This window comes from Monodelphis domestica, chromosome 7 (assembly GCF_027887165.1).
Source record: "Monodelphis domestica isolate mMonDom1 chromosome 7, mMonDom1.pri, whole genome shotgun sequence".
NCBI lineage: Eukaryota > Metazoa > Chordata > Mammalia > Didelphimorphia > Didelphidae > Monodelphis > Monodelphis domestica.
In genome coordinates, this window is record NC_077233.1 from 91,673,362 (window position 1) to 91,817,540 (window position 144,179).

Sequence of the window (144,179 nt, forward strand, 5' to 3'; positions counted from 1 at the left end):
CTTAAATCTAAAGGAGGATCAAGAGGACAATCATCTCAGGGTCCTATAGGGATCATGGGATATTTTAGGTTAGAAGTCACAAGGATGTAAGGGAGCAAAGGAATTTCCCTGCTAACAGTTTGCCTGAGTTTCTGGGGGTGTGATACCCATGTCAATCCTACCTTTGTAGGTTTCTCTCATACTCCTATCTTACTCCAGCCAAATTAGGCTACTTGTTGATTCTTGAGGCTATATAGTAACTTTCCTGACTGCACCCCTGCTCAAGATTTTTTTCCTGCACCTAAAATCTCCACCTTTCTCTACTCTGCCTACTGAGTTCCTTTATATCCTTTCCAGTTCATCTTAAATGTGACTTTCTTCAGGAATATTTCTCTGTCCTCCACTCTCCCCCAATAACACACACACACACACACACACACACACACACACACACACACACACACCCCTTTAATTTTTTCCTTAAAGATTACATCAGAGAAGAAAAAAAACTCTCAAAAGTTCTACCAAGTCAAAAATATTAGTCCAATGATGGCAGACATGTATTTGTCTGTAGGAAATGTATTTGTTGGAATGCAATGTTTCCACAAGGACTGTCAAACTTTCTCATTGGCTTAGGGCTACTGCAGCTCAGATTGGTTTGACTCACAGGGACAACACAAAACTAAAATCATGAAATAAACTATTAGTAGAACTGTGAATTAATCCAGTCCTTTGGGTAAACAATTTAGAACTATGCCCCAAGAATCACCAAACTATGTATGATCTTCGACCAAAAGATAGTTCAACATCCCAAACAGATGAGAGGAAGAGGGAAATAATTCATATGAACAGAGATATTTATAGCAGCTCTTTTCACTATGGCAATAGACTACTTCTCATTTAGGGAATAGTTAAACAAAATACAACGGTAAAGGAATATAATGAATATGACTGAGCCATAAGAAATGAGGAAAAGGGTATTTTTCAGAGAAAAAAATACTAGTAAAACTAAGGCTTGTCAATGAAATGATCCAAAACATTTCTGAGGGATTTATGAGAAAGAATGCTCTCCATGTCCAGAGGAAGAACTGTGGGAGCAGAAACACAGAAGAAAAGCAACTGCTTGACCACATGGGTCAATGGGGATATGATTGGGGATGCAGACTCTACATGATCACCCTAATGCAAATATAGATAATATGGAAATAAATCTTGATCAATGTCACATGTAAAACCCAGTGGAATTGTGTGTTGGCTATGGAAGAGGATAGGAGGAAGGGAGGGAAAGAACATGAATCATGTAACCATGGAAATTTTTTCTTAAAATTAAAATTCAAAAAACCTAAGGCTTGTTTGAACTGATGCAGAGTGAAATGAAAAGAACCAGCAAAATAATTATACAATAACAATAATACTGAAAAGAAAAAGAACTTTGAAAGACTTAAGAACTAATTAATGCAATGACCAAGCACAATTCCAGAGGACAGATGATGAAACATGCTACCCATTTCTTGACAGAGAAACTGATGGACTAAAGATGCAGAATAAGACATGCCTTTTGGGAAAAATAGAAATCCTAAAAATCAAAGGAGAGATAAAAAAACTGAAAGTTTTTTTTTAATTTAACAAATAAATAAAACCAAGAGCTGGGGCTTTTTTTGGAGGGAGGATAAAACTTTTACTAATTGGATTTTTAAAAAGAAAAGAAAATTATACTACCATTACAAAAAATTTAAAAGATGGATTCAGAATGAATGAAAATGAAATAAAAGCAATTAGTAGGAGATATCTTCCCCAACTATAAGCCAATAAAACTGACAACCCAAGACAGTATAAGGTCAAGAAAATACATGTAGTATTTGGTAAGTAACTATATTATTGTATTGAAATATTCCAAAAGTAATTAGAGAAATAATTCCTCCTGAATAAAACAAGATGAATGAGGTTTCAATACAAAAACCTGTTTATTCTGAGCTTAAAAAAAAGATTAACAATAGCCCAGTGAAAGATGAGCTAATTGATTTCCACAATAATAAGAAACTACAAATTGATTTCCAATCAATGAAGTTACAACATTTTTGGTGTGCCCTTGGAAAAACATAACCTTTTTACTAAACATACCCCCCAAAGACTTCATTTCATTTAAGAAAACTTATATTCCTCAGTCTTATTCCCTAACAAATCCAAAGCAAAAAATAAACTGAATGCTGAATATAATATGCAGATATCTTACAGAAACAATAAAAATAAAGCTATTAGTCAATAGAACTGAAATCTCATCAACTTATTTGACTATGCTGAAAAACTTTTAACAACTCTGTGATACTAAAAATGTGATGTACTAAATAAAGATTTTTATGAAAAATTAATGCTCTATTTTTTAATGTGCATATGGATGATAAATTCAAAATTTTATTTGCTTTCTGACAGTAAAGGGTTCAAAAAGGTTTAATGACATTTGAGTTAGAGGGAACAAAAAAGATTGGGATCACTTGCTTTAAAATATTTAAGCAGCATTTCTTTTTAGTGTTAGAATTTTAGGGAAATAGGTACACAATCCATGACAATGCACAATGAAATTTATAGAGCCCTGGAGACCTCAATGCTATTGTCCTATTCACCAGGCAGCTGTCACAAAGATAATCACTGAAAGCTTATGTATCACTTCCTATATAGTAAATTGTGAGTAAGCTTGCTTGTGTCCCACTTTCCAGACAGGTTTATTTTTTTCTTACTTAAAAAAAATTGGTGTTTTTTTTTTTGTTATTCTGAACTTAACAAACATCTATCAGTGTGGACATTTCTATATACAAAGAACAGGAAAAAAGGATTTACATTTCACTGTGAAACTATTATGTACAATTTGTTTCTTTTTAAGCATATAATAAATTTAACATTTTAGTTTCAAAGCTGTTTTGCTAAATTGTGTTTCTTTTTGAACTTCCTTTCGTTTTCCTCTATGCACTTAAAATATGCTTTAATGACCTTTTCTTTACTTCTTTTCATTATTCACTCCTCTCTCTCTTCAAGACTTAATTTTAAAAATCCTCTCTTGGGACAAATAAGCATAGACAAGCAAAACAGAAACATACATTAGCAGGATCTGAAAAAATATGTCTTTATTTTGAGTCCATCCCCTTTCTGTCAGGAGGTAGGAAGAAGGCTTCATCACAGATATTCTTCAATGGCAGTTGTTCACTGCACTGACTCAAAGTTGTTTTTCTTCACAGTATTATAGCAATTGAATAAATTATTCAGGCTAAGCTCATAGTATTCTGTATCAGTTCATACAAACCTTCTCTGGCTTCTCTGAACACATTATCTCTTTCCTCATTTCTTATTTGTTGTTGTTCAGTCACGTCTGACTCTGTTGACCCCATTTGAGTTTGAGTTTTTCTTGGCAAAGATGCTGCAATTCATTGTACCAATGAGGAACTAAGGCAAACAGGGTTAAGTGGTTTGCCCAGGATCACACAGCTAGCAAATGGTCAAATTTGAACTCAGGAAGACTAAGCCTTCTTGATTTTAGGGCTGGCCTTTTATTCACTGTGCCACCTAGCTGCCCAACTCATTCCCTATAGAATAATAACATTCTGTTACACTAATATACTGTAAATTGTTCTGTCATTCCCCAAAAGACAGGCACCCCTCCTGGTTTCCAATTCTTTGCCAAAACAAAAAATAGAGCTATAAATATTTTTGCATAAATTAGTCCTTTCCATTTGAGACAAGAAGTTTCTAATAAGTTACTGAACTTCTGAGTTGGTTCTCTCTTAGTGTAGGAGACTGAAGAAAATGTAACCAGATTCTAACATAAAAAGGGATCTTGCCTTGAAGGTTGTAGCTCAGATATGGATGTCCTGTTGTAGTCTATGATGTGTTTGTCAAATACGTCTTGATCTTCCTATGCATTTATCAATCAAATTAAACTAATGATGACTTTGAGGTCTGAATGAATAGTAACCACTTGGATCTAACCAGAGACAATCTCCAGTGGGTGTGAAGTAATAGGGAAGATCAGAGTGCTGTGTGACTGACAGTCTGACTACAGAACACACATCCCTTCACCTGCCTCTAGTCCTCACTGCAAAGCAGGGAACACTTATTACATTTTGACAGGCTCAGTTTAAGATTTTTTTTCCTTTCCAAAATTCCTTTTTTCTTGCCAATTTTTTCCTTCCTCTTGAATATATCAGGGCAGCTGGAAGATATTTTCTTTTGGCTCAATTTGTTTTTCTGGGTTTTCCTAGACTGTAATTGGAAAATTGAAATTTTGCATTGTGTTTCTCAATGACACCTTTATCTGAATTGACCAGCTGTTGCTTCACTATTCCCCCCATAGAGGTAAGACGTCAATTTGATGTGTACTCTGGTATAGTGTTTTATGAGATGTGGGTCATTAACCTTACTGTTCTATTGTGTGATTAAGTATTAACATTGTATATTGCTATGTACATTGTGATTACAGTTCAGAATAAAATAACCCTATCACTGTCCAGTCATTAGAAGTCTGGTATCAGTGTGTTTAGATTTCTCATAGAAGAATTCTTTTGAGAGAAAAAAAAGAAGGAAAGAAGGAAGGAAGGAAGGAAGGAAGGAAGGAAGGAAGGAAGGAAGGAAGGAAGGAAGGAAGGAAGGAAGGAAGGAAGGAAGGAAGGAAGGAAGGAAGGAAGGAAGGAAGGAAGGAAGGAAGGAAGGAAGGAAGGAAGGAAGGAAGGAAGGAAGGAAGGAAGGAAGGAAGGAAGGAAGGAAGGAAGGAAGGAAGGGAGGGAGGGAGGGAGGGAGGGAGGGAGGGAGGGAGGGAGGGAGGGAGGGAGGAAACAAGAAAAAGCAAGCAAGAAACCAAGAAACCAAGAAAGAAAGAAAGAAATCAAGGGAAAAAAAAACAAGAAAAAAAACAAGAAAGAAAGAGAGGGCAGCTGGGTGGCTCAGTGGATTGAGAGTCAGGCTAGTGATGGGAGGTCTTAGGTTCAAATCTGGCATCAGAGACTTCCTAGCTGTGTGACCCTGAGCAAGTCATTAACCCCCATTGCCTAGCCCTTACTACTTTTCTTGTGTTGATTCTAAGATGGAAGGTAAGGGTTTGAGAGAGAGAGAGAGAGAGAGAGAGAGAGAGAGAAAGAGAGAGAGAGAGAGAGAGAGAGGGAGGGAGGGAGGGAGAGAATTCTTATTTTAGGAGTGCCTTTTGACAGTAGAGAAGATATTGAAATTTCTTTTTTGCTGAGATCTGAAATATAGTCTCTGAGACATAGAGAGAGAGAGAGATTTCTGATTTTAGGAGTGCCTGTTGATAGTGGAGGAGATATTGAAATTCCTTATGTGATGCTATGGACAATTTGGAAAGATGTCAGGTCCTTTTTAAAGTATAAAAAGAGGGGGCCTACCAACACCAGATCTTAAACTATACTATGAAGTAGTAATCATCAAAACTATTTGGTACTAGTTAAAAAAATAGATCAATCAGTGAAAAAGATTGAGTGCATAACCTGTGAAAGCAAACAAATACAGTAGTTAGTGTTCCATAAACCCTAAGACTTCATCTACTAGGGTAAAGACTTACTATTCAACAAAAACTCCTAGGAAAACTAGAAAGAAGTATGGCAGAAATTAGGTTCCAGCCAACATTTCACACCATGTATCAAGATAAATTTCAAATGGACATAAAATTGAGACAAAAAAAGGTTATATCACAAATTAGAAGAGTCAAAGAATAATTAATTCACCTTTCACATCTATGGATAGAAGATGAGTTCATGACCAAAGAAGGGATATATAGGATAGGAGATAAAATAGACAATTGTGATTACATACACAATTTGCACAAATAAAACTAATGTAGCTGAAATTACTAAGGAAATTAAGGGGGAGAAATTTTTGTAGCAAGTTTCTCTGATGAAAGTCTCATAGCCAAGATAAAAAAGGACTATCTTAAATTTATAATAACAATAGCTCTTTTTAAATAGTCAAAGGATATGAACAGGTGGTTTTCTTTCTCTATTTATATATATTTTTAAAACCCTTGATTTCTGTCTTAAAATCAGTTTAAGTATCCATTTGAAAAGAAAAGAGCAAAAGAGCCAGGCAATTAAGGTTAAGTGATTTGCCCAGAATCATACAGGATTTGAATCCAGGACCTCCCACCTCTAAGACTGGCTCTCTATCCACAGCTACCTAGCAACACCTCGACAGGTAGTTTTCAAAGGAAGAAATCCAAGTTATCAACAACTACATTTTAAAATACTCCAAAAGACTAAAAATTAGACAAATGAAAACTAATCTGAGATTTCTCAACCATCATATTGTTAAAACTGAAAAAAAAAAAAGAAAATGACAACTGTTAGAGGGGCTGAAAGAGAAAAGGTACACCAATGGAGCTGTGAATTAGTACAGTCATTATGGAAGGCAATCTGGAACCACACTCAAAAAGTCACCAAACACCATGCCGTTGAACCCAGTAACCTCACTACTACTAGATTTATACCCTAAAAAGATCAAGAAAAGAGGAAAGGGGGAATCTCTATAAAAATATTTATTGGGGACAGCTAAGTGGTTCAGTGGATTGAGAGTCAGACCTAGAGATGAGTGGTCCTGGATTCAAATCTAGCCTCAAGCTATGTGACCCTGGGCAAGTTACTTAATCTCCACTGTCTAGCCCTTACTGCTCTTCTGCCTTAGAACCAATATACAGTATTAATTCTAAGATGGAGGGTAAGGGCTTTAATATATATTTATAGCAAACTTTTTTGGAGTAATAAAGAATTGGAAGCCAAAGGAGTGCTGTCAATTGAGGAGTAGCAGAATAAATTATGGCAAATTATTATAATGAAATATTATTACTTTGAAAAAAAAAACAAGAAAAGGGATGGTTTCAGAGAAACCTGGGAAGATTTGTATGAACTGATGCAAAACAAAGTGGGCAAAACTAGGTAAACAATTTATAGAATAACAACATTGTAAAGACAGGCAACTTTGAATGGCTGAAGAACTCTGATCAATCCATGACCAACTATGATTCCAGAGGACCAATGATTGAAGGAGGCTGCTCTGATAGCATACTCTCCTGACAGAGAGGTGACGCAGAATGAGATATACATTGCCAGACATTACTGATGAAAGAGTTTGGTTTGTCTGTACTGTAAAGGTTGTCACCAGATGATGGAATACTTTGTGCTCAAAGCAATAATGAACTGGCGGAATTCCATGGGAACTGGAACGACCTCCAGGAGTTGATGCAGAGTGAAAGGAGCAGAACCAGGAAAAAGTTGTACACAGAGACTGATACACTGTGGTACAATTGAATGTAATGGACTCCTCCATTAGTGGCAATGCAGTGATTCAGGACAATTCTGAGGGACTTATGAGAAAGAACACTATCCACATCCAGAGAAAGAACTGTGGGAGTAGAAACACAGAAGAAAAACAACTGCTTGATCCCATGGGTCGATGGAGATATGATTGGGGATGTAGACTCTAAATGATCACTATCGCGCAAATATCAATAATATGGAAATAGTTCTTGATCAATGACCCATGTAAAACCCAGTGGAATTATGCGTCAGCTATGGGAGGGAGGTGGGGGTAGGGAAGGGAAAGAACAAGAATCTTGTAACCATGGGAAAATATTCTTAAGTAACTAATTAATTAAAAATTTCCAAAACTTAAAAAATAAATAAATAAAAATAAAAGTTGTCACCAGAATTTTGGTTTGGATTTGTTTTCTTTTTTTCTTTAGTTGGGTAAGATGGAAGGAAAAGGGAGAACAGAGATAGGATAATAGAAAGAAAAGGGGGTCATTGAGCCATCTTTGTTTTTCCTAATTCACAGAAGCGAACCAAGGAAAGACCAGAAAGAACTAAACAAGTAGGAAAGCTTCAAAGGTTATATGTTGAATTTAAGTATTTTAAAAGAAAAGCAAGCTATACATGAGAGAAATCTATAGTTTTATGTCTAGTATCTTTTTTCTACTCATGTATACAAAGATGTGCATTTTATTTAGTGTTTATTAAGTTCAGATGTTTAAATATATACATATATTTAACATGTACAATGAAGGAGCAGCGAAGGGGGCTCAGTAGATTAAGAACCAGGCCTAGAGACATCCTGGGTTCAAAGGTGGCCTCAGACCTGTCCTAACTGTGTGACCCTGGGCAAGTCACTTAATCCCCATTGCCTAGCCCTTACTGCTCTTCTGTCTTGGAACAAATAGATAGTATTGATCCTAAGGTGGAAAGTAAGGGTTTACATTTTTATTTTATTTTTAAAATAGTTTTCCATGTTTGCATGATTCATTTTCTTTCCCTCCCCTCTCCTGGAGCTGATAGAGTTCCACTGAGGTATAGAAATGTTATCACAAGGGGGCAGCTGGGTTGCTCAGTGAATTTAGAGCCAGGCCTAGAGACAGGAGGTCCTAGGTTCAAATCTGGCCTTAGACACTCCCCAGCTGTGTGACCCTGGGCAAGTCACTTGACCCCCATTGCCTAGCCCTTACCACTCTTCTGCCTTGGAGCCAATACATAGTATTGACTCCAAGACAGAAGGTAAGAGTTTAAAAAAAATTTTTTTTAATCACTTGATGCCTATTTCCACATTATTAATTTTTGCAATAGTTCAGTCTTTTAAACCAAAACTCTAAATCCTATACCCATACAAAAAAGTGATAAATTATATATTTTTCTTCTTCATTTCTACTCCCACAGTTCTTTCTCTTGATGTGAATAACATTCTTTTTTTTAAAAATTTTAAGTGTACAATAAAGCAAACAAAGCAGACATGTGCATTATCTAAAGCAGTGATTCATTCTAGCATTACTGAAGTTATAAAAGTTGGAGACGATCTGGAAGCTAGTGATCTAGAAAACGAGGAGATTACAAGCAGGCTTTACACAGCCCTGGTGAGTAAATGAAAGACAGGATAGAATATGAGGTGTCTGTAAGTAGGAAAAATAACTTGACCTATCAAACTCTAAGCCTGCCAACACTAATTTAAAGAAGCCTCTCTAAGGAGCTAAGCATCCTCTCAGGGAATTCCCTCTGTGGGTGGGCATGGGGCATGCTCCTGAAGTGCCATGGGAGTGACAGGGGACTGATATGGAAGGATAGGGGAGACCAATGGAAAGCTCAAAAAATAATCATTCTATTTCATAGGCCCTGAGAACTCGGAAAGCCCAGGGGCACAGTTTTGAAATGCTTACCAAGATTAAAGGAAATTTTTGCAGACATTAAGTTCTTGTCTTCAAAGCTGGGATTTGGGGGTTTATCAAAGAGTAGGTTACTATGCTCATTGGTTAGAGCTCTGGTCCTAGAGTCAGGAAAACCTGAGTTCAAATCCTGTCTCCTACATTTACTAGCTGTGTGACCCTGGGCAAGTCACTTAATACACCAGTATTTTTGCTAAGAAAACCCCATGGACAATATTGGTATGGTATGGTTCACAGGGTCATGAAGAGCTAGACATAACTGAAAAACAACAGGTTACAGTGCTCATTTACATCTATTTTATGACTAATCTATCCTATTGATCAACCAAGCACTCTATTTATTATTTTGTGTCAAATCATTTTGAAGATTATAGCTTGGTATTTGACATCTGGTACTGCTAGACCCTTCCTTTCTATTTTTTTTCATTAATTTCTTGATATTCTTTGTTTCAACAGATGCATTTTGTTATTACTTTTTCTAGCTCTATGAAGTAATTCTTTGGTAGTTTGATTGGTCTAGCACTGAATAAGTAAATTAACTTAGATAGTATCGTTATCTTTATCATATTGGCTCAGCCCCGCCCATGAGCAATTAATATTTTCCAACTACTTAGATCTGACTTTGTATAAAGAGTGTATTATAAGGGGCAACTGGGTAGCTCAGCGTATTGAGAGCCAGGCCTAGAGACAGAAGGTCCTGGGTTCAAATATGACCTCAGACACTTCCTGGCTATGTGACCTGGAACAAGTCACTTCACCCCCATTGCCCAGCCCTTACCACTCTTCTACTTTGGAACCAATACATAATATTGATTCTAAGACTGAAGGTAAGGGCTGAAGGGGGCCGGGGGGGGGGGGGGGGGGGAGAGTGTATTATAATTATGTTCATATAATTCCTGTGTATGTGTTGATAAGCAGATTCCCAAGTATTTTTATATTTTCTGAAGTTATTTTAAATAGAATTTCTCTTTCGATTGTTGGGAATATGCAGAAATTCTAATGATATATTTTAGTTTTTTATGCTGAACCTTTGCTGCAATTGTTCATTGTTTGATTAGTTTTTTAGTTAAATAAACCATCATATCAGCAATAAAAAGTGAGTTTTATTTCGTCTTTGCCTATGCATAGTCCTTCAATTTCTCATCACTGCTATAGCTAATATCAACTTCCAGAGAAAGAACTGATAGAGTCTGAATGTAGATCAAAATACACAATTTTTCCTTTTCTTTAATTTTTTTCATAGTTTTTTTGCCTGAAGAGAAAAAAGTCTTGCATTGTTTCTACATCTCCCAGATACTCACAGAGCCGGGTGTTAAAGACTCTCTGCCTGCAAAAAACTGATTCCCAAAGCCTCTATTTTTCACTAAGAACTCTAGGTTCCATTCATTCATTCTGTTGATATTTATTTAGTTCCCATTACTATGTACCATGCACTGGGTAGTTCTTATAAAGAAATTGCCCAAGGTCCTGACAAGAGGCTTATAGCCTGTCTATCCCATTCAGGATTCTGTAAACCAGAGCCCAAACCAATGGGTAAACTATCAAGGATCTCTACAAGAACTGTGGGTGGGAGATGGAGAAACCAGCCTGATATTTGCCTTTAGGAAAATGGAATAACTTGCCTGGATATCTGAATCCTACCCAATGTGTCCTGCCTTTCTCCCTTCTATTCCCTTCTTACTCTGAGCTAGCTGGGTGGCTAGGTGGCTTCAGGATACCGTGCTCGACCTGGAGCCAAGAAGACTTGAGTATGACCAACCTCAGATACTGACTCCCTGTGTGACCATGGACAAGTCACTTAACCACTATGTACCTCAGTTGCCTCATCTGTCAAGTCAGGATAATAATATCATCTGCCTCCCAAAGAGGTTGTGAGTATCAAGTAATATTTACCAAATACTTTGCAAACCTTCAAGAGCTACATAAAGGCTAGCTACTAATATTTTGTTACTGTGTTTGTCATTGTTGTTATTTCTCTCAGAAAGAAGGCAGTCCCAATGAAAAAGATCAGAGGCTAAAATTCTGAATGCCAAAACATGGAGATCTTCTGAGGAAACACTGTAGCAACCTCCTGGGTTACAATGAGAAGGATACCTGGACCAGATTCCCAGCTCTATCACTGGCTGACTGACTGTGATTGGACAAGTCCCTTCTTCTCTCTGGGCTTCCAATTCCTCAACTACAAAATGACAAGGATTGGACAAGTAGCATCTAAAATCCATTCCAGCCCGACCTGCTATAGTTCTATGCCTCTCTGTCTGTTTTCCTGGTTTTTCTCTGACTCCTCTGTGGTCCAAGCTTCCAGCCCCAGTTATAGGGCCCCACCCTTCCCTCCATGCTTGCTACATAGCTGGGTCTTTGGCGCCACCCCCTGGTGGGCCGGCCGCTCCCTCCCCCCCCCCCCCCTCACCCCCAGGGTTCTGACTTCATCACCCAAGCTCCGGGTCTTCTTTAAAGGCTGTATTATCGCCTAACAGAAGAAGAAGCTATAAACGGGCTGTGCAGAGCATCAAACCTTCCACTTCCAGGGAGAACTGGCAGAGGAGTGTCCAGGGCTGATGTGTTACTCAAAGCAATCCCCCAGGAAACTCTATCTTTGTCTTGGGCAGGTAAACCTGATGGGGAGTATTCATTCGATTTTCACTGGTGAGAGGTGGGACACAGAATGGTGCCGAGGAAATTTTGCTGGATTAGGAGCTGGGGTCTAGTCTAAACACTGGGTAACACTGAGCAAATTTCTTTCCCTTTCCAGGTCTTGGTGTCCTTAATGATAGAAACTAAGGATTTGCAAAAATACTAAACTGACAGTTCACCTTTCTTTGCATCTAGATTTCAGGGCTAGAAAGTGGTGGGGTCCAGAGAATCACAGGACCTCAGATCTAGAAAGAAGCCCAGAATTTATCCAGTCCCACTTGTAATCAACTAGAAATTCACTTGGGAACATCCCTAAGGAGTAACCATTCAGCCTTGGCTTGAATGTGTCCAGTGCAGTGATGGGAACATATGACCTCCCAAGATAGCCCATCCCTCTTTGGGCAGTCTCTGATTGTTGGGAGTTTTCTCTTACTTCAAAGAAAAGGTCTTTTTACTCTAGATAGGATAATTAGCATCCAGAACATTTATGCCCAGGGCTTAGAGAAGTGCCAACAAAAAATTTCTAGGTCCCAGATGCACCCTAAAAGAGAAAAGGAGAATAGGTTTGGCAAGCTCCAGAGAAAGAATGTGGATGATTACAGGGTAGGGATGAGGTGATATGAGGACAGGCTACATGGGGAGGAGGAGGTGGGAGGATGACCTCCCAGAAAGCAATAGGAAGAAAGTTCTGCCAAACAAGATCTGACTCCCTCGACACCCCTACAGGAAAAAGACAAAACAAAAAACAAAAAATCCAAGAAGCTGTATTCCAGGTCATCCATCCACTTTGTGTAGTCCCCATCTTCCTAAATATCAACACTTCTCAATGTTGTCTGCTGCCATGGGGCTAGCATCCCCATCCAGTCAAAGATACTGATATTCTCTCCCTGCCATCAAAAGTTCTACAGACTGTCCCAGGCCTCATAAACTCTTTGAAAGTAAGATATTGATGGCTGATAATGGTTATGAAGTTTCTCTTTCTAAAAAGTTCATTGTAATAGAGATCTATGGTTGCATTGATATAAAGAACTCTTAGAAGAGAAAACTCCTTCTTTCAATGGAAGATGGTGACTTCTTTGCATAATAAATAAAATAAAATAAATAAAAATAATAAAGTATGAGAATTGGACTAGGTGACCCTTTTAGGTTTCCTGCTCTGTGTTGTTACCCACAATTTATGAATTCCATGCCCATCTACACATGATCAATGTTTTGACTGTAGAATTTCTGGCTAAAAATGTAGAAATGCTATTGCTCTAATGTAATGAATAAGGTTTTAGGGAGACCCAATCTTTACCAATTCCAAATAGTCTTTAAGAGTCTAACTCTACCCATGGCAATGAAACCCTACCAATGTCTTCTGGATACTCTTATGAAACTTCTAGAGGATTTTTGGTAATCTTGAATACCCTGAATCTTGAAATGGCCTATAAGCAAGAGATGAAGGGAAAGGAAATCAAGATCAAATGTTTTCTGGGAAGGAGGAGTCGATATCCTCCAGCTTCCTTTTCCCCAGTCAATAAGCATTTATTAAATGCAAGGTCTACAAAGATAAAAATGAAATGGCCTCTGTCTTCCAGGACCTTATAATTGATAGGGAGAGATAACATGTGTACAAGTAATCATATACAAAGTACATATAAGAACATATAAAATAAAATCAAGGATGTTTTTGGAGGAAGAAACCAATAGCTAGGGAGATTGAAAAAAGCCTTAAATATAAGGAATGGTTAAGTTGGTCTTTGAAGAGAACTAAAAAACAGGTGATGGGAGAGACCACCCTAATTAGGCATGGAAGATAGTTTCTACAAAGGTAACACAGGAATAGAAAAAGGAATGTTGTACAGGAGGAAAAGCAAGAAGGCCTGTTGGACTGGATTGTAGACTAGATGAAGCGAATGAAGATTTAATATATGATAAGGCTGGAAATGTTAATTGTAGCCAGGTTGACAAAGCTTTGAAATATCAAACAGAAGAGCTGGCATTTGGACCTAAAGGAATGGAAGGATGGCAGTGATCTAGTCAGTATAAGGAATCACCCTAACTCCCTACTTCAGGAATTACCAGCCTTGTTATTTCATTTGAAGGAGAAAGCAATGCCCTATAAATCAGGATATCCTGAAATCCCAAAACCCTGCCACCTCCTGTTCCTTGTTCTTTCTACATACTCTCAGAGCCCTCTTCCAATGCCATATGCTATCTGTCTTAGATAAACTCACTTAAGGTAGTAGGAGTTGAAAGACTACTAGATTTGAAGTCAAAGAAATCTAGGTTCAAATTCTGATTCTACTGCAAGTGAGACATTGGACAAATCCCTTCCCTTCTCACATCTTAATTTCTCAATTTGTTAAATGAGATGATTCCTAAAATTTCTTCCACCTCTAAATGCTATAAACCCAGCATCATTTACATTTTAAAAGGTCAGCTGATGCACTTTTTGTGGCAGCAAAGAATTGGAAAGTAAAGGGATGTCCATCCATCGGGGAATAGCTGAACAAATTGTGGCATATGATGGTGATGGAATACTATTGTGCTATAAAGAATGACGAACAGGGTGATTTAGAAAGAGCTGAAAAGACCTACATGAACAGATGCAGAATGAAATGAGCAGAACCAAGAGAACATTATACACAGTAACTGCAAAATTATGGAACAATCAAATGTGATAGACTTTGCTATTAACAGTAATACCCAGGACAGTTCTGAGAGACTTATGAAAAAGGATGCTCTCGGTGGAAAGGAAAACTGAATCAAGCTTTTGGCTTTTCTGCCACTGAGGTAGAACCTACAGCAGCTGAAATGTTGGAGTGAATATATCGACAACTATGACAGTTGGGGGGGGGGTGACTTAGAGAGTGACAGTTGCTCTTGAGTGGTCACTCTTTCCTGGCCCTTGGACTGGAAGGAGCTCTCTCCCTGTCTCTGGATAGAAATACCTCTATTCTTGGATTTTCCCAACTGTGTGCTCTACCTGAATTCCTGTGGTCCTGTCATCCAACAAAAGGATTTAAGGGGAGTGGTTTGAACTTAAGGCTGGTCTTCACAGCATTAGCCCAAAGAGGCAGGCCCAACCAGCTCTGAAGGTCAGAACTATTTCTTCCTCTTGCTGTCTTCTGCTAAAGACTTTGAACTTAAGAACACTAGCATAGATTAGCATAGACAGGAATAAAAGAAACCCTCCACAATCCTGCAAGGCCTGGCCTCAGATCAAAAGCTGAGAGATTCAAACCCGATCTGGGGAAAAGTATAGGGAAATCTTTACTTCCCTCAACCCTGATACCCTTTCAATCCAAACTTGTTAGTAAATTCATCTTGAGTTAAATAACCCACAGTCAGATAAGAGGAAAACTATCATTTCAAGGGGGACATAGAGGGAGCAGAACCTAAGGAACACCATTCAACCATAAACGGTCCTTATCGGACCCCTGCCCATAGACCTTGGTCCAGGGGAGGCTTGTCCCTCAGGAGGGTCCGTGCTTATCTGCCCTGGGGTATCTTCAACATCCAGAGAAGATATCCCTCAGGCTATCATAGTTGCCCATTTCTTGGGAACCCCACTTTTCAAAGACAGCCTCTCAGCAAGGGGTATCTCTCCCTTTACCTCATCAGCAGCCATATTCCCTCTGCCCCTTCAACTCCTCCATTCCCTGTTACAAAACCTTCCTTATCCCCTGATACCGCTTCAATCCTCAACAATTCCTTTAACTATTACATAGCCACATCTAGAGAAAGAACTATAAGAGTAGGAATACAGATGAAAACATGATTTATCACTTGTTTACTTGTGATATGATTTGGGGGTTTGGTTTTATAAGATTATTCATTTACAAAAATGAATAATATGGAAATATAATACATAATACATGTATAACCCAGGGGAATTTCTTATCAACTCCAAGAAGGGGGAGTGACAAGGGGAGGGAGGCAACATGAATCATGTAGCTTTGGAAAACTTATGCAGAAATTTGTTATTGGATTAAAATAAAGGTAAGAAAAAGAAATTAAAATAAAATAATTCCTAGAATAAAAATAAATAAATAAAAGACCAGCTGAGAGATAGAAATGGGAAAAGAAGTTCTAATGGTGGGATTATTTTTCTTTAAAAAAATTTTTTTTAACCCTTACCTTCTGTCTTAGAATTAGTATTGTGTGTTGGTTCCAAGACAGAAGAGTGGTAAGGGCTAAGCAGTGGAGGTTAAGTGACTTGCTCAGGGTCATACAGCTAGAATGTGTCTGAGGCCAGATTTGAACCTAGGACCTCCCATCTCTAGATCCGTCTCTCAATCCACTGAACCACCCAGCTGTCCCCAGAATTCTTTTTCTATGTGGTAAAGAAAAGACATTTTTGGCAGGGAATCCCTTAAATTCACAGCACACAGGGGCAAATGAGCACAACTCACTCAGAATAAGACAGCAGGCTTCAAGAATCAGGCCACAAATATTGAGCTGGAGGAAAAGGAAGAAAGGCAGCAAGTTTCTCAAACTCCAGACCAAATAAATATCAGAGACTGGGACAGTACAACACCACAGGAAAACCACAGCCCTCTTCTCTACGATACATGGCTGCCCCCCCCTCCTTTTCAGGAAATACTACCTTTTTTAAGCATTAACCTCAAAACCCACTAAGCAAAGCCTATGTGACTCAGACTCAACAAAGCAGAGACAAAAGCATTTGCCTCTTTACCCTCCCAGTCAACGCTCCAGGTCTATCTTCGCCTTTAAAACGAGGTCTTCAGGACTTCAGAGGACAAGTATTCTCTCTCTACTGCCCAATCTCCAGGAAAACCAGGAATAGGTCTCTCTGACATCTGGGATGCTGAGCAAAGAGGACATTATCTCCCAAGTCCTCCAGGTGGCGCCAACATGCCACAATGTACCTTATCAAACTGGGAGCCAGAGGGCAGGATGGACACTGGAGAGGAAATAAGGTCAGCCTACTCATGAGGCCCTAGGGTATCTGACCCTGACCTGGACTAGACCCATTCCTCCCCCAACCTTCCAGATCCCTCTAGGTCTTAAGTCACTGACTGGCACAGAAATGTATGAAGCCCCCAAATAAGCTGAGGAATCTGTTGGGGGGCACTCTGGGGATGGGGTGTAACTTGAGGGAGATGCAGGAAAAGGGCACTTGGAGTCAAGAAAAAACCTGAGTGAATCCCAGCCAGGACACTGAAAAGTTATGGCACCCCAGGCAAGTTCCCTCACTTTTCTGACTCTACTTTCTTCAACCATCCAACAGCAAACTGGGCTAACCCAGGGCATTTGAGAGGAAAGAAAACAAGAGCCATCCCTACCCTGGAGGAGCTGACATTCAGATTCAGATGAGAACTCAGCATGAAGAGCTTCCTACAAAATCCATACAAAAGAGGTCCAGGCAAGAGCAACTGGAGATGGGGAGAAAAGGGGCTGGAAAAAACTTCTTGTGCAAGATAGTATTTGAAATTATTCTTGAAGGGAAACAGGGATTCAAGAGGCCAAGAGGAGGAGGCAGAGGGGGACCACAAGTCCAAAGGAATGGACTGATGGGGGCCAACATGGCTGGACCATCAACATGTGGCAATAACAGGACAGTACTCAGACTAGTACTTACAGGTCTGCTGTGATGAAAGTGGGAGCTAGACTGGGCGTCAGGACATGAGTTCTAATCCAATTTGGGATAGCTAAAGAGCACATTGGATAAAGCACTGGACCTGGAGTCAAGGGAGACCTGCGTTCAAATCTAATCTCAGATATTTACAATAGTAAAATTGTAAAAAAAAATTGTAAAATAGGAATGAGGATAAGAATAATAACAACATCCACTTCCCAGGATTATCATGAGGATCAAATGAGATATTATTAGTTAAATAAGATATTATATTGTGAATTTGTTTTGAAAACCTTAAAGTATTATATAAATGCTAGCTTTTTAAATATATATATATATATATGCTGAACCTTTACTGCAATTGTTCATTGTTTGATTACTTTTTTAGTTAAATAAACCATCATATCAGCAATAAAAAGTGATAGTTTTATTTCTTCTTTGCCTATGCATAGTCCTTCAATTTCTCATCCATGCTATAGCTAATATCTACCTCTAGAGAAAGAACTGATATAGAGTCTGAATGTAGATCGAAATACACAATTTTTTCTTTTCTTTAATTTTTTCCAGTTTTTTTGCCTGAAGAGAAAAGTCTTGCATTCTGTTTCTACATCTCCCAGATACCATTCTCATTTTTTACCTATGTGTCTTTGAATAAGTCACTTTCCCTCTTGGCCTCAATTTCTTCATCTATAAGATGAAAAGTTTGAACTAAAATATGTATAGTAGTACTTGCTTTGGTAGAAAGAATTGTGAACAAAGTGGAACAGGAATGTAATTGAACATTCCTGTGCAATAAGAAATGACAAATAGGAGAAGACTGGAATGAATTGATGCACAGTGAAATGAACAAGTCCAGGAACAATAAATGTAACTATGACAATATAAACGAAAATGCTGAAAGGAACCAGAATCCTATAACAATTGAGAAACCAATAATAGTTCTGCTAACTTCACTCTGCCTTCTGTTCATTTTAGACTTTCCATATCTTTTTTAAGTTATCTATTTCCTCATTTTTTACAGCATTCTGTCTCGTTCACATATCAGTTTATTTAACCATTCCTCTGTTAATAGATATCCCTTTATTTTCCAGTTTTTTTCTTACCACCACAAAAAGAGCTGCTAAAATTATTTCTTATCTATAACACTCTTTCCTTCCTTCTTTGATCTCTTTTGGGTCTAGGCCTAGAGGTGGTATAGTTGTATCCAAGGACATACATTATTGATAAGGGAATATAGAGGGTTTTCTTTTTTACTAATTCCAAGTTTCTTTCTAGAATAGTTGTACCCATTCATAGGTTCTTCCACTGTTCAGTGATGTGCCTGTTTTTCCATAGCCCCTTCCATATTTATCATTTTCCATTTTTTATCTTCTTTACCACTCTAATGGGTATAAGATGGAATATCAGAATTGCTTGAATTTATATTGTTTAGTTGTTAGTAATTTAGAGCATTAAAAAAAAAAAACTCTTACCTTCTGTCGTGGAATCAATAGGCAGAAGAGCAGCAAGAGTTACACAATGTGAGTTAGGTGATTTGCCTAATGTCACACAGCTAGAAAGTATCTAAGATCAAATTTGAACCTAGGACCTCCTGCCTCTAGGCCTGGCTCCCAATCCACTGAGAGAGCCACCTAGCTGCCCCTTAGAGCATTTTTTAAAAATGGTTATCAACCTGAGTTTCTTCCCTTGAAAACTGCCTATTTATATCCTTAGACTACTTATTAACTGGGAAATGGCTTTTTTCTTATAAATTTGAATCAGTCCTCTATATATTTTAGTTATGAAACTTTTATGAGAGAAATTTGCTAACAAATATTTTCCCAATTAATTTTCCCTTTTAACCTTAGCTTTATTAGATTTGTGCAAGAAACTTTTACATTTGATGTAATTAAAATTAATCCTCTTTACTTTCTGTGATTCTCTCTATTCCTTGTTTGGTCATGAATTTTTCTCTTCTCTGTAGGTCTGCTACAGAATGATTTTCATGTTTCTCTAACAGAATTTGTGATGTAATTTTTTACATATAGCTCTATTTGGAGCTTATTTTGGGGTAAAGTGTGAGATAGTTGGTCTAAATCCAATTTCTTCTCTAATGCTGTTCAATTTCCCCAGCATTTCTGTCAAATAGCAAGTCCTTATCCCATTAACTAAGATCTTGGTGCCTGCTGGATCCCAGCATATTCTGTCTGATGCAGAGGAAAGTAAGCAGGATCAGAAGAACAATTTATATCAGAACATCAATATTCTAAAAATGAATAATTCTGAGCACTTTCATAAACTGATAGAGAAGAAAATGAGCAGAACCAGGAGAACAATTTCTATAGTAGCAATGCCATTGTAAAAACAACTTTGGAAGCCATAAAAACAATGATTAGTACAATGACCATCCAAGATTACAGAGGCTCGATAATGAAGCATACAATGCATTATGGAGAAAGGATGGATTTAGAGTGCAGGAGACACATACATATATTGTCCATATATGAAAACACCTTTATACAAATATTGAGGGAATTTGTTTTGTTTGACTATGTATATTTGTTTTAACAAATTTGTTTTTATTTCCTTTTTCCCCCCAATTGGACTGGTAAGTCCCCCAAAGGGGGAGTAAGAAAATAAATTTGTTAATTTTAAAAAAAGATGTGGGAGGGATGCTACAGATTCAAAATATGGTATGCACTTCAGATGAGACCGCTTTTATTTTGTGATGAAACCTCTCATGAAGTAGGAATAATCTGTAAATGTGTATAATATAAAAACAAAACACATCTTTCAAACATTTTTTTATCTGGAAAATAAACAGATAAGGAAATGTATCTCCTTCTCTTGTCAGAGAGGGAAGGAATTAACTATAAGGGGAAAAAAATGTTGCCTACAGTTTGTCCACCAGGGAAACTTATCACAATTTAGAAATGGAAGTTCAAGGCCAACTTCATGCTTTTATAGCTGAAGAAAGTTCAGAGGTCAAATGAGTTGCCTGAGAGCAAGTGGGCAGTAAATGGCAAATCTAGGATTTGAACTTGGGTCCTTTGATTTGGAATCTGTCTTTCCACTGAATTCAAAACCTCCTAGTTATTTTTACTTGCCTTTAAAAAAAACAAACAAAAACAAACAAAAAAACAAAAAAACCCTTACCTTCTGTCTTAGAATCAATACTGTGTATTGGTTCCAAGGCAGAAGAGTGGTAAGGGCTAGGCAACTGGAAAAGTGACTCACCCAGGGTCATACAGCTGGGAAGTGTCTGAGGCCAGGCTTGAACCTAGGACCCCCCATCTCTAGGCCTGGCTCTCTAACCACTGAACCACTCAGCTGCCTCCTTACTCCCCCCCCCCCCTTTTTTTTTTTGCTACAAGAGGATTCAGTTTTTTTGAGAGGGGGATTTTGTGTAGAAATAACCAATGTAAAAACAGAAGACATCAATAAGAGCTTTTTAAAATGAAAATTGGAATAGATAACTTCAAAGGTTTATATCTAAATCCATGAGATAAGAATGATAAAAAAAATACCCAGGAATACTTAATCCCTCCCCCCCCCCCACTTCCTTAGCTTATCTTCACCATTAGGTGAATGCCCCTAAACCAGACCTAGAAAAACAGGAGAATCCGTGCCACAGAGACCAAAGGATAAGACAGTGGAAGAAGGCAGGACAAGTGTTTCTCTGAGGTGGGGGTGATTCCTCTTTCCATCGATACAATCTCAATTTCCCTCTCCCTTCCAGTCTGACCTCCCTAAATGGGACTTCTGGTCCCCCTGCTTCCCTCCTCCTTGGAGCCTGGAAAAGGTTGCCCTAAAGACTTCCTGACTCTTCTTCAAAGTTCCCCCAGGGACCTCTTTTCCTGTCTTTTTTTTGGGGACTGGCTGGGGAAAGATCCAAGGAGAAGGGATGGGGGTGGAGAGAATTGTTGAACTTTGCAAATCAGACCCATTTGACTCACTTCCCCCTCTTCCATTGTTACACAAAAAAGGGACCCCCCCCCCATTAAACACAGCAGGTCACATCCTTTGCTTTCACCTGTAGATTGTACCTCTATTTCTTGGAACCTGACCCAGATAACTCATTTATTGGCAATTGTTCATCTTCTCTCATGCCTGCATCCCCCTTCCTCCAGTGTTCCTTCTCTGGCTCTTGGAACTTGGCCAGCTGAGCTCTCAGCCCTTTTCAGGGGGTTCCTCTTGCCCCAAGGGTCCCTAAGGAACTGGATCACAAGGGCCCATGCAGCACCGAGACTGCAGGGAGGCAATAGTGTAGGCAGCCTGGTGCTGAGCTCAATCCCAAGAAATGAGCCCAAAGAGGAGCGGGCTTTTCCACCTTCCTCTATACTACCTGCCTGGTCCCTGCCTCACTATTCCGTGTGAAGTGCCCCAAAAGGAAGTCACTAAGGCCAAGGCTTGAGTTTGCTCCTGCTTTGCCATCCTCCCCTCTTCCCTCACTCCAGGACACAAACACCCTGAAGGGAATAACCTAGACTACAGTTTCTTCTCACCCAAAGGGTTTCGACCATGGCTAGTTCTTCAGGAAGTAAATGAACTTTACAATGGACTCTCAAGAACAATCTCATTCTCTCCGTTCACTCTGACTATGGGGGTCCCTTTCAGCTGTGTCCAACTGGGCTTGTTCATCTAATCTGAGTCCATGAGCCTGCCCAGGCCTGGAATAAGGCTAGGAGCATGGAATGGCTTTGGAAACCCAAGGAGTTAGGAGGGCAGCCATAAAGCTACTGAACTGGCAGCTGAAAGGAAGGCAGGCTTAGATCTGTGTTTCTAAAGACTGGTTCCTGCTGCCTGGAGCTGGCACTACCTAACAGGGGCTACCCTCCAGACCCTCTCCAGGACTGGTGACTTCCACTCCCGCTCCCCAAGCCCTCCTGGTAATGGCCTCCCACTCGCTACAATGGGTTTTCTATTGCCTATAAAGGCTTACATCTAGTTTATAGGTCTAGCAACAGCCGTGTCACCTCTATCCAAAGGATAAATTTTAGAATGTCAGAGCTGGAAAGGACCTAAACAACCAGAGACCATCTAGTCCAGTCTCCTCATTTTTTAGGAAAAGAAACTAAACAGAAGACAGTCAGTTGCCCAAAGTCAATCCGTGAATACCAGATTTACCAAACATACTCCATGGTTTCTGCTGATTCCCAGGGTCAAACAGCACTTCTCCAAGCCTGAATTTCAGAAATTTCACCCTTCCCCTCCCATCCTATATTATTTCTTCCTCATTCATGGTGCTCCAACTCTCATCATACACATGCTGTGCCCAAGAATGAGGGTTCCCTTGCCTAGCAGAGGTGATTGTATAGACAGGCAGTGTCTACTCCAAACCAAAACATTCCAAGGAGGCCAGAGCCAAGTATACAAGGTTCAAGCTACAGCTTCTTTTCCCAGGAAAGGGCCCACAGGTTGTATCTGGGCACCAGCGTGGAAAATGAGGATGTAATGCCCAGCTCTGGGAAGGGTCAACAATATCCTGAAGTCCCCAGGCAGCCAAGCAGCCAGACCAAACAAGGCAGCAAATGAGGGTGTTGAAGGAAGGTTACTTTTAGCAGCCTGTCATTAACTTGCCACCCAACCCAGCCCTGAACAGGAGGTAAATATAGCTGATTTGCCAACCAAGAATAGCCCAAGGAGAAACATGGTCCAACAGGTCCAAAGCACCTATTGCCTTTGTAATGCCAGAGCCAGCTATTAACGCTACTCTGGAAGAATTTATTATCTCTTCCATCACAGAGGTTCCCCCAACTATTTCAAATATTCTGAGGATAACAGAATTGAGGTCAAGATAAAACTGGGCCTAGATATTCTCTAGTTTGGAAAAAGATCATGTCACCTTAGATTTCCACCTCTGACCTTTATATATACACATACACACGTGTGTATACAGATATACATACATATACACATGTGTATACATATACATACTTCTATGCATACACATACATATTCTATCTTACTTCAGTGGGGGGAATTAGGTAGTAGAAAAAGAGTTTAACATCCCCCCTTTCATTAAATGCATCAGACCTCAAATCATAGAGCCATTATCATAGCCACATCTTAACTACCCCCTTATGGGGGAATGAGGACTTTCCTCCTGCCCTTACCTCTGGGTACTGTAGTCTTTGAGACTCTCCCTCTGCAAATCCAAAAGTCAAACCTCCCTATCTGGTTCTAACAACTTCTAATTCATGGAATCTTCTCTTATCTCTGACAAGTTGTCATCCACCCTTAATTTGAAGACTTACAGAAATAGGAACCTCACTCTCTTCTAAAGCAGCCTTTTTTACTTTTGAATAGCAATTTTAGTTGCAAAGTTTTCTTTAGTCTGCCTTACAACTTCTACCTATAACTTCCAATGCTGCCCTCTGAGGCCAAGCAGAAAAGCCCTATTCCTTATCAAAACCCCTCAAATTCTTAAAAATGGCTTTCATAGTTCCCTAAAGCCTTCTTTTCCCCAGGCTAAACAGCCCATTCCCTGAACTGTCTCTATTGAGGGATCTGGTCTTCATTTCCTTCACCATCCTAGTTGCCCTCTTCCGGATAGAATGAAACCTGGTCTTTAGAGTCCCCAGGAACTCCCATTATGATGGAAGAATGGAGAATGGAAGAGATCTGATCCACGGGGTAGGAGAAAATGAAGCAATAGAGTAAGGAATATTAAGCTTCCCTGTCATAGCGCGCTTTCTCTCTCTCTCTCTCTCTCTCTCTCTCTCTCTCTCTCTCTCTCTCTCTCTCTCTCTCTCTCTTCGTTTCCCAAAGTGGCTAAAAAATGACCTTCGGAGTCCCAATGTCTGTCCTTAGCCTTAGCCTCTCATTCCCTTCCTCAGTTCTCCACCAGATGTCCAATCAGAATTTCCACCACAGTTTAGATCTACTTTGTTAATGAGCTGTCAACAAGCCTTCACAGCCTAGATGAAGTATATCCAGAGAAGAAAAAACCCAGAATCCACACACCCCAAAGCAGATACACTGTGGCACAATGGAATGTAATGGACTTCTCTACTAGCAGTAATGCAGTAATTGAGGACAATTCTGAGGGACTTATGAGAAAGAACGCTATTCACACCCAGAGAAAAGAACTGAGGGAGTAGAAACACAGAAAAAAAAAAAACAACCAAATGCTTGATCACATGGCTTGTTGGGGATATGATTGGGGATGTAGACTCTAAACAATCACCCTAGTACAAATATCAATAATATGGAAATAGTTCTTGAACAATGACACATGTAAAACCCAGGAGAATTGAGCTTCCACTATGGGAGGTGGGTAGGGGATGTGAGGGAAAGAAGATGAATCTTCTAACCATGGAAAAATATTCTAAATTAATTCAATAAAATTTTCCAAATTTTAAAAAAAAAAAGGAAAAGGAAAGTAATAAAAATAAATAAATAAAATAGCCTCCAAACACCTCTCAAAAGTCCTTTTAGGGTCATCTTCACCTTTCCTTTTTGGGTAGTATCACAGCTTCAAAGATTCTTAATCATTAAAGAGTATTTAGCCTGGATCTACCCTTTATCTCTATCACAGTTTACCTTATAAAATATCTATCATAAATATCTATCATCAGGTAAATGCAGTTAGATTTTAAGCTCCTTAAAGATAGATAATAGGTGACTATCTGTACTTCCATGGCTTAGCAAAGTCTTGGGTAAGTGCTTAATGTTTCTGGAATTCAATTAGATAACATACAAACACATGCAAACTCCAAAGCAGATTTGTTTTTGGAGAGCACCAAGAAAAGCAATGAAGAAAATTAACACCATCTTTCACTAAAGAACCTTTCAGTGTCATTTTGGTAAAATCATTGGGTTCACATTTTACTTCAGACACTAGCAGGATGACTATGAGAAATTCATAATCTCTCAGCATCAGCTGCCCTATCTTCAAAAAAGAAATAACTACTTTTACTGCCTATACCCTAGGGAAGCTGAAATGAAAGTCATTTGCAATTCCTTAGAGGTGTCAAACACCTGGCAAGGTCCTTCAGTGCTACCTGAATCAGATAAAATGTAATTGGGTAGTATTTAACAAAATAAATAAAAATACAATAAAACATAAGGCATCTATACTTGGTTTCTAAATTAAGTGCCTGCAGGGATTCTTATGTAGAGTTCCTATTTCTATATTTGACACCACTACCCTAAGAACTACAGAAATAAGAGATTACTTTTATAATCATGAAGGCGGCTTTCCCAGGAAGCCTTGAGTTTTACCATTCTTCTGAGGAAGGCAAGGTGAGAGAATTCTTATTTTACACAAAGGGAAACTGGGGCTGAGATTAAACATGATATGCCCTAGGCCACATAACCAGTGGAAGGAGGGTGCAAGTTCTGACTAGTTTCAATTTTTATGGTTTCTCCCCTTAGCACTCATACTATGATATTCGGTTCAATCATTATCCAAGACTATTAGTTCACAATTAGCCTTCGTAGTAGTGAGATGATTATGGTGCAGTACTTACAATACTACAGTATTGCATCCTAGAGTGTCTTTCTAAACATACCTGGCATCAGCAGTGACCCTGGGCAAGTCACTTAACCCCCATTGCCTAGCCCTTGCCATTCTTCTGTCTTGGAACCAATACACAGTATCGATTTCAAGATGGAAGGTAGGGGTTTAAAAATGAAATAAACATACCTGGCATAAAATGGCCTGCTCTGTACACTCTCCCTACTCTAATCCATCCTCCTATCAGTTTGATCCTAAATACCATCTGACCTCAACAAGCTCCAGTCAGGATTTTTTTTAAAATCCTGTTTGACTTTTAAAGCCCTCCATAACTTGGTCTTTTCTTATGACTTTCTCACCCCTTCATGTACTCTAATCCAGTACCTCTGGCATCCTTGACATTCCTACTCCCCTTCTCTCCCATGTGTAGAACTCCTTCCTTTTTTGCTTCCTTGATTGCTTCAAATATCAATGTTCCACCTTCTGAAAGAAGCCTTTTTATCTTCCTTAATCTAAGTTCCTTTCCTCTGAAACCATCCCCCATTTAGCCTGTATATATATTTTGTGTACATGTAGTTATTTGCATGTTGTCTCTCCCAATAAGGAGCACTTCCTTATAAAGAGCGGGTACTTTTTTGGGTACCTCCAGCATTTAGCAGTACTTGACATACACTAGGCACACTTAATTCTTGTTGACAACTTTGGCACTTTTCATGTATTATCCTCCCTAACAGGCTGGACTTCTTGATGGCAGGCACTTTGTCATGCATCAAACCTAGCAGAGTCCTGTGAATACACTGTAACTTGTTGAATGAACACAAGTTATGGGTACCCCCACAATCTTAATGCCTCCAAAGCATTGGCTGAGATGATTGCAGGAATTTTTACCGATTAAAAGTGAATCTTTCCAGTCCTCAGATAAATTTTAAACTTAAGATGAAACCAGTCTCAATGTGGGGATCCAGCAGCTTTCCAGATAGAAGAGACTGGATCTGGATGACTTGCTACAGAATCCCAAATCTACCTAATTTTCTGCCTAGATGACTATAGATGAGTCACTCCCCTTCTTTCCAGAATAAAGTTTCTTCATTTGTAAAAGACAGAGTTGGACAATTCTCAATCCTATAAACTGCCTGGCCATTCATTCATATGGCCTTTCTCCAAGTTCTGCAGATCTCAACTACCTCCTGGAAAGTTACTATTTGGGGCTACAAAGAAGGTCCAGCGTACTGTTAAACCCAGACTGGGTAGAACCACCTTTCCCCTCATTAAAGTAGTAATGAAATTATCAAAATCATGATTAATCCTTCATCTATGCTTTTCCTATTTTATCACAGGCCAGCAGTCTCCCTAAGACTCGGAAAAAAGAGGGTCTTTGCCTACTCCTTTCCTCAAAGATGAAAACTTGGGTTGCAAAGAGAGCTTGACCAAATACAATCAAATCTTTAACACCCAAAGTAAGTATAAGCTGCTCTCTTCTCCTTCATGTGTGTCATAGAATGAATTCTAAAAGAAGGCAGCCACAGTCTGGTTAACACCTCCCTTTCCCTAGTTTGAGGTACTATAAAATCACATGTGGGATGGGCCACCCCATCAAACTGATGTGACTGATTAGACTTGGCATTTGGCTGCTTCTTCTGTTGAATGGAGAAAGAAGATCTGACAAGGCAAGGTGCCCAGATGGAACAGCTCAGGCCAACAGGATTATAGTAAAGTACACTGTTTTATTTAGTCTGATATGTTTCTATACAGAATGCAGAAAACACATCTTCTTAAAACCATATGTAAGGAAATAAAACACACATCAGTTGTTGGTGAACACTTTTTAATAAGATCTGCTCTCCACATTACAGTGCCTGATGGCTAACAGAGGCAGCCCTGGTGCAAATGGGAAGGAGGTTGGCTGAAACAGCATTATTATTATTATTCTGTTCACTGCCCCTTTGCCTCCAGTTTCTATGGTGACAGGTAGAGCCAGGCCTGCCCCATCTGCGCATGGCTGGGATGGAATGGTGGAGTTGCTGGGGCAACGGGGCTATTTGGAAGGCCTTTCACTCAAACAACTTGCTCTGGGGCTTTTTGAAATGTTATTTATTTTTGCAGGGGACCACATAAAGTATATTAGAATCAAAAAAGGGTAACTGGGCCAAATCTGGCCCCTAAATGTGTATACCTGACTCATGTACTGGGAACATTCCCAGTCCATAGAGCTCACTCAAGCTATGACCCAATGCTGGTCAGAATGTGTCCTGGTCTACTGAGCTCCCTTCATGAGACTCCTTTCTTGCCTCCCAAATGCCTCTGGAAGAAGGGCCAGATCCCATGAGAGTCCCTTTTTTTTCTGTGAGGGAATCAAGGAAACAACCTCACAGCTCCCACTGGGTAAAGTTGGTGAGAGGCATATAAACACAGAATTAGGAACTGCTCAGTTCAAACATGTAGATGTAACAACACTGGCTTCTAGTCAGAAAAATCTGTTTTGGAAAAGCACAGTAGAAAATGTCCCCTAGGCAAATGAAGAGGTGAAGGCCAATGACCTGCCCAGCCATCCTTCAGGGGAAGCCCACAAATATACTTTGCAAAACAGTCAATATGGCTTAAAAGTGTCTGATGGGTGTGCAAAGTGAGCTGGAGTCTGCGCACCCCCCATCAAGGAAGGGAAACATTATTGCAAAGGATTTTCCTCCCTAATATGTACCAAAAATAGCTTTCAAATGGCCAAGAAGGTCATGCTTAAACAATTTAGTCCAAAGAGAGAAAAAAATAGGTGGAGCAGGGCACCTCCAGAGTGCCTCAAGTCACAGGACAGAGACAAGTTAAATTCATTCTAAAAAGGCAAGAAATCCAGACATGGTTCTAGAATCAAAACAATGACAGAAAAAAGTCAGAATGTGAAAAGCAATCAGTCCCATGGAATCAACCCTAAGAAGCTAAGCTCATACAAACTGCTGTAAGCATTACCATTTTTAATCTTTTTTTATAATAAAACAATTTGAGACTGTATCAAAAATTTAGTAAAAAAATTAGATTTGAGAGTCCACCGATTTTTACTATTAACTATATTGCTGGCACTTTCCTTCCCAATCACCAGACAGCTTTCAGCATGTTGGAGTCCAGAAACCTGGGGATGGGAGGGCCAGAACAAAGGAATGAGATGCTGTCAGAACACAACTGCCAAGAATTTGAGAGTAAGGAAATAGCATCACACTACATAAAAATATTGCATCTTCACCAAAACATCCCCCACTGAGTGTTTCAAAAACCATGTTTTCCTTAAAACAGAGAGAGAGAGAGAGAGAGAGAGAGAGAGAGAGAGAGAGAGAGAGAGAGAGAGAGAGAGAGAGAGAGAGAGAGAGAGAGAGAGAGAAAGAAAGAGAAAAAAGTCAATGCAGTCTAAAACCCTACCTAATCATTTCTAGGATTTGCTTTCCTTACTGGTGGCCCATTTTCACCACCAGGTCCACTAGAAGCACCAGGGTCACCAGGAGCAGTGTGCCTCTGCTTGCCTCTCATCGTTACATTTCCATCCAACAACTAATGCCCCTTAAAGCTTGCCTAGAGCACACAGGGAGGATTGTCTGGCCCCATAAAATAATCTCTGACCATCCAGCACCAATACCAGGGGAGAGTCAGGGAGGGCCAGGTCAGCAGGTCTGTGAGCTTACTCACATGAAGTACCCAGAGTTCTTCCTACAATCCACAAAAATGCCCCAAATCAGTCTCTGGCTTAACCGAGGAACAAAGTTTACATTGTGTGAAAAAATAGGATTCCTTTGATAAAAAATACTGTCCCTTGGTCTTCTCTAACTAGTTTTGAAACACCCTGGGAGCTTATTTTTAGCAAAGCAGGGCCCCCTCCCCCCACCCCACAACCCCACCCCAAAACTATACATACAAGTTTAGGTAAACAGCAGATTAAATGTAAAAATGTAACATTAACTTCTGAAAGTCCTTTGATTTTAATCTTTAGGCTACTTTTTCCATGTTACATCCTGCAGCTAGACACACGTGAATAGAAAAAAAAAAACAAAACAGTACAGTTAGTGTTAAAGGCAAACAGAGTACACCAGGGATGGAATGTCCAGCCCAGTGCCATCTGCAAGTCCATCCATCCATTCTTTCTGCGCTCTGTGCCCATTGGTGCTTTCAGAAGCTGGCCATCAGAAATACTCAGCGAAGAATTCTCTATGAACAAACAAAAGCTGTTAGGCAAAAAAAAAAGAAAGAAAAAAAGAAAAAAACTCCCCCAAAGTTCACCAGGCCACTTTGGGGTGGTATAAAAGAACCAGAGAGGGAGGGTTTTTTTTTTTCAGGCCCTGTATATGGGTGTGTGTTTGGGGTCAAGTGTTGATTTCTGGTTGGCAATGAACTGTGGGCCATCAATCCCTATCAACAACACTGGTATGGATCTCCAGGCCCCTTCCCTCAAAGCCCAAGACTTGCTGTTAAGGAGGAACATATGGAGGTGGAGACCTGTAAGGGGTCATGTTCTTCGGGCGTGAGCCTTTTCCCTCCATGGGGGCTGTGAAGGGTGGGGGGGGCTGATAGGGAGGTGCATTAGGGTCTTCATCCCTTAAGGGAGTATATTCTCCAATGGTATCCTGGTTCAATGGAGTGGTCTCTGGCATGTTCTGATTTGGATATTCCGGAGGAGGGAGAGGAGCCTTTTCCTCTTGTAGGATGAGAGGCATGCTGGAGGAAGGGGGTGGCTTAGAGTCATCCAGTTCATCAGCAAAGATGATTGGCACGCCTTTTTTGATGAAAGTTGCTTGGTCTTCAATTGTGAGCTTTCCTTTCCTTTTCTTTCGATAACAGATCATAGCAATGATACCAGCAATGAGAAGGATAGCAGCCACCACCACAGCAGGAATGACTGTGTGTAGGTAGACATCATCCTCACTGCTCTTTTCAGGGTCTTTCTCAGTCACAACTGTAGGGGGAGCTTCTGAAGGCATCTTTCTGTCTGCTGTAACAGGAATAAACTGAATGTGTCTACAGCTGCCTGATCCTGTTACAGAAATGCTCACAGCCTTAAAATCAGGCTCCAAGGTATTAGAGAAAATGGGGCGCGGTTTTCCATCATCATCTGAGATTCTTTTGCTCAACCCTCGGATCTGTTCCTTGGGGCAGGGATCCAGAGGCAGAGTATTATTTGTCCACTCCACCACAATAGAGCCCTTTGTGATGTTCTGTAAGGTGATAGTACTGCTATTTCGGTCCCCAAAGGCAAGAGCCAGTTTCTTTACCAATGTGATTTTTTTATGAATGTCATTAACCACTGAAGCAGGATCACCTGTGAATTTTGCCTTAAATTTGGCCGGAGACCTATCTCCCTGTGGACGCTTGTGTACATGGATTTCAAAGGCATCCACAGCTGAGAGGCCGCCTTTATCTGTTGCATGCATGAAGTACTCATGCTTGCCCAGGTGACTGTTGTCAGGAAGACCATACATCAGCTGACTATTGCTATTAAATTGGACCCAAGACTTCTCCCCTACCATCTGCTGCTCCCTAAGCTTCAGAGTTAGCTTCAGCTTATCAGTAGTTGTGTCCTCCTCATCATAAAAAGTATCTAATGGGATTTTTACTTCAAAGTAAGTGCCCACCCAGGCATCCACCCTGTCAATGTGGTTTTTGAGTGTAGGAGGCTTGTTGGGCTCACCCCCTCGGGTTGTGCCACTTGTTGTGGTTCGGATTCGAGTTGATGGAGAAGCGGTTTCCAATCTGGTGAGAGGTGCTTTGGTTGTGACCCTGGGTACTGGCCTCGAAGTTCGTGGTTTTTTGGTAGGCCTTCGGGTTGTAGCTGTTGAGGAGTCTGTGGTTGAAGGCGTGGCTGGTTTCAAAGTAGTTATTCTTGGTTTCTTAGTGGTGGTGGTAGGAGGGGTAATAACAGCAGTGGGTTCTATGTAGCCTGGAACTGTTGTTGGCCGAATCTGGCCAGGGACTGTAGTGCCTATATCGGATACTCTGGTAGGCTGTATTGGCCCCAGAGTTGGGGTCTGAACAATGGCACCTCTCGTTCGAATAGTAACTGCTGGTTTTCCAGGAACAGGATCTCGTACTGGAGGAGCTGCAGTTTCTGTAGGAGGTGCAATGGCTGGGGAGGTGGGTGTAGGAACAATCCTAGATGGTGGTTCTTGGAGAGCTGTTGTAGGAGGTCCAATGGCAGTGACTGGTGTGGGTGTTGCATTAATCTGTCTCCTTATCCGTTTTGGAAAATGGGGTTTCTTATTAGCAATATGCCAGCCTACAACAGGATAGCCAAGCTGAGCAGACATTGTACCTTCTTTAGCTGGAGTTTCAACACTACTAATGTTAGGGACACTGTTTTGGTTCAAAGAACAACCTAACTTCCATGAAAGTAAGGCTCCATTTTCTACTACTTTTTTTGCATTTCCTGGGCCTGCCATGAAGGCTGACATGTCAAATAGTCTGTTATTTACAACTGGAACCAATTTCATATTATGCAGTTCTACTTCCGAGAAACGTTTCATTCTATTTAAGAGCTCGACCCTCTGCTTTGGTGTCATTTTTGTGAGATCGGCATCCAAAATTACAGTCAGGATAGTTACTGGTTCATCAGCCCCACATACAAATGGAGCAGCTTCATTAGCATCTTGTGATGCAACTCTTACTGACTGTGGCTCACTGTGATCTTCAGGATACACTTCAATAGAGAAAACATTCATTGCTTGGGACACATAACTTCCATTGGCTGCCAGCTGCATGGCATTGACAGAAATGTAATGTACACCTTTGTCTGTATTAAGAGGAAGACCTTCGAGCAGACGGCTCTCTGGATCCCAGTGTAGCCAAGAGGGCAAAACTTCTTTCCCAGCTTCTGACATCTAGGAAAAAAGACACATTAAACAGAAAGTTAATTTTGCCACCCAACTGCATTGGAAAATATTAAAAACAACTGACAAAATTTAAATCTAAGTTTAGACTCAAATATAACAGGCCTTATACTAGAAATGCACATTTCAGCCAAGAAGGTAAATTCACCCCACCTCTAATTGAAGGTACAAGCTTTACTGTGGCTGCATCCACCAATCATGAGGCAAGAGGGGCTTCCTGGATGAAGAGCAATTCAATTTGCATTTTAAAATGTTCTACACTAAATTGTTAATGGATGCCTGGATCTGGGATTATCTGGAACTAAAAAGACAAAGCACCAACAATCAGGCTTGTTTAGGTCCCAAGTGTATGAGTAGAAGGTGAGTACTGTCATTTGCTTATTTCCTAAATACTAGATCATAAACAAGCACCTACAGAGGCAGGAGAGAAAAGTTAAAAACAGGGTCCCTGAGCCATCTTTTCTTTTTTATCTTAAAGACAAAATAAAACAAAAACTCTTACTTTCTGTCTTAGAATCAATACTAAGTATAGTTTCCAAGGCAGAAGAGTAATAACAGCTTGGCAAGGGGGGTTAATTGACTGGCCCAGGGCCCTACAGTTGGGAAGTGTTTGAGGCCAAATTTGAACACAGGACCTCCCATCTCCAGGCCTGGTTCTCTATCCACTGAGTCACCTAGCTGAGCCTCTCTGAACTGTCTTTTCACAAGGCACTTGGAAAGATAATTTAAAAAAGAAACTGCATGTGTTTCTGTCAAGCTACCTCAGTTCCTACTAGCATACTGATTTGGGGGTCAATCTGAAAACCTTTGGTGGTGGTTGTTGTTTCTGCATACACAATGTCCAGGAACACATGCATGTAATAATTCCAAGGATCTGCAGGTTTTGTCAGCATAGGTAGTCCACCTACAATGATCACAACCTTTCCAGGACCCAGTAAACTGTCTTCAAGAGTTGCTATGGCTGAAAAATTCATCACTGTGGGTAATACAATAGCAAGTCAATTAAAATAATTAATTGGCAGGTTAGCCACTAAGACTCCAATTTCCTCTCCATGTACATACTTTGATAAGGATACCTGATATAGAATACAGAGCAAAAATTCAGGTCTATCCTGAATTTGAATTAAGCAAGATTGTCTTCTATTAACAGTCTGAAACATAGGAGCTTCTTGGAGTTTTTTGTTTCTTCAGTCACAAAACCAAAAGATCCCCAAAGCAAAAATTTTAAACTGTCTCTAAGCAAGAATCTCCTCTACCACATCTCTGACAAGTTCCCAAGTTCTTGTTGGAAGCCCTTGGTTAAGGTCACTGGTCATGAATACACACATACTAATATTAGTAATGTCATTCAGAGGCAGTTCCTTCTGTTTTTACATAACTCTGCATCTGTCGCTCTGTCCTACAGTTGGTTATCTCCCAACTAAGTCAACACAAGAATGATCTCATATGGTGGCCCTTAAGATACCTAAACAGCAACTCTTCTCTTCACCAAGTTACACATCATTAGGTCCTTTTAACAGATCTTTATAATTTTTACTCTCCAGGTCATTTACTGTCATGGGAATCTATCTTATCAATGTCCTTTCTAAAATGTAGCTAGAAGTGAACCCAATACTACAGATATGATATGGAAATCAGCAGCGTACAGCAAAACACTAATCTTTTATCCTAAATATGTCATCTTTCAATGTAGATTCAGATTGCCTTTTTTGTTAACCATATCATATGATTAACTCTTTCGAGTCAGCAATCTGCTAAATCAATCAACTAGCAATTATTCAGTTCTATACCAGGCACCATACTAGGAGCTGGGGATAAAAATGCAAAAAATAAACAGTCTCTGTCATCAAGGGGCTGACATTCTATCAGGGTATATGTATAGATATTTACAAAATAAATAATTTTTAAAATACAAGAAGGAAATGGGGAGATTGAAGGCACTAGCAATCGGCATTGGAGACTAAAATTTCCAAATCTTTTTAAGAGAACTATTATTTAGTTAAAACCCACTGCCTCTGCTCTGCCAATATTGTACTCATGAAGTTGGTTTTTTTAAGTATACTTATTCTTATTAATATTTATTTTATATTTAGCCCTAACTCTACCAATCAGCAACTTTTAAGTTAATCAAAAACTTAAGAACCTGTACTTATTACCTCACCAGTCACTAAGTATGAGAGCACACAAGTCACTTGCTAGAGTGGGTGACAACTCCAGAGGCCCCCCTGGGCAAATCGAAAGACTGTGATTGGTTCCCTTAAAGTGGGAGAGCAATATAGGAAGTGACATGAAAAAACTGCTTGAGGAAACTCTTCCTTGGATCCTACAGTGGTGAGTGGAGTGATTCCTTTCTTAGTTCTTTGGTGAGGAGATCCTCTCCATCACTAGCTCTTGGTGTTTTGGTGGGACACTCCCTTCAGCATGAGTTCCGGTGATATTCTTGGCAGTCTTAATTCTCAGAGGATTCTTTGATTCTTCAATGTCTCCTGGCACTTCCAATTTCAGCTTCCTAATTAAGGACTTTGGATTTTGGTGAGATTCACTTTCGGATTCACATTTGCAGTCTGGAGACATTAGAATTAAATTTAGGGTATTTTGTAGCTAGGCAGTACTTTCTGTCTCTTTATCTACATTTTTCCACTTTCACTCTTTCCACCTCTGTAAATAAAGCTGCTAAAAGTCATTTTGACTTAAGCTATAATCTTTTGAAATTGGGGACCACAATATTACTTTAGAATTTGCATATTTAGCATAAAACCTAAATTTAATTTCTTATACCAGATACTGACATAGGATTTCAATAATCTAATACAAATCTACAATTAGGCTTTTCTGCATAAGAGCATACAGTTTCAGTTCTTCAATTTTACAAAGCTCATATAGTATTCTACAAGGAGGAAGAGAAAAAAAATTTACAAGATAGATTAAAAACTGACTTCTGAGACTGGACATCAAGTTTTAACATCCTGGGATTCTACTTAGCTTCTGAAAAAAAGAAATCAGATATAACTCAAAGAGTTTGAATAAGGTTGAATATTAGGGCCCCCTACAGTCTTTCTTTCTAGTCTGCTATTATCTATCACTCTAATCTAAGCTGGATGTTTGGACAAGAAGACTCGAGTGTACTGGACAGAAAGTTGCTCTGCAGAAGTCAAGATTTCTAGACAACTGACATTCTGAAATAGTGATTTGATGCCTACCTTATTTTCTCTCATAGAATATTTAGTGCTTTCTATATAAAAGGTGCTGAACCATGGACGGATTAATAGTTCCTCTGAATACTTCAATATCTACAACTGAACCTCACCCCTCCCAAACTAGATGAGATCTAGTCTTAACCTGAATTATTTTGTGTAGCAAATCATTCTATAAGGAGATCCCTAAGAAGTTCTGGTATGTGCATGCATAATAAATTTTGGAAGACTAAGGTACCAGTTCCCAAATTTAGGAACTAAGACTATTTTTTTAGCTTTCAAAGAACAAAAAGGGAAATAGCATAGGGCACTAGATTTGCCCTCAAGAGATGAAATTAAAGTTAACTAAAGGCCCAGCAGACCTATTCTACAGAGGGGTAAGGCCAAATGGAACGTCCAACTTTAGAATGAGTCAGAACAGAGTTCAAATTTTTATCTTATACTGGTAGTTGTAATTTTCTATTTTAACAAGTGCCAGAATAAGTCAAGTTCTAAGTGCTACAAATAAAGGCTGAAAGTCTCTGGAAGAATAGTTGCATGCAATGGTACTAATTTTCAAAAGTCCCCTCCCAACATACATGTTTTATACAGGTTGCATGTGAAACCAACAAAATCATAAGAGATAAGCCCACTCACAAGAAATGATCAAGTGAAATGTTTGACAGTTGTTCCCCAGAAGTTTCTTTTACAGTTCTTCTCATGCCTCTCTTTCACTCTAACTCTATGAGGAAATATGTCCTCCCTCTTCCTAGAATAATATTCAGAGATCTTTACCTTTATTCTTGCTGTGAATGTTTAAAGTCACTTGAAAGTTTTAATCACTCATTTTAAAGAATGCTGAAGCACAAATTTCCTTTATAAGTAAGAAGTTCAACTAGATGACCACTAAAATTCAGCTTTTTGGGGGTAGGCATATCACAATGCCTGTGATTTTATGATTCAGACAGGTGATGAATGAACCTCTGGAAAGGCTCAAATGAACTGAACTTATCATGGGGCAGATAGTAAGGGTAGTGGCCAAAAGACTTTTCCTATTGTGAAGACAGAATTAGACTCTCTTAGTTTATTTTTAATGTGTAACTGTAAGATTAAAATTAATATCCAATAACTCCAACTATTATATTTTAGAATATTTATTAATAAAACTTAAAGTAGATGAAAAGTATAGCCTGAGTAAAGACATGTTTACCAGACAGTGAAAGCAGGAGAAGAGAGAGAGAGGAGGGTGGAGTTACCCAAAGCATATCTCTAAAACAGAAGGACAACCTGAGGACAAAAGTGGGATTCTGGAAATTGTAATTAAAGGGTACAGAAATTCTAATCACATAATATCAATCAGCAAATTTTAATTTAATCAAATGACCCCATCACGCAATCAAATCAAGAACTTAATACCTAGCTAACCATTAAGTAAGAGAGCTCACAAATCACTTACTAGTTCCTAGGCCCAAAGGCCACAAAAAAGCACTGCTCACCACTCCAGTGCTAGGCAAATTAGGAGGCTGTAGTTGGTTCCTGTGAAGTGGGAGAGAGACAAGAAGTAACATGGAAAAAGGACTATAAAAGGAGAAACCAAAGGACAAGATGCACTCTTGGCTTCCTGGGTGCTTCAGCCAGGGGACCCTCTTTTGGTTGGTGCTTTGGTAGGACACTCTCTTCAGTGTGAGTTCTGGTGAGATTCTCAGTCGGCTTAGCCTTGTGTATGCCGAAGGCTCTGGGCTGTTTTTCAGCATCTCCTGGCTCTTCAGATTTCAGCTTTCTAATTAGGACTTTGGATTCTGGTGAGACTTGCTTTTGGATCTGCATTCATGGTCTAAGATTAGGGTATTTGTAGCTAGGCGATTTCCCCCCTACCTCTTTCCTATATTTCATATCACTATACAGTTGTAAATAAAAGCTGCTAACAGTTTTTCTGACTTAAGGGTTAATATTTTGTAAACAGCGACCACAATCTTACTTTTAGAACTCTCATATTTAGTTAAACCTAATTTTAAATCTTAAAATTTATCCCAATTGGATAATAAACAACTCAATTTAAAAAAAATTATGTAGCTTTGAGCAACGTATTGTTCTGGGCCCAGAGGATGAAAAAAAATTTAAACATCCCCCTGTCCTCAAGGAGCTCATGTTCTACTAAGTTAAAATCTCTCCAAAAACAGTGCCTCTAACAATCTCATCAGAAAAAAAATACAAGTGGATAATGATAATAGGTGATCTTTGATGGCCACAAAGATTTTCTAAAGAGTCTGAGGCTTTCTACAATTGTCAACTATTTACTATTCACCATATTCCTGTAACAACAGTCGGATCTTCACCATGATGAATGATATACTCAAAATCCCAAAGATACAGTGGCTCCAAATATCAATTGTCCTACCCTTTTTTCTCAATAAATTGGAATTGCAGAAATATTGTATTCAGTTAATCTTATCCATGAGAATCATTCATTAGAGACACAGTTGGGATGACCCTACCACCCAAAGTGACATGTGATGATTCACTGAATCTGTAATGGATAGGGCTGGCCATATATACACATAAATCAAGCCCATTTATTCCAATCAAATCCATGAGTCTTATTTATTTAGTTGTCCATCTCTACACTGAATTCTTCGGCAAATAATCACAGATGACTGTCAAATAATTTTTTTCTGTTAAGTGGGACAATGGATACATCACCAGGACTGGAATAGAGAGGATCTAGGATCAAATTTGGCCTCATACACTCCCTAGCTATGTGATTCTGAGCAAGTCACTTAACCCCCAAGTAGCCTAGCCCTTGACCTTCTGTCTTAAAGAGTTGTTGCTAAAACAAAGTAAGTTTGAAGTTTTAAAAAAGTCATTTATTCACTTCCTTTCTCTTATTAAAGGCAGTTATCCCCTTCCTATCCAAAGAACACCAATATCTTCTCAAGATCTTGTCTTTCCCAATCAATTCTCTTTTCTCCACAAGTAAATGCAACTTAGATAATTTTTTTAATTCTGTGATTTATGATCTTGTGACAAACAGTATGCACTACCACAAAAAGATGACAAAGAAGCTTGAAATATAGACTCTACAGACTGACTGACAATAAAAGTCAGTTCCTTTCCTGGGCTCCTCGGGGATTTTACTAAATGACCAAATCACTTGTCTTTGTCACTCAGACTCCTCCTAACAAAATGGATTAGATTCCCCATCACACTAAACCAGAGCCTTTCCCCCTTTTAAAGAGAAGATGGGTGATTAGAAGACAAAAGTTGTTTTAGGTGAAGATTCCTTCAATTCAAACAAAAAGAACAGTTTGTAAATGGAGATATACTTAGAAAGTACCTGCCTGAAGGCTGTCTCAACAACAGGAATTTCAAGCCTAGGGCAGCACTTTGTAGAATGAATGGTTTGTCTTAATGGGAGAGGCCACAGGAAATGAGATAAAAACCAATTTCATACAGAAGGAATGAAGCCAAACCACCAGCTAGACTACAAGTATCTCTTACATTTTTAAACTTTGGAGAAGACCTTGAAACAACTGTAGTTTCTAAGTAGCAAGACCCCGATAGTCAAAATACTTCATTGAAGAGATTCATGCCCTCCCCCATACCCACAGCAGGTACCAAAAAAAGCCAGTCACAAAGACTCACAAATATTCACTCAGGAGTGAGCATTTCATGGATCAATACCAAGGGCATTATCTGTCATCCCTTCAAATTGCACTATTAGACTTCCTCTACCAAATTTCCACACTATCAATCCACCCCAAGACTCTAAATGAGTTCTTTTCACCTACTGTATATTCAGCAGAAACAGGACCCCAGGTGACAATGCCTAAAATCAATCAGTTATTAAGCAATTCCAACATTAAAAACAGGTGAATTAATTGCTTCCCCACTCCATTCAACATCCTCAAACAATTCACTGTTTATTTTTCAGGGGAAAATCCCTATGAATCTTAGGCTTAAAACTAGAAAGGGTATTGGTATTAGACGTTATTTAATTCAACTCTCCGATTTTACAGATGAGGAAATTGAGGAGTGGAGAGCATAGTGTCTTGTAATAATAAAAGCAGCAAATGGAGTATCTGGAATGCCAACTCTGACTCCAGATTTAGTAGTAGTTCTACTGTTCAGAAATCATCTAGCCCAATCTCCTCATTTTAACAGATGAAGACATTGTAGACCACTTATAAATGACCTGGTAATTGAGGTGAATTTCATTCTTCCTGCTCCTCACTTCACCCCTATTCCCTCCATAGAAGTGGAGATGCTCGTTTTGTAGTCAAATCCTAACTCTAAGGCTCTGACAAGTCACACTCCCTTTTCTGGATCTATAACCTGATATAAAGTAAAGGCACAGGTCTGGTAATGTCCTAGGTTCTTCCCAGTTCTAAATGCTATTACTCTAAGTCTAGCCAATCATGGTAATAATGGTTGTTGAATTTGGATTAATTCATACATGTGCATAGCACAGAACCAATAGTTGGGGGGGGGGGGGCAAGGAAAGCTCCCAGAGACAATTGTACATACTGCCTACGTCAAGTTTATGTGACAGACTATGAAGGAGAGGAGAGGAAAGGAGAAGGGAAGGGAGGAAGTGAGGAAGGTAGAGAAGAAAGAAGGGCCTTTTAAAATTTATTCCTTCACAAGGCAATTAGTACTCATTCATATCTTCCTTTAAAGACTATTAATAATAGTAAGGAAGTCAAGTATCTTGTCCAGTGTCACACAGGAGGTTAATAGAAGAATTAGAATTAAAATTCTTTATGATCCAGTATTTCTCCATTCTACTTGCTTCCCACACTAGGATCAATGCTATCCTAACAAGAGCTATAGAATTCAGTATCTGTTAACCAGCTATAGAAGAATTCAATATTTCCTGGACCTTCTAAACTTCAAATCTTTATTTAAGAGAATTCCATAATATTCACTGAAAATCCATGGCAGAATACTATCCCTACCAAAACACTAGCATTAAAGTTCAACCAAATTCTAGCCTTGCCAACAGTAATATAAAGAAAACTTCCCAGTGTTTTGCATGCACAGAAGTTTTTACACTCTTAACTTCTCTCTAAATATCTTAGTTTGATAAACCCAAAGAACTCAACTTTTGAGATAAGAACTCATTATCTGACAGAAAGTGTTGGAAAAACAGTATGGCAAAAATTAGGTATAGACCAGTATCCTACATTCTATATACCAAGATACGATCAAAATAGGTACATAATTTAGACATAAAGGGTGATATTATAAGTTAGGGAAACAAAGAATAGTTTATCTGTCAGATCTTTGAAGGTCAGAATTTTTGCTGTATCATTAAATATTAAATCAAGATTTTCCCAACATAATTAAGTATAGTAATTGATCTCACTAAAAACATATTAATTTTACTCAAAGCAAAAGGGTTTTTAACCTAATAATTTTTTCAACTTTAATGTTTTGTAGTATTCGTGACATAGTAAAATTTTACATAATTTATACATATATACACATATACATACATATATTGGGGTGCTGTTGCTCAATAGATTGAAATGCTCAGAAGCTCAAATATTTCTTTCTTTGATCATTTCATCTTTCACTCACCACAGTGCATGCTTAGTAATACAGGTGTACAATCAGTGAAGTTTGGCAAACAGTGCTCTAGATAGCAAGATCATCTCCAGACCTATTCTTTACTCATTCTTATACTCTATCCTAGCTTTAATGTCAGACTTCTTAATCCAATCTCATCCCTTTTTACTACCTAGTTTCGGCAATTACAAATCCCTCTAAAATCTGCTCTCTGGTTACCTTTACTCCTTTCTCTAATAGCATACTAATTTCTCTTCACTCCAGTTAGAGAGGATTACAAGGTAAGGCTGTAGCTATATGTAGGTGGATGGGGATGAAAAGTGACTAATTGGGAATTGAAAATCAGATTTTCATTTATTTGAATTTGGGTGATGGCTAGGAGGCTTAGTGACAAAACACAAAACAAGAGCTCAAAAAATAGGTCAGTATTTCTTTTCTGTAGCTCATTAGAGCTAGAAAATTATAAAGTGCAATGTGTAATCAAGAAGTTTTATTTGTTAAGAATTTATACACAATTTGAAAGTTATGGTTGAGAAATTTAAGCAAATAATACCAACAACATAGTCTTGTTTGTGCAGTCTGAGTCTGTTTTTCCCATCATCAACATTACCTATTCAGTACATCTGATATAGGATCATAGCTCTAGAAGTGGAAGAAACCTCAGAGGCCAGTGAGTCCAACAGCTTAATTTTACAGATGTCAAAAATGAGGCCCAGGAAGTTAAGGGATTTGCCAATGTTACAGATATAGTAAGCAATGGTCATCCTCTGACTCCTCATCAGTAAGTCCTCTTTCTCTTCCATGTTTCTTGCTCTTACTACCTCTAGAATGCATATCATTCAATAATGCATAAAAGAGAATCCCTTTCCTAAATTCTGGGACATTTAATCTATTTCTAGGTCCTATATACAGGTTTCCTTGTCTAACTAATGCTGAAAACAACCATCTCTCAACCCATTCTCTCCAGCAATCCAACAATGTGCAATCTTTTCCAATGAGACTATAAATTCTGAGGTCAAGGACTCCTGCTTCCTTAAGGATATTTGTATCCCTAACACTTAGCAAAATGCTCGGCATATAATAAGCCTTAATAAATGTTTTAGCTGTCTATTTTCTTTTCTTTACTGTTTTGACTGCCTAAAGCCCTAACTGCGATGTTTATGTAGGATTTAACTCCCCCTCCCCTAAGTTTCCAAGGCCCTACGTGAACCTACTTCATCTCTTATATTCTGCCCAATTATTCTGGATGCTTCATTCACTTCCCTTTAGTGATTATATCTAGTTATAAAAGGGGCAACTTTTCCAATGGCTCAGCCAATTTCTTTTAATTGCCTTGCAATAGACCTGAAACTTCAGAAGAGTTTTAATACTAATTCTTTAATACATACCCTGAGTGGAGTATTTAACTTCCCTACTAGTCTATAAACTCATTCACAAAAGGAAAATGAGGCATCCAAGATTTGGGAAAAATCCTTTAGTTCAGATGAAAGGGTCCCAGTTCAATAAATAAGCAATTCCCTTAGAGTCAAATGAAAATTGTGGATGTGCCATATGTGGGACCAAAAACTGTCCTAAAGATTTTTATGCACCTGCCAAGGTAGCTAATAATTCAAATCAATCTCCAGGATCTACTCAAGCCCAATCTAACTACTTTTTAAATGTTTCAGTTATTTTTTTTAACTTTGCTATCATTTGTCAATAACATCTTCTCTACCCTAGGAACCCTCCTTTTTAATATAGTACAAGTTAAGCAAAAAACCAAATCAACACCCTGACCAGACAGGTCTTACAGTACAGGCTTCCTTGAATGCCTATAAGTTCACCATATCTGTACCAAATAAAGAGTGTGTTTTGCTATCAGTATTCTTGAGTCAAGATGATAACAATGTAAAATTTCCAAGCTCTAGACTATTACCAGAGTTGTATTAATAATCATAGAAGAAAAACAACTTTGTCTTAACTGATTTGAGATGTGTAAATCCACAGGAAACAAGGAGGTAGGAAGGAGTAAAATGACAAAGCTGCTTAGATGTATAAATATGCAAAACATATTGGTTGGTGAATGGCATCTCTCTGCTGAGTCTATGAACAAGAAATAGAACCAAAATAAATATAATTGTTTATGAAGATAGAAGCTTAATTATCAAGCAGTTTAGATTTCTGTATACTTGGAGACTTGTCAATAGAAATAGAACTGCTAGAATGGGTCAGTCATGATCCAACCAATCAAGTATTTCCATCTTTATCCTATTGAGGACCTTTACATTTTTAACTTAATTCTCACCATTAAATTACATTCACAAAGTGTCATATCTATTAAGTACCAAATTACAGTCTACTTCTCTTTTTTTTGTGCCAAATCCAGAAGACAAATGAGTACACAGGACAATCAACATAAAACTATTTTTCACAAGCCAAACTTCAACCAAGTTTTTAACAATTTTTGAACAGTTGGGCCCAAGCAAATGCCATTCTGACAAACCACCACCCACAAGGAGATGCCTTCCATTTCAAACCCTTGTTTCCAGATGTGCTTATGTTTACAAGGGATCTATTCAGAGTCCAAAGGGATACCCACTCAAGGCAGGAGGAAACTACAGTTCATTTCACTTAGAGGGAAGGCACTATAAAACTCCCCAAGTAGCCAAAGAAATGCTCCTTTCATTTGCTCCTGCTACAAGACTGAAAAGGATCCTCATTGTTCTCACTAGAACAATCTGTATGCTGTGAAAATGGCCAAGATCCCAGCCCAAAGGCTGCACTCAGCCCCACCAAGGGCAGTTATTGCATGGGCAGGCCAAGCCCCAACAAACAGCTTTTATGAGGGGAAATACCTCCTGTTTCCAGACAGAACCTTCTGACAAAGAGAGAAATGAAAAGTATATACTCTCTCAAGCTCTGTCCAAGACAGATACCTGAAGTTCTGGTACCAAAAGAATAGTGAAATTTTTCTCCAAAAGAAGATAACCAAATAACCAATTACTTTGCAGGATTAAAACAAAGGTCAATTTGTCATGATAGTATTCCAAAAGCAGTCAAATAAATTCACCAAAAATCTTCGGGCCTTCAGTATTCTCAGCAACCTTTCTCAGGTGAGATTATCTTAACCCAAGTCTTTAGAAACTGATATGGAAGTTTATCTACTACTATTACAACTATCAGGGGCTCAATCTGTCAGTGTTAATGGAAATAAATCCTGGTTTCTCTCTTCACAACCACTGTTACTCCATTTCTGCCTTTCAAAAGGTTAGACTAGATCAACTCTCAAGACCTTCAACCTTATCTACCTACTGGTAGTAGGCCTCGTTCCTCTCAATTTTCTAACTTGTTACAGGCTAGAAAACCCAATACCAAATTTGATGGAATTATGTAGAGAATATTAACTCAGCCCTGAATATTAACTCAGATCTGAATGGCTCTCATTAATATACATTATGATACCTGTTTCTACAACTTAAAAGACCTTTGATTTCTTCTGGATTATGTTCCAAACTGTGAAATCTGATGTACCACTGAAATGTTACTCTATATAGACATTTTAAAATTAAACAAAGCTGCTTTTTTTTTTTTGCTTGGGGATAAATTATGAAAATAAACACCATGTGATTTTAAGGGTAAAGTACTAGAAACTCAGTTTTTAATTGTTGGCAAAAAACCACTATTCTTTTAACAGCATAGGTTTTTTTAAATACTGAGCTTGTAACTAGTGAACTTGTAACTAGTGTAACTAGTGTATATGGATACATATACAACACACAGCTAACAACAATCAATCAACAAATGAAAAAATAAAAATACAGTAGAGTTCCCTTATCTGTGGTTTCTTTTCCCAAGGTGTCAGTTGCCACTGGTCAATCATAAAAGGGCTAGAAGTCCAATAGTGCCCCAGGCATCATCTTCTACTTTCACTTTTTCCACTTTCCAATTTTCTACTTTTACTTTTAAAGGTTTTTTTTTTTTGGGGGGGTGGGGTTGGAGACATAGGTAAGCTAAAGGGCCCCTCAGGAGACAGTACATATATACCGTCAGCAGGTATTCACTTATATCCAAGGTTTCAGTCATCCACAATAGGTCTTGGAACATATACTCCACGGTTACTCAGGAGCCCTATTGTATATACAAAGTAGTCAAAAACAGAGTTGCTGGGAGAAAGTACATTGGTGGCTAATGTGAGAGCAGGAAATGCTTCATATAGAAGATAATGCTTGAGCAGCACCTTAAAGGAGACAAAAGATCCTATGACACAGAAAATGAGGGAGTACAATCTAGGTATGTGGAATAGTTGGTAAAATGTACAGAGATGGGAGTATCAGGTATGTGAGAAACAAAGTAGGTCAGTGTAGATCACAGAGTGCATGAGGGGAGCTAATGTCTAATGAGAAAGGAAAGGAAAGCTGAAGCCAGGTTTATGAACTCTGAAAGTTAATCAGAGCTGTTTATATTTGATCCTGAAGCCAATAAAGAAGTTGCTGGACTTGACAGATTTGTGCTTTAAAAAAAAAACTACTTTTATAGTAGGATGAACTAGAGTAGTGACAGACGTAAGGCAGAGAAACCAATTGGGAGGCTAGTGTAATCACCTAGATGAGAAGTAATGAAGGTTTGAAATAAGGTAACAGCTATATGAGTATAAGAAAAGGATAAGCTGTCAAAGGGATTGTGAAAGTAAAAAATAGCAAAATCTGGCAAAAAGATTGGATAATGTGGAGTAGAGGAGAATAAGAAATCTAGAAAAATGCCTAGAAACCTGGGAAACTAAAAAGGCCTTTGAGAGAAATAGGAAGAGGGGAGGATTTGAGAGGAGAAAGAATAAGTTCCATTTTGGACACGATTAATTTGAGATATCTCTAGAATATCTAGTTTGAAAAGTCCAAGAGAATGGTGATGCTGGACTGAAGTTCAAGAAACTTGTGCTGAATATATAGAACTATGAATCTTCTACACAAAATGATAGTTAAATCCATGAGTACTGATATGGGTACTGAGAGACAATGTAAGGGAAGAATAAGAGGGCCTAGCTTCTAGAACCCTGAAGATCCTAGAAGAATCCTGACACTTAGGGGATATGATGATCAAGATTACCCAGCAAATAAGTATAAGAAGGAGAGGTCAGACAAGTATGAGAGGAACCAGGAGAAAGGAAGATTTACAAAAACTTAAGAGATATTAATTGCTAATGTTTTGACTCAAAAACATAGCAAATGGGACTTGAGACTATAGAAACACAGTCACCAAGCAGTAAGATCAGAAAAAGACACCAAAGACAAGACTACCATAACTCAAGAGTCAGGAGACATAAAGAATCAAGGTTTTGGCTATAGGATAGAAATAAAACAAAGCATCAGAAGAAAGGAAAAGACCTAGAGGCCTTAATTCCCTGAATACACTAACAGTAACTGATCTTGTCTTGCTGCATGCCTGCTTCCCCATAGTATAGGGGTTCCATAAATTTATAGGAATACAGCACATTATAAGTGATTTTAATGCATGAAATGCTTCAAAAAATATAATCAACACACAGACTCTGCCTATCAGGTATTTGCCCACCAGCCATACAGTACGCTAACATGTTACAAAGCACATTTTTCTAATGTTAAAATGAGTTAAAACTTAAAAACATGCAGTTATGAAGTTGTGTTCCTTGATAAATTTTTTGAAGTTTTATGAATTTTTTTCACTTCAGAAAATTCAGTTTACTTTCATCAAAAGATAGATAATACAAAACCCAGGACAGTTATAAAAACACCATTAACTCATCTCACACTTCTATATACTTCCCAATTTGCAAATGAAAACTTCTTTGAAATAATTAAACAATTCAATCGCCTTACCCAGGACACCTTCCCCAAAAATGGTGCTTTCACTTCTCCATTGATTTCAAAATTAGAGCTGTTTTACAAATGCTTAATTAATGATTTTCTTATTCTGGTACAAAAAGCTGTAACCTCTCAGAAAAATAATTGGTGCATTTCCTATTCCTTATTGTGGCTAAGGAAATGCCAACACAAAAACTGTTACAAAATATGGGACAAATGGCACTCCTGTCACTCATCTTAAATAGTTAGGAAGTGGAAATCAGGTCTGAAAAGGATACTCCACCCTACTCTAAAAGACTATATAAGCTGTACAAAATCCCAAAAGTGGTCTGCTGGAAACAGAGAAAACTAAGCTAAGGCTAAGAAGTTTGCATTCTCCAGTTACTTAATAAATGGATGAATGTTTAGTATGTGTAACAGCACTATGATAAGGAAAATAATGAGTGAGCAATACAACAACAAATGACAAGGCAGGATCTCAAGGAGTTTATAATTTAAAATAAGGAACACAAATGGCCTGGGAACAAAGCCATTAATTATCAGTACAAAAGAGCATATTATATTAATAAATGCAAAATTATATACAATAGAAACATGAGAACATTGAGTCAGTATAAAGATATTAAAATCTTAAGATTATATAGGCTCCCTTTGGATTTCAAGTCTTTACTACTGACTTTTTTAGAAAGCATGAAATTGGAACGCTTAAAGTTGATATATATTTTGTGTAAAGCAGGGATAAGGTCTGACCTACTTATCTCACAGGAGAAAAATTAAAAGCATAAATTAAATCAAACTGTATAATCTTCCAGTTTCTGCTTAAAAAATTTGTTTCAGATTGTTCCCAAAGTAGAATGCACAGTAGTTGCACCTCATGATGGCCTTGTAAGATAGGTGCTATTATACAGCTTTTGTTTTATAGATGAATATTGGTTCTGGTCCAATGAGGATAGATGTGGATTTCATGGAAGTGCTAGAAGATCTAGAAGGACATTACCACCACCACCACCCTACTTACACCCCCCCCCCACCCTCACTCACTCACTCACTCTCTCTCTCTCTCTCTCTCTCATACACACACACACACACCACCTTTATTTTTAAAATAAGGAAAATAAGAACCAAGAAGCTCATACAAAGTAAAAAATATCAGAGATGGCATTTGAAACTAGGTCCTCTGATTCCAGAACTGGTGCTCTTTCCACTGTAATATGCTAGAAACTGATTTTGAGAGAGAATAAACTGACATGGACATTGTACCCCCAGAAACTCAGGCAAACTATTATGGACAAAGATGCACCTCCAGGCTACACCTTGATCCTATCAGGCTACATCTCTCAAGATATCTGTTTGTTAAGGAATCTTTATGCCTCCAGGCAGACCCCAGTCAGATGACCACCTCACCCAACAAATGCCTGAGTGACTAGCACTCTAGGTCCCGTCTACACCATGACATAGCATCTGTTGTAAAGAGTATAAAATCCCCAGAACTGATGTCCTCTGGGGGACAGCCTTTCCATTCATGCTGTTCTCCCAAGGAACTGCTCCCCATCTTGCTGTTCCACCTTGCTATCCTCCTGGCCATTCTCAACATTACCGCCTAAATTAATAAATTTCTCTTTTTTTTTTTACGCTAAGTTTTGGAGTCTTGCATTCTTGCAAAATGTATCCTTCCCGAACTCCAGGGGTACACACCTGCACCCCCATAACAAAATTACTTGTTGAGGGTCAAAAGGCTAATAAGTGTCCAAAGTGAAATCTGAACCAAGGTCTGTCTGATTTCAAGGGAAGCAATCTTATCCATTATGCCATCTATCTTCTGTGTCTTCTTTCCTGATCCATGTAGCCAAAAGTGCTCTCTTCCTCAAATATTTCTAAAGCATTTGGTCTAGGTGCCTACTTTGTCTCCATTATCCCCTGCTTAATGATATATTTATCTTCTGAGGTGCCATGTGCTCATATAAGCTCTTCCAGAATACACATTCTTTAAAAGTAAAGATAGTCATTTTTATACCAACCTGGCATTGTAAACCTCAAATTTCCTTAGACTTATAAATGTTGGAAATTTCACCATTGGGATATTTCATACTTGGAAAATTTCTTACTGATAGTCTATTGGAATGGGAACCCCATTGGCATGGGAGGTTCCTTCTCTTCCCTTCTTAAGATTACTTTAGGACAGAAACCCTTTGCTGAACAATGGAAAGGACTTTGACCTATGCTTAAGCATAGAACAGGAATTTCTTTGAGTCTTGATTGATTTTAGAATTGATACAATGGAGATACTTGGAATAAATCTCCACCCTATTCAGTCCTAATAGGATTGAGTAAGGGCTGCAGCCTAGATCAAAATTTAATTATTCCAATCTCTACCCTACTCAGGTTAACAGGATTTAGAAAGGGCTGTAGCAAAGGAGTAAAGATTTAATCATTTGAAAATATGACCTTCAACAGACATGTGCAAAAGCCAGAAACCTCTGGGCGGTCCTGGGTTAAGCTAGAGCCTCCATTGGCACAGGGAAATTGATGAACAGTGATTGGTAGATGGGAGAACTGAGGGGAGGAACTTGGATGGTTTCCTTAAAGATAGGGGGTCTAAAGGACTCCAAGGGAGGTGGAGAGTTGGTCGGTGTGGTTCCTGTGGGCTCTGAGAAGGCTTGCTCTGAAGGAAGCTGAAGGTGGGGGCCTCTGAGACTGTTTCTCCATTTTGGACACGTGAGTAATAGGGACTGATCTCTTTTCTTTGCCCCAGCTATCTAAGGGCTTGGGCCTTTTGGCCCAGCCTAAACAGAAGGGGTATTTAAGCCCTATTCCCTTCTCTCCCTTTTTCTCTCTCTCTATCTCTAATTCCTTTCTTACTCCTATTGTAATTAAACTCCAAAAAAGGCTGACGGCTGACTTGAGTTTTTCATTTAGGAATTACATAGCTGATTCCTTGGCGACCTTAAATTAATATATATCAGTCTTTTAAAGTGATTCCTTTGTAACAGCATTTAGTACAGAGCTCACAAATTGTGAGTATGTAGCAACTATTTTTTAATTTAAGTAATGGAAACATTTGGGCATAGTTTGAAATCTAGACCACAGAACTTTGGGCTAGAAGAGAATACAAAAGATCATCTAATCCAACTCCTACCCCTCTTTTACTGATAAAGAAATCAAGGTTCAGAGAGAGGAAGGAACTCAGCCAAAGCTATTCCAAACTCAAGAACCCAAGTTTTCTGACTCCGAATATAACTTTTTTTCTAATATACATTTGTGGGAGACTAGCATTCAAAATTCTAAACGAAGCTTAACTTCTAGCAGTTTTATTAAAACTTTTACTGAAGAAATTCACATCAAACTAGTCTAAGTTAGCAGTCTGTATATCTTGTCATTGTAATTTGAATTTAGAAGTAGAATGGCCTATAAATCAAGGAAGCAATGCCCAAATGGATCTTCTTTTAGATCCTCTACTTGGAGCCCAGAGTCCTTGCAGAAGGCAGTCTCTGGTAGATCAATTTCTATCAAAAGCTCCCCACGCCTCCAGCTTGATCCTAGTTATCCTGTCAGTGAAAAGACTGGCTTTTTGTTGCACACAAACCCCCACTTTTACTAATTTACCTTATCACTTAATAAGTGTTTAGCTTTCTATAAATCAAATCTCTATAAATCCTGTTTGTACAGTGAAATCTCTTTAATATCTATATGAAAAAGCCTGTTAAATAAAAGCCTTTCCACCAGATATGGCAAATATAATGTACATAGGAATTTTCAAAAGGAGCCTCTTGTTGTTTTAATGAGTAATGCTTCCCTTTAGGGCAGGTTTACATCAAATACCATTGACACATTTAGATTAAGTTACTTGACGACTTGGTTATTGAATGAGCCCTGAATGAGTCAAGGTGACCTACTATTGCCCAAGTATCTATGGCAGCTATGGAAGACAATTACCTCAAGCCATGTAATGTGTCTAAAAGGGCTGGGATACCAATAACCACTTATTTAATCTAAATGTTAGCTCAGTCATACTTCTAAATTGCACAGGCAACCAAACAAGCAAATGGACAGTGAAATCTGAGCTCTAACGAGGAGGCTGTGCTTCAAAGGCAATTTATAGCAATGCTACATGCTCCTTTAAGAAATACTTAGATGCCCTTTGATCTAGTCATACCACTGCTGGGCTTCTACCCCAAAAAGATAATAAGGAAAAATACTTGTACCATTTATAGCTGCGCTTTTTGTACTGGCAAAAAAATTGGAAAATGAGGAGGTATCCCTCGATTGGGGAATGGTTGAACAAATTGTGGATCTGTTGGTGATGGCATACTATTGTGCTGAAAGGAATGATGAACTGGAGGAATTCCATATGAACTGGAAAGACCTCCAGGAACTGATGCAGAGCAAAAGAAGCAGAACCAGAACAACATTGTACACAGAGAATGATACACTGAGGCACAATCAAATGTAAAAGACTTTTCTACTAGCAGCAAGACAATGGCCCAGGACAATCCAGAGGAACTTATGAGAAAGAAGACAATCCACATCTAGAGAAAGAACTGTGGGAGCAGAAACACAGAATAAAAATATGATTAGTTCAGTGGGGATGAGATTGAGGTTTTGGCATTAAAAGATCACTCTACTGCAAATATGAATAATATGGAAATAGGTTTTGAACAATGATACATGTATAAACCTAGTGGAACTGCTTGTCAGATCTGGGAGAGGGGAGGTAAAATCATGAATCATGTAACCATGGAAAAATATTCTAAATAATTTTTTAAAAAATACTTTAAAGAGAGAAAGAGAAATACTTGGATGTCGGACAATGCTTAATATCATCCAGTAGGTAAGAAGGAACAATTCCCCTTCTCCACCTCCCCTGTCTTGTAAAATCAGTATCTAACACTAAACACTTTATTTCTCCCAAAGTTTTAAATGTACCTTTAGAGGAAAAAACCTCAAACTTTTAACATGTTTATCCATCTGTGTACATGTGCACAAACTGTCCCATGTCTAGAATGCATTACTTCCTCAAGACTTATTTCAAGGCTCTTGCTCCACTCATCATATCAGCTACATGAGGTCTTCCCAGATCTCTTTCCTTCAACCAAAATATCAGAATTTACTCATCTGTGTTTATGTTCTTTATCCCCCAAAAGAAAAAAAGTAAGCTCCTTGATGGGTAGGGATGCTTCATTTGTCCGTAAATCTCAATCTTGTACTATAATATATACCTTTGCACACAGGTAGCACTTTATATTTAATGAACTAAAAATCCAAGATGGGATCTCTGATAATTATACCAACTTGAAAAATCAGAACTCAAATCACTGATGACAAGAAGTGGTTGCCAGAACTGCACTAAATCAAATAACCAGTTTCCTTTTCTGATTCTTAGTTCTGCCTTAAGTGTTATATTTTTAAAATATTTAAAATTTTAAGTGTATTTTTAAAATAAATTTTAAAATATTTGCTAAAGAAAAATGTCTAGCAGGAAGCAGGGGGAGATTTTAATTAAAAATTTCAATTTTTTGCATCATTTTATTAGTTTTGATACAATTTATCTCACTATAATAAAAGGGCAAAGAAAGATCATCAAAAGACCCTTGGGTGAGAAAACCCTATCATTTCACATCTTATGGATAACAAACTTCCACCTTCTTCTCTTCTAATCCCTATGGACTCAAAGTCTTGGGACTTCCAAAAACAACCTCTATTTCTCTCCAATCATCCTGTTCTACATTCTCCTTCCATTATGTCCTCAGGAACCCTTTTTAAAAATAAAACTTCCTCTTGTTCTCAACACTTGATCTTTCTCACCATATACTGTCTGTTCCTACACAAAATGAAGATGGAGAAAATAATGAAATCATGCTAAATGAATCCACCATAAATTTGTTACATAATCTCAACTGGGCTATGGATGCATCAAGGCATTTGTTTTATACTTCTCTGACTCACTATCCCATTCTCTGCAGGGGCTTTTCCAAAACTTTGTATCTCCTCTGTAACTTGAGAAGTGTGCCTCATATTTTACTTAAAAAAAAAAAAGTTGTCATTCATCACATGCTTCCTTTTCACCACTCAAATCCCCCAGATACCTTTTGCCACTATCTCCATCTTTATCCAATTATGAGGTAACTCTTCTCCTTTCCAAAGCAAATCACTGTGTGCCCAAGTGATCCAATTACTTCCATCATCTGGGATGTAGTGTATCCTCTCTATCATTCTCTCACTTTGTCTTCATTTTTAACTTGTTTACTAGCTGCTTCTCTATCTAAAAACATGCATATGTCTCCTCCACCCTCAAAAAAACTCAATCTATCTATCCACAATATCATCTCTTTATCTTCCTTTTTGTGGCAAAAATCCTTGAGAAGGTCATCTGCATTAGATGCTGCTTCTTCCTTTCCTTACTCTCTACTCATCTGGTTCTTAATCTCATCATTCAATTAAAACTGTTCTCTCCAAAGTTTTTCTCTCTTAATTGCCTTTTCTCAATTCTCATTCATCTTGATCTCTTTGCATGTGGCCTTCAACAATGTTAATCACCCTCTTCTCCTATATTCTCTAATTTTGGAGATTTTGCTGATGCTACTCTCTCCTGGTTCTCTCACCTATCTGACCACTCCTCAGTCTCCTTTGCAGGATCTTAATCCAAGTCATGCCCTAACTGGGTATTCCCACAGGGCTCTATTGTAGACCATCTTCACCCACTGTACTATTTCATTTGGTGATCTCATCAACACCTCTGGATTAAATGATCCTCTCTATGCTGATGATTCTCAAATCTACTTATCCAAGTCCCAAAACCTCTCTGCTGACTCCAGATTCACATTTCTAATTGCCTGTTAGACATCTTTAAAAAGATATCCTATGGGGGAAGCTGGGTAGCTCAGTGGATTAAGAGTCAGCCCTAGAGACGGGAGGTCCTAGGTTCAAATCTGGCCTCAGCCACTTCCTAGCTGTGTGACCCTGGGCAAGTCACTTGACCCCCATTGCCTAGCCCTTACCACTCTTCTGCCTTGGAACCAATACACAGTATTGACTCTAAGACGGAAGGTAAGGGTTTAAAAAAAAAAAGATATCCTAGAAAAAAAAAATTGGGGGGGGGGGGGGGCAGCTAGGGGGGCTCAGTGGATAGAGAACCAGGCCTAGAGATGGGAAGTCCCAAATTCAAGTCTAACCTTGGATACTTCCTAGCTGGGTGACCCTGGGCAAGTCACTTAACCCCAACTGCCTAGTCCTTACCACACTTCTGCCTTGGAACAAATATTGAGTATCAATTCTAAGACAGAAAGTAAGAATCTTTTTTTACTAAGAAGATAGAGTAAGAGCAATTATTAAAGAGTGAACTCCCTGTACACAATTTAAACTCAACATGTCCAACACTAAATTCAACTTTCTGCTCTTCCTAACTATTCAATTAATGTCAAAGATGCCACAAGCCTCCCAGTCACCCAGATTTATAACATAGGTGTCATCCTTGCCTCTTCATTCTCATCACTCCTATTCAATCAGTTACCAAGTCCTGCCAATTCTACCTTCATTAATATTTTTTCTCTTATCTGCCACTATCATCACCTTGTTGCTGGGTATCATCACCTTGTGTCTGGACAACAGTCTTCTATCTGGTCTCCTGCCTAAAGTCTCTCCCTACTCCAATGTAAAAATGACCTTTCTAAAATAAATGTTGGAGGGGATGTGGCAAAATTGGAACACTAATGCACTGCTGGTGGAGTTGTGAACTTATCCAACCATTCTGGAAGGCAATTTGGAATCATGCTGAAAGGACTTTAAAAGAAGGCATACTTTTTGATCCAGCAATACCACTACTAGGTCTGGATCCCAGAGATTTAAAAAAAAAAAAAGGGAAAGGGCTCATTTGTACAAAAATATTTATAGTTGCACTTTTTGTGGTAGCAAAGAATTGGAAACTAAAGGGATGTTCCTCAATTGAGGAATGGCTGAACAAATTGTGGTATGTGATGGTGATGGAATACAATTGTGTTATAAGATGAACAGAATGATTTCAGAAAGAACTGGAAAGACCTATATGAACCAGAAAATTCTGAGGGACTTAAGAAAAAGAATGCTATTCACCTCTAGAGAGAGAACTATTGGAGCAGGAATGCAAATGAAAACATATGATTTTTCACTTGTATATTTAGGTATATGATTTGGAGTTTTGGTTTTTTAAGATTAATCACTTACAAAAATGAATAATATGGAAATAGATTTTGAATGATAATACATGAATTGCTAGTCAACTCCAGGCGATGGGGTGGGAAGAGAAGAGGGAGACAACATGAATCATGTAACTTTGGAAAACTTATGTGTAGATTTGTTATTAGAATAAAATAAAGTAAAATAAAATAAATTAGGGCTTCATTAAAAAAAAAAACACCTTCCCCAAGCACAGGGGTGATATTATCCTTCGTTTCAATTCCAGTGGCTCCCTATCACTTCCAGGATCAAATATGAAATCCTCTAGCATTCAAAATCCTTCACAGCAGCTCCCCACATTTCTAATCTTTTCATACCTTCCTTTACCTCCTCTTTTACCTCTACCTCTACCATGGTCACCACCCTTCCTTGCCATTCTTCACTACATCTCCAGACATGGGACACTTTCAACAGGCCCCTCATGCATGGAATCCTTTCCTTTCCATGTCTACTTCCTAGCTTCCCTAATTTCCTTTAAATTCTAATTAAAATCCCAATTCCTCTTAATTCTAGTGCTTTTCTGCTGAATATCTTTATCCTTGTTTTAATATAATTGTTTGCAGATTGTCTCCCCATTAAACTCTATATATCATTGTGATCAGGGATTATCTTTTTTACTTTCTTTATATTCTCAATGTTTAGCACATTCCCTGGCACATAATAGGCACTTAATAAATATTTACTGACTGTCTATTCTGGAATCTTTTCACCTTATGTCCCTTCCAGGTGGCACTCACAGAAACTTGAAATCTTAGAAGATATTACATCCATGAAAAACATTTTCAATACTGGCTACCCTCCCCCCCCCCCCCCCCCCCCCCGCCAAATTAAGACCCTAAAGAGTAGACATATTCCTTGCTCCTGTCACTTTTAGACTCTTCCTCTGTCAGAATCACTTGAGGTTCATCCCAGTGTTGATAACATTGGGTCCAGATCCCAGTTGAAATTCTCCAGGAGACTCCAGATCTCTTCCCTTCCTTTATCAAGCAGTTCACTCTGACTCACTCACATCTATTTCCTCACTCAAAACCCTGACCTCATATTTAAGACATTCCTCAAGCACACTGGCACTCTCAGTTCCTATGACCTGCACTTCATTCCACTTCATTCACACAAGGGGATATGGTCAAATCCTTTGATGTCACTGTGATCCAGAACTGTGAAATTTCTTTCAAAGATCACATCTCTCATCTGCCATGGTTCTCCTAAACCTCTTTTTAAAAAATCTCCCAATATTTTAATAAGCTCTTTGAGCCCAGAGATTCTTTTGTCTTTATATTCCCAGATCCTGACATAATGCCCTGCACCTAACAGGTGCTCAGTACTTTCTGAACCAAAATAAAACAAATACACTAGGAAAAGAATGCTGGTGGTCAGCAAAAGCCCACCAAATACCTGCATTAGTCAGGATTTTTCACAAATGCCAGTGCATAATGTTTTAGAATCACAGAACCAGAAGAAACCTTACAAACATCTAGTCTAAGGCCTTCAATGTTATAGAAGAGGAAAATTTAATCCAAAAAGTGCCCTGCCTCAGGTAACTAATGAGTTTATGGAAGACATAGGATGAGAATGCAGATCTCTTAACTTCAAGTCCAGTGTTCTTTCCATTAAACCATGCAAAATAGTCTTTTGGTAACAATATAACACATACTGGCAGACCAATAGTATTCACAAACTATAAAGCACTTTTTTCATATCACATTATTATCTCACTCTATCTATACTGGCCTAAATTTCCTCTCACTGCTAACTGAAATTGGCAATCAAGGGCTTTTGTATTTTTGTTGTAACCCCAACCTATGGCTTATTCTTATTTAAATGCCTTTATTTCCACCAGGAATGTCAGAAAGATTCTTCAGGTTGTATTCCCTGTGAACTGGGGGGGGGGGGGGGGGGAATCTAATAAATACAGCCTAAAATAATTATATTTCTTCCTCAGGATTCAGAGGATCTGAGGACACTGTGATTTGAACTGGGTATAGATATAACACTAGACAGAACATATACTATAAAAGTCTTTGTTGTTTGTATTGAAAGGTGCCAGAGTTGTCATTCCTACTTTCATCTCAGGAAGGAAAGAATATTGGATTTGGGAGCCAGAAGAATGATGTTATGAACCTCTGTTAATCTCTGTTAACAGTGTGGTCTTGGGCAAATCCCTTAGCCTGTCTGGACTTTAAATGTCTTATATATAAAATGAAGAAGTAAGACTAGATGATCTTTTAAGCTGTCTTCTAAATCTACATCTAAAATCTTGTTATATATTTTATTCAAACAATTTACAACCTGACCAGTAATGGCTGGTGTGTCAAACATCCACTATTTAAAGGGAGAAAAAGGGAAAAGTTTAAGGGTCAAATTTAAGTCTGGAGAGAAAAAACCCTTGATGATTTTCCTGTATTCTTGGGAAAAGTTACCAGCCAGAGACAAAAATTAGTTTTCTATTCCAAGACTTTTACAAATCACTTTGGAGGATTAATAACTACTTTAGTTACTCACAACATTTTATTCATCATGCCCCCAAATCTCACAATTCCAAAATATGTGGGGGGGGGGGGTCCACCAAAAAGAAAAAGTCCTTAGGGAAAAAAATCTAAAGATCCCATTTCCTCTCCTTCACTTCTTTCTAAGTTTTAAAATCACTAGTCACTGAATCATTATACCTAGTGTTAGATTTAAAATAGTTATGGTCATAAAATGTGGTGATTAAAAGAGTTAAGGGTATAAACTGTAAGAGTTAAAATAGTTAAAGATATAAATTATAGTAGATATAAGAGTGGGTGAGTAAATTGTGACCGCAGAAAATATGTTTCACTACAGTGTCTTGTTTTAAATCAAATATAAGGTGGTCGCCAGGGAAATATTCCCAATTATGAATGTACCCAAGTCAACTGGGTTTTGTAGAGAATTTAATTAATAATACAATGAGGAATTAAAGAAAAGAGAGAAAGAGAGAAAAAGGAAATAAGTATGAAGGGCCTTAAACCAACATGGCCTAGACCTGAGCTTAAGAGAGAGAGATCAGTCAGTCAGTCTTTTATCACTCACCACAAGGTCTGTCTAAGCAAGGATTCTAGTGACAGTCTCCTCAGAGAGAGTTCCAGCCAGAGTCCTCCTCAAAGAGCCTTCCAGCCAGAGACTGTTTAGCTTCCCTTTTCCTGAGCCTCTCTCAAGAAATTCTCCAAAAGGATTTTCATAAGAGATTTCTTCTCAAGAGATTTTCTCTCCAAAAGGATTTTTCTCAAGTGATCCTCATAAGAGATTCTGCTTTTTCTTATATAGGGGTTTTTCTCCTATGTCATCTCCCCTAAGTTCTTCCATCTACCAATCACAGTAGACATTTTCTAAAGGACAACCCATTACTGCTGGGTCAACTAATCCCTTTAGTAAGTTTGAACCAGAAAAACTAATGAATAAGTTTTCACCTCTTTGCTCCTGGCAAGTTCACAAGTTGCCTGACCTTTAATAAGTACTTAGCACCCCATTGTATTAATTCTAAAAATAGGCATGGCTTAAAGAACTTTTTGCCTCCTTATAAGTATGGGCCCAAGTACCCTCATTGTTTAGCAAGGAGTTTTTTCCCCATAAAGCAGTCCCAAGTATGGGTGGAGCAGAGGTCCTCCCATTTCTGATCTAAGTAGAGTTCTCACATCCAAATGTGGAATGTTCCCAGTAGGGAATTGTTCCAATTGAGAATTCCCCAATGTGGAAATTTTTAACATTCACAAGTCTGAGAAATTTCAAGATTTACACTAGTTTTCCTATAGAAAAATGTTCATTTTTTCAAAAATTCCAATGTAACATTCAAATAAAGGAAAGGTGCATGGGTATTCCTTCTTTACTCAAAGGATATAAGATGCCTCTTCTATAGAGTTCTTGATTAGAAAAACTTTAGGATTCCAGCTTCACAGAAAAAAAAAAAGAAATGGATTTACAGTATAGTGACAGAAATACTAGGCTTAGAAATAAGTAAAGCTTTTCTGGCAGTAAGGGTCAATAGGTTCCTTAGGTGACTTACTACTAAGAGAGGCTTTAAAATATGTATCTAGGTTAGTCAACTTAGAATCTCTCTAACAGATAACTATTTGATTACCTCATTTCCCTTCTAGTTCCAAAACTCTTTGCTTTAGGACATTCAAAATTAGAAGTCTGAGCATTCATAAGTAGTTTTTATGACTAATTATCTCTAAGAGCTCTCCCAAAACTAGAATGGGCAAAAAGCTGTGCAGTAATAGTTTATAGTAATTTTCTTTGCTCTGAAATCCAAGTACTCTTGTTCCATAACTACAAATCCCACATCTAGACTTCCTCTCTGCCCTACCCCCACTCCCCAAACACATCAAATATTATAAATACTGCTCCTGAAATACCAAGGAAGTCTAAACTCAGAGCTGAAATGACAAATAATATAATGAAGTATTAGACTTAGTATATTTATAGCACATCCTGAAACTTGGGATATAACGAGGGATATTTGATGGGGCACATATAATTCTAGATGTATACAAACCACTCTCCAGACAAAGAACAGCTACAAAGAGGAAATTTTAAGGTCCTAAGAAAGCCTACACAAGAAGAACTAATATTCCCACAAAAAGAGCTCATTTCTAAATTTTGGTTAGATTATGCTATGATTTCTCAACTTGCTTTTCTGATTAACTCTGCAAGTAAACCTTCTGGTTTGTCTTTAAAGAGGAACTTTTAGCCGCTGCTTTAGTTTAAACTTTAAATCTAAATTTTGTTTTTATGTTAAGCAATAGTTTTATAAGGATGCATCAGTTTTTCTTACAGTCATTTTGATCTAGACTCTGTTGTGTGTGATTGTGGCAAGTCATTTTCCCTTTCTAGACCTGTTTCCTAATTAGTAAAATGAAGGCGGAATTAGTAATGTCAGATTCAAATACAAATGGGGGCCACTAAATTGTATATAAGGATCCCTGAAGGCCACATACTTAGAAAAACACACTGATATTATCTATGCTTTATTGGTATTTGTATTTATTTTGTTAAATATTTCCCAATTACATTTTAATCTGGTTCAGCTGCACTCAAGAGTATTATAGATTACATGGTTGATACTTGTAGAATAGGCTTTCTAGCTTTAAATCTAGGATAAGCGATAAAGAACACAATTAGAGTCAAAGCCTCATAACTGATCACTTTCTACAAACCCTGAATTCAAATTTCCAAACATACAAAATTCTTTCCATGAGATAAGCACCTTCAATACATATAATCAATTTTTCTTCCAGATTTTGATAAGCTAAATACGAGTCAATGATCCCTCATGACATTTATAAGAACCACTTCTTCCTTAAAATTTTATTGGATTATCTTTTTTTGGTGTTAATATAAAGTAGCAGTTCTCAAACTTTTTGATCTCAGGATCCCCTCACACACTTAAAAATTATTAAGGAACCTGAAGAACTTTTGTTAATGTGGCTCATATGTATGGATATTTATCATACTAAAAATTAAAACTAAAAAAATTTAATATTTACTAATGTACTTAAAAATAATAATTCCATTACTTAACATAAATGACATTTTAATGAAAATAGCTATAGTCTCTAAAACAAAAATAATTTAGTGAGAAAGGAGTTGTTTTTATATTTTGAAAATCTCTTTAGTTTCTGGCTAAATAGAAGTTACTGAATTTTCATACCTGTTTCTTCACTCAATCTGTTTAAGAAGGATTTTGGATAAAGTATATAAAGAAAATATGGTCTTATAGATTCATAATTAGAAAATGAAGGATTATTATAACAGACAAATAACATCTTGTTATTTTGATAAAAATAGTTTTGACCTTATGGAACCCCTAAAAGGGTCTTGAGGATGCCTAGGAGTTCTCAGACCACATTTTGAGAACTGCTGACTTAAAAGAACTTAGAAGCTTTATAGTAATCAGAAGGGCTTTTAAATGCTGCTAGATCAAAAAAATAAAAATGAAATAAGAAATGAAAGGAACATCAGAAAAATTTGCTAGTTTTTACCACATAAATTCAATCTCACCTTAATTATTTCTCCATTGGAAGCGATTAAATCTGTTGGAATGGCAACTCGAAATGAGCGACCTACTACAGCTATACCATCTGGAATGCCCACAACAGCTGGGATAGTCTCTCGAAGATCAGAAAGCACTGAATGCATTGATGCTTCTAACTGGTTTTCCCAGTCCCTTACAACTTCAGAGGGTTCACTGGGCCAGTGAGACTGAGCTGAAGCAATCATTAGTAGAAGAATAAAAAAGGTCCTCCCCCAAAGAGGGGACAGTAGTACAAATCCAACAGTCATACTCATTACAATTTCCAATTATATTAAAGCCAAAAATTGTAGGACACTGGCCAAAAATGTGGAGTGGATTCTTTTATCTCAGCTTTGGCACACCTGTTCCATCCCAACAGATCTTCAAAAACTGAAAGAAAAAAAAGAAGTTTTGATTAATATTAGAATACAGATTTTTTTTCCATTAGCAAGAAGACTGCCATTATCTTATGACTGTATGTATAAGCACTCATCATTTCATTCTCTGAGCATGCATTTCCAAACTTACTTTTGATTAACTTCCAAATATCCTTGATTTCATCAGTATGGGTATTTCTCTTGAACTATTGCAAAGAGTAATGGAGGGATAAAATATTTTTGACTTTCTGTAACCAAAAAAATGTATCCCGTGGTAGGCAACTTTCTGGTGATAAGCTTTTCTGAATTTGGCTTGACTAGTTATCTTTTGATAATCATATATTCTAAGTCTTTACAATTTGATAAGACTTGCCTGAGCTTGGGCTCCACTGGTAAAGCCTTTGAGAATACAGTTACCCCAACAAGACAAGATCTCAAAAGGAACTACAGTGGAGAATTTCCAAACTGACAGTGACCACACAAAGAGGAATAAGAGTCCTAATTGGTTTTTCCAGGCCCTTACTACTTCTAAGGGGTTCACTGGACCAGTGAAAACTGAACTAAAATAATCATTAATAGAAAAAAAATAAAAAGTCTTCTCAAAAAAGGGACAATAGAACAAATCTGACAGTCACTGCAATAAACAGGTAACTAGTCATGAATGAAGAACTTTTCTACATGTTAAGGACTTTTGTAGAAAAATTAGGAACAAGTTTTCTGGAATTATATTTGGTCATTATGTTGATCAGTTACCAATATTTTCAAAGTTATCTATTAACAATATTGTGATTCAATTGTATTTTTATTCTCCATAGTTGTGTGACCCAATTGTAAAAGCTATTAAATAATAAACTCTGAGAACAGAGATTTTGCCTTTGTATTTTCCACAGTGACATGACTGAAGTATATAAGCTACAATATTGTGGTTATATAAGTTGTTCTCATAGTTCACTTCCCTATGCACACAAGTTCACTTCACATTTCATACAATTCTTTCCAGGTTTCTCTGAAACCACACCTTTCATCATTTCAATAGTATTTAATCACAAACACCATATACAGCCATTCCACAATTAATGAATTCTTCCCTCAGTTTCTAATTCTTTACCACTACAAAAAAAGCTGCTATAAATACTTTTGTACATGTGTCCTTTTTCTCTTCCTCTGATCTCTTTGTGGTAGAGACCAAGTGGTAGTATCACTGGGTATGCACAGCTTATATTTTGGGCATAGTTTCAAACTGCTATCCAGAACGACTGAACCAGTTCACAGATACAACGTGCATTAATAGATCTGCTTTCCCACAGCCTCTCCAGAATTTGGGATTTTCCTTTTTTCTGTAAACTTGGTCAATCTGATGGGTATAAGATAGAATACCCTGAGAACTATTATTAAGTGTCAAGATCACCTGCCCTAGAAGTAAGCTCTAGAATCTCTGAAAGTACCTGCAAAAGGCAGTTCTGTCAAAAGTTTATCCTTAGGACAAGGGAAACAATGGTAACCTTACAATACACATTGTGCATCAAGAAAGAAAACGAGTAGATTTGAACATGCAGTTTTCAAAAGAAAAATTAAAGACTGCTCCAAGTAACTAAGAAAAACATAAATCAGTACAGTTCTATTATCTCATACATTATGGACAAAGATAAGAAAAAGTGAAAAATCATACAAGCTGAAGAAGATATAAGGAAGCCAGGCACGCTGATGGATACAATGTTGAAGAAATTATAATTGGCTCAATCATTCTGAAAAACAATTTGGAATCTTACTGAAAAATTCAAACTGTGGCAATGCAATTTGTAACAACACTGTGAGCAATAATTTAAAGGAAAAAACCTGAAACACTTAGAAACATGGTCCCTTGATATACATACATATATGGATGTGATTGCATATTATTTTGCATAGAAGATGACAAAATGAAAAATCTTTCAAAGAAACTTGAGAAGATTTAAGTGGGTTAATAAAGAGAAAAGCAAGAAAATAATTTATACAATGACCATGGTAAATAACAAAAAAAGACAATATTCAAATCTGGCCTCAGACATTTCCTTGTTGTATGACCATGGGCAAGTCACTTAATCCCAAATGCCTAGTCTTTACCACTCTTCTGCCTTAGCACCAATCTAAAACAAAACACCCAGGGTTTTTTTTTTTTTATGTAAAAGATAACATTTTAAAACATTATAACTCTATATGATGAATCTTGAAAGATAAAGTTGGGCACAATATTACTGAATCCTAGATCTGAAAGAAGTAGATTTCAAAGGATTCAGAAGAAGAATAAGGAATAACCCACTGATTAAAATTCTACAGTAGTCAGCCCAGGACAGCTAGGAAACTCAAGAATTAATTTCTAAAGGCACAAATTGAAATAGTTCTAATGAGGAAAAAAGAGTTACCTGAAAAGAACAGTAGATATTCAAGGAACTCAACAACTGAATTCAACTTTAAAAGGATATGACATAAGATGGAAGAATGAGTAACAGGATTTTTTAAGTGGCATAAATAATGTCAACAGGGCTACATTTCAGAATAAGCAGAGGTTGCCAAAGAAAGCTAAAGAAATGAGAAATTATTTTTTAAGCTATATTTGGGCAAGGAAGATAAGGGCTGGAACTGGATAAGGCAAAGACGGACTGACAAGAGAAGAGTGGGGCTGCTCTTTTCTTAGTTGGCTTGCTTTCCATGCCATGAAAAATGAACTTTGTATTGGAAAAGTTTAAACATAAATGGCTAATTCAAAAGTAAAGAGATAGTAATGTAATAACTGACTTATACTCAATGATTACCTGGCCCAGATGAGCTTTATCCTCAGACAATGAAAAAATAAACAGATGTGACTGCTTAAACTACTCTGAGAAAGCTTAAAGATCATGAGAATGGGATGGATATCATAAGATTTGTAGAAGAGCAAATTTTGTCTGGGTTTTTTGTTTTGTTTTGAAAAAGGATAGGGTCTGCAAACTATAGGCCAGTGAGTTTAACTCTAATTATTGAGAAGGTGCTAGAGTATATCATTAAAAAGGTAGTAACCATGTAGAAAAGGAAAACAGCAATTATAAAAGGTCATGGGGATAATGTAGCTATAGCTTACTTAGATTTTGGCAAAGTTACATGATAAAATATCTCATATTATTCTTTTGGAAAAGATGGAGAGATGGGAAATACAGGACAATATAATTAGATAGATTCAGACCTGTTTGAATGGATGACTCAAAAAGTAGCCAATGATAGCTCAATATCAAAATGGTAGGAACTCTTTGGAGTAGCATGTATTAGATGTGTACTTAAGCCTGTGCTATTTAACAACTTCATGAATAACTTGGATAAAGGAACTGATGGTCTGCTCATTAAATCTACAAATGACACAAAGTTGAGAGATAACACTGGATGACAGCAAAATTCAAAAAGATCTTAGAAGGCTATACAGCATTAAACAAAATTTAATAAAATCAATCCAATAGCTATAAATGGTTAATCTTTCATTTAGGTTAAAAAAATCAACTTCATAAACATAAAAACTATAAAATGCAGGAAGCATGATTAGTTAGCAATATGACTGAAAAAGATCTGGGAGTTTTAGTCCACAGCAAGTTGAACAAACTGGCTATGCAATGTATCAGTCAAAAAAGATAATGAGATCTTGGACCAATCTGAGAGCATTACTTCCAAGAATAGGAAGGTGACAGAATTACTATATTTTGCTTTAGATTCCCACTATATATTTGGGGTACACTATGTTAAATTCTGGTACCATAATTTAGGACATCAAAAAGCTAGGGTGCCTAGGGCAGGGTAACTAAGATGGTGAAGGACCTTGGAACCATATCATTTAAGTATTGGCTGAACTAAAGATATTTAGCCTGAAGAAGAAAGGCCTGAGGAGAGGGTAGGAGGAGGAGCCAAGGGTGGGGATGTGATATCTGTTTTCAACTATTTGAAAGACATCATGTTAAAAAGGAAGTAGACCCTTTCTTAGCCAGAAATAGAAACAATGGGCAATTGCTAGAAAAAGGCCAATTTAGACTTGAAGTTAGGCAAAGCTTCCTAATAATCATCACTATGCCAAGATGGCATGGGGATCTTAGGAGATGATGAGTGTTTCCCCACTGAAGATCTTCAAACAAAAGCTAGTTTTTTGAATATTGCCTTCTGACTATGGGCTGGGTTAAATGGCTGCTAAATTCTTTCCAAGTCTAAAATTCTATGACTCCATGACTCCAGATGACTTCCATGTTGAGATATAAAGTCCTTCTCTCATAGATGAGAGGTATGGAATGAAGCACACATTCTTAGATATAAATACATAGGTTTTGTTCAATCAAGTCTCTATTAAGCACTTACTTCATTGCCAGGCATTCTGGGGAAACAAAGAATAGCAGGAAAAAATCATCCCTTGAAGGAGCTCACTTTCTAGTGCAGGATATTGCACAATCAGAGGTCAGAAATAGGTATACACAAGATATATGTAGAATAGATAAAAGATAACCTTAGAGAAGGCCCTGGAGCTGAGATGATGAGGAAAGGTCTCTTGGAGGTGAGACCTGAGCCAGATCTTGGAGGAAGAAAGGGATATTAACAGGCAAAGCATTTCAATCATGGTGGACAGCCAGCATAAAGGCAGGGAAATGGGAAATGGAATGTTGTAGGAGAGGAATAACAAGAAAGCCAGTGTAGCTGGATCATAAGAGTATTTAAAGGGTAGTAAAGTATAAGAGAACTTAAAGGGTAGGAAGAATCTGGCCTGTTAAGAGTTTTAAATACCAAAGAAATTACTTTATGTTAGATTATGAAGAGGGAGCTACTGGAGTTTATTAAATATGGGGATGACACAGAAACACCTAATCTTTTAGACAAATCACTTTGGAAACTGAGTAGAGAATGGATTGAAATGTAGAGACGTGCAGAAGAAAGACCAAAGACTATGACAATAATATTGCCTGCTCGACTCACTCAGGAGTCATAATGGACAACCCACATAGTATGATTTGATTCCTAATATTTTCTTACTTGAGAATTCTTGACTAAACTCAGGTTCATGCTGGTCTGAAGGGATATGGCTTTGTTCAGTTGCTACAATAATCCAGGTAAGAGGTGATGACAGCCTTAATTTAGTGTTTGTGTGAAGATGTGAAGGTATTAATGACCAGATTTAGCAAAAAATTGGTTATGTGGAGTTACTGATAAGAAATAAGAATGACCACAAAACTGCAAGTCTTGATGAAAATAGGAGGATTGTGGTATCCTCTACAGCAGGGGTTCCCAAACTGCAGGCCCCCTTAGGCCATTTATCTGGCCCCCACCGCACTTCCAGAAAGGGCACCTCTTTCATTGGTGGTCAATGGAGAGGAGCATGCTCCCAGAGTACTGTATTTGGCGGCATCGCAAAGCGCAGTGTCGCTCACGCATAGTACTACTTTTGGTGACATAATCCTTTGCGTGGTACCTTGTTCTGTGACTAACTGAACGAGAATGAGGTGCACAAAGGATTATGTGGCTGCACAATGGAAGATGTCAGCATGGTGGGCGGAGATCTGGGGGAGGAGATTCCGCACTGTGTAATACTGCTGCCTGGTATAGTGGTGGCGGTGATGGGCCTGTGCAAGGTATGACAGGCCCATCACAACCAGCGCTGCAGCCTCCACTATCCCAGACAGCATATACAGATTTGTTCATAGTTTTTTTAGTCTGGCCCTCTAACGGTCTAAGGGACAGTGAACTGGCCCCCTGTGTAAAAAGTTTGGGGACCCCTGCTCTACAGTAATAGGGAATTTCAGAAGAAAGGAGGATTTGGAGAAGTAAGATAATGAATTGTTTCCGATATGCTGAATCTAAGATGTCTATGGAATATCCATATTCAGTTCAAGATACTCCATAGGCAGCTGGTAATGCAGGTCTAGAGCTCAGGAAAATGTCCACAGCTGAATATGTAGATCTAAAAACTATCAACATAGAGATAATAATTTTAGTTGTAAAAGCTGAATACCTCACCAAATGAGACAGTACAGAAAGAAAATGGAAAGTTCTATTAGATATAGAAGACGTCACTAGGAAGTAATATTAATCAGTTAACAATTATAAAGCATTTTTTGGGTTTGTAAAATATTTTATATATGTTACCTTATTTGATCCTCACAATCCTGTGAGGTAGATGATATTCCTATCCCACTGAGCAAACAGAAAGGTTATGTAACTTGCCCAGGGTCATATGTTAAAAAAAAAACTTCAAAAAAAGAGAGAAATTAATAACAACAAAGTAGGAGCTATTCTTGCACACAGGCCTTTGATCCCCTTCTTCTAACGAGACAGACAAGGCAGTTAATGGAGGGCAGAAAGAAGTAAGGGGGAAGAGGAAAGGTGTGTCCACTGTGTTATAAGGACAAGAAAGTAAATGAATATTCTAATAATGGAAAATTTCAATATTCAACAGAAAGCAGAGGATGCTAAAATAAGAAAACTAAACTTGGGCTTAGTATCTGATAATTATGACCACTAGTCATGGGGCATGCAGGCTGTTCATCTGTTATCCATTTATCTCACTATATGACCAGTCATGTGTCTCTTTTATATCACTTCATGTTTCATAAGATGCTATGGCCTATTATTTACTACCACTCCACTGTCTTTTGGGTGACTCCAAATTTTGATTCTTTGGAAACTGGTATTTTATGATTTATAGTCAAGTAACTAGTGTTTGTTAAAGATGGGATTTTGTTTTAGGAGGAAATTTGGGGTCACATAAAAGTACTATATAAATTTCCAAATGCAATCCAACTTGCTCTTGATCTCTCCTATTCAATCCTGGGTGGTCCAGTTTATAGCCCATATGCAGTAACATGTCCAATTCATGTGTATAGCTAGAACAACTCTTCTGGCTATCTGTGCAAATGCATATTAGCCAAAGCCATTATTCATCAACTTGGTTTTTCTTATGTGACTTAACATAATTTGTTGCCCTGGCTCTTACTGCTGAGAGATGAAGGCCCCTAATGTAGCAGGAGGATTTCTGTAGCACACATAAGACATGAACAAGAGTCACCCAGAAAAAAGTACATGAGTTGTGTTCTGTACCAAGGAAGGGAATATCCACTTGTTTATTTTTATGCCACTGTTCCCTTCCATTAGTACAAATAATTAAGAATTGACTGTATAACATAATCTTCCCATGTGATTTTAGAAAAGTTGATTTCTCCAGGTCTCCGTTTCTTCAACTATGAAATGAATAGGTTGGATTAGAAGAGCAGTGGCAAACACATCACAACATGAAGCCCTAGTCAGAATTAAATGTAATTGGGAAATATTTAACAAAATGAATAACAATACAATTAAAACTACAATTTGGTGGCTAGCCCTCCTTTCTAATTCAGTTTAACACCACTGGACTAGATTATCTTCAAAGGTTCTTTTCATGTTTAAACCTCAAATCACATGACAGCAAGATGTAACAAAGTTTATGTGGTCCTCTATTCTACTCTCCCAATTCCAAACAAAATCAATATAACATCTAGTCTGTACCTATAATCAAACAATTCTCCCACCAAAAAAGTAACCAGTTATTCTGAAAGATTTTCCTTCACTAAATGATACTCACAAGACACACCCTGACCTACAAGCAATAGCAGTTTAGCCTGCTGCCTGGAAAATCACCAACTCAGTATCTATTTCATATAAATGACTAAGTACTCTGAATTTAGCAAGCAAAGAAGGGAGGGGCAGAACTTAGCTAGCTCCACAATCCTCTGAAGAGATAAACTTTCTGCACACTTAGCAAAAAACAAGTTCTTCTGCATCTGCCTTAACAACATCTTATAAGCAAGGGCAGAATCTTCCTACAGTAAGCACTACTGTAGTCACCAGCATACATAGACACCAGCATAATTGCTGTCCCCGTCTCCATTCATTGGAAGTGTTTCCATCAGTTTAGTGTATGTTTTTAATATAATCTATTTGTAGGTAGAACACTTGAAAATGAGAAGGGGATGAAATTTAGGTTCATTTAACCTAAGAATTCATGTTTCAAGTAGTCAACTCTGACTAAAATTTAAAAAAATGTAAATCACTGTCTTTATGTTATTACCTAACCTAGTGTTGACAAGATGTAGACAATATTCCCAATTCAAATAGAATACTGATTTGCCCAGGGAATAGAAACCATGCATTGTCTATCTAGTGTTCCTTTAAGACTTGATTGCTGTATAATCAGGAAAACATTATATACAATAACTGAAACACTGTGGGATGATCAAAGACTTTGCTACTAATAGCAATACAATGGTTCAGGACAATTGTGAGGGACTTATGAAAAAAATGCTATCCACATTGGAGAAAGAAGTATTGGAGTAGAAAGGCAGAATAAAACATATGAATTATCACTTGATTATATAGGCATATGATTTGGGGTTTTGGTTTTAAAAGATTATTCTTAAAAATGAATATGAAAATGGGTTTTGAGTGATAACACATGCATAACCCAGTGGAATTGCTTGTCAATTCCAAGATGGGGGAGGGAAGAGGGGAAGGAGACAAGATGAATCATGTAACCATGGGAAAAAATAAAAATAAAAAAAAAGACTTGATTGCTGTGCCAAGTGAAAATAAGAGGAGACTGGCCCATCAATAAGGAACTTCTTTTAAAGAGTTACCAAACAGTTGTAACTCTAGATCAACTATAAATCAGGGCATTGTGCAGCCACCACAGTTCACAAAATATCTTTCTGATATCTAAAAAAGTTCCCTTTTGAAAGAATATTTTAAAAGTATTAGAAGAAAAAAAGGTTTCCAGATTAGTAAATTTTTAGTAAAATAAAAATTCAGCAAGCTGCCACTTAAAAAGGAGATGCCAAGATCCTTAAATAAAGACTAAACTTTAAAGGAAATATAGGGAAACAACTACTAGAACTGTAAAGAAACAACAAAAGGTTTTTCTGGTACTACCTGAAACAAAATTTCTTCCCATTCTTCCACTCCCTGCTCCTCCAAACTATCAAAAGTCAAAGAAATTAAGTATACAGGGGGATCTCTGACACATATAGGACAATAGGCCTTAAGTCAGCAAGAAATCAATTGCAGCTACCACAAAGAAGGACTTTGTGACATGAAGACTATATATAATGCCAGTAGAACAATAAATTACAAAAAGCAAAAAGTACTGACTATTGCAGAATGGATTCTCAACACTAAGATATTAAAAAGAGGCTGTAAGTAATCAAAGACAGAGCATATGGAAAGATTAAAGGACTTAAACATAGGTTCAAACTCCCTCCTTGAACACTTAATATTTGTTATCAGACACAGACATTCTATAAATATCACATTTTTTCAGATGTCCCACAAGTTGATTTTTCTAAAAATCATTGCAATGATCTATACATATAAAAATAAAATGCACCTTTGTTCCTAGCAATCTGAACAAACACAAAACAAGTATTAAAAAGCACCAAGTAACAACCAAGTATGTTCTAGAGTAGCTCTTATCCCTTTTTTTTATGTGATAGAATCTTTTCATTTAGTCAAGGAACCCCTAATCAAAATTCTTTTTGTTAATTAATAACTGAATGAAATTCCATTTTCATTTAGAAGTTGGTGAAAATAAATATGTAATTTTCCCCCCATCAAAGTTCATGACACCGTGAATTAGATTCAATGGGAATCCATGAACCCCAGAGATTAAGAATTTTTGTTTGCTACAGAAAAATGCATTTTGGTAGCTAACAGTTACTTGGAGAAGCAAGATAAATATGGGGGCAGCTAGGTAGCTCAGTGGGTTGAGAGCCAGGCCTAGAGATAGGAGGTCCTAGGTTCAAATTTGGCCTCAGCCACTTCCTAGCTGTGTGACCCTGGACAAGTCACTTGACCCCCATTGCCTAGCCCTTACCACTCTTCTGCCTTGGAGCCAATACACAGTATTGACTCCAAGACAGAAGGTAAGGGTTTAAAAAAAAAAGATAAATACACAATGTGAAGAACAATTAAGTGATAAATTGTGAGGTTTGGGTGGTAATAATAAAGTTTAACAAGCTTCAGTGTGGGCTAGAGTTAAAGACAGTCAGTCAGTCACCCAGGAGTCAATACTAGGAGTGGGAACAATAAGGTATTCCAATATTTTTTATAGATGCCAAAAAATGCCACTCTCTATGGTCTAAAAATATTTTTATAATTAGGTAGTTCTATCTGTCTATTACAACCTTTACAGAACTATTTAACAGCATAAATGCCTCACCACTCCTCCACCTCATAGAAGCTCACCACCACCACCACCACCACCACCACCACCACCACCACCACCACCACCACCACCACCACCACCACCACCACCACCACCATCCTAGAATGTATATAACTCAATTCTTATTTATCAAATCTTGTCAGTTCTATTTCCATAATATTTCTGCATTCTCTTCTTCATACTGATAACACCTTAGTTAAAGTGATTTTCATCAATTATTATAGTGTTCTGATTATTTTCTTCTGGATCTAGTGTGTCTATCACCAATTTATGTTATGTAATCTAAACTGGGTCCTCATTACAAGTTCTTTTATATACCACCCTGACTCACTGTTATATTCACTACAGGGACTTTTCCATCTCTTATCAAACTTTTCTGTCCTCCCCTCTCAGCTGAGAACCATGTTTCATATTTCACTGAAAAAGTTGAGGATATTCACTGAACTACTTTTCCCCTCTTCCATTTCACTCAGATAGATGCCTTTTACAACTCCTTCCTTCTTCACCACTTTCATAAGAATAGATGGCTCTTCTCCTTATCAAGGTAAACACTTCTACATCCCCAAGGGATCACATTTCATCTCATCTTCTCCAGTTGGGAAGATTCATTCTTCTCATCTTCTCCATCACTCTGATTTCCCTACTACTTCCCTAATGCCTAGAAACATGCCTATGACTGAAAATTCTCATTTAATCTCTCTAGCTTTTCCCTATTAGCACATAATTGGTACTTAATGATAATAATAGGCCTGGTATAAAATAGGTACTTAATAAATACTTGTTAATTTGACTTGTAGTTATTGATTCAATAGTAAGAGTGCTCCCATCTGCTGACCTTCCTTGATGAACCTTTCCTGACTATTCTGGCATAAACGAAAGTCATTGCTTTGGGGTCTTGTCACCTTTCCTCTGGGGACATGTTACACCCAGCAAGAAATGGAAGGCAAAAGGCAATGAGGTAACAGCAATTCTTGGCCCCTCTTCTTAGATATCATCAAAGATATCTTAGGCTATCTTATAAGATAGTTTCCTTAACTTAACAGGTAAGGAAACTGAAACTCAAGGAAGTTGGGGGGGGGGAGTTCCTAAGGTCATTCCACTAGTAAATGGCAGACTGGGATAAGTATCCCAAATCTCCCGCCATCATAATCCAGGGCTCATTCTACAATAACACAATATTAGTAAATACAGCTCTTCTGAACTTTTATTTCTCAATGATGAGCCCAAATTTTTAAAATATCAATTCATTATAGTAGACATTTAAATTATTTATTATCTTAAACATTTAGACAGGGGTTCTTAATCTGGAGCCTGTGAATTTAAGTATCCTGATAACTATGATTCAATATAAGTAGTTTCTCGTGTGTGTGTGTGTGTGTGTGTGTGTGTGTGTGTGAGAGAGAGAGAGAGAGAGAGAGAGAGAGAGAGAGAGAGAGAGAGAGAGAGAGAGAGAGAGAGAGAGAGAGAGAGGAGAGAGAGAGAGAGAGAGAGAGAGAGAGAGAGAGAGAGAGAGAGAGAGAGAGAGAGAGAGAGAGAGAGAGAGAGAGAGAGAGAGAGAGAGAGAGAGAGAGAGAGAGAACTCTGAGAGGGGAGGTCTATCTATGGGTTTTACCAGAATGCCAAAGGATTAAGAATCTCTAGCTTAGATGAGAGAACAAAAGAAACAGCCTCTGCTCTCACAGAAGTCTGACATAGTATAATGAGCCCTAGACTTAGGAAAATACACATCTCTTAGACAAAATTGTTTATCCTCTCCGAGACTCAGTTTCCTCATTTGTATCAGGGAGTCAGTGAACAAAGATTTATTAAGTCCTAACTATGTACTAAGCATTGCACTATTAGTGATACAAGAATTCCATTAAGTGTATTATTCTCATTTCACAGATGAAGAAATTGAAGCTTAAAGGGAAATTGGGTCTAAAGCAACATAATATCATCGCCCACATTTGAACTCAAGTCTTTTTCTGATTCCAAGTACAGGGAAGGCTTTTTCCACTATACCACATTATTTTTGATATTTCTAAATAGAACACTATCAGGTCACAGTCATAGTTGACAAGACAAATTCCATTTTGAAAATACAAACCACATAATGAGAGGAGAGGAGAGAAGATAAAGAAGAGAGATGGAGCTGGAAAGAGGGGAAAACATGAACTAGCTAGCATTTTTATAGTACAGTCCTGAAAAAAGTAAACAATAACCTTAAGAATGTATTATCTCATTTCATCCTCAAAAAGGAGGAATTAAGATATCAGTATGAAAGAGGACTTAAAGAGTGAGAAGGGAGGAGAAAAGGAGAGGCAAGCCAAGAGTAAGAAAAGAGGAGAGCAAAAGGGAAAGAGAGGGGATAGCAAAGGTGAAAAAGGAAGAGCAGCTATGAATCATGAAGAAAGCAGAAAAGAAATAGAAAAGGCAGTGCTGATCAGCAGTTTCAAGAGATCCTAGATGATCCTAACACCAAGAACTCCCATACCTATACAATTTCTATTGCTCCACTTGCCCATTCCAAAACCTATTTCCTTGGGCAGTAACTGTTAAAGGCACAAAGGCAGAGATAGATAATATCCCATTCTGGTTCCCAACTCCAATGATCATAACCAATACAAATGTTTACTCAAAAACAGATAGGGTACCTCTCTAATGTTTGCACTAGACAGCCAGGAGACACATACACATATCTCAAAAAGGGATCAAAACTGCAATGAACCTCAGAAATCTAATCCAATAATCTAGCAATCACATAATTTGAAAGTAATGTGGTATTCCTTTGTTCAATATTTCACAAAATAGGACACCTTACCCCCCAAAAATGGGTTTTACAATTTAAAATAAGAACAGTTTGAATGATAAATACTAAAATCATGTCAACTTACTACTCTTCCTTCATTCTTGATGAAAGTGAGATACAGTAGAGGGTATTAAATGATCCCTAATGACTCTTTCCAGCCTCTAAATATCTATGAATCAGAGATTTAATAAAATTTTAACCACATAAAATGGGACCAGGGAAGAAACAATAGCCAAGTCTGATGGAGTCTATAGCCCAGATCATCTCTAGTCTAATATTTAAAAGTAATACTGGCATTTAGCTAACATAAAGGAAAAGGGAACTGGGCCTGTGATTTCATTGGTATAGGCAACTCTTTAGATAATGAAGTGCCCTCTACCAATGTAGTTTGGTAATTCCTCTAAGAATTTAAAAATGCCCTAAGGCACTGAATGATTAAGTCATTTGTACAGGTTCACACAGCCAGTTTGTATCAGAGAAAGGACTTAAACACAAATCTTCTTAGCCAATGAGACCAACTTTGTATTCACTACTGACTCTTTAAGAGGTTAGTAGAATTTTATTTAACATCATACAATAATAAAACTTTTATTTGAAGTTTTTTGAATAAGTAAAAAATCAACAGTAATCTCAAAATTATGGCTAATTTTGATTATTCAATAGCTTCAATTTACATAGGTAGCATTTTCTTCACTCTTCAAAGATTTGTTTTTATATATCACTTTTAGAAATGCAGTGATCCCTCACCAATCAGAGGAGTTACATTTCAGAGACCCCTTCAAATAGGTGAAAATTCCTAAGTCAATCATCACCCAGGATACAGAACACAGTGCTGTGGTTGGTCACCTTTCATTCCATAAGCCAATAGTGTGCCGGGTACACAATCTCATGTTAGCTGTAGTGGCATACTGCATTCCATTGTGTACATTCATCCACAAAATCCCGCAATATAGCAAAAACTCCAAACCCACAATACAGTGAAGCCAAGATAAGTACCCGGATATATCAAGGGACAACTGTATCTCTTCACCTCTCAAGAAATGAACTGCTTCCTCAAAAAGAAAAAAACAGCTCAACTAAAACCTGCAGATACAGTGAACTCTTCTGATAAAATATATAGCATTCTGCCCATCCACTACCAAAGAAGCGAGTGATGTCGGTTATCTAGGATTGTTACTGGTTTTTCAGTTACTCAAAGTTTGGTTTCTTTCTAATTGTTAAATAGTACTAAGACAAATGTAAAACCCAGTGGAATTGCTCCTTGTAGGAGGGGAATGGTAGGAAGGGAGGGAAAGAACATGATTCATGTAACCATAGAAAAATATTCTAAATAAAATAAACTAAAAAAAAATAGTACTAAGACATACTATTTTTTTTTCAAACCCTTACCTTCTGTCTTAGAATCAATACAGTGTATTCATTCCAAGGCAAAAGAGAAGTAAGGGCTAGGAAATGGGGGTTAAGGGACTTGCCCAGGGTCACACAGCTGAGGCCAAATTTGAACTTAGGACCTCTCATCTGTAGGCCTGGCTCTCCATCCACTGAGTCACCCAGCTGTCCCCAACATACTAATTTTAAAATGTTTAATATGATTCATGCTAAATGGAGAATAGACAAATTAATAAAATTTTAAATGTACAGTTAATAGAATAGGAAAATGGCAGCTGATCTCTATGCTGATTTCCAAATGCATCTTCTTTAGACATAAATCTGGGCTCTAAAAATTTCTTCATCAAAACTAGGAGTGCTTGGAATATCAGCAGGCAAAGTTACTTGGACTCCAACTGCAAATATCATCCCAAATGCACACAAGGAAAGCAACTGCCATTTGGAAAACTCCTACCAAGAGCAGTTTAGTTCTGTATATCACACAGACCTATGACTTTCTTTATTAACCTGAAACTGAGTACTTGTATAGAAAGGTTCTGCTAAATCACTAAAGCCAATAGTTTCACACATGTTCCTCCAAATCACTAGTTTCTAAAGAAATGAGAAGAAAATCACAAGGCAGCTAAATTCCTTTTCTTTACCAACATAATTTTAAATGAATAGTACAAATTTAAATGAAATACTATTTTCTCTGAACACTTATAGGAAAGCTCTCATTTAGCTTCTCCATATTCTATAACTGACTGGTAAAATCTCAGGGAAGCAGAATATTTGGGGTAGGTTCTGGTGGTCCTACTGAAAGTTAGCAAAGAATACAAATTAGAGATATTTTCCAAAAAACAAAAAAAGAAGGAAAAAATATTGATTAATGTATATAAAAGAAACTAAGACATAGACAACATACTCTGATTGGAACTATAAGAGGAATGCAAATGAAGAATAAAAATTAAAACAACTCTTAGTACCTCCTATCCAGAGTACTGACAAAGATAACAAAAAGGTAAATCAATGTAGAAGAGGCTGTAAGCCAAGAGGTACATTAATACCCCAATGATCAGATAGAAAGGAAAATCCATTATAACCAAAATAGTTATAGTAGCAGCACTTGTCAAAGCAAAGAACTACAAACAAGAGAGATGAATATAAAAAATGCAAAGATTCATAGGAAACTTACATGAAATAAAAGTGAAACAAATAGAAGCAGTAAAACACATACAATAATAATGCAAATAGAAAGAAAAAAGCCCAAACTGGCAATGTATAATCATGCCCAAGAGATGAAAAAAATACTTCCCTCCCCTTTCACTAATGAGGTTAAGGATTATGAGTGTAGAATATTCATTATACTTGCTGTCAGAAAATCAAAAGTGCTGGTTAGTTTTGCTAAAATGCTTTTGCTTTCTTTTTTAACCTTTGATAAGGGATGGCTTGCTGGGTAAGGAAGAAGGGGGGGGTTATGTTCAGAAATAAAGGAGATGTAAAAATGAGACAAATTAATGAGCTGAATTTTTTTAAAAGATAAAAATAAATGCTAAGATAAGGTAAGAAAAAAATAAGGTAAGAAAAAAATCCTATTATATAATATAGTAAACACAAGAACCCTAAATGATACCAATGATTTCAAGGTGAGTTTTGTTTAAAAAGAATAATTTCTGTCAAGTCTGCATTATCACCAATTCCAAAGCAGCTTTTAACATACTTTCAGAAAAGGAAGGGGATAGATGGGGTTGCCCTGGAATTTTTATAGTGTCCTACTAGGGAAAATTTAGAGCCATCTCAGTGATTATCTCCCTAATAAGCAGAAAAGCAAGACCCCAGAGCATACAACTGAAAAGGCTAGATCTATTATGGGAAATGATTATATTGCTGCTGAGATTGTAGACTGGTACAACTTTTTGAATACCCAATAGGGCACCATTCAAAATAAGTCACAAAACTGATTATTCCTTTTGACCTATCAATCCTATCACTAAGATTTTGGTCTAAAGATAGATAACATGAAAAGGAAAAAGGAATTGTCTGTATAAGAACACTTGCTATATTTTTAATGGCAAAAAACTGAAAATAATCTATATGCCTGATGATTAAAAAAAATTATAGAATTGGGGGCAGCTGGGTGGCTCAGTGGATTGAGAGTCAGGCCCATAAAAGGGAGGTCCTGGGTTCAAATTTGGCCTCAGACACTACCTAGGTATGTGACCCTGGGCAAGTCATTGAACTCCCATTGTCTAGCCCTTACCACTCTTCTGCCTTAGAACCAATACAGAGTAGTGATTCTAAGACAGAAGGTAAGGGTTTAAAAAACATTTTTTTAATTATAGAATTACAGTATATTAATGAAATGGAATAATATAGTTCTATAAAAGGTAAAATATGAAGAGAAAATATACAAAGTCATATACCAGAATATATATACAAACAAAATATAAAAAATAATGCATGGGGGCAAATGGGTGGCTCAGTAGATGGAGAGCCAACCTAGAGATGGGAGATCCTAGGATCAAATCTGACCTCAGACACTTCCTAGCTGTGTGACCCTGGGCAAGTCACTTGACCCCCACTGCCTAGCCTTTTACCACTCTTCTGCCTTAGAACCAATACACACACACAGTAGTGATTCTAAGACAGAAGGTAAGGGTTTTAAAAAAAATAATAATGCAAAGCCAAGGTGAGACAGAGCTAATTTGTTGGTTAATTTATCTGGTTCTACTATGTTAAATACACAGTAAAATATATAAATTTTTTTTCTGTGACTTCTTATTTTTTGTTTTGTTTTGAACTCTCAGCTCTTAGCATAATGCCTTGTACATTTGTAGGTGCTTAATGTTTGGAGAGTCAAATTATTTTTATATTGGTTTTTGTTGATAATTCAAGCTCTGCTTAGAACCCAAGTATCTTAATTTCCAGCCTAGTGCTCAATTCACTAGACCATGGATCTTAATCAGGGTCAATTTTAAACTAGTGTTTTAGGACCTGCTAAAAAAGCACAATCCTTTTAACACTTCAATGAATTTAATACTATGCTGTTTAAACATTACCATTGGCCACTTGGACAGAAATATGACCACAAACAAACCAAAATGGCTTTACAAATGCAATTTTGGAGGTTTTAAAAGTTATTTAAATGATACCAAGGCCCAAGATGTTGATTGACTAATACTAGAAGATATATAAAGCACAGAGGTAAAGATTTAAAAAGTTCACAGGGCAGACAAAACCCTTTTTTGAATTTGTTCTTTCTTATACACTCTCAGTGTTTAATAAACAATACCAGTCAGAGATTAACCACCTTGAGGAACTTTTACTTCCATTTCACACTTTTTTGATGCATACTCACACATCAGGAACCCAAGATGAAATAAATTACTATATCAAGGCACTCTAGGTACAAACAAGAATTAAACTTAGACCTCACTGAAATTCTCAAATTATTCCAACAATTACTCACTTAACATATTGATTAAGCAACTACTATGTACAACTTGTTCTGGGTGCTATACACAATTTGGAATATTATTATTATACCATTTCTAAACCAAATGAACAAGTTTCCAAACAAACTTTATAGGATCACTGATATGTGCCACAAAAGCCTGAATTCAACAAATTTTCTTTGTATCTAAAAAGCAAGTCCTCTTAAGGTTAGAAGCCAGATTTTCAGCTTTCAGGGAAATAAAAAAAAAATGCTATTGTAGAAAATACCTCAAACTTTAAGGGATTTCAGTTAGTCACTAAGTAGACGGAATGATCTTGAAGATTCTGGTGAACAGCCCAAAAAGAGTCAACTACATTCATTCAGTATTTTCTGAGCCATATATGAAGGTTGAATGGAAAGCTCTGATTGCCAGAAAGTTCCACCTATGACCAAAGCATCTCCTCTACTACTATATAAGAAAGGTTAAAGCCCAAGTTAGAGATGCAGTAGATAACTATGTGGCCAAGAGTGGTTCCCATTGCTACCTTCATAGAATTCATCAAATTACTACTCAGCAATAACTGTGTAAAATTTGATGGGGATACAAAGACCAAAAAAAAAAAGTCTGATACTCTTTTGGAAAACCCTAATCTCAAGGCATCACTTTTCCTAAAGCAAAGGGGAATTATTTAAAGGGATCACGAATTCAGAGCTGGAGCAAACATTAACTGTCATTTATAGTCCCGTATCCTCATTTGAGAAATGAGGAAACAAACCCAAAGATATCAAGCAACTAGTCTAGGGGTGACACAGTTTAAGTGGCAGAGCCAAAATTTATACCTAGGTCTACTGACTCCCAATCCAATACTCTTTTATATCTAACTAAACTTATATCCAAAGGATGTTACAGGAGTTAAGAAGACTAGGAACATGGTTTTAAAAGACAAATGAACAAAAGCCAAAATGAGACCAAAAAAATAATACATAGATGAGAGATAAAAACATTTATTAAACATTTACAATATGCCAAACAGTTTTGTCTAGCAGGGAGCTAACCAGGGATAAGAGAAGAGAAAAACGAGGACAAGGGTGAGGATAGAAAAAAACTTAACTGCCTTAATTTTATATTTTTTCCTTTACAGCTCAAGAGATTATGTAACAGACACCACATATCATGATAAAATTCAAAACCAGCTGGTTTCACTGATTTAAGAATGAGAATTGGCAAAGTTAATTACAGTAAAACATTTCTTATACACTCTTTCAACCCTACCAAATTCAAGTCTACCAGTTAATCATATTATTTCCTATGACCTCAAGCCAGTCTCAAATCCTATTCCCCACCCAGATCCCCTTTACTTCCCCTAGAGCAGTGATGGTGAATCTATGGCACAGGTGCCAAAACTGACACACATGGCTGATCATAAACTCCCCTCTTTACCCTGAAACTTTGTTGCAGAATTCTCTGAGTGGAGAGCTTCTGAGGCTACTGCTGTTGCTGCTTCCACTGTTGTTTGCAGCTGCCTCTCAACATCCAACACAACTCTTTCCATGTGGGCACATGCTGCCCTCCCCCCTTATAAGAAAGGCAGAGGGACTCAGGCAGAGCTGCTTTCCCCACTCCCACCCTGTACCTGAGGACATTTTTTCACATCACTGCCCCTCTGCCTAGCAGCCCAATGGGGGCTCAGAGGGTAAAGTGGGCAGTTCACAGGCAGCAGAACTGGAAGGAAGCGAAGTGTTCCGGTCACTCCCCTCCCCCTCTCTATACTTCCTGACAACATTGTTCACTTTACCCACCCTTGGGGGGGGGCAGGGCACAAGGGGGAGCAACAGCACCAGGTCTCTAAAAGGTTCACCATCACTGTCCTAAAGTGACTTTTTTTGGGTGGATATCTCTATTCTTTGCTTTCCATAGTTCCTGAATAGCAATGAGCCTGACTACAAGCTTTCTCCCTAAAACTCCCTTCCTCCTAATCCCTCAGGCTCACAACCTACATATCACCCTATAGGCTTTTACTCCTCACTATTTCTAAAGACCGTCCCCCTCCACCCTATCCAATCTGTTGCCAAGGCCTATCAATTTCATCTCTGCAACATCTCTCAAATATACCCCTGTATCTCCTCTGACACTGCCACCACTCTAGTGCAGGCCCTTGTTTCCTCAGGCCTGAACTACTATAATAGCCTGCTGGTGAGTCTGGCTGCTTCAAGTATCTCCCCATCCTAATCCATTCTTCACTTAGCCACTAAAGTGATTTTCTTAAAGTACAGGTCCAATTATATCATACCCTTGTTTAATAAACTCCAGTGGTTCCCTATTACCTCCAGGATCAGATCTAAAACCTCTGTTTAACATTAAGTCTTTCATAACCTGGTCCCTTCCTACTATTCCCATCTTCTTATATCTTACTCCCCCCAACCCTGTACTCTTCAATCCATTAACACTGGCCTAGCTATTCCATGACAACATACTCCACCTCCTAGCTCCAAGTATTTTCTCTGGCTCTCCTCCATGCCTGAAATGTACTCCCTCCTCATCTTTGCCTTTTGGCTTCCTTTAAAGTCCCAAATAAAATCCCATCTTTTACAAGAAACCTTTCCCAATTAGTAATTCATCTAAGGCAAAAGAGAAACCCTTGATAATAGACAATTACTGCAGTCAATATTTGTAATATTCAAAAATAAGATTTGTTTTTAAAAACATACCACTGATTTATATTTTAAGACTGGGGGAGGGGCAGAAATTGCTAGATCAACATACCCATTTATAAAAAGACAAGACACTGTTATAGACTTAGTGACTTTGCAGTAATATGCTTCCCAGCAGATTTCTAGCTTCCCACGCAGAACCTTGGGAAAGTTAGCCCTTCCCACATTCCTCTGACCTACCAAGAATGAATAGTTCTCCAGCAGATCTCAAAAGGTTGCTGCCACAGGCTGAGCCAAAGAAACAAGAGGTAATCTACAAAGGTCCCTTTTTTTTTTAATTAAACACTTAATTCTGAAGAAAATATGAAAATCTACTGAGGGAAATGCTCTACTGGGAAAAATCCCAAAAACCTAGGTGGCTAGCATCACAGAGGATAGAAGAAATCCATTTTCCCCAAAAAGGGGGTTGGTCTGGTTCTATGAAAACGTACCTTAAACAATAGGAACTAAAAGAAATGAACCACACAATAAATTCATCCTTTCATGGCTGCTAACCACATCTTCCAGTCCCCACCTGCTATCAGCATTCTTGGAATTTTTCGGCAGCATTTTCTCTAATAGTAGAAGCTGTTTATCAAGAACTGGTAGAGATTTTTTTAAATGTCTAGTTTCTACAAAATAAAGCAACTCTATTCTCATTTAGAAATAAGAAAGAAATAAGAAAGACTGATAAAATACTGTGCTGCTTTAGCAAAGGTTTCAAGTTTCTCAACATTTGTCCACTTTGCCAAAAAGAATAAAGAAATCTAAAACATGCTGATCCTTGCCTCTTTCTGTAGTATTTCACACCTTTTGCTATCATGTCTTTACAGCTCAGAATGAAAGTGGATTTCTCTATCTGGGACTAATTCATTTGAAAGCTAATTCCTAATTTTTTAATCTTCTTTTCAATTATTCAGAGTTCTGCTAAGTCATAGCAAAAAGACTTTAGGAGCTGCCATGGCAGAGAAAAGTCTTCCCCAAAAGACAATCTTCTGGTGACAAGCTCCTCAAAACTTTAACCCAGACTTCACTAATATGGGCTTCAAGAAACAGATTGTGGGGACAACTGGGTGGCTCAGTGGATAAATCTGGCCTCAGACACTTCCTAGCTGTGTGACCCTGGGCAAGTCACTTAACCCCCATTGCCTAGCCCTTACCATTTTTCTGCCTTGGAACCAAGACAGAAGACAAGAGGTTTAAAAAAAAAATTTTTTTTTAAAGAATCAAAGATTGTATCCACACCATTAATGAGCAACAAAAACTTTAATTGACTTTTTTAATGACAGATTAAAAACCAAGTAAGAATGAGAAACAAAAGACTGCTCTATTGCAAAAATGAATAAAGAAATGGGTATCAAGTGATAACATTTGTATAACCCAATGGAATTGCTTGTCAGCTGGGGGGGGGGGGGATGAATCATGTAAACATGGAAAAATATTAAAATAAAAACAAAAATTTTAAATGCAAAAAAAAATGAGAAACAAAGAATACAAGTACTTGTCCAAATTATGTTAGAATGTTTTATTCTTTGTCTTTGTATCTTCCATATCTGGTATAGTGAATTATTCACCATAAAGTTTTAATATATATTGCATGTGGGGTAGAACCTAGATGGTGGACCACAGGCCAGAACCCAGCTGAATTCTCTCAACATTCCTCTCTCTAAACAACTTTAAAATAACACCTCAAATCAAATTTTGAAGCAACAGAGCCAACAAAAGGTCGGGGTGAGGTATTTTTCCAAAGACAACTTCCAGGAAGTGGACAGGAGAGTTCAATGACACTGAGGTCTGCCCTGACCCCACATGGAAAGAGCACTAGTGTTGGGTGTTGAGAGGCAGCTGCAAACAACAGAAGCTGTCCACTCAGAGAATTCTAAAACAAAGTTTCAGGGTAGAGAGGGGAGTTTATGATCAGCCAGAGCCCTAAGGAATACTAGTGCTTGTAGCTATAAGACAGCAAGGTCCATTACTAAGTAAAGACCAGAGTACAGACCAGGACAACAGTGACCACACCTCTACTGGGATCACACCACTTTGGAAGCACCAGAAACTTGCAGACCCCCCAGAACAAGATAGGAAAACGGCAGCAGAAAAAAGTCTGAAACTTGGTATAGTGCTTCTCCATCTCCAACAGTGTCTCCTCATCCCAATGTGAGCAGAGCCCACTCAAAATCAAGAAATAGGCTAGAGGAAACAAAATGGAATTATCCATTAAGAGTTGTAAAGCTGTTCATGCTCATTGACCTAGAGATCTCATTATTAGGGTTAGGCTGTTAAGGGCATTATTGAGAGGGTAAAAAGCTATGTATGTATGAAAATATTCATGGAAGCTTATTAATTATGACAAAATAACTGGAAATAATAAATGCAATGAATGAGGGAAATGGCTGAATATAATGCTATCTGAAAGTAATGGACGGAATTACATTATTGAAATGACAAATATTGGAAATATAAGGGAAAAATAATGGAAATAAAAGGAGAGACAAAAAGAATAAAAATAATACATATCATGATTACATTAAAAAAACACACACAAAATCAAGAGAAAAAAGTATCCAAGTAAAACAAAGCCAAAGAGAACTGAAAAGCAGAGGATGTTTACATTAGCATACATATGTAATCTACATATTTCTAAACAAATTGTAAACAACGTGGAGTTTGTGCATTTGTTTAGTCCAGTGGTGGTAGTTGTTACTAAGTATACATAATGTAATAATTTTTTTTAAATAAGCTGGGAAAATGAGCCAACAATAATAACATCAAAGAACTTCACCATAAAAAAAACCAGTGACAGGAAGATCAAGATATAAACTTACAAAAATAATAATGTGAAAACATCCACCCAAAAAAGCCTGAAAAGGGCTAACTGGACCCAAACTCAATAAGAATTCCTGGAAGTTAACAAAAGATATAGAAATGGTAGAAGAAATATTGGGAAAAAGAAATGAGAGTGATACAAGAAAACCATGAAAAGAGCATTAACAGCTTGGTAAGAGACATAAGAAAATACTAAAGAAAATAACATCTTAAAAAACAGAATTGGCCTAATGGTAAGAGGCACAAAAATTCACTGAAACAAAGAATTTCTTAAAAAGCAGAATTGGCCAAATGGAAAAAAGGACAAAAGCTCACAGAAGAAAATAATTTTTTAAAAATTAGAATTGGACAAGTGCTAATGACTCCATGAGACTTCAAGAAAGAACAAAGTCAAAAGAATTTAAAAATTGGAAAAAATTGGAAATATCCTCCTCCCATAGCCAATGTATTTAATAGAATTTTTAAGTGCATAATGGATCTCACAAGTTTTGAGGTCCTGAGAATTAACCTTAAGAAAAAACAGAAATTTTTTTTTTATATTTTACACATGTGACCAAGTAGGCTAGAGGATTAAATTACAGGCAATTCTGGTTTTAAGGTCCTTTTAAACTTATATGGTAAAGGTTATAGATGTAATTCCAGTCAACAATTTCCTTTTCAGACCTACTTTATTATGGCCATACATTCTTGCCTATGTACTTGGGTAATTAATTATGCCTGTGAAGAAGGTAAGAATCTTCATTAAATCCCTTTTATTGTCAATCTACTTGCCTGGAATAAAATGGTGGTGTTTTTTTTTTTTTTAATGACAGGAAATGAACCCTAGGTTCAAAGATTGAACTGTTTTATAATACAGAAATGGACAAGTTTCACCAAGACTCCAAAGGTGATTGACCAAGTGTACTATCATTCTCCAACTCCCTAACTCCCAACACCCAAACCACCACAAGTTTGTGGGTCTTTCAGTATCTCTCTAATAGTCTTTATATGTATAGCATTATGTCTGTTTAGATAACAAGCTTTAGGATAATAGTATCCATCCTGTTTAAATTTTTTATCCCTCCAAGGGCTTAGCATAATGCTCTATATCCAATAAGTAGTTAATAAAGGTTTGCAGAACTGAAATAGCAATGGTTCTCTTCATAATTTTTTTTTCTACTCATCTGTGAATAAATCATATAAGGGTAGATTATTTCAGTAAACAAGTTGAAGGAAAAGATTCCAAAATACCACTCAATATAATAATTTGCAACTATGTAGCATCTTAAGGTTGTCTTCTCCAACTCTCCTATGATGTATATATGCTTTCTCCCCCAATAAGTTTCCTGAGGGCAGAAATTATTCCATTTTAATTTATTTTTATTTTTTTACCCCCTAGAACTCTTAGTACAGTGCTTACTACATATAGGTAAGTGCCTGATGAATGCCTGCTCATTGACATTAGCAAGTGTACACGCTAATTGAAGATAGAGCCAAATCTCTCAATCTCCAAATCCAATGCACTTTTCCCTATACCAGTGATGGCGAATCTTTTAGAGATGGAGAGCTGGGCCCTGCCTTCCCAATGAATGCCATGTCCACCCACCTCATAGACTGAGTGCCACACCCCCACATGCTGGGTACATTTCACCCAACCCCACCCCTTACCCACATAGGGGAGGGAAAAAGCACTCCCATTGAGCTGCTGAACAGAGGGACTGGTGAAGTGAGGAAACTGGTCTGAGTGCTCTGCTGCCTGTAAGCCACCCACCTTACCCCAAGTGTGCCCTGTACTAGGCTGCTGGGCAGAGAGGCAGGTGAGGTGAAAAAGTGTCAGGCACAGTAGAGAGGGAGGAGGGGAACAACTCTGCCCAAGTTCCCTCTTCCTTTCTAGCAAAAAATTCTTGTGGGGGGTGGGGAGAAAGGGTGGCCAAGTACCCACAGAGAGTGCTCTGTGTGCCATCTTTGGCATCTGTGCCATAGGTTCGCCATCAATGCCCTATACTATGGATGCCCCCATCTGTAATATTTCATCTTCTCAATAAAAATAGCAGCCTAAGTATCTTAAATCCAATTTACTTCAGAGGGAATAGAGAAGAGAATATACTTCACACACACACACACACACACACACACACACGTGCATCAATGCTCTGAAAAAAAGAGAGACCTTCTTAAAATAATTTACCTGTAACTTACAAATTTAAGGATGTCTTTGAAAAAGAGGAGTAATTGTCATCTCTTCTTTCTCACCTTAAAGAACCACATTCTATTCTTATCTATCTACATTCCAACTTCTTAGAGAAATTATGGGAAAGGACAAGAGAAAAGCTTCCATATCTCATTAGCTACAAGTTAGCTACTAGGCAACTGTCCCTGACAGAACTCCTAAAGAAATGGTCATCTACAGCTTTCCTATTAATTAGCCATCTAAAAAGTTGTTGATCTGTCTGAATAGAATACACCAAAAGGCCAGTCAAGTTCAACTTACACTTCAAAAGTGCCCAGCAAACAGGAAGTAACCTAACTGATTCTTTGCACTATGATTTTTTATATATAAGGCAATCTTAAACAACTGTTTTCACCTGTTCCCTCAAACCCACAAAATTTGTGTATACTCTCTAGCAGCAGCTTCCTGTAGGTTCTGCTCTTCAGAAAGACACCAAATTCAATGACTATCAGGAGGCTTATTATTTGCTTACCATCTCCCTGACTCCCTCCATTGCTATAAAAACATAAAACCCTTGTTTTCCAATCCCCTGACACCCATCTTTATGTACAGCTTTCCACTAAAACAGTTTCTTCCTTTGAGAAACTGTCTATAGACTTCCAAGTATATTACTACTAGAGGTAAAATAGACTGACTGTACAATCATCTATACTTTAATGAAAAGTAATCCATTTTTGGAGCCTCATAAAGTATCTAAATTAAAAAGGTTTTTTAAAATGTTTTGAGGAGGGGAGGGAAAGAACATGAATCATGTAATCATGGGGAAATTATCTTAATTAATCAATTAAATTAAATTAATAAATTTAAAGCCATCTCAACAACAACAAATAATAAAATGTTTTGAAAGAAAGTGAAAATTTTCAACAAACTTTATGTGCTACTTGAGAGGAAGTCAGCATAGTATGGAGTAAGAGGACTGAGTTCAAATTATAGCTCTTCTAACTCAGTACTTGTGGACTTTGGCTAAGTTATTCTCTTTCTTTCATCCTTAATTTCCCCATACAATGTGACGGTTGGCCCAGATCTCAAAGGTCTCTTTATTAAGATTCACTATGGAAAAGGGGCCCTCAGAAGTAGACATCCAATAAACCAAAGTGGCCTTTAAAAACTTTTTTGTTTAATGCAAATATAAAATCTTGTAATAAGGGATCAATTCAATACAGTAGTGTTGGCAGTAGTCAGAGCTAAGTGATGTATTAGTTTTGATGAATTTGCAAAAAATCATTATTACAAAGGATGGCTAGAAGGGATGGGCAGGTAGAAGAATTAATGTAATAAAAAAGCAAAAATTATCAATAAAAGATAATGGAAAAGATAAAGGAAAGGGGATCAGTACAAAGAATAAAACCAAATGCATACAACTGAAGTGCATTATTAACCTTTCATAAAGCTTCTTGAGCAACTAAAGAAAGCTCCCTAGAAAGTATAAAGTAGTAATTTTTCAGTGTCACTATTGCTTTAAATTTATTTTAAAAGTCCAAACTGTTTTCAATATCCTACTTTTCAGATAAACTCTCAATGAAATAACACTAGTTCCAACAAAAGCAACAGCAGGAATACAGATAACTCAAGTAAATGGAATGATTAAACAATGATTCTTTTTATTTGTATAACTCTTTAAATGAAAAGCATGGGATAAATACTACAGAACACCTTTTCTTTCTCTAATAATTATTTTACTGTGTCAACCACTATTTTTCCTTAAGTCTCTAATACCGGAAATATCCACTGAGAATTCTTGTCAAACATTTTCTCAACTATTTTTTGCAACTGTGCACAAAAACATTTAGTCCCAACTATTTCATTATTTGGCAACTCCTCTGTAAATGAAGGGCTGCCAATAGAGGAATCTTATCATTTATACAGGTGTTTGACAGTTACACACTCTCCTTATTACTAAGGATAGAAAAGCACAAGTAATGCTTATCCCAGTTATAGAGAACAGCCCTGAGGCTATAGCCTCTTTCCCTTTATTTAGACTTCTATTTTTTAGGCTGCTGAAAAGCAAAGGCTTTGACATGAGAATATATTATTTAGAGATAGAGGGGATCTTTGGGATCATCTTATCATCTCCCCTCATCTTACAAGGCCTTGGCCAAAGCTAAATAAGGGAGCAAAGAGTAGAACCCTAAATCCAACCCAAGTGTAATTCCAAAATCCTTGTTGTAATCTGAATCTACCTAGGAAGTAGAAAGTCCAGTGATTAAATAGCAGCTAATTTAGGCAAATGCCTTCAGTTTCCTCATCAGTACAATTAAAGGACTGGTTGAAGTGGATGATCTCTAATATCCCTTCCATCTCTAAATCCAATAAGCTCAAGAAGATTCCAAACAAATGCAAAGACAGGTTAAAGGTAAGAAGTAAATATAGACAATCTCTTAGCTAAAGAAAACAGGGAAGAGCAATCTGATCTACTCCTTCCCCACAGTCTTTATCATCTCAGGATAAGACAACTGAAGTGGCCTCTTAGTTACCTAAAACTCACCAAAAATGAAATTAAGTTCATCAGTTCATAGGATTTAAAACTATTAAGGGGTCTTACAGATCAACGAGTATACTCTCTCCTTTTACAGGTAAAGAGGCAAGTCTATTTCCCAATTATATCTTAGGAATATATTGTTATTAAAAAGAAATATAAAAACGTGATTTGTATGATACATCTAAAATACAAGAATGAAAATACCTATTTAGGAATGGAGTTTAACAAATAATGAGATAAAATTATATTTGACTGGAATCTTGAACATCTAATTTTTAAAAACAGGGGAGGCTTAAAACTGAAAAATGGTGAGAACCGCTTAAGAAGATCTCCCAAACCAGATAACTTGGACCAAGACAACCTTTTTTATATCATGGACTCATCTTTGGCAATCTGGTGGAGCCTATGGACTCCTCAATAATACTTTTAAATACACAAAACACATCAGATTACAAAATATAGCAATACACTGAAATATAGTTCTCAAAAGATTTTTCAAAACTAGTTCATAGATCCCAGGCATTTGAAATTTATTTGGAATGTTTACAGAATTTCAAGATGGCAGGATTATTAGAGATTATCTAATCAACCCTTTTCAAAACTATTTGTCCAATCCTAACCTCTTCTCCTCACTTTCAATATTGTACCTTCAACTGCCTAATATGCACCTCAAAATGTCCTACTAACAATAAACTCAACATTCTCTCTAGAGCTCAACTTTTATCCTGATTTTTAAAAGGTAGAGGGAGTGAAGGTGGCTTAAAATTGGAAATGAAAAATACTATGCTAAGCACTGCGGATACAATGACAAAAACGGCAGCAGTTCCTAATCTCAATCTTACATTCTACTGAGAGAGGAAGGGAATCAGATTTATATAGCCAGACTGAGAACATATAGTCTTCATTTTACAGATGAAGAAATGGAGGAACCATATAATTCGGCCAAGATCACAAATGTCAGTATTTAAACCCAGGTTCTCAGACTTCAAATCTAGTATTCTTTCATTTTCAGTTGCAGAAATGATTACAGAATTATTATCAACCCTGCTTCTGTCTGCCTCTCCATACCAGATACAGACATAAAAGAGCCTAGCCAGTTCAGGTATCTAGGCATCTTGCCAGGTCGTGACACCACCTCCCACCTCTTGCTTTTCACTTCTTGCTCAAAGAACAATAATTAAATCAACATTTCCATTGCTACTAGAAAACATAAAGCAATCTACCATCTAATGGCTCCATTGGCAATCTCTGAGATTGCTTAGACCAAAACTCTTTTCTATGTCATTATACAACATGTAAACCCCTAGTAGAGTATAAACTACTTGAGGTAAGAGATCATCTCCTATTATATTTATATATTTTGTGCCTATCATAGTTCCTATCTCATATGAATGAATGAAAAAAGAATTTATTAAGCACTTACTGTGTCTAAAAAGCAGGGCATACAAATGGAAAAGCAAGACAGTCCTTGCTATCAAAGAGCTCACATTCTAATGAGAAAAACAATGTATGGAAGTTTTCAGCTACAGGCCAGATAGAAAAATCTAGAGTCCTTAGAAAGTAGTTACAAGTTAATGTTTCTTCTTTAATGTAGTACGTTTGTTGACTGGACTGAGGTAAAAACCAAGAACAAAGCAGAAGAGTTGACAAGCAAATGAAATCAGGGCTAAAAGGTAGTAGGGTTCCTCATATAGTTTTCCATCTTCCATGTTCTTAGAAGACACACCTACAGGTCTTCTTCGAAGTCACAATGGGAAAATGCAAGTAAGTATTTACAAAAAAAAAAAAAACAACCTAAAACCAAAATTGACAAAACAGCCTCATTAGGCATAATAATGTATTCACAAAGCAGTTGTGATAGCAGAAACCCACATGATATAATTACTACCTCAGAAGTTATTAATTATTATGAATTCTTTTGCAGAATGAAAGTCTCATGGAAATATCCCGTGGAAGCTTTTCAGCTGCCTTTCAATGACAAGCTTTATTACTTAGACGTGGAAGAGACTCTAGATTCTCAAAGACTACAAGGTGGCTACATGCTCTGGCAAAACCTACACCAAAGTGGAAAGTATTTCTTGGAGATGACAGTGTGTCTGTGATTTGAGGACAATCCTAGGTAAATGCAGACAATCACCATAAGGCTATCCATAGCAACCCATGAGAACACTTAAGGAATGGAGAAATTTTTGCTAATGATGGTATTAGCAGATGTTTCCAAAGCATACTAAGATTTACTAAGTTCTTTTCTTAGTAATTCCTAGTAAGCAGGTAGTAACAGTTGAGATGAATTACTTTTTTCAAGATTTGAGTTACTTTTCAGTAAAGGAGGGTGAATCTGTGCTAAGCAAACACATACTCTCTCACCTAAACCTACAATTGGTATACATTTGCTACCCACCTAGACAGAGTAATCTATGATCAGAGCCAACTTTTTAACTCATATACCAGAACTGGACCTAATCACTCAAGATTGTCAACTAAAGGACAAGACAAGGAAAATATAGATGGATGTGACATCAAGACACTCACATTTATATTCCTATTAGATTGTGAGCTCCTTAAAGATAAGAATCATGTCTTAATCTTCATATCTTTTTTTTAAACCCTTACCTTCTGTCTTAGAATCAATATTGTATATTGGTTCCAAGGCAGAAGAGTGGCAAGGGTTAGGCAATGGGGGTCAAGTGACTTATCCAGGGTCACAAAGCCAGGAAGTGTCTGAGGCCAGGTTTGAACCCAGGACCTCCCATCTCTAGGCCTGGCTCTCAATTCACTGAGCCATCCAGCTGCTGCCCTTCATATCTCTTCAAGTACCTAGTACTTGATGTTTGAAGTTAGTCTCCTAATAAGAAGGGCAGAAGAGAGGGGAAGCAAAAAGGGTGAAAGCATTGTCTAGGCCAGCACTGGCGAACCTCTTAGAGATCATGTGCCCAAATTGCACTCTCAAGCTGCAAGTGAGGCCCTGCATTACCCCAGACAGTGGAGGAAGGACATACTCACATTGGGCTGCTGGATGGAGGGGTGGGGCATGTGAAAATTGTCTTCAGGCACAGTGGAAAGGGGGAACAAACCAGTCCCCTCTGGCATACTGAGGCACGTGTGCCACACCATTACCAACATGGGTCTAGGTCTTCTCTTTTAACATCCTAGACACTTTGCAAAGCCAGCAAAGAGCCATGTATTTTTTTGGCTGGGGTTTGTGTTTTGGGGTGGCTTTTTTTTGAGGGGGTAGGGAAGACTGGCATGGAAGAAACAAAGACAGAAGTTAACAGTACAAATGGCCATTATCACATCCTCATTAGAAACTTATCAAAGTCTGTCTAGAACACTCTTCGGAGTCCAGAGTCCCAGTAAATGGATTCTAATCCTAAACAAATATTACACTTCACCTTCAAATTTACTAAGAAATGTAGAAAACTTATAAATATACATAAGGGAGTGGAGGACATTAAATTAGTGAGAGAACTAATAAGAAAGTTCTCATTCTCCAAATATAGATTCAACTATTTCTGGTAAATAGTACCATGAGAGTAGAATTAAGGTTGGACACACTATATACATTACAAAATGCTATCCATGGATTCATGTTGCCTTTTCCAAGTAAATCAAATAAGATTCAATAACCTTACAGTCACATACTTTTAGGATTTTTTCCCCTCCTACTAAATTTAGCATTAGTCAGAACTATCCAGAGGCAAAAGTAGGGGATCCACTTTTTTGAATAGTGTGAAAATGGTAAGCATCTCAAAGGCCAATAACCAAAAGACTATTAGGAATGGTTTTTTAAAGAGCCTCTCAACAAGTCCTTAGTTTTCTCCTCTATAAACTAGGGAGAGTCAAACTCTGGTCCCTTCCAGCTACGATATTCTAGGAACTTAGAAAAAGAAGTTTCCTTATGATTTGCTTCTTTTTATGTTCTACAAAGGCAGTGATCATTTGTTTCCTAAATGTTCTCTGCCAAAAACAGATTTGTTGCTATTAGAGATTTGAAAGCAATGCAACAATCTCTCAATAAAATATTAGTTGATGTGGAAATCTTATGGAAAATCCTTCCTTGGGAATTTTTTACAGTAGCAGAGACTACTCCCTGTCTAAAATGATTTAGATACAAACTCATCTAGCTACAGTGAAAAAGATCAAACACCTTTTCAAATCTTTTTATACCCCATAACTATAAATTCCTAATCCAAAGTTCTATCCACAAGAAAACATTTTTTAAAAAAGAGAGCATATAAAACACATATATGCTATATATAATTTGCTTTAAACGCCGAGATAAAATATATAACAGTAATCTCATTTTAAACTTAGAGATCAAATTCTTAGTAGTAATACTTAATTTCCTTACTCTAGACACAACATAAAAGTTTCATTTTTTATGTTTATGTACTTTTGTGGGCTTACTCAGCAGAACCTGGTAGTGCTCTTTCCAGCATATTTATCTATAAAGGCTAAAAATTCTCCCTTGACTCAGGAATTTTCTACATTCCCCTCCCTGAAGTTCAGTAGTAACTTGGGCTCAAATAAGGGGAAAAAAACAGGGGGGTGGAGGGAGAAGCATATATTTTTAAAAATCAAATTTATCATTTCATCTGTGTAGAGAGCTCCCAGTGAGGAACTCCTACTAAAGCAGACAAGCACTTGCTCTGCAAACACAGTCTTAAAAGACATGCCTAGGACACTGAACAGTTAACTGGTTTGCCAAAACCACATTTGTCAGTAAGTGACAAGGATAGAACTTAAACCTAGATCTTCTTGACTCTGCTATATAACACTGCATCTCTGATATTTCCACAGATTTGAGCAATGATGATGGAAAAATAAAAATCTGAACTGATTTGGCTTCAGAGCCATAACTCATCATAATAGTGAGCTAAACATACTTGTTTATATTTAGAGTGAAAATGTGAGACTGCACCATGCAATAATTCTGTCTTAAACATGAACAACAAGTTCTTGCACCTGATCCAGTTTACCACAGAGCATCATGAAATCACATGGCATCTAGTGCCAATCTCACAGTGGTATGCTGTCTGTGAATAATGATCTGCTGTGAGGCAATTTATGAATACATACACAAGAAAAGCTTGAAGAGCTGAGCAATATCATGTGCTACATAAAGAGATAACATACCATAGTATCTTCAACCTCAATATGCCAATGTAATAAACTACAATAGAATGTAGAAGCCACCAACTGGATTAAAGTTAAGAGTTAATACCAGTGGCAAGTATGCATACACACTCAACAGAAGTCAATTTGTTCCTCTATAAACTGAAAGGGTTTACACAAGCAATCTCTCTAGACCCTCCAAGCTCAGATTCTATGACTTTAGGAGACAATCTGAAAAGATAACATGTTTCTTCAAAAAGGAACTATCATTTACCCTTTATTTCTCTCAATTCAAAGCCTATGAAATAGAAAGCCTTTCTTCAAAAGTTTTACTCATTCTATCATGCCCCAAGTCCACTTGAGCTATGTCAAATGGAAGCTAACAATACTCTTCAAAGAAAAACATGGTAAAGTCCTGGTGAAGTCCCATCTACTTCTTCCTGTTTCTGGGCAGTTCAATCAGTGCCCTAGAGAGAAGAGTAATAAAGGCTTTTCACAAAACTGGAGAAAAATGAGGCAAGAAACAATAATCATAATCATAGACTTTTACAGATGAAGAGTCTTATTGTCATCTAAATACAACTCTCATGTTACTTACATAGGGTAAAAATGAACAATTTTCATTTTTATTGTAGCTAATATTGAAATAGCTCCTACTTTGTGCCAAGCACCATGATAAGCACTTTATAAATTGTCAGTCTGATGGGGGGCTTGACTCAAGAGACAAATGAGACCACTGTAGGGTGATATAGTCAGTTTTATTGGGAGAGCAAGAGAGCCCAATACCAAGAGAATTTAGCAAGAGGATCTGGGGGTAGGGGAAGACAAGCTACTTCATCCCTAACCGCCCCCCTATTCCTTCAACTCTGTAAGATTACACCCTTCCCCACCCAGGTGGAACTTTGGCACTCATTTTTACTTGTCTCCCCCTCCCTGCTTCTTTTCCCCTTTCCCCTCCCCCAACTCAAAGAGGTCTCTACAACCACCTCTCCTGGCATCAGATCCCCCCCCCAACCTTGCTGCTTCTTCCTTTCATTCATTCCCCACCCTCTCCTTTCCTCCAATAAAACCTTGCTATATCACCTCATTCTAGTCTCCTTGTTTCTTGGGTCGAACCTTCATCAGTCAGACTGACATAAATAATATCTCATTTTATCCTAACAATTCTGGGAGATTATTATAATCTCCATTTTACACATGAGGAAATTGAAGCAAACTTGTCTAAGGTCACATAGCTAGTGCCAGATTTGAACTTCAGTCTTCTATTTTTTTATTTTAAAAAGAATTTATTACAAGTTTACTAAAATGAACAAATATTAAAGGTAGTTAATATATGTATTGACAAAATATATTTTCTTATCAAGATATGTACAAATAATGTGACAGATGAATTTAGTTTTCAGTCTAAAATTTCTCAAAATATGTATGTGAAGGGGGCAGCTGGGTGGCTCAGTGGATTGAGAGCCAGGCCCAGAAATGGAAGGTCCTGGGTTCAAATCTGGATTCAGACACTTCCCAGCTGTGGGACCCTGGGCAAGTCACTTGACCCCCATTGCCTAGCCCTTACCATTCTTCTGCCTTAGAATCAATATTCTAAGACGGAAGGTAAGGGTTTTTATAAATAAACAAATGTGTGTGTGTGTGTGTGTGTGTGAGATGATATTGTTACTCTCAATTCTTTTTAAAGGTACTAATAAATATTGGTAACAGTTATAATAGAAAGCCATGTTTAACACAGATAAAATGTTATAACTTATAATAAAGTATGTATCATGTAGGGAGCAGCTGGGTGGCTCAGTGGATGGAGAGCCAGGCCTAGAGATGGGATGTCCTAAGTTCAAATCTAGCCTCAGACACTTCCTAGCTGTGTGACCCTGGGCAAGTCACTTAACCCCCATTGCCTAGCCCTTACCACTCTTCCACCTTGGCACCAATACACAGCATTGACTCTAAAACAGAAGATAAGGTTTTTTTTTTTCATTTTAAAAATTAAGTTTATTTAATTAATTAAGAATATTTTCCCATGGTTACATGATTCATGTTCTTTCCCCTCCCCTCTCCCATAGCCAACGAACAATTCCACTGGGTTTTACAAGTATCATTGATCAAGAGCTATTTCCATATTATTAATATTTGCAATAAAGTGATCGTTTAGAGTCTACATCCCCAATCATATCCCCATCAAACCAGGTGATCAAGCAGTTGTTTTTCTTCTGTATTTCTACTCCCGCAGTTCTTTCTCTGGATGTGGACAGTGTTACTTCTCATAAGTCCCTCTGAATTGTCCTGGATTAGTGCATTACTGCCAGTAGAGAAGTTCATTATATTTGATTGTGCCACAGTGCATTTGTCTCTGTGTACAATGTTCTCCTGGTTCTGCTCCTTTCGCTCTGCATCACTTCCTGGAGGTCATTCCAGTCTCCATGGAATTCCTCCACTTTATTATTCCTTTTAGCACAATTTTTGGCCACCACAAAGAGGGCAGCTATGAATATTCTTGTACAAGTCTTTTCCCTTATTATCTCTTTGGGGTATAACCCCAGCAGTGGTATGGCTGGATCAAAGGGCAGACAATCTTTTAAAATCCTTTGGGCATAGTTCCAAAATTCCTTCCAGAATGGTTGGATCAATTCACAACTCCCCCAGCAATGTCTGAGGTGTCCCAATTTTGCCACATCCTCTCCAACATTCATTACTTTCCTTTGCTGTCATATTAGCCAATCTGCTAGGTGTGAGGTGCTACCTCAGAGTTGTTTTGATTTATATTTCTCTAATTATAAGAGATTTAGAACACTTTTTTCATGTGCTTATTAATAATTTTGATCTCTTTATCTGAAAATTGCCTATTCATATACCTTGACCATTTGTCAATTGGGGACTGGCTTGATATTTTTTGGATAATTTATATCATTTTTTAAATAGAAAAGATAGTCTAAAATATTTATAGTGGCTCTTTGACATATAAATTTACCCCCATTTGTTTCTTTTCCCATTTCTTTTAATATTAACCTATTTTTAAGCTCTAGTTATATATATATGCATACTTATGTGTATATATTTTTGCATGCATATATCTATATACCTATTTATGTCTTGTCCTTTCATCCCATACAGTTTGTTGCTGTTCTAGAGGGAACAGTATACTTCTTTTTGCTGCCCAGGTAATAACAACAGTTTTTAAGAGTTACCAATGAACTCTTTTCTTATAGGGATACATATCATTTTAACTTATTGAGTCTCTTAAAAAATTTTTTTGTTTGTTTTTCTTTTTTCCCCTCTTTTTTAATTACCTTTTGATGATTCTCTTGAGTTCTGTGCTTGGACATCAAATTTTCTGTTCAGGTCTGGTCTTTTCTTTACGAATTCTTGGAATTCTTCTATTTTGTTGAATGACCATACTTTCCCCTGTAAGAATATAGTCAGTTTTGCTGGGTAGTTGATTCTTGGTTGTAGACCTAGTTCCCTTGCTTTCCAGAATATCATATTCCATGCCTTTCTTTTTTTCAGTGTGGATGCAGCCAGATCCTGAGTTATCCTCACTGTCGTTCCTTGGTATCTGAATGACTTCTTCTTGGCAGCTTGTAATATCTTTTCTTTGGTCTGATAATTCTTGAATTTGGCTATAACATTCCTGGGTGTTGTCAGTTGGGGATTAAGTACAGGAGGTGATCTGTGGATTCTATCAATCTCCACTTTTCCCTCTTGTTCAAGGATTTCGGGGCAGTTTTCGTTAATAATTTCCTGTAATATAATGTCCAGGCTTTTTCTTTTGTCATGGTCTTCTGGTAGGCCAATAATTCTTAAATTGTCTCTCCTTGAACGATTTTCTAAATCCTCTGTTTTGTGAATGAGATGCTTCATATTTTCCTCTTTTCATTCTTTTGGTTTTGTTTTATAGAGTCCTGCTGCCTTGTGAGGTCACTCAATTCTAATTGTTGTATTCTGGTTCTTAAAGACTGGATTTCATCCTTAGTTTTTTGGTCATCCTTTTCCTTTTGGTCGGATTTTCTTTGGAGGTCATCTTTCATCTTCTTCACCTCATCTTTCATCTGCTTTGCCTCATCTTTCATCTCCTTTGCCTCATTTTCCAGCTGGTTGATTTTGGCTTTCAAGACACTATTTTCTGTTTCCAGATGACTTATCTTAGTTTTTAAGTTCTTTTCCCAATTGTCTTCAGCCTCTCTTGTGTTTTAAATTGCATTTTGAGTTCTTCCAAAGCCTGTATCCAATTCGCTGGGATTTCTGATTTTTCCTTTGCTGATCCCTCCCCCTCTGTTTCATTCGCTCTTTGCTCATTACCTTTGCAGAAGCTGTCTATTGTAATTTCTTTCTTCTTTTTCTGTTGTTTGCTCGAGTTTACCCCTTCTTTGCTCCCCGTATTTGGCTGGTGCTCTTACTCCTCTCATTTTGTTTTGGTTTTGGGGCTGTCAGTCTCCCCTCTTGGAGCTTTGTCAGATCTCTTCGTACAGTCTCTAGGGGAGGAATGTTAGCTTCCCTGTCCTTTGGAGGCTTTTGATTGGATTGAGTTCAATTGGGTTGGGCTGTATGTGGTATGAAGCACTGAGGCTCTGAAGGTTCCCCGCTTCTGTCCTGTTGTTCAGCTTGGATTTCGGTGCCCTTGGAGCATTCAGTCTGTATTGGTAAGGAAGGGTCTTCCACTAGGTCTGAACTTTTGCTGCTTGCTAAGCCGCCATCTTGACTCCGCCCCCAAGGGTTTTTTTTTAAAGAAAAAATATGTATCATGTAACTTGATAAACCAGAGAATTATTTATTCACTAATATCCATAAAATTTCAATTTTTAAGGTCCAACATTTATTTCAACATACTATCAAAAGACAAGCACATTAACCATTCCTGTTCATTATTCTTGGAGCAAGACCAAATGTCACCTATTCATCTGTGTCACCTGAACTTCAGTCTTCTTGAAGCCCAGAGAAGTGACTTTTTTCAAGGTAAGTCATTTAATGGTAAAGCTGTGACTAAAACTCAGGTGTTTATAGACTCTTTCTCCTGTTTTCTGTTCACTTTTCACAAAATGTTCTTAATAAAAAGGTAGAAGTTGGAAAAATAAAGAAAGGAAAAATAACGTTTGGTCTAACTCTAAATCCTATTCTATAAAAGAAAGGAATGGAGAAAGACAAGGAATAGATGGAAACTGAGAAGAAAAAATTTAGAGATTAAAAAAAAGAATAAGGGAAATCAGACAAACAGAATGAACAGAACAAAAAAAAAAAGAAGAAGAAGAAGAAGAAGGAATAGAAGATAGGTGCCAAGAAAAGTCATTTTACCAAAGTTAAGCTAACTGCTTAACCCTGAGTTCTGAGCACTGCTTTCAGGGAAGATTTTAATTTCTTTTCTGTCTAAACCCAATCCAAGCAGCCATCTCCCAACTCTAGAATTTTCTTGTAGTTAAAAGCTATAACATGCCACAACTAAGGGTTCCTGGAGGACTGGTTTGACCAGAATTGCATATCCATTTTGATCCAGAGAACTAGGAAACAGTATATTGTTCGGGAAGGGCTGTTGAACTTAAAGTTATTAAACAAATGTATTAAACAACAAGCCAGGATGCCAGGTTCTACTATTAACTAGGCCAATACCTCCTTGAGTGACCATCAACAAGTCCAAGTTTCTTCATCCAGAAAATAGGAAAATTATTTATAGTGCCTTCACCTCAAAGTGTTGTTAGGTTTTCTAACAATCATAAAAGAGATCATGTAAAACATTTTGTAAACTTTAAACTTCTATATCATTGCCAAAAGCCCCTCCCTTTGAGGCAATAAGAAGGCACAGTGTACAGCACACTTGGTCTGGAGTCAGAAAGCCTGGAATTCCAATCTAGCTTAGCACTTACTAGCTCTAAACCTGGACAGTTTCCTCAACTTTAAATTGGAATAATAATAATAATAATAGCACCTACCTTTGTTGTGAAGATCAAATGAAACAATATTTGTAAAGCACCTATGGTTCTTAATAAAATGTCTAGCATAGAGAAGATGCTTAATAAATGCTTCTTTCCTTCTTTCTTTCCTCAAACTAAACTAACTTTTGTGGCCTAGGCAAATTGCTAATGTTCTTCTATAATGCTCAGGGTCCCCTGTAGAAAATAAGAACAATGAAATGGTCCATATGTCAGCTCTGGGCAATAAAATGAGAATCATTCACAATATAGACATTTATAAGTAATCAAAATTTTCTATGAAGACCTACACATTCAAATTTGAGTAAATAAAATACCATATTGATTCTGATGAAGTTGTATTTTTAAAACAAAATCTCATCTAACAGAAAAAGATGCAGATGTATGCTGAAAATATCACCAATGATAGGTTGCACTCAAAATTTTTTTTTTAATATAAGCCAGGTCTAGGGAAAATATACTGCTTATATTTGGATCAACACAGTAGTTTAATGCATCACAATCTTTTTGCACAGAAAGTTGCTTGGGCATGGAGTGGTTGGTTAAGTGACTTGCCCAGTGTCACAACAAACCAGAGAGTGTCAAAGAAACTGAGGCACTGGCATAACTTGAGTCAAAGAGCTGTGGCATAACTTGCCCAAGATCACAGAAAGAATATCATCAGAAACAACACAAGAACCCAGGCCTTCTGGCTCTAAGTTCCAGAAAGTTTTCACAACCTAAAGCTTCAGGCCTAGGTGATAAGCAAACCCACTAAGCTACTAGTGAGGACAGAGAAAGAATTTAGGGAACACCATATTAGAGAAAATTCTTGTCATCTTTTTAAGGAACAATAAAAATCAATCATCATTGAAGTTAGATAAGGAAAGAAGACAGAGAACTAACATGGGTAACTTAAAAAAAAAAGAAAATTTTGTCACTAAAGCATTTTTTAAAATGCACATTAGAGTACAGAAGGTGGGAAAGAATCATCAATGAGGACAGCATTGAAAGGGAGATGTTGAATTTGTTAAATATATTAAAAAGAAACAAAAGTTTATGTAAGAGATTTGCAGTTTCATATATAACCCTCTTTTCCTGTCTGGTGTATATGGAAAAAGTTCAAAAACAAAAAAAATTTTAATGAAAAAATGAAGTAGAAGTAGCAATCTGTCATTGATTGACATTAATAAAGCCAACTTTAAAAATCCCTCTGCTTTTTCCTACTTACACATTGAAAAATCACATCCAGGCACTTCCCTTCTTTAAACAGCCTGAAAACTAAATCCAAATCAGAGTATATAACACCTGGCAGAAAAAGGTGGGAGATTAGTCAGACTACTACATTTTGGAATTCAGGGCTAAGTATTGTGTACTGCTGATAAATTCACTGCTAAGTACAGTGATCCTTCACCTATGCGGGAATTAGATTCCAGAGACCCTTGAGATAGGTGAAAATCTGTGCAGTATAGCCAATCAGCGCCCAGGATACAGAACACAGCACTGTGGCCGATTGCCTTTCATTCCATCAGCCAATAGTGTGCTGTGTACAACCTCAAGTTGGCAAACTTGTGCAACTGGTAGTGGCATACTGTATTTCCATTGTGTATAGTACAGTATTCATCCACAAAAATCCAACAATATAGCAAAAACTCTGCGATACAGAATTAGATATATATATATTTTTAAAACCTGCAATACAGTGAAGCCACAATAAGTGAACCATGATATAGCAAGGGATGACTGTATTGTGTACTCCTGCTAAACTCCCCCCTTATTTTTTTTAACCCTTACCTTCCATCTCAGAAATCAATACTGTACAGTGGTTGCAAGACAGAAGAGTGGTAAGGACTAGGCAATGGGGTTTAACTGATTTGCCTAGGGTCACAGCTAGGAAGTATCTGAGGCCAAATTTGAACCAGAGACCTCCCATTCCTGGGCCTGGCTCTCCATTCACTGAGCCATGTAGCTGCCGCCCGGCCCCACCCCACCCCAGCCTCTACCCCATTTATTCTTAAAGGAGTTCTTTTTTTCAGTGAATTTTTGTACCTCCTTTTCCATTTGAACTAATTTGCTTTTAAAGAAGTCCTTTTCTTCAGAGAATTTTTTTGCCTCTTCTACTATTAGGCCAATTGTTTATTAAGATGTTATTTTCTTCAGTACTTTTTTTGTACCTCTTTTACCAGGTACAATTTTCCCTCTACCACTCTCATCTCATTCTCTTTCTCTTTTTTTCCCCAAACCCTTACCTTCCACCTTAGAATCAACATCATATATTAGTTCCAAGGCAGATGAGCAGTAAAGGCTAGACAATGGGGATCAAGTGACTTGCCCAGGGTCACACAGCTAGGAAGAATATGAGGCCAGATTTGAACCTAGGACCTTCTGCCTTTGGGCCCAACTCTCAATCCACTGAGCCACCTAGTTGCCCCCCTCATCTCATTCTTTAACTCTTCTAAGAATTCTTGTTGGGCTTAGATCCAATTAGCATTTTTATTTGAGGCTTTTTTACTACGTTTTCACACTGTTATCTTCTGGGTCGATGTCTTGGTCTTCCCTGCTACCATAATGGATTTTTAGAATCAAATTCTTTTGTTATTGTTTTCTCATTTCCCCAACCTATTTCTTGACTTTAAATTTTATGTTACAGTTGTGCTCTGCTCACCATAGGGTGAGGAGGCAACATCTGGTTTTTTCATGCTAATTTTCAGAGAAAGTTCTGGAGGTTTGCACGTTTTTGGTGCTTTCAAGTTGGTATGATCCTGGGAGATGTATGGTCACTGCTATCTTGATCTGTGCTCTGGTCTTTATCAAAGTAGGGCCCCTGGTTCCCTGTACTGCATCCTCTAGCATTCTTCTTTGCTTTATAATCATAACCAAGTCCTCTGCTCCCTTGTGACCAACTACCAGCACTCCTCTCTAACCTGGAATTGCATCCCAGAAATCCACATGGGCAACAGAGCTGCCAATCAGTATCAGTTGCATTCAGTACTAGCAAAGGGTTTCCTGTAATCTCCTTCTGAGCAGTCATCTGACCATCTTACTATCTCTGGGCTGAGAGCTCCCAAAACTGCTGCTGCTGCTGCAATTGCTGTTGCTACAGTGGTTGTGTGGGATCCAGACAGAATCCTTAAGTTTTCATAACCGGAAAAATGTCTTTCTCAGACTTTTTGTTGGTTTTGCCACTCCAAAAATTAAATTTGAGGCATTATTTTAAAGTTTTCTGGAGAAGAATTTTGGAATAATTCAGCTGGGTGGCTGCCCCTAATGTACCATCTTGATTCTACCTACCCAAAATATTCTTTAAAGCATAGCTAAAATATCACCTCCTTTTGTCTCCCTGAAATTTCCCTTTTGATCACCTCAATTTGGTACTTCTCTAACATTTTTAGGTAATACATGGAGTAATACATGGCATTAGCCTTATTTGTTATTGTTTTATTCCCAAATAGGGTGAATATTACAAGACAGCAGGCAATCCATCTTAACTAAACTTCTCCAGTTCCCCCAGGACCAAGAACACACAACTCCACACACAACCGATAAACTTCTTTCCATGTGATATTAGACATAATGGGCTTAGCATGTCATCTCTTCAGTCTATGTAAGTTTGAAATTCTAAATACTATGGCCATATCATCCCATCTCCAGGAAGATCAGGATATATGTTCTATACAAAGAGTCCAGCAGTTATAATCAAAAAATGATCGGCATCTAATAATGTTCTTTTATTTAAGTACTAGTAAAGGGATAGAAGAGGGAAAAGTACTCCCTTCTAAGCAATCAAGCCTAAACAGAAAATTCTCAGTTTTTCTATGCCATGACTCCCAAAGGCCCTCAAGGAACCCATTCATTGCTATTCCCTCCTGTGAAAGAGCAGGTTCTAGTATAGTATATATATACTTCAATGGATTTATGATTCTCTCCACATAGAATTGATACAAATCAAAATCCATGTGATTTTTTGGTATGTTATCACATCAATCCTCCAGAGCTAATTAACCCAGAAAAGAAGACTTTCTCTAAATCTCTTCACAGTTTACCAGTGAAATTCTGTTAAGTACTAGTACACACTTTAGCTATCACAGGATCACTGATATTGAGCTGGAAGGGACCTCAAAGACCACACACCCACTCCCACCCCTTCATTTTACAAATGAAGCAACTGAGGCCTAGAGAAGTTAAGTGATTTAAATGTTCAAAGTCACACAATAAGCATCAGAAGCAGATTTTGAACTCAAGTTTTCCTGGTTTCAAATCAATGTTCTACCTACAAACCACACTATTAGAGCAGTAGTTTTAGAGATAATAGGATCGGGGTTCAAATCCTTCCTGCAACACTTTTGGTATACCTATAACCTTGGGCAAGTCATTTAACTTTAAATCTGTAAAATGATCACTTACAGGTTTAAATCTATGATCCTATGACAATATTACCTCCATCTATTATTCCTTATCTCTCACCACATAATCAACTTTTTCTCAGATATTTTCATCCCTTTGGTAACCCATACAGTGAAAAATCTCCTTCTGGTTAATATTATATTAAATCTATCACCTGGTCCTATATTAAGGAATCCAGTCATTCTTAAGCTTCATTTTAAAAGTAGAAAACATTTTCAGACAAAAATTCAATGGGTAAACAACAATGACAATACCTTCTCTCAAACACTGTATGCTATCCCTCCACAGATTAGACCTGAAGAAGGAATCAAAATAATTCTTGTTCCCCATTATCACTTCAACTTTCCCTTTACCTCCATCACCTAGCAACCTCTCCCTCTCTGAAGTTCATTCAACCAAAACATTCTATCCAACCCAAATTATGAAGGCTGTTTACCAATCTTTAGGCCATTGTCCTTTCTCAAAGGAATTCAGCACCTGGCTCACTATTTTCCTCTCCTCCTCAATGAATTGTCTTTGAACCAGGAACCCAAGACCTACTTCTCCACTCCACCTCAGGCACAAATAAAGATGATCAAAAATCAAATCTTACCATTATCCAGAAAGGTTCTACTTCCTAAATAAAAACTCTTTTAAATAAGTGATAAATAAAATTAAAAAAAAACTTTTAAAGACATTCTTCTATCTGGTCACAGCTTCCCATCCTTTCTCTTCTCACTATTCTCACTATGCCTCACCCTTTCTAAACCTCTTAAACACTCTCATGGAGACTTACAATCTCTCCACTCCATGACATGTCATAATCATCATTTCACCTAGCCACCTAAAAGTCTTCTGTTTACCAAGCTAAACATCTTTCAGTCTTTTAAGTCCCATACCAACAAGATCACTGTCAACTTCCTGAATGTGCTTCAGACTGTCAGTGCCCCTTCTAAAATGTCCCCAGAATTGGATATAGAATTTTATAAACAGCCTGACCAGGATAGGGTAATTGAAACAATGGCCTAATTGGCCTCCATGCCTCGCTAGACCATTCTACACTGTTGTCAAAGTAATTTTCCTTATATACAGATCCAACCACATGACTCCCCTATTTAGTTAACTCCAAATAGCTTATACTTGCCTCTAGGACAGAATATTAAACTCCTCTTTTTAGCTTCTAATATATCCTCTACCACCTGATCCAAACCTATCTTCCCAGCCTTTTCTTCCCACTCCACCCCCAACAATGACCATGATCGAGGCAAACTGACTTTCTCTCTATTCCTTACATACCTATACTCCATCTTCTGTATTCATGCCTCTGCACAAATCATTGCCCACATGCCTGGAATGTCCTCTCTCATTACCTCCTGTCTTCATAAAATGGTCCTCCCATCAAAGGAGAAATAAAAAGGGAAAAGATATTTGGTCTTTCCTAATCACTCCTAATGCTAGTACTCTCTCCCCGAAACTCCCTTGTATTAAATATTTCTATGTATATTGCATATATTTGCATTTATTCATGTTCTGTTATTGCCATATAGTTTTCTATATATATAAAATGTAATTTTTCTTTGGACAGGAACTTCTCATTCTTTGTACTCATATTCCCAGCATCTAATGGTGCCCAGCATAAAGTAAGCCTAAGTACTTGTTGACTGACTGATCTGTTAACAAAGATTGTATTTTCTTTTTTTCATTTCATGTAACAGGGAGCTAGCAATAATGCTACCAAAAAAGAGTCATTGAGGCATTTTTTAAAAAGTAAACAAAAAACAGTTCCGAGAAACAAACAACTCAGAAGAGCTTTGAAAGAAATATGAATTTTTATATACGTTTCAAAAACACAAGCTATACATAACAGAATTTTGTAGTTGTATATATAATCTTTCTGTTCTACTTTGTATGTGGGAAAATGTATATTTTCTGGTGTTTCTTAAGTTTAGATTTTTAAAATTCTTTCTTGCTTGTGACCCTTCTGACAAAACATTAGTATAGTTTGGTTTTTTTTTAAGTAACCCAAGTAAGAGTCTCTTTTATATAAATGCACTGGAAAAGTTACAAAGATCAACAACCCAATTTCTATGTCTAAGTTTAGTGAACTCTATTTTTAGATCTTCAATACTAAACTTTCTCCTGGTCCCCTCCCAGAAAATTTCTCCTCAGGAAATTAAACTCTCACCACTGCTCCAGTATGTATCAGCAGAAGGACCATTCTTCAGTTGTGCCATAACTAAATAGCTGGCCTGCTTCAAAGACCATTTTCTAAATTTCCTCTGTCCAGTGAACAGTAGTCATTTTCCTAAGATCTGGCTTGTACTAAGCTATATGAGTGAGAAATCACTAAACCCTCCTATAACAGTCTGGGAGAGGTGCCTGAGTCTCAAGAGAGGTTTATTAAATATCAGAGATGATTTTCGAACTTAGATCTCCCACTAAGTCCAGCACTCTATTCACTACCTACAATATACTATCTGCCTTTAGAGAAAAAGTCAAGCTATCTATGAAAATGTAAAAACCAGGTGAGTGAGGCTCAATGACTGATCAAAGATTCAAATGCAAAGGTTACCCAGCACCCAGAAAATTTTATGTAGGTAGATCACTGTTGGCTACCGATTAACTTTTGCACCTTCCACTTAAAACAGCATGTAATCTAACTTTCTACTCAGACTTTATTAACTGGTAACCAGTGGCATGGAAAAATTTCTGAATATCAAGTCAGAGAACCTCATATCAAACCTCTGCTACCTATTAGATCAATGGAACCTTGAGCAAATAACAACTTACTGCCTCAATTTCCTCATCTGTAAAATGAAAGAGTTGAAGTTTAAAGTCCCTTTCAACTCTTAAACTATAATATATTAATTACTAGATTTTTTTCCTTGACAAAAAAAGGATAAATAGTAATGGAATTGTTTCTATCTTATACTGTCATTATTGAGCAAAAAATTATTTTTACACAATGAAATTAACCTATGTATGGTAGCTGTTTACAAACTCATACTTCATACATCACTAATTTTTTAATGATGAAATAATTTCTATTAATTCACTTATCCATTTGGAATGTGAGATACTGGTTCCAACCTATTTTGTGCCAAACTGCTATCTAACTAGTTTTCCAAACAGTTCTTATTAAATAAGTTTTTTTCTAGAACTCATTAACAAATGGGAAAACTAGTGGGAAATTTTGCTGAAAAAAGGAATTATATCCACATCTCACAACATGTACCTCAATGAATTTCATCAGAATGACATATTTTAAAATACAATTTTATATGGAAGAAAAAAGAATCATATATTTCTATCTCAAGTGTGAAAGGGTTGTTTGATTATATTAAAAATAAACTTCTAAGCAAGTATGACAAAAGAATAAGACAAGTAGGACAAATTAAAACCTTGGCATCTAATAATACAGTTCTGTTATAAACTTAAAAAGTTAACTCCAAGTATATAACAACCTATCAAAAGAAAGAGCCAATTTTCATAAAGTTGTTAAAAGATTAAATTGTTAAGTCACTTGAAGCATTTTCAATCTCACTTATCTTCAATGAGATAAAATTTAAAACAAATTGGAGTTACTCCACACCCATCAAATTGGCACACACTAAAAATTAAAAGCAGGAAAACAATGTTATTAAAAGACTGTAGAAAAACAAGTCCTCACAAATGTGACACTACTGTGCTATAAGAAATGATGATGGAACAGCTGGATAGCTCAGTAAATTGAGAACCAGGCCTAGAGATGGGAGGTACTAGATTCAAATCTGGCCTCAGACACTTTCCAGCTATGTGACCCTGGGCAAGTCACTTAACCCCCATTGCCTAGCCCATATCACTCTTCTGCCTTGGAACTAATACACAGTATTGATTCTAAGACAGAATTTATGGGTTAAAAAAATGATGAAAGAGATCGTTTCAGAGAAGTCTGTGAAGACTTGTAGGAATTGATGTAGAATATGGTGAGGAGGAGGAGGATAGTAATTTATAACACCCTCTGATCATCTCAAATTCTTATAATGATTCCAAGGATGTGACTGACAACGATAATAAAGAAAGCTACTCATTACTGACAGAGAACCGATGCACATAATGTGGAGAATAAGACACTTTTTGGACACAGCCAATATGGGAATTTGTTTTACTTAACTACTGTTTAATTGTTATTAGGGAGATACTCTTCCCCCCAACCCCAAAGCAGGGAGGGGAAAAGGGAGATGGGAGGAAGAAAATAATTTTGACTTAAATTTTTTTTAATAAAAGCAGATACTTTTCATTACTTATAGAACTACAAACTTGTAAAAAAATTATAAAGTGCTGCAAAAAAACTGAAGCAAATCAAATATCTAATAATAGGAGAATAATCTTACATATCTGACTCCTCAAAACTACAAATTTAATCTCATCTCTCTCCTGAGCCCCATGTTTACATCACCAACTACCTTAATCCTCTCGACTTAGATATCCCATATATTTACACACCAAACTTGGCATGTTCAAAATGGGACTCGTTATCTTCCAATCCACGAAAGGATACATACACTCTCCTCTTCCCAACTTCCCTATTTTTGTTGATGATACCCACCATCCTCTGCTGGTTCAAAACAAATTTATCAGCACTTGGTAAATGCTTGTTGAAATTAATTGGTTGGGTAAATTGTGGTTCATTTAACATAAAGGAATATTATAATGCTGTTAAAACCAAGTATAAAGAATAAAAAAGCAACATAGAAAAGACTTGTGAACTAATGCCATAACTACAAGATACATGCTAATTACATAAGAAATGAGACTAGACAAAAGACACTGATAAGTTGAAGTCAATTCATTTGAATAGACATGGTTACAAAACAAATGTAGTTAGTTGTACTTATGTTTATTATTAAAGATACAATAAATTGTGTTTTTTTCATTCTTTCCCTAGAACTTCATGTTCTTAGGTTTATCAGACTGATGCTCTATTTGCTTTTTCAAGAGGTACTTATCTAATCTGTTCTATTAGTCTACTTTCCATTTTTTTATTTAATCCCAAATAGTACAGAAAATTACTGCTTCATAATATAATTTGAAATCTAGCAATATCACATCCCCTTTATTCATGCTTCACACACTTATTTTCCCCATATAGTCTTAATATTTTGTTCTTCCATATTAGTTTTATCACTTATTCCAATTCTACAGTGTTTTAGGTAATTTGATTGCTATAGAATAAAATATTTTTAATGTGAGTAGTACTCACAGTTTTTACTATGTTAGCATGACCTATCAATGAACATTGACTCTGCTTCCCCTCATTTAGGTCTCCCTTTATTCCTGATTATTGTGTAACTGTATCTACACATGTAATGGGAAAAGGATAGAGACAGGATAAGATTTAAGAGAAGTAGAAGGCTGTCTTTAAGGCACTTACTAGAAACTCAAGGGAAAGGATTTTAGCAGGCAGAAGGCAGAGGAGGAACAGTTTGGAAGTGACAACTGGGAGAGTGAGTGACTTCCTGGGGGAGAATAGGCTCTTCCTGCAATGAAGGGTGGAGAAAGGGCAGGCTTGTTGGAGGAAAAACTCCTAAATCATCTTTAGAGGTACTCTGTTTGACTGGGAAAGATCTAGAAAAGGATCTGATCATACCTGCTGTGCTTTCCAGAAGGTTTTTATCTAAAAATCTTGTCAGATCAGCTTTGAGGTTTTACCTCAGGCATCAGACCCCCTGGAATGGACTTAGCCATTGGAGAGCAATCATAATGGGTTTTGGAGACAACTTATGAATTTAATCTAACTACTGAGGGTCACAGATAGGTAGCTTAGTCAGCTTTTGGGGAACACCTAGATAGAAATAGGGAGCTGGTAAGACTCAAAGGCTTCCTCTTTCAAGGGACGTAGAGGGTTGTTGGGTGAATAGCTAGATCCCTTAGAGTTAGGGACCCCTGGTTCTGATCCTCAGTTTATATGCCCTCTTAAAATAAGAGATACTAATTTTATATATCAATTATCTCCAAGGCATTTGCACAACTGGCCCAGTGAGGGAAAGTGATTCTGCTTCACTCTCACTAACCAGAGGTTAGAATACCCAGAGTTCAAAGCTGGGTATTCAGGGGATCCTTAAGTGGAATCTACTATTATCCACTCTGGGTCTCTCCTCATATCTTTTTTTACACAAGACCTGTGTGTATCTTGGTAGGTTAACTCCAAAACAGGTCCTTAAAAAAAATCTCTCACCCATTCCTGTTTCTTGTGAGGAACATAGATATGCTAATTATTTGGGATCTATTTTATATCCTACTATTTTGCTAAAGCAATTATTTACTTTTTGTTGATTCTCTTAGGTTTTCCAAGTGTGCCATTATATCAGATACAGATAATTTTGTCTTCTATCTGATAATGCATAGATACTTAATTTTTATCTTGCTGATAAAATACAGGTAGCATTTTTCTAATATTTTGCTGCTTCTGGTTCTTTCATTTAACAAATTGAAAACTACTTAAGTGTAGGATTACAAGCAGTATCAGGCACAATAACTCCTAAAATGTTTTGCTTAGCTATTTTCAGTAATTATATCCTGTAAAATCAAGGAGTAGATTGGGTTCTTGTAAAATATATTGAAACAATTTATCAACATTTTATATATTTTAAAAAGAATAACTGAACCAATTAAAGAAAACACCAACAATGTAAAAAATGGCATGCATTCTACTAGGGTTGGGAATTCAGAAGTGCTTTAAAAAATGCAAAATTTTTAAAATGTTTGTAGAGAAATATAACTATCCTTACATTGGTTGAAAAATGAGATGAATTAGACCCCTTACAGAAATAAAATCTTTAAGAACAACTTTCTCCAGTTTTGAACTATTAGATTTTTTAAACACCAATTATTAGGAGAGACTTTTCAAAGTGAACACTGCTCTCTTACAGTTTTTCATACTATATTCAGGATGAAAATTCCGACACCTACAGGAATCTAAGGGCAAATTCCAATACATTGTACCAAGTATAATTACCAATACAAGCTAAGCACTGACTGATTATTTCTCTGAATAATATGCAGCATTCCAAATGCTTCCACTTACTACTGGGCTGTTTCCCAACTGGCACACTACCCTATATTTAGGATGCAATAGTGCAATGACTAGCAGCAACAAAAATGAATCAGTGGTTTCATATGCCCAGAATGGCAGGGGACACTGAGATGTATTTAACTATAAAGTAAGAATCTAAGAACCCTGAAAAGAAGAAAGAAATGGGAAGCCTATGGAAGGAATGTGGTTTAAAAAATGATAAAGGTATTTTATGATAGGTGTCCACCATTACACTTTTCCCTGAAAAAGGATGTAAAACAAATCATGGTTGAAACTAGAAACAATGGAGAATATTTAAATATTTAAGAAATTTCACAATAAATGTTTTTGTGAAGTGAATATATATACCTCAATTTTATTTTGTGTGAATCAATGTTCATAATTCCACATTTATTAAACCAGAGTATACATACCTGTACTCTACACAAAGCAGAGGAATAAAAAAGTATACTGGGAGGTATTCTAGGTACTTCCTAATATAATTCTACTTCAAATATATAGCTAAAATGGGAACTAGAACCCACAGAGAAAGGTAAAAAATGAAAATTGTGAATACCTATTGCCAGGCTAAAATTCTTCCATGCCCCTTCCAGAAAGACATAAAGAATGTCATTTAATCTCCTGCCCACACAGTCAAACTACTCCACCAAATTATCAAAGGTCACTATTGAGAAAGAAGATATATTTTACATTAAAGACTTGACAAACCAAGACAACTTCAGAAATACAAAAGTAATTAAAAATGTAAATAATCAACATATTAGAATTTTTTAAAATTACTAGTTCAGAATGATGCAACTTCAAAGCAAAGTTTAAACACCTGTCTTTGTTGCCACTACCTCAGAAAGGCAGTCAGCTTAAATCAACTTAATTTATTCCCATACAGGACCAAACACATTCAGGAAAAATTGTGATCTTTTAAAAATTAATTTGTATTTAACATGTTGTCATCTAGTAGGAATTAAAACACATAAATTTCATTTAACAAGTGGGAAAACTAATCTGGCTTTACAAATTCAATATGTTGTGAATAATCTCGTAGAAGCTTAAAAATTTTGATTGACTAAATATATCTTATAAAGGCAGAAGCAGTCAACACAACTCCAAGGGTATACAAAACTGAAAACTACCTAGATCATGATTTCACAAGTCTGACCATTCTAAGATAGCATGCAATTAAAAAATAATATATTATGAAAAAGTGCAGTTCATGTTAACAATACTGAGCTTAGAAATTAAACAAAATGAGGCAACCTCAGGAAAAAACACAATATGGTTCTAAAAGTTGTCTCCAAAACTTCAAATTGCATCTTCAAATTTATCTGCTCCTACTCCTCCCTACTGGAACGCTCCACTCCAGTCAAACTGGTTCCCTATACATACCAAGCATATCCCACCTCTTCACCTTTGTTCAAGTTCTCTCCTGGAATGCCATCCCCTCCTCCCTCCCCTCCAGTTTTCTAAATTTTACCCAATGAAGGAAGATACAATTCAGGCCCTAGTTTTTCTGGTTATAGGTGCCAAAGGAGATCATTCTAAACAATTAAAGCATTTTATGTTACTGTTCTCTCTCCCCAGCTAGATTTTAGAAAAGAACAATGTCATATAATACTTAGTATTCCTCAGCACTTAGTATATGGTAAATACCCAAACTTTAGCTGTAGATTTTTATTCTGGAGGAATATACTGTCTCCAGTCAGAAGGCAATCCATTAAATTAAATGTCCCTAAGTGTCCTGTACCTTTAGGGGATGAAAAACTACATTTTATTTCCTCAAAGTATTGATATCACAGAAGGAACAGTTGCTGAGTAGGGAAGGGGAAAACAAGACTTTAAAATCTATAAGTAAAATCCTGACTTATTATAGGTGGGGACCCAATTTAAAAAGAGCCCCATTCTACCTCTTCCCCACACCTTCCAAATCATCTACAATTCATCTGGCTCCTATAGGAACTAACCACTATAACAAAGCACTTTAAATGCAAAAACAAACAGTTATAGGCCTCAAGGAACTTAGTGAACAATAGGAATCTAGAGAAATGAGTAGGACAGAAGTCTCTCCTCACTTTCTACTTTACATTCCCTTTCCACCATTAGAAAAGTCTCCATAGTTCTTCCTTCAAAATATCCAACATTAATAAGAGGCCACTTATGTGAACTGTTGAAAGTTACAGGCATAAGTTAGAACTCAGGTTTGAATGCAAAAGTATCAAACAGGAAAAAGCAGAGGCATTATATTTAATTTTGCCTTAACAAGGACAAAAACTAATTTGCTCTGAAATTAAGAAAAATGTCCAAATAAAAAATAGAAGAAAATGTGAGGTATTTCAAAACAGAAATAACTCACCTGAAAAACAGATTAAGGATGTAATTTAAGAAGCACTGAACTACCTGAAATCCATGACTAAGAAAATGTCCAAGACTAATAATGCAGGATAGAATCCAGCATGATTTTAGCTTAGAAATAAGATTCTTTACTATCAATACAATTGAGTTGTCAAGGGAAACTATGGAATCTCTTTTCCTTAGGAATGAATTCTATACTATCTGAGGTTTGTAATTTAGAAATAATCTCAGATGGGAAGAAACTAAGGTGACCTTTCAAGGTGCCCTTCTTCCCCTGCCCCAGTCCAATAATTCTAAATGTTGCCACTGACCTCTGTCCAGACATTAGTGTCTATCTCTGAAGTCAGGAGATGTGGTGCACACTTTTTGTCAAGCTTCAACTCCACTGTCAACAAACTGATGATTTTTTCTGAAGAGTGTGTGGACCTGCCCCTTCAACTTTCTCAACTGAAAGACTATCATACCAACATGAGTTTCACAATTCCTATTAGATGGTGGTTGTGTAAATATTGTTTTTTACTCCTACCTACATTCATGCGTGCCTGGAATGTTCCCCAACTTCCATTTAATAAAATGACTCCCTCCTTTTTGATTTCCTACCTGAAAATTTGCTTTGGCCCAAAATCATGAGTATCCTGCATTATGAGTCCACTTTCTCCAGAAATTTAAGAATCCATTTTCAACAAGTTGAAATATCTGTCTTAAAAAAAAAAACACTACTTTTTATTAGGGTACGAATAAAATCTTAGTACACTTATCCCAGATACTCTATACATACACCTAGCTATATGTTCCACTTTTGTCTCAAACAGAAAGAAGGGGGAAAGAGAGAAGGCAGAGAGAGGAGAGAATGGGAGAAAGGGGAAGGGAAAGTGAAAAGAGAAGAAAGACTGAAAGAGGAAAAAAGGAGAGAGAAAATGATAAAGTCAGAGTAGAACCTTTGCTAGTAATCATTTCTACTCCCTCATTCAGAGAAAAAGTAAGAGCAAAGGGCACACTGCTTCTCAGACAGAACTCTTAATAAGTACTAAATCAGATCCTTTCAAAAAAAGGTCTGCACGTTTAAAAATTATGTACACAACTAAATGATCACAAACATTCAAAATAACTTCTGGGAGACTGAAAATAAAATGGCAGTAATAAAAGGGCTTCTGGGATTCTATAACTGACAAAACGCAAGGAACTCCTCTGCTACCTTAAAACCCATCCTTAATCTTCAATACTCTAGAGGTTACCTATCTGTCAAAATGTACATACTGAACAGGCTGGTTCTTTATAAACTATTAATTTCAGAAAGAGTCGTTGGGAAATAAGGGAGGATTTCGGGACAAGCAGAATAGACTGTCCTCTGGGAAAACCTCCGAGATACTCCCAACTTTGGAGCTGCTCTCAAACTCCTACGAAGGAAAGAACAGGTACTGGACCTTCAAAGGAAACCTCGAGCGCGGGCTGGGGTCTCCGGAGGAGCCTCGTGGACACAGAACAGTGGGGAGGGGGAAACCCGACTTCATCCTCCCTGAGGGAAGAGCTTAACAAGCGGCTCAACCTGGCTGCTCCTAGAACAGCTTCTGACAGACAGGCGGCACATCCACCAAACCCCACGCAGGTTTTTTCCTCACTTCCCTCCCCTCACCCAGCTGCCAATTTGGCCTCCGAATGGGGCCGGGGGAGCCACCCAGGCAGGCCCGGTGCTCCCCCTACCTTTGAGGCCGACCCGCAGCATCCAGCCCGCCCAGAGGCCCCAACAGCTCCCGGGTAGGGAAGGCCCCAGCTCGGCTCCAGGGCCGCCCTCGGCCCCGTGGCCTGCTTCTCGGCCGCCTCCGTGCCAGCCCCGGGCCCGGCAACAAAAGGAGCTCACAGCCACCGTGCCCGGGGCACCCCTCGGCAGCTTCCCCACCTCCCCCAGCCCCGCACTCTCACACCCGCCAACGACGACGACGCCCTCCAGGCCTCTACCCTCGAGTTCGGCCGGGAGAACGATGCAGGCGGCGGTGTGAGGTAAACCCCCTCCCCCCAGCCTGCCAGTGCAAAGCAAGGACACGGGGCGGGCCCGGGCCGGCGGGCGCAGGCCTCGCTCGCACCCCGGGCCGAGGGCCCCGAGCGGCCGCAGCAGCAGGTGTTAGGAGGGGAGGAGAGGAGGGGGCCGGGACCGCCGGGGAGGGGGAGGGGCGCCGGCCGGGCGAGCCCAGGACCCGGGAGCCGCTAGGCGGCCGTAGGGGGAGGGCGTGACTCACCCCCGAGCGCTGCCGGGCAGCGGCAGGTGCCGACACTCCCCGCTCCGCCAGGACGCCGGGCCGCAGGACACGCCGCTCCCCGGGGCCCCGGCGCTATGCCGCCGCCGCCGCCGCCGCCGCCGCCGCCGCGCGCGCAGCCTAAGCCCGAGAAGCGCGAGAGCCGCGCCGCAGCCTCCGCGCGAGCACGTACCGGGGGAAGGCGGGGGCGGGGCGGCCCGGAGCCTAGCAACCCCGGGTGACACGCGAGCACCGCAGCCAATCCCCGCGGCCGAGCGGTACCCGCGGCGGCGCCCGCACGATCCCTCCGCGGAACCCCGACGCTTCTGCCTGCATCTCTTAGCCCGCAGCCGGCCCGAACCCTCTCTGCAGGCCCCGCCCCCACACCGCTCTTCCGCGATCATTGGTCAACTACGCCCACTCTGTCCCGGGAGGTCCCGCCCAGTCATCTGAGCCCCGCCCCTTCCCAGGCCCTACCCGCCTGAAACACGCCCCTTTCTGCACATGGATCGCGGACACGCCCTGTCTCCGATTTGGCTACACCTCCGACACGCCCCGCTCTGCACGTGCCCTTCGGGACCCCTGGGTACATCCAGGCCTTGGCTTGGGCACGTGCTTACCATACCCACCAGCCCACTTAAAACCCATGACAGATCAATGTGCATCTTGGTTTATATCCCCTAATGTGGAAACTGTCAAATCAAATGCTGCCTCCTCCAGGAAGCCTTTCCTGAAATCTGTCAGTAATGACCTTAACCCTCCAATTTCAGTAGCTTAGTTCTGCATCTCCCTAAAATACCTCCTATCACGTCTGTTTGTGTCCCATCCCATATTAGACAGTGAATCTCCCTCAGTGCCTTAACAATAGAAAACCAATGGAAAAGGGTTTGTTAAACACTGTGTGCCAGATATTGAGGCAGAGGATAGAGATGAAAACAAATTAGAGTCAATATTTATACATATCAATAGATTCAAAACAAAATACAAGGAAGGGGGGGGGGGGAAGGCCTCACATAGGAAGTCAATCTTGTACTGAGCTGGAACAGAGACTTGAAATTATTAAGCAGGAGCAGTAGAGAACCATGGCACAATGAACACAGAGCATGGAGAAGATGGAGTGTCCTATGGAGGAACAAGAATGGCTGGATCAGAGTACAGTTATTTTAATAAATCTGGGAAATTAGGATGGGGAGGATAGGGATAGGGAGAAAGGCGATAAAAGCCTTCTTGGAAAAGTTAGTATTGGAATTACTCTATAAGAGATAAGTGAGAATTCAACAGGCAAAGAATTAATTTCAAACATAAGAAACAGTGGCAGCGAAGGAAGAGTAAAACAAGATTGTGCAGTTTATGTCCAGGAAAACAAAACGTTTCCTGAGGCCAGATTATGGAGGAACCAGAATGCCAAGCATTCAAGAATTTAAACTTGACTCAGTAGTCAATAGGGAAGATTCTGGAGATCTGGAGATGTTTGAGCAGAACAGTGAGTTAAACAGATCTGTGGCTAAGGAAATGTATTCAGGGAGACTGGAGAGGACAGAGAACAAGGGAGGAAAAACCTGTAAAGAGATTATATAATAGTTCATGTGGGTGGCAATGGGACCCTGGACCTGTATAGTAGTGATGGGAATAGAGAGGAAAGGGTAGACAGTAAGAGGTATGGTACAAGTGGTATACACTGGAGTTGGTGACTGGTAGGATTTGAAACTGTACACTTATTCTTGTCATTCAGTTTTTTCAGTCATGTCCAACACCTCCTGACCCCATTTGAGGTTTTCTTGGCAAAGATATAGGAGTGGCTTTCTACTTTCTTCTCCAGTTAGGCAAACAGGGTTACACATCTAATAAGTATCTAAAGCTAGATTTGAACTCAAGTCTTCCTCACTCTGGGCAAAGCCACCTAGCTGCCCAAATACTCTCTTTCAACTCAATTTAAAAAGCATTAAGTGCCTCCTAGGCACCCAGCACCTTGCTAATTACTGGAATATAAAACCAAGAAATTCCTACCCTCAAGGAGCTTGTGCTCTACTTGTGGGGAGAATAGGTATATGTAAGCTGATAAACAATAATGAGATTTATAGAAAATAAATATCTACTAGTTTTAGAGAAGGTGGGGTGTATATAACAATTTGGGGAATCAGGAAAAACCCCTTATAGAAAATAGTCCTGGAAATGAATCTTTAAAGGAGCTAAGGATTCCAAGAGGTGGAGAGAAAGAGAGAAGACATTCCTTGCATGGGAGAATATTCTGTGCAAAGACAGGAAGTGGAATGTAGTTTATGAAGAACAACAAGTAGGCCAGTTTAGAGAATGTGAGGGGGAGTAATGTGTAACCAGCCTGGAAAGATTGGCTGGATCCAGATTGTAAAGGGCTTTAAATGCCAAACAGAGGAATTTGTATTTTATCCTAGGGGCAATGGGGAACCATTAAAACTTTTTAGTCAGAGGAGTAACATGGTCAGACTGGTACTTTCAAGATTTCAGTTTGGCAGCTGTGAAGAAGATGGATTGGACAGGAAAAAGATCAATTAAGAGGTTGTTACAGCTGTCTAGGTAATGAGGACTGAACCAAGGTGGTTATGGTATACAAGTAGAGAGAAGAGGACGGATGACAGTGAAGCTGTCCAGATAACTTCAAAGAGGCTTAACAACTAATCAGAGTGGGCTCACAGGTTGGGAGGGTTGGGAGGGAGAGGATAGAGTCAAGGATGTCCAGCACCTGGAAGAATAGTGAGTATCCTTGGCAAAACTAGGGACATTAAGAGAAAAGATATGTTTAGGAAGACAGAAAATGAAGTGTTTTGAATATGTTTCCTCTGACTTGTCTATAGGAAATCTAGGTAAAAAATTATCAGTAAGCAATTGGAGATAGCCAAATGGAGCTTAGAAGAGAAATTAGGGCTGCATATGTAGATCTAGGACTTAACTGCAAAGATGGAAGAGTTGATTCCATGGGGGCTGATGAGATCACAGAGAGGAAGAGTGTAGAAAAAAATAGAGGGGCAAAGATCCTCCCCATCTTTGGTAAACTTTATATCTCCTCCTGAGGAGAACATTTCTTTGTACATAGGAGACATGGAGGCGCCCTGGCCAGAGTCTCACCCTTATTTTCTAATCATCCAATAAAATGCGCTCCAAAGACTAGGAAATCAGGAAATGTCCACTTCATTTTGTTCCATCTGAATGTCCAAAACATTTGTTTGGAACGGAAACATTTATTTGAATGAACTGAGATGAATGTATTAGGCTTCTGTGATTCAGAAGAAATACTGGCAAAGAAACTTTTTTTTTTAAATCTCTTAAAGAGATCTCCCTTGGGAGGCTAGGTTGCTCAGTGGATAGAGCACCAGACCTGGAGTCAGAAGGATCTGGCTTCAAATTTGACTTCAGCCATTTTCCTAGCTATGTGACTTTGGGCAAGTCACTTAACCCCAATTGCCTAGTCTTTGCCCTTCTGTCTTAAGAGTTGTTACTAGAGGATAAACTGTGAGAGTAAAAACCCCCGATGAAAAGCAACTGTTTGACTACAGGAGGAAGGGGATACGACTGAGGAGAGACTCTAAATGAACACTCTAATGCAAATGCCAACAACATGGAAATGGGTTCGAACCAAGAACACATGTGATACCCAGTGGAATCATGCATCGGCTAGGGAGAGGTGGTGGGAAGGGGGGGGGGGGGGAGAAAATGATCTTTGTTTCCAATGAATAATGTTTGGAAATGACCAAATAAAATAAAGTTTAAAGTGAAAAAAAAAAAAGAATTGTTACTATAGGAATGCAAGGGATGGGGGGGGGGGGGATTATAGATTGTCTTTAAGAGGAAAGGAGGAGACTTTGGATACAAGCCCTGGGGGGAACATTTTTGGAAAGAGAGGAGGATCTTGGGATTTGACTAGTTTTAATTGTCGCTCTGGATCTGGCTTTCCACTGAGCTGGAAGGAGGATCTTTGCTCTGGCATTCCCCTGGAAACCCTGATCTTGTGGATATTCCTGCGTGGAGATCTGCCTCAGAGGAGACCTGCCTTTCCCTGAAGTACTGAGATTCATCTGTCTGAGAGCTACCAGTCAAAGACCTTCTTGCTAAGGTAATCCCAAGGGTTTGTCCCCTGGGACTCTGGGTTACGTAGGAAGCCAACCCCAGGCTTGAGAGGGGATTCAGGCTACAAGTGAGTCCTGTCTTCTTAGCCTTCTTAAAGACAATCTGGGTAGTTAGTTTAGCAGATAGCACTTTGGGGTTTTAGGGAAGAGCAGGGAGTGGATAGGCAGGGCCCAAAGAAGCAACGACGAGTACCTCTCTCAAGGTGCGTAGAAGGTGGGTTTGAGTTTAGATCTGTAATTTAGGACCCTTCCTACCCTCTACCCCCGTTATCCAAGTAAACTTGGTTTCAAAAGCCCAAGTGCTTTGCTGGCCTTGGGGAGGTCTCTAGGTGGGTGTTGTTCATCTCCCATCCATCTTGGCCTTTCCCAAACAATCCACCTCCCTTTGGAGGAAGGATTTGATTTCATTACTAAGAAAGTAAGGGGTTAAAAAAAATCCTCTACACCTAGAATGAGCTGTTTCATATATACATCGAGACACATTTGCCTACTGAAATCCCTCCCTTTCTTTAAAGTTCAACTCAGATACTCTGTACTTACTCCATAAAGCTTTCCTTGATGCCCAGGCAGGTCAGTCAGTCAATAAACATTATTAAGTGCTTACTATGTGCCAGACACTGTGCCTGGGACTTGAGCCCTGGCTCAAAGACCTCCCTCCCTAATAGGAGAAATGACATTCAAATATCTATGTTCTTATAGATAGATATCGTTTAAGTGGAAGGGAATCTCAGAGGGAAGGGGTGGGAGACCGCCTATAAGATCTAGAGCTGAGGAAGGAGACTCAAGAAATAGATTGTCAGGCGTAAGGAACAGCTGACCCCATATAACTGGATTGTAAAGTGGGAAAAGGGTTGGAAAATATGAGAAGGCTGGGACGGTAAGAAAGCGATAAGGTCATTGGAGCTCAGAACTCTGAGCTCTGCCAACCTCAGCTGGGATTAGGGGGCACAAAGCACCACAAGCAGCCAGACAACAATTTAAGCCAAATGCTGATCTGTACCTGTAGAGGGTGTGTACTTAGTAAGAACGCTTAATACGGAGACAGGTGGTTCAGTGGATTGAGAGCCAGGTTTAGAGATGGGAGGTCCTAGGTTCAAATCTGGCCTCAGATACATACTAGCTGCGTCACCCTGGCCAAGTCACTTAACCCTGTTTGCATCAGTTTCTTCATCTATAAAATGAGCTGGAGAAGGAAATGGCAGGCCACTCCAGTATCTCGCCAAAACAACAACAAATCAAAACAGCCCAAAAAACCCAAATGGGTTCCCAAAGAGTCTGAAGCAACTGTACAAGTGATATTCCCTTCCTATCATTAGAGAGTGAGATAAAATGAGAATTATTTTCTACAACAGGTTGGACTTGATGGCCTGTGAGGTTCCTTCTCATTTTAAGACTTTAGGTTTGGGATTCTATAGTACATCATTCTTATCCCAGTAGGTTCTTTCTAAAAACTGCTAGGTTGTGCCCTTTTCCCTCTACCTGCTCTAGGCACAAAGTTCAATTCAGCTTGCTGGATACTTTTCTAATCTGTTCCAAAGAACATCTACTAAGAACATCCATCTACTACTGTAGATGGGCCAGCAAGCTGACCTCTCAGGGGACAGCAAAGACAGCAGGACTGGGATTCAATATGGTCTCTGGGGGCCCAGAGTACTCCCTTTTTCCCTCCCTCCCTGGCTTGTCTGGGAATAAAGGAACTTGATGCTTCTCTAACACCACCCCAGAATAGCACTGCCTTGTTTGAGTGCCATGTCACAGTTTAAACTCTCTAGTGCTAGTTCTTAAGTATTCTCAGTGCCTGTGGGTGAAGGGCATTGGAATTTTAAGAGGGAAGGAGGGGGAAAGAAAAGAGGAAAGCAGGAGGTGGAGCTGTACTTGTTCTTCAGGTGTTTTTTTGTCCTGAAATGTATTTCTGAAACTTTCCCTGGTGAAATAAGTATTCTTTTCCATTCCTCCTACTATAGTTTTTAAAGAATCCCAAAGTTTATCAGCTGCTGCAGTTGAATTAATCTGCTATTAATAGTGCTTAGTTTTCTATCACTCATTTTAAAAGTTAAATATGACAGGACTGACTATCCATCCACTGACTTCAGCATCCCCAAACTAGGAGGGAATATCAGATTTCATTCCCTTCCAATGACAGTTCCCCTCTTGGCCATGTTCCTGGTCTTGAATTGCAATCATGTAAATTACAGCACACTGAATGAAAAATGGAAGATGCCAAATAAGATGTTTTGCCCAAATAACTTGTATTGACTCTTTTTCCCTTTCTATGTGGGCTCCATTATTCTATGATTCCCCCAGATTGTAAATTCCTTTGGGGCAGGAATTTTCTTTTCCTTTTCTTATATCCCCAGCACTTGGCACTGTGCCTAGCACATAGAAGATGCTCCATAAATACTGACTGATTCTGTGAGAGACAGGGAGGCCTAGCAGTACCAGATCTCAAACTATATTACAGAGGTAATCATCAAAACAATATGGTACTGGCTAAGAAAGTGGTAGATCAGTGGAATAGATTAGGTACATAATGCACAGTAGGCAATGACCATAATAATTTAGTGTTTGATAAACCCAAAGATCTAAGCTTTTGGAACAAGAAATCACTATTTGATAAAAATTGTTAGGAAAATTGGAAATCAATTTGGCAAAAACTAGATATAGACCAACACCTCATAACATATACTAAGAAAAAGGTCAAAATGGTTACATGATTTAGATTTAAATGGTGATACTATAAACAGATTAGGGGAGTATGGAATAGTTTACCTGTCCAATCCATTGATAAGGGAAGAATTTATGACCTAACAAGAGATAGAGAAATGACAGGATGTAAAATGGATAATTTTTATTAAATTAAGTAAAAAGGTTTTGTACAAACAAAACCAAAACTGGAAAGATTAGATGAAAAGCAGGGGGCAGCTAGGTGGCACAATGAATAGAGTGTCAGGCCTGGAGTCAGGAGGACCTAGGTTCAAATCTGGTCTCAGACACTTCCTAGCTGTGTGATTCTGGGCAAGTCACTTAACCTCATTTGCCTAACCCTTTCCCTTCTTAGAGTTGTCATAGAAAGTAAGAGTTTACAAAAAAATAAATAAGTAAATAAATTAAATGTTTAAAAAAAGGAGGGGGAAGCTGAGTAGCTCAGTGGATTGAGAGCCAGGTTTAGAGATGGGAGGTCCTAGATTCAAATCTGGCCTCAGACACTTCCCAGCTGTGTGACTCTGGGCAAGTCACTTGACCCCCATTGCCTAGCCCTTACCACTCTTCTGCCTTGGAACCAATACACAGTATTGATTCCAAGACAGAAGGTAAGGGTTTAAAAAAAAAAAGGAGGAAATCAGAAAGCTGTGGGAAATTTTTACAGCGAGTTTCTCAAAAATATAGAAGACTGAATGAAATCTATGGGAATATAAGTCATTCACTAATTGATAAACGATCACAGGATTTGAACAAGCAGCTTTCAGAAGAAATCAAAGTTAATTATAGTCATGTAAAAATGCTCTAAAACATTATTGATTAAAGAAAGGCACATTAAAATAACTGAGTACCACCTCACACTAAAATGACAGAAAAGAAAAGTGGAGGGGATGTGGAAAAATTGGGACACTAATGGGTTATTGGTGGAGTCATAAACTAATCCAACAATTCTGGAGAGTAATTTGGAGCAAAAGGCTATCAAACTGCATACCCTTTGACCCAGCAATACTACTTCTAGGTCTATATCACAAAAAGATCAAAGAAAAGGCGGGGGGGGGGGGGGCAACCTGTATATACAAAATATTTATAGCAACTCATTGTGGTGGCAAGGAATTGGAAAAATGAGGGAATGCCCATCAATTGGAGAATGGCTAAACATGTTATGGCATGTAATTGTGATGGAATACTACTGTTCTACAAGAAATGACAGGTAGGATGGTTTCAGAGAAACCTAGGAAGACTTATATGAACTGAAGCAAAGTGATGTGAGCAGAACCAAGATGTTATTTTAGACAATAATAGCAATCTTGGTTGATAATCAACTGTGACTGCCTTAGCTATTCAATGACGATCTAGACCCGTGATGGTGAACCTATGACATGCATGTCAGCACTGACACATGACACACAGTGCCCCTCAGGGCCCAGGAGCCACCACACACCTGTAGCTTTGGCCATGCCCTGGCCCAGCGGGGTCGGAGGTTGGGACAGTGCACGCCTGGTGAGCCAGGTAGCTGGGGCACATGGGGCTCCCGAGGGGATAAGGAGGAGGAGTACATGCAGAAGGAGCCCACAGGGGCAGTTAAATAATATCAAAACCAACAAAAGAAACAGATTGACAGATGAAGTTAGTGGCACTTGCTTAGACTTGAAGTGTACAGAATACCAACCTCCAATTGAAGATTTAGCCAATGAAATTCAGCAACAAAAAAGTCACTAATAGGCAGGTTAGTTAAAGAATTCCCCCTCCCCCTCACTTATCTTGGTTCACGGCACCCCACACAAGTTAAATAATATCAAGACCAACAAAAGAAACTGACTGACAGATGAACAAAGAAGTCACTAAGCAGGTAAGTTAAATAATTAGTTTTTGGTTTATTAAATACAGTTATATATTACAATTATACATTTTTGTTATTTAACCTATAAATATAATGAAATTATGGTTTTTTTCTCGAAGTGACACACCACCCGAGTTGTGCTTGTTTTTTTGGTGAATTTTGGTGAATACCCACCTCCAGAAAAAAAAAAAATTGATAGAATCTGAATACAGATCAAAGCTGACTTTTTAAATTTTTTCTTTATTTTCTTGTTTTGGGGGGAGGGGGATGTATTTTCTTTTGCAATATGGCTAAAATAGAAATGTTTTGCATGTCTTCATATGTATAAGCTATCAAATTGCTTGTCTTCTCAAGGAGAGGACAATACAGAGGGAGGGAGAGAATTTGGAACTCAAATTTTTTAAAAAAATGTTTACAGGTGAGAAATATTTAATAAGTACAATAAAATTATGTTGGAGAGACAGAGACAGAGACAGAGAGAGATTGAAGAGGGAAAGAAGTGTAGCTGGACTCAGAAAAGGTAGATTTGAATCCTAACTGCCACTTACTTCCTTTGAGACCTTGGGTAAATCACTGACTCTCAGAACTTGGATTCCCTCCCTATACAATGAAAAGGTTGGATCAGATAAACTTTAAGGTTCCTTCCAGCTCTAACATGCCATAAATTATAAGACATCAGAGCTTTTCTTAGAGATCAATCATCTGATCCAGCCATTTTATTTATGGGTGTATACATATATAAATATATATTCATATATATGTCAACACTTCAGCAATTCATGAGTTCATCAAAGTACCCCCTCCATTTAGCCACCTTGAACCCTACCATGCATTAATAGGTTGTTTGATGATTTACTGAACAGCAATACCACCAAAATCATCTAATGAACAACCTTCTAGTGATGGACTAGTTCTGACCTTAGATTTTTAAAAAATTTTATTTCTTGGTTACATTAAAATTCCCAGATATCTTTTTCCTTCCTTGAACTAGAGAAGGCATCATTTGACAAAAGCAAACATATATGTATATACATATTATACCTTTAATGTTTTTATTTATCAAGGCATTCTCTGGAGGTCATGAATTTTAGATTTACCCCACCCTGCTTAGTCTTTAGAATTCTAGCAACCAGGATATGTACACCCTCACTTAAGGATGAACTGTGAGGAGGATGGCCTATGACCAACATGTGCTAGCAAGTGACAAATCAGAAACAACTAACAGACCCCCCTGGGCTGCCCTAAACCAAGCTTAAGCTACCATTGGTATATGTGAGACATAGGAAGTGATATAAAGAACTGCCTATTTCACGAGCTCTCTTGGTGATGTTGGGAGCTCTGGGCAGCATTTTGGGGTGCTTGTAGGTTTGGGTTCTATAGGTGGTTTAGGTGAGGTGTCTTCCCTGAGCGACCTTGGTGAGTGGTAAGACTGCGGATTTCTCCTTTCCTTGGCCTCCTAAAAAGGCACTATCCTCCGAGGAAGCCCCTCATCTAGGAGGAGACCTCATGGCTGGAAGCTGAGTTAGATTTAATCTTCTGAGATGGCCCCTTGGCTGAGGCCTCTGAACTCCCTTTGACTTACCAGAGAAAATCTTCTACCCTTACCCTCTTCTTCTTCTTAATTTCTTCCTTCTATTGTAATTAAACCACCATAAAAATCCCAAACTGACTTGAATATTTTATTGGTATTGAATTTAAATCCCTGGTGATCACTAATATAATATATTTAGTCAACAACCCTAATTTTACCCCTAACAAGGTAGATATTCATAAGTTGTTCATCAAACATTAATTCTGTAGCTATATATAATGTCCTTTCAGTTCTATTCATTTTACTTTTCATAATTTCATCTAGGTTTCTCCATTTTTTAAAATTACAGTAATTTGTTCATCATTTCTTATGTTGCAGTAGTATTCCATCACAATCAAATACCACACCTTGTTCAGCCATTCCTCAATTGATGGGCATACCCTCAATTTCCAGTAATGCTATAAATATTTTAAAATATATTGATTCTTTTCCTTTTCCCCTGACCACCCTTGGAACAGTGGTATTCCTGGGTCTAAAGGTATACAAAATTTTATTAACTACCTGGGCATAATTCCAAATTGCTTTCCAAAATGGTTGGATTAGTTCATAGTTCTGCCAATAGTGTATTCGTGTCTCCATTTTTCCACATCCCCTCAAACCTTTGTCATTTTGCCCTTTTATCATTTTAGCCAATCTGATAGGTATCAGATATCTCGGAGTTGTTTTGATTTGCATTTTAATCAGAAATGATTTAGAACATTTTTTCATATGATTAAAGATAGTTCTGATTTCTTCTTCAAAAACGGCATGGTTGGGGGCACCTAGGTGGCTCAGTGGATTGAGTCAGGCCCAGAAATGGGAGATCCTGGGTGCAAATATAGCCTCAGATTCTTCCTGGCTGTGTGACCCTGGGCAAGTCACTTAACCCTCTTTGCCTAGCCCTGTAAAAATCAAATTAGTCTCTAGTAATAAAAGTATTATATTTTGTGAGGTTTATTAAGGATTATTAGAAAATCAAGGAATAAAGAAAATACACCACGTTCCCATGGCTGATTAGCCAATTCAGAATGCTTACTTACTACACCATTGCAATGGCTGAGTAGAGAGGAGCATGAGCATAGAAGAGCTCCAGGTAGGCTGTAACCGCCAGTTTAAATACTAATTATGATCTTACCCAGGTGGGGACTCAGGTGAGATTATAGGGAATTCTGGGAAACACCAAGGACTTCTGGGGATTGAAGTTTAGGGTTCAAATCTCCATTTTACAGCCTTACTACTCTTCTGCCTTGGAACCAATACACAGTATTGATTTCAAGACAGAAGGTAAGGGTTTAAAAAAAAATGAAACTGCATGGTCCTATTTTTTGACCATTTATCAAATAGGGAGACCTGAAATTTTATTGGTAGAGGAAACACTAATGAAGAAATTCCCTCTACCAATGCAGATTTTACAATTATTCTGAAATAGTTTTAGGGAGTAGCCTGGGGCACCAAGAGTACTGATAAAATCTGAACTTGTCTTTTCTAGATTGACTCTCTCTAACCAACACATCAGGTAGCCAAATCCTAAAATAACCCCATGTAGTCTATCTAACCTTCAATCTTTAGGATCATAGAGTTAGAACCGGAAGGAATTTAGAGATTATTGAAAACTTTATTCCATTTCATACCCAGTCTACCATGAAATAGTTGTTTGATCTTGAACAAGACATTTTTCCTCTGTTTTCTTACCTAAAAAATGAGAGGAAAAGGGAGGCAGTGTGTGGACCTGAGAAATGAGGTCACTCCCTGATAATTGTTCTCTGGACAAAGGGCGATACTAATCTCATTTGACCATAATTTATTAGAGTTGGAAGAGATTTTAGAGACTATAAATCTAACTCATCCAAGACCAAAGACACAACAAATACAACCCTTCCCACTTCCACCACCTCCCCCATTTTGGGGGCCATAATTATCTCAAGATTGGAGTGTGTATTGGCCCAGATCTAGCCTGACTGAGGTCGGAGTGCGTGTCTGAAACATGTCTCACTCCTCTATAGCTAGACTAGTCTGAGGACTTCACAGATCTCTTCCCAGACACCTTACAAATAACAACCCCTCATACACACACTTTCTACCCTTTGCTAAAGAATTGCTAATTAGAAGTAACTGCTTTAGGAGGTAGCTAGGTGGCTCAGTGAATCCAGTCAGTCCTAGATACAAGAAGGCCTGGGTTCAAATTTGAACTTAGATACTTCCTAGTCACCCTGGACAAATCACTTAACCCCAATTGCCTAGCCCTTACTGCTCTTCTGCCTTAGCTGTACTAATCTATACTGAGATCTGCTTTGTAAAAGATTTTAACAGAAACATCTAAAGAATCAACTGCTTTTGGGAAGAATATACTCTCCTGCCCTATAAGTCCACTCAGAAACCCAGTGACTCTGAGTCAGGTCTTTAAGCAGAAGCTCTCTGCATTTATTTGTATTTATTGTCGATATATTTATTTTGTATACATATATAGGTGTGTGAATGTATGTGTATATATAAAAGTATATGGACATACTTCCCATTAGAATGAGAACTCCTTGAAAGTAGGGATAATTTTATTATTTGTATTTACATCCCCAGCACTTAGCAAAATGCCCCGTATAAAGTAGGTGCTTAATAAATGCTTATTGGTTGATGGAGTGATTCCTGGGCTACCATTCATTCCCTGCTCTTTCATACCTATCCATGTCAAGCCCATCTCCCCATTCTGTCCTATCCTTCCATTCTGTACTCTGGAACCCCATTCTATTGTGAACAAATTGCCCTGCATATAAGATGTATGACTTCCCTTTTGAAATTTAATTTTCTGTGTACATATTCCTCTTTCCCTCCCTTTTGCTTACCTTATACTTACCTTATTATACTCAGTATAAGTTCCTTGAAACATAGGACTGTTTCATTTTTCCGTGCTCAGAACATTGCCTGGCACTCAGTACTGTGGGTGCTAAATACATTTTTTAAAATTGACTTGAATCCTCTCATTTTGCAGATGAGGAAACTAAGGCTCAGAGAGAGAAAGTGACTTTCCCACAGCTATAAGTGTCGAGAAGTAAGCCTTAAATTTAGGTCTTCTCATTCTTTCCACTACTTCACTTGGGGCTTCTTCCTTTTCATTCTTCCTTTTCCACAACAAATATTTATGAAGTACCTCCCCTAGACAAGGTTTCCTCTCCACTCACCACTATTCTGTGCCAGTGACCAGGAGAGCATTATGGGCCAGACATTGCATCTTCTTAACTCTCCCTTCTCATTTCATTCTCTACCTCCAAGCTTCTTGGTCTTCCTTCAAGTCTCTGCTTACCCTCTACCTCTAGTGAGAAGTCTTTCATGATCCTATTTATTTAATGCCAGTGCCTTCCTTCTGAGAAGATCTCTGATTTATCTAGGATATATGTGGATAGATAGATAGACAGACAGATAGATAGACAGATAAACTGAGACAGATAAAGTCAGACATAAACTGACATAGATAGGCAGAGGCAGACAGATAGCTAGGCAGACTTATAGATAGTCAAATAGATAGTCAGACAGAGGAGACAGATAGATGGATAGACAGAGAGTCAGATAGTCAGACAGACAGACAGACAAATAGATAGATAGATAGATAGACTAAGACAGACAGGCAGACAGACATAGATCAAGCTTGTTTGTATGCTGTAGTTTCCATGTTGCCTTCCCCATTAGACAGTGAGCTCCTTGAGAATACCTTTCTTGGCATCTCCAGAGCTTATCATAATGTCTAGCATATAGTAAACACTTAAAAAAAAAATGCTTGTTGATTTGATTAGTGGATAGAAAGCCAGGCTTGGAGCCAAGAAGACCTGGGTCACAGTCCCCCTTCTGGCACATTCTGACTTTGGGAGAAGTGACACCCCTTCTTCCCCACCCCCAAGAGCGTTGGCCTGGAGAATCTTCACATCTTCTGGTCTTCTTTCCTCTTCCCTTCCTCCACTTGCAGGGGAAACTGCCAGAGACAAATGAATATAAATTCAGTAAAAAAGGATACTGAGCCCAGGGACCCCATAGCAACATTTTGCAGTATACATGGTCCCTCTCTGTAGTGGGAGTCACAGACTCTGTTGGCTCTGGGTAGCAATCCAACCCATAAAGCTCAAGGAATCACAGAATCTCCGAGGAGGGCACACAGCTCTCTCTCAAGTTCTAGGCAACTCTATGACAGTTATTGTTTAGGAAAGTTGCCAGTCTGCTCGATTAGGCAGAGAATTTCTCTTTACCAATATAATAACAGCTCCAGATCCTGTCCCCCTAGGTACAATGTAATGTTCAAAGTACTGGAGATACAAAGACAAAAATGAAAAGTTGTCCCTACCTTCAAGAAGCTTGGGTTCTTTGGGAGAATACTTGTAAACATATAAGTCAATTCAAGATTTTTGGAGGAAGGGGTAGCTAGCTCAGATTGAGAGCCAGGCCTAGAGATGGGAGGTCCTGTGTTCAGATCTGACCTCAGACAGTTCCCGTGTGACCCTGGGCAAATCACTTAACCGCCTCTGCCTATCCCTTACAGATCTTCTGCCTTGGAACCAATACACAATATTGATTCTAAGATAAAAAGTAAGGGTTAAAAAAAAAGATTTTTGGAGGAAGAAGAGGGTGGGCACTGACTAAAGGAACCAAGGAAAACTTTAGGTAGGAGATAGCATCTGTACTGAGCCTTGAAGAAAACTCATGATCTAGGAGGCCAAGGTGGGGAAGGAGTGCATTCCATGCATTCAGGACAGTGTATACAAAGGCCCTGAGGCTGAGAACTGGATTTGCACATAGAAGGAATGGCTACTTTGCCAATTTGGCTAGAATATAAGAGTATGTAAAGGGGAATCACATGAAATTAGTTTGGAAATTTAGGCCAGAGTCAGATTGCCAAGAGATTTGAAAGTCAAACATGGGCGTTAAGAGGCAGAAGGGAGCCAGTGAAGATTTTTAAAGCTGAGGAATGACATGCTCAAACTTGTATATGGGAAATATTCATTTGGCATCTATAGGAAGAGACAAGAGGTTGGAAGCTGGGAGACCAATTAGAAGATTTTTGCAATAGTCTAGGCAAGCGGGAAAGGGGGCCTAGGCTAGGACTGGTATCTGTGTGTGTGAATGGGAGAATAGGACTAGGAGGGACTCCAGAGATCTTGTGCAGATGGATAAGACTTGGCCACTGATTGGATTTGAGGGTGAAGGAAAGCCAAGAGTCTTTGATGAGTCCTGTGGTTGAGAATTCTGAAGACTTAGGCAAGTCACCAACCTGTGAGCAAAGGATTATGCCTCAGGTTAAGGGTTTGTTAAACATTCTCTAGGTACTTCCCCAGACTCCCTCGCTGCTATCTCTTCTCTTTATCTGAGGATTCTTAGTTTGTTCCCTGCTCCTACCATCTGCATATTCTTTGGCTAAACTGGACTGTATGAAGACTTCTTGCTTTTTGTATTCCCAGCCACCCTGGAATCCATCTGCCTAATGATGAGCAATCTCAGGAGTGACCCCCTGCTCTGAGCCCCAAGAATCATTGCCCCAAGAGAGGATTCTGACCTTATCACCCTCCTTCTCATCTCTCTCCTTCCACTTAGCACCACTAACACCACATACACACACACACACAGAAACCCAGCCAAAGGCAGATTAATATGAATACAATTTAATTTTTAAAAGGGGGGCACATTTTGCATTCTATGTGGCTGTTCTTTGTAGTGGGAGTCTGACTTCATTGTCACAAGATAGCAATTCATCCAATTCAGCTCATACAGTCACAGTATCTCTGAACTGCAAAGAAATTCAAAGCACATTTAATCAGGCCTCTCTCCCACTGAAAATATCCTATCCCCTTCCTACCCCCCCAAATATCCCATTAAGTTCTTTGGGGGAGTGAGTTTGAAGGTTTCTCTGAACCCCATCCCTTTCCTTATTTCTTACAACACAATAATATTTCATGACATTCATACACCATAAATTGTTCAGCCCCTCCTCAGTTCATGGATACCCTATCACTCTCCAGTTCTTTGCCACCACAAATGAAGTTGCTATTGATATTTTTGTGCATGTGGATCCTTTCCCTTTGATCTCTTTGGAGTATAGACGTAGGAGTGGTGTCTCTAGGTCAAAGGATGCACAATTTGATAACTCTTTGGTCATAGTTCCAAACTGCTTTCCAAAATGGTATAACTAGTTTATAGTTCCACCAAGAGTGCTTATTTTCCTACAGCCTCTCCAGCATTTATCGTTTTGCTTTTTTTTATTATCCTTGCTAGTCTGATGGATATAAGGTTTAGATTCTAAACCTCAGCATGTTTTAATTTTTATTTCTCTACCTATTAGTAATTACTAATGTAGAATATTCTTTCATAAGGCTATTATTGATAGCTTATATTTCTTCCTCTAAAACTTGTCTAATCAGATCCTTTGACCAGTTACATATCAACTTGCACCCAGGCTTCTTCAGAAAATGACCAGGACCAGCCCAGCTTGGCAGGAGCCAGGGCCAGAACAATGCCTGACCCAGGGAAGAGAGCAGATCATGTGCCTAGGAGGAAACCTGTTTCTGAGGCAAGGGGCCTCAGTTTTGGGGCAAGGGGAGGTTGTCATTCTACCAGAGGCCTGGCTTGATAGAGTTGGACTCAACAGGTCTCTTCACCTCTGGAGAATGGAGTTGGGGAGAGGCCCTAGAGGACTTGAAGCTGGATAGGAGATAAACAGGGCAGGGGAGTTTTTGAATAGGCACACAACTGGACCTAGCCCAAAGTTTCTGAAAGGAGTCTGGAGGCCAGCTCCCTAATTTGTACAGTGGAATGGGCTCATTGGTCCTAATGACTCACCCAAGGCCATTTGTGGTGCCTTCCAGTCAGACTATAATTCCCTGGAAAGAGTCCCACCCTTCTGGCTTTAGAAACACAGATACAGATTTATAACCCCCTCCATGTGTTGTAAAGTCAATGAATGACACCCCAAAGGAATGGTCACTGTATACTCAAAAGATCTAATGCATGCCTGCTCACTCATATTGGTATCTTGCAGCCTCTGGGCCCCCTCAGGCTCTCGAAGTTCTCTCCAGGATTTTAATCCTTCTTAGCCCCCACAAATCCCTTCAACATTTTTCCAAATCTTTCAGCCTCCTCCGAAACTCTCAGTGTCCTGAGTCCTTTTAGGTTATATGAGAATAATTCTGTCCTGTGCTAGGGGATGGAGAACAAGCAAGGGAAGAGGGTTGTGCCCACCCCTATTAAAGAGCCATGCCTCACTCCAACAATAGCATCAGTTGCGGGGTTGCCGAGTTTGGAGGGCCCTCAGGAAGAACTCCCAGGTCTTCCTTCAAGCAGGAAGCTCCATAAAGTAAGTGTGGAGGCTTCTACCCAGATAGACTTTGGGTGATTGGCAGTTGGTGGTGGGGGAGGAACCTGGGAGGAAGAGAGCTGGGGGAGCCTCTTTTTCATCCCAAAGGTTGATCCTGGAATTAGCTCCAAGCAGTACTGGGCATTGGCCCTGGCCAGGCCAAGTGTGAGGCAGAACAGCCTTGAGTTCCGGTCCCTTTGTCTGGGTTTAACAGAAGGTGAATTGTCAGGCTGACACAGGAGAGCAAAATAGCTGATAAGTTCATCCGGGAGAAAATGCCAAAGGGAGTGATTGTTTATTAAATATCAGTCACACTTCAACGTTCTCAGGACCTCGCTTCCTTAGAATCCTGCCTTTGGACAAGGTCTGGCCTCAAATGGCTTTTAGGACACAGAATGTCACAGGTGGAGGGACCCCACTCCATAGAACCAAAGAATATGTGATGTGGGAGGGTCCTGAGAAAAGAGAAGAGAGCATGGGAGTGGGGGATAAGATTTAGAGCTGGAAGACGCCCCAGAGGTCATCAAAGCTAACCCCCTCGTTTTACTGTTGAGGACACTGAGGCTTCGAAAAGCAAAAGGTTTCCCTTGGGCTCTCGCAGCTAATAGTGGAAATGTAAGTTGAAATTCAGTCCTCCAACCACAAATCTCTTTTCACTGCACCATTGCTGGATTTGAACAGGACCTCAGAGACTATATAATCCAAGTCTTCATTTTAAAGGAGGCAGCCGAGGTCCTCCTTAAGACCTCTCTTCCTTCCAATCTTAGACTCACAGAATTTCTGCCTCCCGGGGCCCTTCCCACTTCCCTGCACTGCCTTCTTCCCCACACTGTTCATTCTTCCCAGCAGTCCTGGTTCAGCCCTTTTCCTTTCTCTCTGGCCCTTAGGCCAAATGCCTGACACAAGCCTTGGTCAGCTCCCTCCAGAACAGTTTCCATTCTTCATCCTCTTTGCCCTTTCCACTTCTAAGTCCTATTGTGAATGTGGCTAGCAATGGGTCGGGTCCAGGGGTAATTCAGGATACAGAGTGCTTTCAAAATAGGGATGAGGATGGCTCCTGAGCCCTCAGTAGCCCTACTGAAAATATCCCTTGTCCCCTGGAGACCAGAGCTGAGTAGCGGGAATCGGGGAGAGGGGGAGGTGAATCCTCAAGTCTCTGGGTTCACTCAGATCTCTAGCTTAAAAAAAAAACACAAATATTGCAGCAGGACAGATTTAGGTCAGATATAAATAAGGCCTTCCTGATTGTGCAGTGTGTATGAGGCTGGAGTGAGTTTCCAGAGGATGGCTAAAGGATTTCCCTTCTCAGGACAAAATCAATCCCCATTAGCCCAGGCCTAAATAATTTTTTTTCTTCCTTTTGTAGAATGTAAACTCTTTGAGGAAAAAAGACTTTCTTTCCCCACTCTCCTGCCCCCTTTGGGTCCCCAAAGCCTAGTATAGTACCCGGCAAATAAAAGGCATTTTAAAAATGCACATGGAACTGAATCGCATCAAATTGAGTTATTGCAAAAGCCCCAGAAGATAATGAGCTCCCCATCACTAGAAGACTTGAGATGAAAGCTAGCTGGCCACTTTTAGGGGACATTTTAGAGCAGAATCCCTCTCTATTCAGGTACTGATTGGACTAAATTCTCTCTTTTAGCTCTGAAATTCTGTGGTTCTGGAGTCCAGAGAGAGACTGAAATATCTCTTAGGAACTTGTAGGAGGTCTGCCTCCACCTAGATCCCTTCTCACCACTGCCTCTACCCTTAAATGTTGATGTCTGCCCATTCCCTTAATCAGTGTAGACGCCCAGAGCCCGGAGCTCCTGTCTGCCTTCCTTTTGCATAGCCACATGCCAGAGGGGTGATTCACTCCCAGCTCCAGCCAAGGCCCCACCCAAGCAAGGACTCCCTTTGGCTCTCAGACTCATGTTCCCTGAGCCTCAAATAGCAGACCATGTGCCCTTCTACTTGTACCCTGGGGGGAAGGGCGGGAAGGCAGAGGTGCCCCCCCCCCAAGCCCAGGAACAGTGGCCTGGCCACAGAGCCCCGGCTGTTAGTTGTGGCAGAGACACTAACCTCGGTCTCCTAAACTACCCTGTTCTTTTTGTGCCTCTTCCCTCTGAAAACCCATCAGAATAGGTTAGGAAGAGCTGCCTCTGGTCACCAGGAAAATCCTCTCCAGGAGCCTCACATCCCAGATGCTCCAAAGCCTCTCAGGGAAAGAAGGAGTAAAGGAGGAAGGGCTCCTTCTGGATGCTGGGGCGGAAGGGGAGGAGCCCCGCCTGTTGTTGGGAGGCCAGGCTCCCGCCAAGTGTCGGGGCTCCAGCCCAGCTGCTGCTATCGTTCCTTGGGTGGCTTGCCCTTTTCCCACCCCCGGCAGGGGCCCCAAGAATACAAGGAGCTTGCACAATACTTCAGAGCTAAAAGAGACCTCACAGGGCATCCAGTCCATTCCACCCATGAACAAAAATCTCCCCCGCCCCGTGCCGCCCACCTAGCTGGCACAGTGTCCTGGCACATAGTAGGTGCTTAATAAGTGCTCATTGACAGGCTGATTGGTTAATCATCTTTTCTATGAAAGCCTCCAGTGAGGGTGACCCCGCTGCTCCCCTCTCTGGACAGGCTGCTCCCCTTTGGGACGGTTCACATTGTTAGGAAGTTTTTTCCCCGACACCAGGCCTATATTTGCCTCTTTGAAATATCCACTATCTGCCTTCCTGGCTGATTAGATGTTCTCCCCCACAAGGGCTATCTTAGTGACTGTTCCCAAAACACATCCCTCCACCGCCTTGAGCCTTCATCCAAACAGCCTGATGAGGGCCCCAGCCAGAGCAGCAGCTGCTGCCCACACAGAGCCAGGGGACCTCCTGAAGTCCTTTGTCCCCCCCTTCCCAGAATGATGAACCCTTCTGGCCCGACCGACCACCCCCAGACACCAGGAACTCAGTCCTGAGAGACTTCAGAAACCCGCTGCCATCACCATTGCAAGCAGCAACAACGATGCCGATGATTCTGGTGCCCCTCTTTCCTATATCCCTTTACAAAGACCTGGCACCCAGTAGGACCACAGGTTAGCATGCTATCTCCCCTCTACAGAAGAAGACACAGAGACTCAGAGGGGAAATGACTTACCCAAGGTCACACAGCTATCCCATGTCTGGAGCAAGAATGTTGGCTCATATGTCCAGATTTCCAAGTCCATTATTATTTCCAATATATGATACAATACAATACAATATGATATGATACATGTATTATATGTGTGTATGTAGTCTATACCATACAATATGTGTATAGTCTATATGACATGGCATGATGTGATGCATGTATTATACATGTTTTCATGTAGTCTATATAAACATGTAGAACATATGGTTTATGTGTGTACATGTGTATAAATGTATGCATATATAGTGACACATCTATGGATTCATGTACATAAACACATGTAACATATTTGTGCCTATACATGGATACATATACACATACATAAGCATCTATGACATTTCTATAATATCAGGTATTCAAAAAATCTTAATGTCATTTTAAGTTTTAATAGCCTAAATATACAGGGAATATCTACATAGACATATATTATATGTACATGTATAGTATTGATAAACATGGTTTAATGTGTATGTACATATTTAGAATGTATATGTATGTATTTTAATGTGTGTATATACATATTTATAATGTATATATGCAAACCCGTGGATTTCAATATGTGTGAAGCAAACCTACATAGAGTGACAAAAGTCACAAGAGAGATAAACACTGAACTGTGGGAAGGTCAGTCAGATTCCTTCCAGCTAGGAGAATCTGAAAGCCTCCATGGGGACAGGAGAGCTGGAACCTGAATGGATGAAGCCCTAATAAATGTGTTGACTCAACAGGTGGAGAGAGGGGAGAAATATGCATTCTGAGAGGAATTAAAACAAAGTAAAACCTAGGGCTCTAATCACTCCATTGCTCTGAGGGATTCCGTTTTTCCCAAGATAATAAGAGCTAATATTTATATAACACTGTGTCCCTGGCATTGTGCTGACTGCTTTACAAATACTATCTTTTTGGTGATCACACAACCCTAGCCAATAAGGCGTGATTATTATCCCCATTTTATAGATGAGCCCAGGGTCATGTAGCTAAGTGTCCGAGGCTGGATTTGGATTCAGATTTTCTTGAATCCAGGACTGGTACTCTATCCTATGGTTCACTTAGTTGAAATATTTTTATTCTTTTATTGCTGTTGACTTGCTTCAGTTGTGTCTGTTCTTGGAAAAGATACTGGAGTACTTTGCCATTTCCTTCTCCAGCTCTTTTTTTTTTACAGATGAGAAAACTGAGGCAAATAGGGTTAATTGACTTGTCCAAGGTCACACAGCAAGTGTCTAAGATTGGATTTGAACTCAGAAATATGAGTCTTCCTTACTACAGATTCAGTACTCTACTGTTCGACCTAACTAACTTTTTAATTCCTTCCTACATAACATAATGGAGAATAATAACAAAATTCATTTGGAAGAACAAAAGGTCAAGAACATCAAAGCTATTAATTTAAAAAGTGTAAAGGAAGGAGGTCTAGCCATACTAGATTTAAAACTATATCATAAGGTGGTATTGATCAAAACTATTTGGAACTGGCTTAGAAATAGAATGGTAGATTGGTGGAATACATAGGTATATAATACATAATTAAGTAAATGATTATAGTAACTTTGTTTGATAGATGTCATGATCCACGCTTTGGGGATAAGAATTCATTATTTGACCAAAATTATTGGGAAAACTGAAAAGCAGTCTGGCAGAAACTAAAGATCAGTATCTTACACAATTTACCAAAATATGGTCAAAATGAACACATGAGTTAGACATAAAGGGTGATATCATAAGTAAATCGGAAGAACATGGGACACAACGCCTTTACATTTGTGGTTAGGAGAATTGACAAATGAACAAGAGAGAGCATCGTGGAATGTAAAATAGATCATTTTGATTACATTAAACTAAAAAGGGTTTGTACAAATAAAACCAATGCAGTCAAGATTAAAAGGAAAGCAGAAAACTGGGGAACTTTTTTTGTAGACAGTTTCTCAGATAAAGCCTTCACATGTCATATATAGAGAGGACTGAGTCAAGTCTATTAGAATATGAGTCATTCCCAGGTTGTAGTCTAAGGATATGAACAAGCAAAAGAAATCAAAGCTATATGCAATCTTATAAAAATATTCTAAATCATTATTGATTAGAGAAATATAAATCAAAATAACTTTGAGGTACCATCTCACATTTATTTATCTCACATATTGGCTAAAATGATATGACTAAATATTGAGGGAATGGAGATAAATACAGTGAAGTGACTTGCCCAAGGTCTTAGGGGAAAATGACAAATGTTGTAGGGGAAAAACTAGAAGACTAATACACTTGTTGAAACTATGAACTGATTCGACCATTTTCGAGAACAATCTGAAATTATGCCTAAAGAGTTATAAATAAATTATAAATAAAATTATGCCTAGAAATGCCACTATTGGATCTGCTTCCCAAGGTGCTCAGGGAAAAAGGAAAAAAACCAATATGTTCTAAAACATTGAGAGCAGCTCTCATTGTGGGAGCAAAGAATTGGAAATTGAAGGGATACCTATCGATTGGAGAATGACCGAATAATGATTGTGATGGAATACTACTGTGCTATAAGAAACACTGAGCAGGTTGATTTTAGAAAAACATGGAAAGACTTGCATGGAATAATGAAGAGTGAAATAAGCAGAACCAAGAGAACATTGTATACAATAATAGAAATATTGTTCAAAAGCAACAGTTATTCTGAATAATATGAATATTCAAATCAAAGACCAAGGACCTATGAAGGACTATATTTACCTCCAGAGAAAGAACTGATATATAGAAGTATGAGTTGTATGATTTCACATATATATCTGTGTCAAATGTTAGCCTTTTCTAGTGCTGTGTTGGAAGGGAGGGAGGGAGACAGCTTGGAACCGGAACAGAATTAAATTTAATTTAAAAATTTAAAAATTATATATGGAGGGGGGCAGGTAGGTGACTTAGTGGACTGAGAGCCAAAACTAGAGACAGGAGATCCTGGATTCAAATGTGGCCTCTGAAACTTCCTAGTTAGGTGACCTTGGGCAAGTCATTTAACCCCCATTTTCTAGACGTTACTTCTCCGAAGCAATATATAATATTGATTCTAAGATGAAGATAAGTTTTTTAAAAAATAATTAACATATGGAGAGAGATAACTTTAGTCCAATTCCCATCTCTGGAGCCTTTGGAAGACCTGAATCCATGTCCCACTTTTGATACTTACTGGCTGTGAAACCTGGTAGGAAGGGAAGGAGAGGGAAGTCCCTTAACCTCTACATGCTTTAGGCAGTTTTCCAAAATTATAGATTGCAGAGAAGGTGCCAATTTGTACTGGAAGAAGAATTTCCTCACCTGAGAGTTCCTTATACCAATGAAATCACAGGTCTAGCCCTTAACCCTTTTCCATGTGTGTGCATTCTATCTTCTTAAAGGCCATCTCCTTTCCCCTAGATGGTCCTGCACCTCAAACCAGGGGCTCCCTGAAGGCAAAGCTCTCATCTCTGCCTCCTCTTCCCTTCCCCCATAGATAGGCCACCATACACACAGAAACCGCCTGAATGTCTCTGGCTCCAGCCTTAATTTCATATCTGACAAATGTGACCTTGGAAAGTGTTGAAGAGTGTCTGGAACAAATAGAATTGGACGCAGGGCCAGATGCCCATTATTCTCCTGTAACAAAGGGGAATGGATGATGTCTCAATGTTTGGGGTCTATCCTGGCTTATAGGCTAGATGTACCAGGTTACCTCTACATTGCTATTGACCCTTCCCCTTCCTATAGGTGAAGAGCCAACAGTAATGCAGATGGTATCTCTTTGATACTTTTTTCTTTCCTTCCTTCCTTCCTTCCTTCTTTCTTTCTTTCTTTCTTTCTTTCTTTCTTTCTTTCTTTCTTTCTTTCTTTCTTTCTTTCTTCTTTCTTTCTTTCTTTCTTTCTTTCTTTCTTTCTTTCTTTCTTTCTTTCTTCTTCTTTCTTTCTTCCTTCCTTCCTTCCTTCCTTCCTTCCTTCCTTCCTTCCTTTCTTTCTTCCTTCCTTTCTTTCTTTCTTTCTTTCTTTCTTTCTTTCTTTCTTTCTTTCTTTCTTTCTTCTTCTTTCTTTCTTTCTTTCTTTCTTTCTTTCTTTCTTTCTTTCTTTCTTTCTTTCTTTCTTTCTTTCTTTCTTTCTTTCTTTCTTTCTTCCTTCCTTCTTTCTTTTTTTCTTTCTTTCTTTCTTCTTTCTTTCTTTCTTTCTTTCTTTCTTTCTTTCTTCCTTCCTTCCTTCCTTCCTTCCTTCCTTCCTTCCTTCCTTCCTTCCTTCCTTCCTTCCTTCTTTCTTTCTTTCTTTCTTTCTTTCTTTCTTTTCTTTCTTTCTTTCTTTCTTTCTTTCTTTCTTTCTTTCTTTCTTTCTTTCTTTCTTTCTTTCTTTCTTTCTTTCTTTCTTTCTTTCTTCCTTCCTTCCTTCCTTCCTTCCTTCCTTCCTTCCTTCCTTCCTTCCTTCCTTCCTTCCTTCTTTCCTTCCTAGAATCTCCCATCCCTAGGCCTGGCTCTCAATCCACTGAGCCACCTAGCTGACCCCTTGGATCCCATTCTTAGAGGTAGCCAGATGATACAATGAAAAGATGAGAGTCAAATCCTGCCTCAGACACTTATTAGCGTTGTGACCCCAGGTCAAGTTATTTATACAACAATAGTGGAGCAGTAGTAGCCAGCAACATCAAAGTGTCTGGACCAAACTGGAAGATCAATGAGGCACAGAAGCACAATAGGGAAAAGCAAAGCTGGGTTTTGCTTTTTTCACTAGTAACGGAAATTCTGTGGGCTACGCTGGTCCAGAGAAAAAAGGGATCAACTATCAATTGAGTTTTTTTCCTTCTTGGGGTCGTGCTATAATTCCTAAAGATTATGTAAGTCCTTGGACAGGTTCTTAAATATCTTCTGGCTTCATCCGTTAGTATATAAATTCCTTGAGAGCAGCAACTCTCTCTTTGTTGCTTGTATTTGTATTCCTGGTAATTAGTACAATGCTTGGTACATTGTTGTTGTTGTTCAGGCCTGTCCGACTCTTTTGTGACCCCATTTGGAGTTTTCTTGGCAAAGACACTGGAGTGGTCTGCCATTTCCTTCTCCACATAATTTTATAGATAAGGAAACTGAAGCCAGAACTAAGTGAGTTGTCTAGAGTCATACCACTAGTAAAAGCCTGAGGCTGGATTGGAACTCAGGAAAATGAGTCTTCCTGACTCTTAGTCCAGCTCTTTGTCCCCTGCACCATTTAGTTGCCCCCACTTGGCATATAGTAAGTGTTTAATAAGTGTTGTCTTCAATGACCGATATGAAAGTATGTTTTGCATGATAATATATGTATAACCCAGATCAAATTTCTTACCATCTCCAAGAGGCAGAGGGAGGGGAGACAGACAATTTGGATCTTATGATTTCAGAAAATATGTTGGAAATTGTTACTACATGTTATTGGGAAAACAAAATATCCTTATATAAATAAATAGAGGGGGGAAAAAAGAGAAAAAATGTATTTGTTGTCTTAAGGTAAGGCTCACCAGAAAAGGGGAGGATGGTACTAACATTTCTAGAAATCCTAGGTGCTCTGCCTATAATGGGATGAGGGAAGAAGAACCTCGGCCTCTTGGGTAGGCCTTCTTGAGTATGACAGATTTAAGCGAAGTCTTGGAGGAAGACAAGGTGACAAAAAAGGCAGAAGTAAGGCATCAAGCATTCCAGGTGTAAAGGATGGCTACTGCAAAAGCATGGAGATAGGAAATAAAGGCATCATGTTTAAGAAAATCCAGGGGAGAAATGAGCCAAATTACAAGTTGTCCTAACTTGTGAGGAATCCATAATTTAACCCAATCCATGTAAACTCAGAAAGGAGGTACAGTGGATAAAGCATCAGGCCTGGAGTCAAGGAGACCAGAATTCAAATCCAGCCTCAGGTACTTACTAACTATATGACCCTGGGCAAATCTTTTAACCTTATTTACCTAGTCCTTTTCCTCCTCTCTTAGTGTTGTTACTAAGACAGAAAGTAAGCGTTTAAAAATAAAAATGAGCTGAAGAAGGAAATGGCAAACCACTCCAGTATCTTCGCCAAGAAAACCCCAAATGGGGTCACCAAGAGTCAGACACAACTGAACAACAACAAAATATAAACCCCAAACTGCTGGCTCTATGCCTTGGGTTCCATTAACTAGCTAATTGACCATGAGCAAGTCTTTTAATTATGCTGAGCTATTCGTTCCTCATTTGTACCATGTGGTGGCTTACCTTATCTACCTCTCAAGGGGGTGGCTGTGAGGGAAGTGCTAATGGCTGAAATATTTTTAATAATTATTAAAAACCCACCAGGAGGAGATAACATCTCACAGTCAGATTACTACAGCCTACCCTTCGCTATATTCTCTCAGCCCGTGATGTGATAGGGTGTCAAATACTGTTGTTTGGTTTTGCTGAATTGCCTTTTTTTCCCCTTTTTAACCTTTATTACAAAGAATGGTTTGCTCAGGAGGGGAGTGAGGTGAAATGTAGTCAGAAATGAATGGGGCTTAACAACAAAAGGCATCAATAAAAAATTTTAAAATAATTTATATTATATATAATATCATATTA

The 144,179-nt window shown here is 38.3% G+C and overlaps 1 protein-coding gene and 1 long non-coding RNA gene across 9 annotated transcripts; one reads left to right on the top strand and one right to left on the bottom strand.

Annotated features, from left to right (window-relative positions):
• The first annotated feature begins 11,646 nt into the window (after positions 1–11,646).
• On the top strand, positions 11,647–104,480 carry LOC130455481 (uncharacterized). Of its 2 annotated transcripts, XR_008913476.1 has the most exons (6): positions 11,647–11,784; positions 27,174–27,293; positions 91,816–92,010; positions 98,121–98,167; positions 99,811–99,959; positions 104,359–104,480. It is a non-coding gene; the product is annotated as an uncharacterized LOC130455481 (long non-coding RNA). The 2 variants fall into 2 exon arrangements; XR_008913475.1 differs by lacking the exon at positions 98,121–98,167 and having other exon boundaries at positions 11,666–11,784.
• DAG1 (dystroglycan 1) lies at positions 27,541–117,329 on the bottom strand. 7 transcript variants are annotated; one of them, XM_016424389.2, is made up of 4 exons: positions 117,135–117,289; positions 115,311–115,406; positions 61,477–61,879; positions 27,541–32,684 (listed from the first exon to the last, which is right to left on the bottom strand). In XM_016424389.2, the coding sequence occupies exons 3-4, from the start codon at positions 61,762–61,764 to the stop codon at positions 30,282–30,284; spliced, it is 2,691 nt and encodes an 896-aa protein (XP_016279875.1). In that variant the 5' UTR covers positions 61,765–61,879; positions 115,311–115,406; positions 117,135–117,289; the 3' UTR covers positions 27,541–30,281. The 7 variants fall into 7 exon arrangements, with proteins under 7 accessions (XP_016279875.1, XP_056661041.1, XP_016279873.1 ...); XM_056805063.1 differs by having other exon boundaries at positions 115,311–115,410; XM_016424387.2 differs by lacking the exon at positions 117,135–117,289 and adding an exon at positions 116,945–117,099.
• Between the last annotated feature and the right edge of the window lie 26,850 nt (positions 117,330–144,179).

What these genes read in the sequence shown, in the direction of transcription:
- DAG1 (XM_016424391.2), bottom strand. Translation starts at nt 61,764, where the DNA reads ATGAGTATGACTGTTGGATTTGTACTACTGTCCCCTCTTTGGGGGAGG. An exon ending in CCAATGGAGAAATAATTAAG is followed by an intron (nt 32,685 to 61,476) that starts GTGAGATTGAAT and finishes CTTTTTTCCTAG; the next exon opens with ATGTCAGAAGCTGGGAAAGA.